This window comes from Falco punctatus (assembly GCF_963210335.1).
Source record: "Falco punctatus genome assembly, chromosome: 7".
Taxonomy (NCBI): Eukaryota; Metazoa; Chordata; class Aves; order Falconiformes; family Falconidae; genus Falco; species Falco punctatus.
Genome location: NC_137587.1, coordinates 17,691,139 through 17,821,943, shown reverse-complemented (window position 1 = coordinate 17,821,943; position 130,805 = coordinate 17,691,139). Strand labels below are relative to the sequence as shown.

Sequence of the window (130,805 nt, the reverse complement as noted above, 5' to 3'; positions counted from 1 at the left end):
TTAAATATATTTCATGTAAAAAATATTTTTATCATGGCAGTTCAATAAAATGAACGGGTTTCTAATATACCACAAAGAATTCCAAATAATTTTGGTCTTCTTAAGGTTTTCATTATTAAGAATTAATTTTTAAGATTTAAGAATTAAGAATTAATAATTAAGAATAAAATGTGTATTCAGTTGTCAACTGAAAATGTGAGATGTCCTGCGACATTTATTTGTCTGTGTGGAGGAGGTAAGGGGAAAAGGACCCACCTGTGGTAGCTCTTCAATTTCTGCAAGCAGTCTCATGCTGCAGTTTGTGTAGCAGAGGTCTGGCAAGCTGCTTCTCTCCCTCCACCTTCATATCATCAAGACGACAGCAAATGTACAGCGGTGTGTGTCTTGATTTTGAAACCTTGTTTGTTTACCTCTGCCCAGGCTGGAAAGACTGGAGAACACAATTCTGGAGTATTGGTGTCCCTTTGCCGAGCAGTGGTTGGTTTCAGGGCTTTTTTCAGGTTGGTTTTTTTTTTTGGGGGGGGGGGAGCAGAAATAAGTGGTCAGGTGTTTTCAATGCAAATGGTTTATTTCAGAAGTAGGTTTGAGCCCTGCCTGTGCAATTAAGGCAGAAGCAGACTAGGCATGGGTGCCACCATTCAGAAACCTCAGAGAAATGACCACTTTGAGTCCCAAGTACCACATGTTCTGAGGTCTTGTCTTTCTTTGTATATTCTGTGCCTCTGCTTTCTGTTGTGACAGACTTTACAATTTAAGCGTCCTGAGCTGAAATATGGACTTCCTCTACGTGACCTGGAAAAGGAAAAGATACCTCTAAAAAGCTAAGCTTCTAGTACATTTCACTAGAGCAGCTGAAGTGCACTCACTTTTGGTGTAGGGTAGGTACCGGGATGACTCCTTAGCTGGAGACCAGGTATACCCAGTACAAAGTGGGGCAAATGTGGTTTAAAATGATGACTTTTTACATTGCTTTTGATGTTTTCCTATATCCAATGCCTACTTTAGTTGCAGCTTACAAAAACTAATGTGTATGTCAATGCCATTGCTCTGCTGTAACATTTTGATAGCTGTGGACCTCTGAGGTGCAAATAGTCTCTGGCCTCACTTCAAAAGAGACCTTTTTAAATAAGAAATGGGGAGGCGACAGTTACTGCTAAAGGACAATGAAGGCAATGTATATAATTATGAAGCCATGTAACAGAAGAAGAAATCTGTGTAAGCAAAATAATAATCTGTATTCTGAACTTCTGTATTTTTATAAATTTTACACATGTATGCATCCCAAACTCAAGAGCGTTTGCCCTTCTGTGACTTAAAAATGCTTAGTCTTAAAAATGCTCAGTTACCCAGGAGTAATTATGATGAGGCAGCAGTCTGCTCTATGTTACAAAGCATACTTACTTGACTAACTGAACTAAAGCATTTCTCATATACTACCACTGAATGTAGAGCCAGCATACATATGGCCCAGTATGCTTATTCACAATTCCTTGACGCGTTTCCACATGTGTCTGTGAATGTCTCTGATGAAAGAGGTGGTCAGGAGTGGCCATGGAGTGTAGTAGGACTCTGAGTCTGTGGCAAAAGAATTATATATAGAAGATGTATTAGGGAGTTAGGTTGTGAGATTGAGTCAGTCATTGCAGACCTTAAGTGACCAAATCTGATTTGAGGTTTTAACTCCTAAATATGGAAGTTTTGAACTCTGCCTCCACAAAACACAGTGATGCTTATATTTGTATCCAGATGCTAATGATACAAAAAAAAAATGATACAAAAAAAAAATTTACAAAAAAAAAGGAGGTCGGGTGGTCATTCTGCCATTTTGAATAAAACTATTAGAAGTCATTTAGGAATTTCTTCTGTAATAGCTTTCATTCAGAATCCTCATGTGAGTTAAACACTAGGTGGTCATTACACATATCTTACTAAGGATTTAGCTAAATAGAGCTGATGAAATCTATATTAGTATTTTTTTCTTTCAGCTAAGTCAGATTTTGTTAAGTTCTAACCAGAAATCCTGTTACTGCATACAAGATAAAAAAGTTGTTTGTTCTACTTGATGCTAGTGTCGCAAAAGATGTTTTCCAGCAAGATACAAAACCATGTTAGAGGGAAATCCATATTAATTCCAGTGTATTTGAGATGGATCTAACTCATCAGAATATCAGTTTCATAAAATATTCCAGTTACTGTTTTGTAATAACCTAGAAATATTTATACTAGATAGAAAAATGCTAGTGATTTTTGCTGCATGTTGGGAAAATGGAGACCCAGGTGGGAGGATGGGGGGAACAACTTGTGTGTTTTCAGATGTATCAGCTGTTGTACCTTTGATGTGGCTGGTGTGGCTGATGTTGCAGTTGGTGATCTGTGGTATCAGTTCTTCAGGAACTTTATCCTTTTTGAGCATGCTTACAGGATGTTTTGGGATAAGCGTATGTTTGGGTTTTGTGATACCTTATATGCCTTAAGGTATGGCCTGCTAGGGCAGCATTGCCACCGAAAGAAGCAGCCTCACCTTCCTCCTGCTCTGCTCCCTTGCCTGTCTTGCACCTTAGGTAGCCCAAGTATTTGTGTGCTGAGCAGTAAACTGCGCTGGGAAAGTAACCCAGATTAAAATTAGTGTGGGAAATTAATACTGATTAGTCTTTCAGTATTTCCAGTTAACCATGCAATTACATGAACTCTCGTGCTCCTCCAAGAATGGATACCATGGAGGGGGAGCAAGAAAATGGTGGCAGTGCAGACCTGCTTTTTATGGAGGCAGTGGTGATATGTGCCAACCTAAAGTGTAGCTTGGTAAAATACCACAACATTTGGGTAAATAAAAGGAAGAACAGAGACAATCTAAGTACACTGAAAATTACCGCAATCTCATTTGTTTGCTGATGGTTGTTTTAAGACGTAGGTATTCTGTGAAGAACACACAAAAATCTTATTTAGAATCTCATTCTAAATTCAATATAATCTTTATGTGTTACTCTTTTTTGGACTTTTTGGCCTGTTATTTTCAATAGTCACCTAGAAAATCAGGCCCCAGGATCCTCCAAAGGGAAAGTCCCAAATATATTCAGAAATTACAGTGGTACCTGCTGGCCAGCAGCTGTGGGCAGATTCATTGCAGTCATTTCAGTCTATATAAAATAGGAACCGGAGACACATTTCTGTTCCGTGTGTAGAAATGTGTTGTCTAGGGGAAACTGTGGTCTAATGCGCCAAACACAGAATGGCCCGTCAGCAGTTCTGTTTCTCCTCCCAGCCCTGCCGCTCCTGTGTTGTGTGGTCTTTGGCAATTCATTTAAAAATCTGCAGGGTATGGCACGATTGAACAAGAGCTTGCAATGTAGTTGAAGAGATTTCAGCTGAGACACTGTGGTCAAGTGTATGCAGACTTTAATTCATTTCAGGGCACAGCTGGGAGATGAGTTTCAATTTACCTCTGCAGGGAGTTAAAGCAAACCTGTTTCTTTTGCACTAAAATTAAAAAGGAGCATTTACACAATCGTTTAATATGTTCAGCCATGAGGAAGTTCCTACATCACTCAGCTTCCATGGGAGGCCAATTCTTACTCCACCCTGGTTTCTCTCACTTCTAGAAATGAGAATGGAAACATCCACTATATTTTTAAAGATGCCTCAGAGATTCAAACTCAAACATAAGTCTCTCAAGTTTTTCCATTCCAATAGAAGCAGAAAGGAATCAGAAATGGATGTGCAAGATCTGAATGGTGTGTTAGCTCAAGTGCAAGTGAATGTTGCACATAGTCTTCACTTTAGAAAAAAGACTGTGTGTTACCAGGATTGCAAAGAGAGAACTTGCCTTGTACCACTTCAGGTGCCCAGTTACACCAATGCCTTCTTCCACCATGCGTGTTATTGCCAATTTATTGAAATTGTGTAATACGAAAGAATGTTAAAACCTGAGACTTTCTGCATTGTGCTTATTTCTTTTCCTACAAATGGGCTTGTGCCACAAACCAGTGTGACAACTAAGCTTTATGTGCCATTATTTCTAGGAGCCACACAGAGTTGTGCTAAATTAACTAATGGCATGATTATACCATAAAACAAATTCAATTAAACTGTTATATGTGTATGCTGCCTCTTGTAGAAAAGCTTTAACTCAGGGAAGAACAAAAATTTAAAACAGCAATATATACTAATTTAAAAACTCAAGCATCCAGTATAGAAGTTTTTTTTGGTATTTATGCTGCATGTTTCCATTCCTCCTTCTTTACTACAAAGCAAATTCATCCTTTTATTTTAAAAAGTCACCATCTTTCTTCTTAAGTAATGGAGATTATGAATATTATTTTAGAATTCTAGTGTACTTCAGTTCTGTGATATTTTTAATTCCAATTGCCTAAGAGATTTTTCTTTTGCCCATGAAGTTCTTGAAGCAAAAATTCCTCTTGCTTACTTCCCCAATTCAAGCCCATCATGTGTAACCCTAGAAACTCCCTGCTTCTAGTTATCAGCACTCAGACTAGGATGTGTCTCTGGTTTAATAACTAGCTTAGACCAGACACCCAACTTAGATGGCTAAACGAACCCTACTTATGAGCGCTTTCTATACTTTAAAAAACGATCAGCCTAGCAAATTGGTATAATACTCTAGGGTCTTTCAGATCCTGAATTACTCTGATGTCTCTCAGCTGAGAAATAAAACAAGGTCCTGATTAGCAGTGTTTATTAAAAGCCCTGTGGCACTTTTTGCCTGAGCTGACTATAGATGGGTAATCACATCCATGGTTACATAACGAAGATAAACATTTCACGGCATTATAAACTCTCCTGCTGTGAAGCATAAGCCACCCACCAACTGCCTGATTTTAGGAAGAACCCTCTCTATTACATAAGTGTTCAGTATGGGGGTTTCTTGCACCTGCCTCTGAAGCATCTGGTACTTGTCACCTTCAAAAACAGGATTCGAGACTCGATGGACAACTAACCTGAGCCAATCTGGCAATTTTTATGTAACCGAAGGCCCTTTGTGACAGCAGGACATGTCATAGTTCTCGCCGATATATCTGCCGAGTTCCCAGGGCTATTTAAAATGTGCATTGTATGTTCTTCCTTAAAAGTTCATTTTTAAGCTGCTTGATACAAGGTAATATTGTAGGAATCGCTATACAAATGTGCAAATGAGTGGGACTGTATTCATATGTGTGATTGTGGGTGACTTTTAAGTACATTTCTGTTCATGAAGAAGCAATGAATTGCTAGCAGAGAAAGTGGGAGTGCTATTACATAAGTTGGAGCTATCCAGGATATCTTTAACTGGTTCTCATAAGCTTTGTGCATTTTTCCCTTTCTTCGCAGAAAGGGCAGAACAGGTGTAACTGTTTAACATTGGCTGCACGTCACCCTAGATTCAACTCCTCCCTGCAGTGTTTAGCTAGTGTGGATTCCTGATCGCTCTCACAAACAGATCACACAAATGCCCCAAAATGCTTGTGAAAGAATTTACACAAGAGATCTGTATCAGGGGATTTTTATCATTTATAGGAAGAAAAATTTTAGACACCTTCTATTGAACTAATGTCTTTGATTTCAAAGCAATCTCTACATCCGAGATAGGAAACCTGTTATTTTTCATGAGAATGTATTAGGCTCTGGGACGGTAAATGTTCATACTTAAATCAAAGTATTTTCTTTCCTGCCCATATTTAAATCTCACTGCTGAGTCTGAGAGTTAATCACACGCATAAAGCTAAGCACATTCTTGACCGCTTTGCGGCTTTAGGATACTGCAACTTGCTGCTTGTATTAAAACACATCTAAGCATTTCCTAAACAAAAGTCTCGTAGCGCACAGCAACGCAGTGAAACGTTTTATTGCAGGACCTTAACAATACCATATCTAATTGAAATGAAATGCTCTTTACATTAAAAAAATGGCAGCATTAGGTGCTATATACATGTTCCTTGGTAATGATATTTAATATTTTAAAGATCAGATTAATTTGAAGCTCTCCAACCAATAGACTTCGTGAAAAGCTCTCCAAACATTTTCATCCATTGCTGTGGGTTCCCAATGTATCGGCTCTTTGTCTTTTTCCTGGTTGCAGTGATTGCAACTGTCACTGAGTCACACAGCTTGCTTTGGGCCTGCAGCCAATTTGATTACAACAACTTGTGAACCATAAAAAGGTAGTCTGAGCTCTCAAAAGAGAGCTGAATTATAAAGAAAAAGGACACACTAAATCCATCTGAAAAAGACTGGACTCAAAAAGTATTTTTGCATCATTCTCACTATTTTCTCAAGAAAGAAATTAGTTATTAATGGTGAAATTAATTCTTTTGAGATGTCACAGGCAGCTACAAAGGAAAAAGGTTTTGAAGCTGCATGTAGTCTATCAGATGTTAAGGCAGTACCTCATTGTGCAGAGATCACAGACACGCAGGTTTAGGGGCAAAGGCATCAAAATAATTTCTTAGTTACCTTCAGTGTATTTCAGGGTAACTTACTTCTCAGTAGAAGGACGGTCACCAGCCTGTGTAGGAACATTTGACATCTCCAGGGTGTAAACAATAAAAGTCACAAATTTCTTTATATAGTAACATTTACATGGATGGTCTTTTACAGAGGATGGTAAATGTACAAGGTAGGAAAGAACTAAGCTGTTGTCTTTTGGGGGGCCCTGGAAACACTATGATTAAAAATAATATCACAGCCTTTTTGGATGATTGACTAAAAACTTTCCTCCCTATCTTCCACAGCGCAGCATGGCTCACATAAATAATTTTGGGGAAAAAAATACTTCAGTTCCCAATGTTTTAACCCATATATTTTAATTGCATGAATTCAGTGGGGGTTGGGTGCATAGATAACTTTTAAAGGTTTCAGCCCATCTGGCAAAACACCACTTCAATTTAAAAATTAAGTTTTGCATTAGATACGCTAGAAGTATTTTATAAAATAATGAGCAAGACATTAGATGTATGAGACGCCACTGACATGAACACCTATGTTATATAATTTTTCTTCTGTAGTAACCAAACTTCATGTTAGAACAATCCAACTTATTTCTCCTCTATAATCACAGTGGGAAGCCGATGCCTATCTTCATTCCCTAATTAGGGGAAAACATCCTAATTTCCAGCCTAAATTTATTCATGATCAGATTATACTCACGTGTTCTCATGATAACACTGTCTGCTAGCTTAAATAGTTATTTTCCCCCTTGATATATTTATAGTCCATCATGATGGGTCCCCATACTCTAGACCACAATCTTCCATTTTCTTCTCCTGTGCCAGGCTCTCCATTTCCAAGACCAGTTGAACAGCCCATCTCTGCAACTGCTATAGCTTCAATTCATCCTTCTTGAACATGAAATACAGGAATTGTGCAGAATAGTTCATATGAGGTATTGCCAGGGCTCTGCACTAACGCCATGTCTCTGATAGAGTCTATGAATGCATTTTTCTTTTTGGAAATAGCAGATTGGTAGCTCAAATAGCTTTATGCCCAGTTAATGTATACATCTCATTCTCCTCCTGAGTCACCCCTAGCTGAGAAGCTCAGATTTTATAGTAGAACTTTTGTTCTTTCTGAATGCTTGAATTTGGCCTTTGAATGTCACTTATTTCTGTTACTCCAGTCCTCAAAGTTACCCAGTTTTTCTGGTGTGATATCCTTCTCTGTTTTGATCACTTTGCTTTGTGGGCCCATCTCACAACCACAGACATTTTCTGTGACATCTACATCCAGCCAGATGCAAATAAGACTGATCCCAAGAACAGTGCTTTAGGAACTCCACTAGCTGCCTCTCTCCAGCTTGATGCTTTGTTTTCAACATTTGATAAGAAACATCTGCACTTTGTAAGGTGACATGGGGACCATTGTTCTTGCATGTAATTTTAAATGAGATTTTAAGATGCATTTTGTAAACAGAAGAAGTAGAGGCAGGATAATTGATTTTTTTTTTGTCAAAGAGATTGGAATCCTCATTCAAGGCCCTAGAGCTATTTTGGTCCGTCAGAGTTCCCCCTCCTCCCTCAGACTGCTAGCATTTGCAGGCAATTCACTAGCCTGTATGAGAGCATTTTAGCAAAGTCAGGACAATTAAAGGCAAATAAACAATATTAATATTCAGATTAAGTACAAAGAAGTATAATCTATTTCTGATGCTTCATTTGATTTAGAATTCAGATTAGAAGGCTTCAGAAAACCTACAGCTTGTCTCCCCTTTCATCCAAGTTTGAATAAAAACTATGAAAGTAAAACTAAAAGCCTTTGTGAGAAAGAAGGTCGTCAGGTTCATTCAGATCCAGAAATTCAAATGCATCTGGGAACAGTAAGGTAGCAACCATAGTTTCTGATTCAGTTTAATCTGCAAATCACAAAGCTGCATCAGAACTAGCAACAATTTATATAATTCTTTACAGTTTCAGTATACAAGGCAAGACATAAAGACTAAACTAACACCTACTATCTGCTTTCTCTCATTTCTTAGATTGTAAACTGTTTGAGGTAGGGCTAGTTTAAAGATTATTGTGTTTCCATAGTGCTTAGAAAAATGGGATCTTACTCTTAGTTGGTACTATTGAAGGAAACACCATTTCTGAAGAAGTATGGACAAAACCTGCCCTGTTGTCAACTAATCATGGATAATAGTAATGCTTTACGTATTTCCTCTTAGCGTCCACATTCTGTAAAGGTTTGGGTTTTTTTAAGATCTTCTGCTGTAAATAACAAAGTACATATATTTGCTGTACAAAGAGCAGTGTTCAGTTAATGTAATGACTAAATCCAATTCACAAATACACAGAAAATTGTAAGGTTTTAGAAACTATTTTTAATTCTTTCCATCGTACACATATGCTGTAACACGTATGATATGGCATCTCTGGTCTGTATAAGAGGATAAGAGGATTTTAAACCCTATTCTTGATTTTCTGAGACTGATTAAAATGCTTCAGCACAGCTGAATCGTGCAGGTGTAAATTGTCTGTGTGTGGGAGGAAGAGACAGAATTGCTTCTCTTCAGCCTGATCTGACTTACACTACAGCAAACAGCCTTTTCTCCTTTATGAAATGTGTGGTAGTCAAGAAGCCTCCTGCTTCTCTTGTGATCTGGGGTACTGACAGAGTGTTTCCAGTTATTCATTCTAGATGGGAAATGCAGACAAGTACAATGCAGAACACATGGTTGGAAATGTGGTCTGTTTCTTTTGTGGAATTCTTCCATTGCTAAATCAATCTTCTCCTAAATGTCTGAAATGCCCTTGTTTTTGAGCTGTCTTTCACACACACATACACACACTCATTCACAGACATGTGTGTGCACAGATATGCATACATATGCATGAACATGTATCTGAGTTGTTCCTAAAAAATGAAGCATTTATAAATTAATAAACCTTTTCAGCTTTTTTTCTGTTTGGCAGGCTTTGATGCTGCTAGTGTCAGAGTGTCTGCGGGGCTCAAAGATCTGGGCTTCATTTACACAAGCAATTGAATGTGCACACAGAGAAGAGTAATCCAATAAAGAGTGGAAGTCCAATAGTGTTTGCAGGTAGAAAGGGGAGACACCTACAACTATTATCTGTCCATTGCCTGGAGATAGATAGGGAGACTAGACTGTAAGTGAGGCACCTGAATCATATGCCTGAAGATATGTCTTGTATGTTTTTTCCTGCTGTGAGTTGCCCAAGGTTGTACTGAGTCTTTGTGGCAAGAGCATGACTTGATTCCAGATCACTTGATTTCAGTCTAGTATGTTAACCACACATTATTCTCCTTCCATTACTAGAAACAATGTACCTGAAAATGCTGTGTTTCTGAGATTGCTTGGAACTGTTATTTGGCTTGACTGTCTATGAATCAATTTCAAACAGTAAGAGGGGACATATTAAAAGTGCATTGGTAAAGCATTTTGGGAAACTAAGAAATTTTGAAAGCCCCGAAAGGGAATCAAAGAGCAGAACTTTCTTGGAAGTCCATGGAGAGAGCAGCTGATGGACATAAATTTTAGAGACAACTCAAATCCTTCTAGTGTGCAAGAGCAATTGTCAATGTAAAAGCAAATAGCCTTTGTTTTTTCAGTTACTTGAATAGAAAAAAACTTGCTGTTCATAGAACACAGACTACATGGAGAGCCGCAAAGGGCCATCCAGTGGAAAATACACTTTGAGAATGTTCTTCGGACTCTTGTCTTTTCAGATTCCTGTCAATGAAGTCTCAAGATACCACCTCTTTGCTGTTATGCCCTCCTGAATGAATGCAGTAATTACCTCTATTAAAATAGCAAATACCATTTGAGGAACACTCCTATAACAACAGTTCAGGTCTCAAAACAGAAAGTACATTTATATTCTGGAATGAGGAGTCATCAAGCAAAACAGTCATTCAGAACATTTCTCTCTTTTATGTCCCCTGATTTCCTGAAACCATCAGAAAGATTTTGCTGTGTTCTGTTTCATGGTGTTAATGGTCCAATAGGTTAAATGGTATTTGTTAAAAACTTTTTTTAAAGTCCAGGAATAGACAAACTGAGACAAAGATGTAGTAGAAAGAATCAAGGAGGACATTTTTCTTGGTATGGTGCTAAATCTCTTAGTACTTACAAGCTTTCAAAGATCAGCTGCTGTATTTTGCAGTGGAGAATTTGGATACAATACCTAGCAGTAGGTTTTTGCTGGTTGTTACTAGTTTAACATTTATGTAGGTAACATTGACTGTAACAGCTGACTTGGACTTTCGGACAACAATTGTGTATGGCCTACTATTCCTGTATGTGTTTTCAAGTGCTATATGTTGTATGAATCCCACTGGCAGGTATTTTCTGTCCTCCACTGTATTACTTTTGTAACAAATGTTACAAATATTCTAACTTCCAAGTATGCATATGTTTACATGTACATTTTCAATTTTGCTTTTAGAAATGTTACTGTATTTTGTATGGCTTACAAAAGGTTTAGGATCAAATTTCTGCCTGGTGTGAGAATGTAAATTTATGTTACTGGAAGTTTATGGCAGTGATAAGCATATAAGAAATGTAAAGAAAACATATTCTTCTAGATTACAGAAAATATGCTCTTTGGTAACTTCTGCCAACCCAGCAGTGCAAGGGACATTTCCAGAAGAGACATTGTTACTGGGAATATATAGTCTTGCAATAATATGCTAGCAAAACACTCTCTTGATCTCGTGATTTAGTTATAAGTTAAGGCAGCCCTGAAGTGGTCTGGCCTTGCAACCAAAAACTTCAAGACCTGGGGAATGTAAAAGGAGTAGCTTCTTGCCACTACTGATCCTCTGAACATTTCAGCTGCATTCAGCTAGATCAGGATGGTTTTCTTTTGTCCTTTAATCTTTCCAACAACTCTTTTCCCTTCCTCCAATACTGTCTATGCTGTTGGTTTTTATTTTGTTTTCCATTAGTAATAGAGCCATAATCAGTAACTTTCAGGATCAGTGAGCAGCTGACATTTGCTTTGGGATTACCTCAAACTGTGAGACCCTTACTACCTCCTATATTGGCCACTACCATATTTCACTGCTTATATAGATGCTAGCTACTGTATGGTGATTACTTATATTAAATTAAATGCATGGAAGAAGCTTTGCCAGCATCTTAATGAATCTTCTGAGAATGATTCTCTTGTGGTTTAGCTGCCTTGCTGTAGCTCCCAGATCTTTCATTTTCAAATCCACCACTTCGTTTTCCACAGACTTTTGTCATTTGCTCACAGATAAGGTGAAGAAATGTGAAGTCTGAGAGTTGGCGCATGCTGTTGCTTTCCAAATCCCTCAAAGTTTCTTCAAATGCTGTAGACCACAGCAAATCTCTTAGGCAAATCAAGCTATTGTAAATGAAAAAAAAATCAGATGCAAAAAATGCTGATGTAAAATTATATACATTTATGATTAAAATGCTCTCATGAAATACAGAAACACACAATATATGTTGCTCTCAAATTACTCACATGACTGCTAAAGTCATCCTGCTATTCTTAGAAACAGTTCTGCGAACATTTATTTTGCTGTACGATCACAAATAAATCCTACTTCATCTCAAAACCCACAAAGACTCGGAAGCCCTTTCTGTGACACCTTTGGATTGATCAGGATACCCCATTCCATGATTTTGGATGAATCACTAAGTCTTTTTGAACAAGATCGTTACTATCATGGAGCTATCACCCAGATAATAGAAATGATGCTATCTCTTCTTATTGCTGACTGAATAATCACCAGCTGAAAAAAGCAGTAGCTAGTGTCAGGCAACACACAAAAGGCAGGATAGTCAATATTCATCAGACAATGTGATGAAGAACTGAACTGGAGTGTTCTCTAGCTTCAAATAATTCTCTTTATGTTTAATATTACATTTTTAACATGAGACTGAGCAAGCGTATAGTTATTCATGTGGAGGTTCTTTACACAAATCATGGTTCTCAGGCTGCACCTCACAAAATGTGATCAGTTTTTAAAGTAAAATCCCTTTCCTGGTGAGCTTGTCTGCAGAAAATATTTTAAGGAGAGATCCCCTATACAGGATATGACCTCTTCTACTCCTGTTTGTATCCACTTGAAAGCTCTCTTGCTAGGTTTCAAAATTGTCCCTGACTTGGCTTCATACTTTCCTGATTTTGTATTCTGTTCTTCTCATCCCATCTATTTCTCAGTTTTAGATTTTTCTGCCTTTTCTTTTTCTGCCCTTTTCTTCTGTGAATCATTCTTCCATGTGTACTACATATCCTTTCTTCCAAACAAATGTGGCTGGTAACTCTTCCATGGAAACTAGAATTGGTGAAAAGTGGAGTAACGCTCCTGAAAAAGCTACGTTTTGACATTTTCATAAGGGTTTCACTGAAGATCTTAGTTTCTGCTTTAGACACACTTCCTTTGCAATCTATTAGTGATTTAGTGTATTGTGTGATATATAAATCTGTCACATTTTGTAATGAAAAAATACATGAATAAACAAGTTCCTAATAATCAGAAAGAGGAATTATATCTTCATGGAAAACTGAAATGTCCATAAGACTGGCAGGTACACAAATGGTCCCTCAGACTTCCACCAGACAATTTGCATGAGAAAGCCTTCCCTAGTAAAGCCATGCAATCGTACAGTGCAGAATATTCCTATGAGGCATCTGCTTGGGGTTTATTTTACTACTTCCATGTTGTGCTATTTTAGCATGATCATCATTAGGCTTTTGAGGTCTGAAATAAAGTGATATTTTTTTAGCATAGTTATAAAACACTCACAGCATGAAGTCCATCACTGCCTCCTCATACACCACAAGTTAGGAAATGGTGTGGGATCACATTTGCTTGTTGCTATTTTCTTAATGTCAGTTGTATTTTTTTAGGGTTTTTTTTTTCATTTACAATCCATGTATTTTCCATAGAGGAGGATGAGCTGCCAGAAACCAACACACAGAAAGCTATTCAAGATATATGAACAAGAGGCAAAAAAACCAAACCCAAAAGGGAACTCCGAGGAGACCAGTGCTATGTTCTGTAAGAAGGCGGCAGTGGAACACACTGATAAAAAGTAACTTGTGCCCATGCTTCTTCCTCTTGTTTGAAATGCAGTATGAGATGCTGTCTGAGATTAGAAAACACTCAAAACCAAATCTACGTATGCAACTAATTTAAACAAAGGGATGGGAGGGATGACTAGAACAGATCAAACGTCCAAACTGTACTTTGCCACAAGAAAAAGTGTGGAGCTGGGAGTGGAGTGGGTAAACAATTTAGTCCATATGGTCTAATTATTGATGTTCAATGCCTTTGTCATCTGCCAAGCACAGGGAGATGCAGCTTGGAAGCATGTTGTCCTGGCTGAACTTTCTGATGGTTGCCTTCCCCATATTTCTGTTCAGAGAGTGATAAATCACCAAGGACTCTTTTTTCTTCTTGCTCAGGGAATGGCTGTACCTCCAGTCCCCTCCAATTATAGCTTAATACGGAGTCTATAGAGAGAAGAACAAGAGGGCAGATGGCCTGCTTACCTGTCGCACTTAGAGGGGTGCTTAAAGCAACATAACTTTTCTTTTGATCGTGGCAAAGATTCAGTAGTAAAACCAGATTGTCCTTGTGAGAGCCCTTGGGTCAAGGTAAGCTTTCTGCCAGTGGGACACATGCATGAGGCCATGATGAATTTGCCCAAGGGTAGTGGTAGGAGTCCCTGTGTTTAGGGAACTGGGCCAGGCAAGGTCTAGAAAATGGACCTTGCCATTATGGAGAGACTGATATTTTCCCACTGACCATAACTGTTTAAAGTATCCCAGATTCTCTTGGATTATAAAATAAGTATTGTGAAACACAAGGGCAGACTCTTTGATGGAGTTCCCCTGGAAACAGGAAGGAAAAGTCAGTAGGAGGTACAAAACAACCTAGAATTCTTGGGTTTAGCTTTCAAATAGTGCTTAAATAGTTGATATCACTGTGATTAGTTCTCATGAGCTAAAGCTTCAGCCTGGGAGTCATGCAGCATGGAGACATTGCTGGCAGTCTTCTCCTTGGGATTCAATTCTGCGCAGGAGTGCGGGATGGAGGATGGAGGGGCTGTGCAACCAGACTGGCTGGTAGCAGAGCACAGGTCAGCTGTGCTGGAACAGCACGGTGTTCATCCTCCAGGTTGTCTCATTGTTCTTCTGGTGTTTTATCACATCAGCGTAGGATGTGTTTTTCCCGACTATGAGAAATAAATTTAACTTGCAGTACTCTTATTACTCAAATGGGGTGAGGCATACATGTTTAATATCAGTGCTGGCATTTTTGGAAAGCTTTGTAGATTATGTTTCCTGCTGTGTTCAGAATTCTCATCTGCTCAATAAAACAGTTTCTACCCCTGTCCACCCCCCAGGCAATCACAATTGCCAATTTTGAAATCAAAATAATACAGCTCTTTCGAGCTTGTTACTCTTAGAAAAGGCATATCTAGTGCCAGTACTAATAAGCAGATTTAAAGCCAAGCTTCCGCTTCATTCAGTCACACATTTTAATCAAACTTCCAGAATTGAGTAAAGCATTAAACACACTTCTTCAACTACTCATTTTTTAGTGAATTATTCAGTAAGTATAAAGCAATAATTGGCTACCGTATGTTGTGACAGGTAGCCTCCCCCTCCGCTAAGCCACAAGTATGAATATCGAAGGAGCCACTGAATTCAGACTCAGGTTGTTAGTGTATTGTCATACAGAATTTTTCAGGTGGGCCAATAGCTGACCTCCACTCATGGGCAAGAACTTTTTAATCCACAAAAGGATTAAACATTCAACTGATATTTACATGAATTTTACTAGTAAATTCAGCAAGATAAAGATTCACTAGTAACTCTCAAACCAACCACTGGAAATCTAAGCACAGGCACTTTTACTGCCCAGACTTTTATCACTTCTGTGTTATTGGTTGCAGGTAAGTTCAAGTCTGTGGGAGGGCAAGTATCTCTCATTTAGCCCTCTAAGAAAGGTGCTTGTATACAATCTGCAATTTGCACCTCCATACTTCAGTAAAAACAGTATGAATAGCTCTGATCAGTGCAGGAAGCTATATAGTGCTCTAGAGCAGCCTAATCAATTGCCAGTTCTTAGTTTCCAAATCAAAGCTGTTTATTAGATATCCAAGAACAAATGTGTATGCATGCAAAAGTCTAATTTCTAAAGGAACTCAAATAACTTAGAAATAACTCTGCTTACTAGGAAGATAAGCAAATCCTAGGCTATGAACACCTGAAGTAACAAATATGTTCCCAGGCTGAAAGTCTTGTAAGTTTGCAGGGAAATTTAAATGGTATTACCATTACAGTTCCGAATGTTTGCCCTTCCTCTGTATGGGTGTAATGACAGTCAGATCGACATTGATCAGAATAATGAAATCATATAGTGATAATACAGCAAATAAACATTACAAATAAAATCATATAATTTCTTTCATTAATTCTGCATGGCATATTCTCTGGCTAAGTATGTCAATGAAGTGCATAATACCTCATCATGCAGATATTACATTTGTTAAATGAACTGAAACCTGATCATTTAATTAACAATTATCTGGCTGCGTAAAAGACTTTAACTCCATTTGAATATATTAAAATATACAGTAAAGATTTCCTAAGTTTTAAATCCACGTTTTGAGCAGCAAACAGGGAATAACTCTGCCTGTGTGTGATATTATTATCCTGGAACTTCTGCTTCCTATCAAAGATCAGTCCAATTGGTTGTACTGTTAAGACTGAAGTGTTACAAATTTGGGGAGCCCTTTGCAGATTGGATATCTGTGCATATTTACCAATTGTCATCTTACTGTATGCATGTTTCTGACACAAACGCATACATATACAACAGGAGATGGAGAGTTATAGGTAACCTGTAAATAAGTAACTTGATAGGACACCTACATACAAAGAGAATGTTACCTTAAGGACAATGCATCATCTATAACTATTGATATATTTATATCTTTATCTATAGCTTTACCATAATGGAGGAGTCTGTGTTGACTGCATATTTTTTACAATGAGGATAGGAATGTTCAAATAAGTCCCCTTAAGGTAGATTTAGACATGCTTATTGAAGGAGTTCATGTGCTGTTGAGAGTTTATTCTCACCATTAACTTGAATTAGCCTATTTTTAGTGCTGAAGAAGAGAGAACTGATGTAATTGTATCAAGTTTAGAACAGCAGCTCTCCCCGCTTAGGCACAGGTAATAAAGCACTGAAGGCAGCACAGTTACCAAGGGTTTCAAGAAGCTCTTAGTTTTGGTTAAAGGATAGAAAATAGGTTAATTGATTTTATTCATGAATGAAAACAATTCCAGGCTGGTAATGCATCAAAAAAACCCAAAAGCCATTTCAGAGTTTCATAGTAAAAACAGTCATATTTTATAGCTGAACACAAATATATTGTCAGCTACTGCCTGACCAATTATGAATTTCTGAAATGGAGCTCTACAATCACATTGCCCCACAAGAAAAGGAACAGAAGAGAGGAGTTTTTCTTACTCTGATACCTGGCAGAATCTCCAGTTTAGTCACTCCTCTTTCCTAAAGAGCAGCATCTGGCTGCTAATGTGTTAGCGCTTATCTTAACGTTATTTTTAAGACTTCAGGAAATACATCCTACAAAAACTGCTGCTGGTAACAGGCTAGTTCTAAACAGAAACTCACAATGGTACTTTCCTCTGACAAAAGGAGGAAAAGATTTAATATAGAATATTTGTACAGTCCCTTAGAATTCCCTTGAAGTTTTTATGCAAAAGACATACTAGAGATAGAAGTTAGTTTTAATAATGAAACTTTTATGATGATCCTTTGATACTGTGAAATATGATTTCCTTCCACCTATTTTGTACGTCGAAAAAAGAGAAGAAACTAAGTTCTGACTTACATACCGACTACCAGGATCACTTACAACTCAGAAATGATGGTACTAACAAAAAATTAATGAAGAGAACATGTTCAATTTTTTTCAACACAGGATCTTTCTAAAGCAAAGTTAGCACTAGTAACTGATTTTAAATATGTTCCTTTTCTTTTTTTTTCATAAAAGTAAATTTCTTCCTAAACCCTAATTAATAGATTCTTTGGCCCAAAGCAACATGACAAGTAATGAAGCTGCAAAATAAGTAACAGTAAAAAATCCTTTGTTTGTGTGTGAATTTGCACATTTGGTCCTATAGAACATGTCATACAAGCAGAATAATACTTGCCCTGCCTTTTCTTCTTGAAGTCCTGTTTGTCATTGCTCTTTATCTTGAGTAATGATTTACACTTGAACTGAGTGTAGAGAGTGTAGAATAACTTCTCCACATTTAGGAGCATTTTATACCCAGTTTAGGCTGGCATTTGTGCAATTGCTATGCAAGAAGAACAATGAGTGAAGCCCTTCAACTGTAAAAATGGATGATTCAGCAAACTGTTGCTTGTATGAGTCACCCGTACTCTGCTGAGCAGATTTTCACTCTTAATGACTCTGTACACCATCCCGAGAAAGCATCCTGAAGAAAAGCTGTGAGTAAAGTAACACCCATCGCACCCCGGCTTTGCAGGCAAAGAGTACCTATCACCCACAGTCAGCTTGTCTGGATTTAGCTGGCATGTTATAAATTGGACACATTCAAATACAGATTTGTCTTGCTACAACAAAATCCATAATTTCAGGCTTGTTGTCCACGTACGTAAACCCAGCATTGGCAAGTAAATCTGCAGCGCAGAATAGCTTTATTTAGCAAATCACTATTTATCACTGGGACAAAGCCCATTCCTACCAAACAATTTGAGCAGTTAGGCTGGTGACCTTATGTATGAACAGAAATCCTAGGTGAAGGACTTCTTACGCATCTCATATAGCATGAAAGGACAGAAAAGCCAAAAGAAAAGTTCAGAAAACATTTTAAATGCCTTTTAGAGCCAGATTTAACCGCTGATCTCTGACAATGTAACTGTTTAGTTACAGAAAAGCATTCTATAATTGTCTTGTTTGTAAAATACTTTCTGGAATGACCTCCATGTAAACTGAATTCCCAGATCAGTTGTGTTCTCCATATGAGCAAAACTCATCCGTTGAAGTTGTGGCTTTTATTCTCAAATAGAAGTTTTCTGTGCAGGTCATAACAAGTTCAATCCTAAATGAGAAACTTTTCAAAGGTTGTGTCCAATTACAAACCAGTAATTTAGGTCAGCGTGACTGTGTAGCCAATTTGTAAGGCAAGATGATGCAAGGACTGGGTAACTTCATTCACCGCAAAAATGGTATTTTTAAAAAAATAAGCCTAATTTTTTCAAGGTTGGTTATTTCTATATTTGTTGAATTATTTATACTAGTAAAGAGCACTGCCCAGTCCAACATTCTTTGGTTTCTTATCTACCCTATTTACATAATTGGCAATGACCTGCATGTGCAAAGCAGCAAAGGATTCATTCACTGTTCTGTGTGGAGAGGCAACTGCAAGAACTGCACGTTGCCTTTTAAAGTGGAGGTACTTTTTGATTAAAAAGTGCTTTACTTGACAAATTCCAGTCTTAATTCTACAAACATACATACCAAATGTGGAAACCTTTTAAGTCCTCTGATATTTCATTTATATGCCAGATCTCAGACTAAAGGTGAACAAGGGTATCCATTTTGCTGGAACTCATCAGACTAGTCCTCCATGCCATACATCAGCTAGCAAATACATCTATCACTCATGAATGCCTAATTACTGGGAGGGCAACAAATGCAGTCCAGCCAGTTTTGACACCTACAAAAATGCTTTATTTTTGTGCCTATGATGAATGGTATACAAAAAAAGTTTCTTTTCATGTATAGTTGGCATCATACTTCTTACTTTGATGAGTAAATATTGTACATATCTCAAGCTCACAAAATATCTAACTTTAAAAATCTTTGCCTTACTACCTAAATAATAGTTTGGAATACTCATTACGCTGAGTCCAGAGGACATGGTTTTTTTTAAACCAGCATCTCTGAACATCTGCTTATATGCAGGACAATCTTTAGGGTAATGTATTTTCAAAATCAAGTACTAATCACATTCACTATAATAAAACTCAGGTACTATAGAAACATTTCACTGGTTTATCTTGTAATATTTTACAAAGAAGTAAAGTTTAACACCATTTTCTAGCTGGAGAAACTGAGTGTGAGAAAGATAAAGTGACAAGACTGAGGCCATGAAAACAGCTAAGCAGAGACAGAAACAATTGAAGCTGTCTGTGTGGCAGTACTTCAGCCACATGCATGAGTGGTTTTTCTCATTTTGGATACAAGAGATTCAAACATTGGATTCTGCTCTGGGTTTTGGAATTTTGAGTTGAGATCTCAGCTAAGATCAGCCTCTAACTGATTTATAGTTATTTAGTACTGGGCTATTTTTGGAAGAATAGAAATATACATATTGTGTTTCATATATTGACTAATACTGAAACATGCTTGAAATCACAAAGAAGAGAGGGTAGCTTAACAGGGAGGTGAACATAGCTAAAAAAAAGTCTTTACATTTGCTAAATTGTGGGTCTAGAATACAACACACCAGAAGGTGACAGATTGCATTCTCCTTCAAATGAAGTGATTCTGGAAAAGAACAAAGACTGGGCAAAGAAAAAGCTTTTCATTCAGAGAAATTAAAGGACCACTACTTAGACACCACATTTCAGGCAGAGATGAGCCTGACAGGCACATACCCACTTTCTCCCAGACAGCTCTTTATGCCCAGTCTTTGGAAAAGGGAAAACTGAAGATGCTGTAGCCAGTGAAGCCACTCTCTGACCACCTGGGAATTCCCTTTATATAATAAAGCCTCTCAGCAGTTAAAACTGTTTTGTCTCACTGGAGTAGTGCAGAGCTGCTAAGCTGGCCTGAGGGTCAGTGTCTTCATATTACAGAGGAGAAATTCAGAGACTACTCAAACTATAACATCAAGTAAAGAAACCTGATTTGTGGCCTTCATAAATCCAGTCTTCTATTTAAAGAAGAAAAAAGCTTTCGGATTGATTAACTGTGCCAAGGAGGGATTTGGAAATACCGGAGTAGAAACCTCTGGCATTGCTCTAGTTCAGAAAGATAATTGTTAAGTAAACAGAACTTTCAAAGCAAGAGCTTTGCTCTACATAGCAAATAAGCACTTAATCAGGTATGTAAATGGAGGAGAGGCATCTCAGGCATTTTCTGAAGGTAATTTAGGGGCACTTAGGACTGCTGCTATGTGCTCAGGTTGGTACCCCTAGTAGATTTACAGAAGTAGTCAAAAGATTTTAAGAAACTAGATAAAGGTTCTTCAGAGCTACACAGAAGATTGGAGATCACTGTGGAAATGCTGAAATTGCTGGGAGGTACTTCAGATTTATTTATCCATCTTACTGCTGGAAAAAAAGGCTCTGATCAGTCCCATGTTTAAGAAACATGGAAAGATTCTTGCTAAAGCAGAAAAAGGATAGGAGGAAAAAATCAGAGAAGAAGCTGTGTAATAAAGAATTGAATTATGCATGCATGTATTTGAAGTTCTATATTTAGAAAGAAAAGATGGCAACAAGGAACATGAGGAAGTACTGAGAAGAGGATGCAAATGTTCTGTGGGGAATTACTGTTGCTCATTTCTCTTTGTCAGCTGGTTGGTCTGCTTTCGGGCGAATTACTGAGAAGATGTGTCAGAAGTTGAGTCTCTGTCACTGCAGGGATTCTGCTTAAAGGTGGACTTTGCACGTGTAATTCGCTCGGGTCTGTTGCTAGTGGAGGGATGGTTAAGAAAGGTGGTGTCCAAGTTCATCAGGAAGTGTAGCAGCACGGGGACCAGCAATGCCATCTGGCAGGGGAGCACTGAATGCTGTACCCTGGTACCTCCCCTCTTCCACACAACGCTGCTGTCTGTGGGTCTGCTCTCTTAGCTGATGCAGGGCCACCTCCACAGCAGGGGCTCCATTGGGTTTTGGGTGCTGTTACTGGAAAAGGAAGTGATGTGGGTGTTCTTTATGGAAAGGATTACATGGACTTGTCTGGTAGTTCTCTAGTCAAAACACAGTGTAAGTTCACTTGGGCAGCTGAGATATGGCTCCTGGAAGCTGGAAGCTACTTCGTCATGTTCTGTCCTCTACCATGCATTTCCTGTTTGACAGCGGTCACCACCAGTTTCCATGAATACTTAACAGGATGCAATTTAGATGTTTTTTCCTATGTATACACTGAACATATTAAGAATAATCACATTAGTGATTTCCCTCACCTTTTTTTTTTTTTGAGTATTGTGAAGGAAAGTGATCTGACCTCCAAAACTGGATTAAATTTGTCCAACATATTTTTTTCAAATGTTGACTTACGCATCCATAACAAGAAATCAGTTGCAAAACTAAGAGAATTTTCTTGTTAACTATTCACATTTCCAAATGGAATTAAATTGCTTTTAGGGACTGTCTCCCAAATAAGTAAAGCTAAATTCAATGGATAAATTGAATGACATTTTACACATCTCTTCAAACAAAAGTATCTTGTGTGCAAAAAATTAATAACAAATATTAAAAAAGCACTTAGATACAAACATTTAAAGCCAGACTGAGACTTCCACCCATACAATAAAAGATATGTACCACCAATGTAGGATAATTCAATGGTTCTTAAAGTTACAGTCTATTATAGTCTGCCAATCATTTTCTAAATCTGCCATTAAAACCACATACCTCACTAAGAGAACTTTTTTTCTTAAAAGGCGGAAAACCTGTTATTTTTGTGACCTAAAGCCATATGGTCTCTCTCAGACTTTCCTCTGCAGCACAAATTCACTTGTATTATTGAGATTAATTCTCTGTTCAGTAAATGCTTGTGAATCACACCTTTACCCATCTGCTATCCTGTGTCAAAGAAATGGCATTCCTATATCTACAAGCATTTTATTCGCCTAAGGTTTTTGAGTGCTGCTCTCAGACTACATTTTCCACAGATTTAATTTTTATTGATTCTTCCATTTCATGTCTGTCTGTCTCATGTGCTCAGTCTCTTGCGGTGGATACACTAAAATGTGATTGTAATGGGTGAAGTCACCAGACTGCTGACCTGATTCAAGGTACATTTCTGAGAACACGCCAGATGATCCTGTTTTAATAGAAAATAGGTCACAAATTGTCCCCCATGGAAGTTCTTTGCATTGCCATTAAGCAGTTGTGCTTGTAAATATGGAAATACTGCTTTAAAATTTATAATTAACTTTATTCTGACAAAAACTGTTTTTCTGTCCCCATGATAGTAACGTCCTCAGGTTGTTTGCAAATTGGTTTGTAGAAGACAGTTCTGTGTTTAATTTTAATTCTTTGTAAAATATTTTTTGCAATGGTGAGTACATACAGTTTCCAATCTTATGCTGAGTGAAAAAGGTAAGGTTGCTCTTTAGGAAGGAGACATTCCTTTTCTCTGCTTGTATATGTATGTGTGCAGAGCCTTACATAGTCCTTGGCGATGCCAGTCCTTTGCTGGAGCTTACAAAGCCAACTGTATAATGAGAATAAGTAGACATTAGGAGGGGAATAGAGAACATGAATCAAGTGGTTTATGTTCCCGATGACTTGTAGTTTTTAATAGATCCAGGTTGAAACTAAGTTGGCATCACATTTAAAATATCCCAAGATCTGTTCTTGTTCCTGTTTTCAGAGGTCTTGCCACTGTTATGATAGAAATAGAAACTACTGGCTTTACTTCCCATGCTTTGCTTTGCTTTTTTTCTTTTTGCTACGTAAAAGGCTGCTGACATTTCAAATGACAAATCTAGTTTCCTCCAGTTCTCAAAAGAGGAAGCCTGACTTCAGTGAACATGTGAAACAGACACTGCTGCCAAGTGGAAATGGTGCCTTTTTGGGTTAAAGCTTCAAAGAAGGGATCCTGTATTAGCAGCACTGAGTTTACTGCATATCTTGAACACAAAGCCAGATAATGACCTTCAAATCTGAATATACAGAAGGCACCTTTGCTAGCAGGTCTTGCAACTCCCAGAATGAAAGAGGGTTTGGCAGCCAAACTAAGGAAGTTCTGCAATCATTCCCATTTCCATTAGACAAGGAAAAGCTACACAGAGGTTAAAAAGGGCTATTTAGGTGGGTGGTTAAGGTGGCGTGAATATTATTTTTACCTGTCCTTTCAGGTGCGGAGAGCAATCACTGGATAGATAAAGTCACAAGCCACAAGGATCATTTGGTGACTCTCTACTTCGTTAAAGCTGAAGTGGCAGGGAATCAAGAGCCCAGTATGTGTGTGGATTTGTAGAGTTAAGGCCACCCATTAGTTTCATGGCAAAGCCTCATGTTATCTGAAGAGGGAAAAAATTCCTTGTTTTAGTGAAAGAGCCTGCACTGTTTCTGCCTTATTTCTCTCTACAGGGTTCTCTTTCACAACCTGTACTATGACCGGGTTGCAAATTAAAAGGCAGGGTAGGGAAACATAAATTATGACCTATGGTAGAGAAGTTTAAAGCAAAGAGATATTTAAATACAAGTGAAAATAAAAACGAGGCAGTATAAGTAAAAGTAGAGGTCACATCTACTCAGCACAGTCACTGTTGTTTTTATAGTGGGAGTGACAATGAACTCCAGCAGAAGCACAGATTCCAGCTGTGTTCACTGCTGCTCAAAGATAGAATGTAACAGGTATCTCTGCTGCCAAGAGCTTCTACGTGCAACCTAGTTTTATTCAGCTTCTTCACAGAAGAACATGTTCTAAAAGAAAGTCATCGTTCTTTGAAAGAGGGAAGACACCACAGAACGTTACATACTGTCACTAGAAGAATTGTGACAGAAATGCTTTCACTGATTCTACTGCACAGAGAACAAATTTATATTTATATCTTTTTTTTCACATAAATCTCTTTAGAGATCATGTTATTTGCAGTTCTCAGGAAGTACAGCTTTTCAAAACCCCCTTTTGAGAAAACCATATATAATTACGGAACAGCACTGAGTGGCCCTAAAGTAAAAGTGTCCAGTGTGTTCTGAAAAAAATATATAATGTTTAGGACACTGTATGAATCATCTTTATTATCACAAAAGGAAGCATCCAATTAGAAACAGACATCTGAAATTTTGAGTGAGGGCATGGTAGACCACAGAGATTGGTAAAGTGGGGAAAAAGCATAATAACATGCTTGTGTTAGGCTGGTGTACTATTTAGTACCAGTGCAACTGTGGATCAGAAGAATGTTACTTGCCAAATAATGTTTTTGCTTTAGTGGTCTGGATACAGTTACAGAGTAACTGTGAATGACAAGCCTGGCATATAAAAGGTTAGCAGATATGACAATCTTGGCATATAAATGGTTAGCAGATATTCATTCCAGAACTTAGGCAGCTGTCTGGTGCAACTCAATATATTTTGTAAGTAGTTTTCCATATAAAATGTCTCGCAGAAGGCTTTACAGCTAATCATCCTCTGTATATGCATACACAAGAGGATGCCAGTTGCAATATAATCCATATTTGGCATATAGAGATACAGTATAGGCAGAGGCCAGTGAATTAGTATCTACTGTAAAAGCAGACACTCGTAAACAGCAGCTAATTAAGAGTTTATCAGCATGTCACTATGCACAACAAACCCTAATATTTCAGTAAAGCATAATAATGTGTGCAAACTCAGCTGTCATATCTTATCAGATTGGAGGCTTATGGGAGATGAGGACATGACACTGCACACAGCACTGTGCTGTATGTGGGAGTAACAGGGTAGAGTATGACAGGATGGTTCTGCTCTAAATCCTCATCACTGCTTACATTTTTCAGAATTAAAACTTGAGAAAAATTCTTACTCTATACAACCTTTAGTGAGGTGAGGCATTGGAATCTTCTTACTAAAAACAGAAAGCAAGAACTAAGTGTACAGTATTAATAAGAAAAAGCAGTCTACGTTATCAGAAGACAGCTGCTTTCACAACACCAAAGAAGCAACTGAACAAAGGAACAACATCAGTAACTGCTCCTGGACATTCAACAACATACATATGATGTGATTGTATGAAGTATGTAAGCATTTAGTTCTTTCAGTGGGAGAAACATGGCAGAAATAAAGTGGTACTTGTTATGCCAATATGAAGAATATTTTCATTTCCTTCTCTTTTCTGTTAGTCCTACAGAACTCTTATTTTCCTAACCACAAAGTAGCAAAGATTGCACAGGAACAATATGAAACGGATACTTTCTGTTTAATGCTTTAACTTGTGTTCCCTCTATCAGAATCACTAATTTTGCAGCTTCGGGCTCATTCAAAATTCCACAGCTTTGCAATATTGCTGAGGGGTCAGCTGGGACAGAGTGAAGGTATACCAAACAATCAGACTTCAGTCTGGCAGCGGCGAGTCTCTAAATGTCTGATATCAGCATCATTACAAAAAGTATTGTTTCCAAGTCTTCTAGATTCGTTGTCACAGGATTGGAAGAAGATTCATTACCCATGCCTGACATCTTTCAAGTGCACAGCCTGGCTTCCAGATTGCCAGGGGTATTTGACAGAAACCGCTGCTGAAATCCAGGAACTCTGAAGGAATGGGAAGAGCCTTTGACCTGGAAAACCTTCTTAAAGAAAGGAAAGAGACTGTCCTTTCTGTCAATGCAGAAAGTAGACCTGATGGAGCTGTTTGCCTTTCGAAAAGGGGAAATGTGACTCTGAGCTACATCAGAATCCAACTGACTAATTTTCATCTTTCCAACATTTATTAACAAGGACCGACTGTTTACAGTCTCTATCAAATGCAAGGAGTAGCGGCCATCAAATGAAGGTACTAGCAGCTGAGTTCAAAGCAGAACGGGTAGCAGACCTGTGGGAACTTGTTACCAAAGGCCACTGTGGATGCAGGAAGTTTACAGGGTGCAGGGAAATGTTGATTGACTGGGAGAGAGATCTGTTGATGGATTACCGAACAAGCAGTATCAGGTTTAGGAAGTCTTCCAGTCTGAAAGAATCGAGAGGCTGGGAGAGTGCTAGAGAGTATATTTTTGATCCATTTTTACTGAGTTTTATGCACCTAGTTATGGACATTTTTGGAAATAGAATATGGGGCTAGACAAACCCCAGGCTCTTCTGTTCTTATGTAAAGAAATTACTGAATTACAAACTGCTGGTTATCAGGATCTTCCAGATACCAGGGAATGCTGATGATATACTCATCCTCTTCTTATATTCTTCTCTAGGTCCCTGCTGTTGACCAGTGCTGGAGACAGGAGGTGGGGCTACATGGACCTTCAGATCTAGTATAGCTGTTCTCATACTCAAGAACAGCAATCTAATTCAGGATACCACTCTTCCAGTCATCTTTTTTACCAAGACTGTTCAGAGGCATCTATTGGCATATCCTACTACTTTTCATCTGTCAAATAATCTCTGTGGGTAATTCCAGAAAAAGGAAGTAAAACCAGAGTACTTAACAGAATGCCTGTGATCATGGCTTGGTTCCACAGCTACAAAGCTTTGAACACCCCCTGCCTCCATTCAGTCTCACAGACTATAAAACCATTACAACTGGTCTCAAAAATGTTAAGAACAGTTGTTTATACAAACAAGCCTTTTATCTTCAAACAATGTCTTTTGGTCTAAATACTGCACCTATGATCACAAATTTCTGCTTATTATGTGGCTTAAAATAAATAAACAAAGGACAATAGAAAAATTGCAGTAGGCCCTTTTGCTTAATTTCCTGAAAATACAGGAGTGGCTTCTTGGTGGGACTTTCCAGACGTATGTACTCAAGTCAGTTTTCTCTGAAACCACAAAAATGTCTCAAAGTTTATGCCTGTTTGTAATTGTGCATTTTAGAACATTTATGATTCTCTGTTAGTCAGAACTTGATGAAATATTACAGGAATGTGTGCTTCATTTTTTTTAATGCTGAAACTAACAAAGGATGATTTTCAAAAAATATCAAAGTCAGGCATCTAAGCTCTTTTTCAGAAGTGACTTTTCCATTCAGAAGCCTAAGTTCCAATGAAAATTAAACTCATGTATTCATGAGATGTCTAATCAAGGAAAGAAATGTTTTAAGTAATTAACTAGGACTGTTTTCACACTGAAATGTGAAGTGTCATCTAAGGTCACCAACTAAACATGTAGGAAAAGCTTTTTTCTACTCGTATTAGTACCACGTGCAAAATATATGGAAAAAGGTCTACAGAGATTACCAGAATGGGAATTTAAAATACAATTTTAATAATGTCAGAACGGAGAGACTTGTTTTTTCACAGTCTTTTACATTATGGATTTTATTAACATCCATGCTTAAAAACACAGGGTGTAGGAGTTTCCAAAGGTCCATGGTGATTTTTAACAACCATAAGCAACAAGGTAGCAAATCTCCAATTTCAGCACCCTCTGTATATCATTGCTTTCTTTTTCACCAGGTCATGGTTGAACATGCCGCTTCCCTGATCCAGTGAGGTCTATGTATTTTTCATGCTGTCCATAAACATGTTGCAAATAAGTTGTAGTCACGTTTTTCTGGTTTCATGTCAGACACTGTAAATCTAAAATGTGTCAAACTTCGTCCTCCACATGTAAAAAGCCTGTTCTGTATGCTTAAAACAGCAAGTATTCTGCAATGTAATTGTTTTATTAGTCATATGCATTTATTATTTAATTGAAGATATGTAAAGATTTTGCAAGAAGGCACAATGAATGTAGTTTTACTGAAAAGGCTGGTAAATTAAATGGCAGGGTTTTATTATGCTTAATATCACCGTTCACTATCTTGCTCCTGTAGTTTGAGTACATGCTTTCTAGAAGCTCTCTTCATACTGACCCACTGAAAGGAGTTCCAGGATTCCTTTAATGAAAACACATTAGACTACGAAGAAATCTTGAGTTGAATGGGAAAGGAGAGTGTAGGTAAAACTTCAGAACCACGTGGCTATACTGCAGAAGCACATAACAAGTGGCACTGCTAGGGAACATTGAAATCCCTTAATCTAAGTGAGCATCTGATTGTATACAGAAATGATACAAAGACTGCGTTTCTAGTGTTCAGTAGGATCACACAGAAGACAATTTCTCAGTAAGAGCAGGAAGAAAGGAAGGAACTATGAGCCAGAAAGGAGAGCCATTAATGGCTTTTTTTTCTCAAAATAGCTCAAGGGAAATGGCAGCTGAGAGAAGGAATTCAGTCTAAGAAGCTTTTGTGAATTTGCATGGGAATTGATCAGTTGTGAATGAATGTACTTGTCAATTTTTGGTACAATTTACTGGAGGAAGATGTAAAAGCACAGTCATTTATGACTCTGATAATGTAGAAGTGCTTAAATTCATTTTGCTTAGTTCTTGCTAGCTACCTCTAATTGCTGATAAAATTCTACATAAAACCTGAAGAAGGTCAGGTCTTAGGCTGGAAAACTTGAGCCATTTTTGTAGATTACAGTTTCAGTCCTGTTTTTAAGCATTTCAGAACATATAGCTCAGATTTTTGGCTGTTTTATAAATATCTTGAGAGTATCTGGTACAGAAATGGTCTAATTCATCTGTGAGATGAAAGACAAAAGAATGTTTACTCTGAAATCCAGTACATCTTACAGCCCCATTCAAAGAATAAGCTTCTGAAGTAATTGAAGAAACAGATAATCTACCTCCGGAAGAGTACAGGGCAAGTTGGTCACTTCTAAAATGAAAAAGGACAGATCTTCCTAAATTTGCAAAAGAATGATTATTCGGGTCTATACATTTTTCATAGGTGTCTTGACAGAAAACTGTTCACAGCTGTTGATGTCAGATTTTAGCCTCTACATGCTCACTTGTCATGGAAGCAAGTAGACTGACGAATGGATTTGTATTGGAATAGCTAAGACAGAGGTGATCTTAAATACAACCACTAAAAATACTAAAAGGACACTTAAGGAAGTGTTGGGAAAATTCTGCAGTACAGTGGGTATGTAACACACCTCAAGGACTTCCAGGAACCAGACTTCTGTACTCCTTGATGTCTCCTATATGCCCTTAATAGAACAAATATTTCTGTGACCTAGCTTTTAGTCATATATGTTTATCATCTCATTGAAGAATTCTGGAAATTTTACAATTTTACAAAAGAAAGCACAAACACGTTGCTATCTACCCATGTAACATCCAGGAATTGTCTCTTCACATAAAAGCTGACCCTAATATTTTTTTATAATGCCTGCCAATGGCTAGACAGAGCAATACGAAATATGTCAGTAAATATGAAAGTGTGATCAACAATGTGTTGCATGCTCAGTCTTGAGATGCTAGAATCAAGATTTTATTTTTCTGTTATCTAAAGCATGGCATTTATTCCTATATAAGATGAGTATGAATGGCTACCAAACCAGACTTTCACTTTGATTACTGAATGTGGAAATACATAATGAATTTTTGCTCCACCTATTGTTAGGTTAAATTTCCCATCAATCCATATTGGGAAGTCTTCATTCAGGGAGGAATAGAAGGGAAACCTCTGGAACCAAACTAAGGCAGATTCTAATATATCATTTGTACTGTTTGTACACAGTGAATTTGTAGCCACCCAGCCCTGTAGATTCTGCAAGCCAAAGTGAGAGACCCTCAGTCTGTGAAGACAGAACTTTGCATGCACTTGCATCCACCTTTACCACCATGCTAGTGAGCCTTCTTGATAGCAGCTGCAGAGGTAGCTTCAAGGAATATTATGCTTCTGCTCTGCTTATCTTCATATTAGTTTTTTATAGAGAAATCCAGAGAGGATTGTGATTCAGAGAACAGCTGCTTCCTTGATTCGCCTCTTCCTGTTCTCACTCAAAGGCTGCTGTACGTAAGCAGAAGGGCATCAGCAGGCTCACGGGCAGGGAGGGGAGGAAGCCGTGCCCGGAAACAAGTACTGCTTTCCTCAAAACACAGGCAGAGAGACACTTAAATATACCTGCTTCTTTTTGTATTCAATTCAAAGAGGAATTTGACTTGAGTGCAGCATAAAGATTTTTGGACACTGAGTAATATCCCAATTCCAAAGTAAGAAAGTCAAAGGAAATCGCGTCATTATATGTAATGACTCCTACATTTTAAAATATCTGTGAAAATTCTTGATACAGTTAGTAAGGAAACATACACTAATTGTATGATTAGGCAATTAGAAATTGCCTGAAAATCGTCGAGAAAATCTGGGTTAGAGTTTATATCCCAGTCAAAATATAATATCCCGATGTTTCACCAACACCTGGAATCTAGTATGCATTTGGCTACCTGTGGTAGGCAGAATTGTTTAATTTAGCTTTCTATATACAGCCTGTAGGTTAGGAACAGAGACAGTACTCTGCAATTTTAGTGATTGTTGTCTGTTTACCATAATTACAGAGATATTTTAAACTTCCGCATTTTGTTGTAGGCATAATATTAGGTAGGGAATAGCAGCAGAACATTTTGAGTAATCTGTTATTGTGGACACATCCTGAAGACCAGCTGATGCTATATTTAGTCACTATGTGGTTAACTGTGACTAGACTGAGGATGTCATTTTTTGTTTTGTGTTTGAAGTTGCAAATGTTGATTTTTGCAGTCTGAAATGCCTCAATTAAAGAAATAATAATCTTAGTTTTAATTCAAAGCTGTGCATATGTACACACACATGCAGATTTTTCCTTTTACTTTCTGGTGATTAGTTTATATAGCTGTAGCTCAATTTAATTCAATTAAGTTTCTCTTCAAGCAAACTAGCTGAACAATATAAAAATATAAATTCACATCTGACTCCAATATAACCTTTATTAAGGACATATCCTTAATATATACTTTACATATATATATTCAGATCTAGATCCTGTATCCTGATCTTGTTCACACTACATAGAATCAAACAGATAACACTCTAAAAGAAGTTTAAGAAAAATATACACAAAAGTTATTCAGCCAGGTATCTTTAAAAATAACAACTACAGAGGTTAAAAAAACCCCAAACAACCTTTTTGAATTGGTGGGATTCCTAGCTGCAAGGATGTGATTTGGCATTCTGGGTTAAGCTGTGACTGCTGTAACCTCCTCTTAGTTTTATGGCTACTGTAAGTACCAGCAGCAATTGCAGCCTCCGTTCAGGGAAGTTCGGGAATTCCTTTTCTACAGACTGTGAACCCACAGACACAGAGGGATAGGGAAGGAAGCTGAATCATGCTGTTTCCTCTGCACAGGACAGTACAGTTAGTAAATTAGAGGCATTATTTGCAAAAAAGCATTGGCGAGCTGTGAAACAATTTCAACTGATTTTGGGCTAAGGCTAAAGTTATGCTTTTATCAAAGGTTCCATTTATTGCACTGAAGCCACAAAGGTATCTTGAAATGTTGTCCCTAAGGTTTACTGAGATGTGTGATTAATGAGTGTTTATATAATTTCATTATATGTGTGGAGCCTACATCAATATAATATCTTATTTGTTTCTCTGTAATTTTTTGATTTTTGATAAACGGCATGGTTGCTCTTAGTAAGATGTACATTATGTATCTTTCTTAGGACACAGGGATCACCCAAAAAACTCTGGCTTTCAATGATCAACATCACATTCATAATTCAACATCACAAAACTTACAAGAAATATTCATTTTGCAGCCATCAGTCAGTGCTCCCAGATATTATTTTTCCCAAGTCTGTCATGACCTCTCTGCAAGAAATTCACCTTCCTGCTTCTCTACCAGTAGAATGGTTCACAGGGATGCTTCCTAACCCACATCAGGCAAAACCAGGAGGCAAACTCAAGTGTTAGCTAAAGTGTTCTGCCTGTTTTTAACACTGTGAGTTCAGGAGTGCTGAAAGGAACCTCTATCCTGACAAGCAGTGAGGACCAGCAACCTTAAAAACAAGAGAGGTGAAGCAGCTGGAGCTATAAAATCTACATAATGGCGTAAGAATTGCAAATTGCTCCTGCCCTTTTCAAAAAAGTAAGTCGTTGGCTGTTTAAGTCATGTAGGTACTCCTGAAAGTTTTACTCGTTGTTAGCAGGAAATGATCCATGCTTCCAGGAGATCCAAACATGTTAATTATGGGAAGATCCTAGGCATTTCGGGAACACACACAGTGCTTTCTAGCTTACAGTGTGTACTCAATTCAAGGAACCAGTCTCGAGATAGTCTGAGACAGTATCCTTTGAAATACACACTGTATTTCAAATCCTCAATACCATTTGTTTTATTCTCCATATCCCTGCTCCTTTTTGGCCTCCCCACTTACGGGTAGCAACCTTAGCTCTGAATGTATCAGAATTCTTTTGCCAGCTTTCTTTCAAAAATAGTCTTTCAAAGTGCAACTTAGCTGCTTCACTGCCCATATGCCTCAAGCCTCTTTCAGCTACTCATGAACCCTGTGATCTGTGCAGATCTATCTCTGCTTCTAATCGAAACAGTCAACTATTTAGCAATGACTATGGGGCATGCTTACAGAAGGTGACTTTAGGGATACATAGGGCTACTCTTCCTCAGTCATCTACATTAAATGGAGAGAGAAGGCCTCAGGAGTGAGGGCTGAGGATGATAAAGAGACTAGAATTGTCAGCTGTCAAATGCCAAAATGTTTAATGTTAATCCCATATTATGTACAGATGAGAAAATCCTGCCTTCTGAGATATTCATAAACCTTCCAAAACTGCTTTGTAAAGTACAGGTAGTTATAATTATCCTTATAGTACAACTGGGGTAAAGGCACAGAAAGATATAAAGATTACTTGAAACATGAAACATGTCAGCATCAGAAAACATGGTTGTTTAACTTCTGTGTATCATTTGACCCCCTTAAAGTGCATACCTTCTCAAGGCAAAACCTGTGTAACAGTAGGTAAGACAAGAATACAGTTTTATCTAAACAAAGTTATGTGGCAGAGTCAGTATTAATCATGATTGATACTGCAGCCACTCCAATCCAGCTGTACCACATTTCAATCTAAGATAAATAAAATCTTCTTCCTATATTATGTACTGGCCACACCCATATGACGTTGTAGTGATCCCTTGTGCTGTTCAGTGGCTTATATACACCTTAGCAGAATCTGTCATAGAATCACAGAATGGTTGAGGTGGGAAGAAACCTCTGGACATCATCCAGTGCAATGCCCTGCTCAAGCAGATTCAATTACAGCAACAATTCCAGTTGCTCAGGGCTTCGTTAAGGTAAGTTTTGAGTATCTCCAAGGATGGAAACTCCATGACCCTTCTGTGCAACCTGATCCACAGTAAAAAAGTTTTTTTTCTTATATGTAAATGGAATTTCCTGTATTTCCATTCCTGCCCATTACCTGCTGTCCTTTCACAGAGCACCACTGAGAAGAAACTGGCTCTTTACTGCCTCTCACCCCCAATTATTTATACACATTAGTAAGATGCCCCTTGAGCCTTCTCTTCTCCAGGCTGAAAAATCCCAGTTCTTTCAGTCCCTCTTCGTGTGACAGGTGTTCTAGCCCCTTAATCATTATCATGGCCCTTCGCTGGACTAGCTCTACCAAGCCCACATCTCTTGTATTGGGGAACCCAGAACTGGACCTAGCACTCCAAACATGGTCTCAACAATACTTAATAGAGGGAAAGAATCGCCTCCCTTGGACTTTTGGCAATGATCTTCCTAAGGTAGATGAGGTTGTTGGCTCTTGGCCTTCTTTGCTACAAGAGCACATTCTGACTTTTCTTCAACTTCTTGTCCACCAGTATGCCCAGGTGTTTTTTTGCTAAACTGCTTTCCAGCCAGCTGGCTCCCAGTTTGTACTGGTGTATGGGGTTATTTCTCCTCAGATGCAGGAGTTTGCACTTCCTTTTGTTGAACTTTATGAGATTCCTGCCAGTCTGTTGAGATGTCCCTTAATGGCACAACAATCTGGTGTATCATTTGCAAAAATTCTGAGGGTACATTCTTTCCCACCATCTAGATTACTAATGAAGATGTTAAACATTATGGTGCATTAGCATAATTTGTATGACCACACTAGGAAAAAGATTAGTCTGGAAGTGCCTGCAATGGATTATAACAACCTACTTCTGTTTGTGCTGAAAAATATGATTTTATAATTGTTTCCTAAAAAAGATGAGATGCTATCATTTTTCTACACTACTCCCCACCCCCCCACACACTCCTTTTTCTCCTTTTCTTTCCAAGCAGGAAGACTCAATACAATTCCTATCTGAGTGACCTTCTTTATTTTTCCTTGTAGTTGTTCTTTTTCATGGTGCATCTCATTTATTGCACTCAGACAGCAAGCCAGTGTCTACCAGCTGCCAGCTGTTTAAAAAAAATAGAGAAGAACCATCCATACTAAACCATTTCTCTGTCTTTCATGAAAAAAAGTTTGCATTCTGCACAAAAAATTCATTCGTGGTGTAAGGGAATTGACGTCAGTACTGTTACACCCAGGATGATTTCGGCCCTGCATATCTATTATGCAATACTTTCAGATGCACAATTCTGTGATGAACAAATGACTGCCAGATGTGAAAGTAGTATTTTCTCCTTTTTTTGAGGCCCATGAACAAATTCTCATGTGTGGACTGTAAACTTCCTCAGTATATATATGTGCATACATTTTAAAAATAATTATATACAAAATATTTAAAATGGTACCGTAAGAAAGAATAACAAAAGAAATGCTACATTTATTGCTCTTGAGAAAAAAAAAAGCTTTTATAACCTCCTTTCATACATGTGATACAGGCTCCTCCTTCCTTCCTTCCTGCCAGGCAGAAACTGGCAATTTCTACCAAAATACTGACCACATCCAGCTTTGGGAGAGAAGCCCCTGGCAGGAAGAGAAGATAAGATTGGTGACTTGGCCTTCTCCAGAAGTCACGATGGAATGCTGTAGAAAGAGACCTATAGCTAAAGATGATACACGTCAACAAGATGTGTGGAAGAATCCAGTGGCATGAAGCCATCCATCAGCTTTCCAAGTATATCCACAATATTTTGAAATTAATCATAGTAAAAAGCCACAAAGTTTTCAAAGCTCTATTTCTGCATTTAAACATCTAAGGACCTAAAAGTCTTGCATATTCATTATTCCTAAGGATTTAATCATGAATTCATGAGAGTAGGTCACTGCAATTACATGCTTTGCAAGGATACTTCACCAAGTACTGTGTTCCTTCCATCATGTTAATTTCCGCCCTTTATGAGAAACATCTTGGACTGTTGGTTCTTCTTGAAAAGATCTTCCCACCTAAACAACTCATTTTACAACAGCTTCTTTTGCCAACTTGTCTAGGATCCTAATGCTACTGGTATTGCCTTTAGCAGTTTACTGCAGAAAATAAATAGCTCAAGTGAGGAAAAAAGTTCCTTCCTGATCATGTTTTCACTGCATTTTATTGAAATCTCATGTTCTATAAATGTGAGTGATAAGTAGAAAGCATTTCTTGCTTTAGCCTTTCCTCTATTTTAATTTGTTCTTTGTGCTTGTATTGGGTTTGCGTGGCAAGGTTTGGCGGGGGGGAGAAGGGGGGAAACTACAGGGGTGGCTTCTGTGAGAAGCTGCCAGAAGTTTCCTCCATGTCTGATGGAGCCAATGCCAGCTGGCTCCAAGATGGACCCACCACTGCCCATCAGCAATGGTGGTAACACTCCTGGGATAACATATTTAAGAAGGGGGAAAATATCTGCACAACAGCAACTTCAGCTGGAGAGAGGGGTAAGCCTATGCGAGAGCAGCAGCCCTGCTGGCACCCAGGGGGCCGTGGGGCTCCAGGCGCCGGAGCAGAGACCCCCCGGCAGCCCGAGGTGCAGCCCCCGGTGCGGCAGGCTGTGCCCCCAGCCCACGGAGCCCACGGGGGAGCAGACACCCCCCCGCAGCCCGCGGAGGGCCCCACGCCGGGGCAGGGGGTGCCCGAGGGAGGCTGTGACCCGTGGGCAGCCCACGCTGGGGCAGCTCCTGGCAGGGCCCGTGGCCCCGCGGGGAGAGGAGCCCGGGCTGGGGCCGGGCTGCGGGCAGGGCTGGGGACCCCGCGGGGACCCCCGGGGAGCAGCCTGGGCCTGAGGGGCTGCAAGCCGTGGGAGGGAGCCATGCTGACGCAGTACGTGAAGAAGTGTAGCCCGTGGGAAGGACTCACCCTGGAGAAGTTCATGGAGGACTTTCTCCTGTGGGGGGGACCCCACGCTGGAGCAGGGGAAGCGTGTGAGGAAGAGTGTGAGGAGTCCTCCCCCTGAGGAGGAAGGAGCAGCAGAGACAATGTGTGATGAACTGACTGCCACCCCCGTTCGTTGTACCCCTGCGCCGCTAGTGGGGAGGAGGTAGAGAATTCAGGAGTGGAATTGAGCCTGGGAAGAAGGGAGAGGTGGGACGAAGGTTTTTTAAGATTTAATTTTTATTTCTCATTACCCTACTCTGATGTGATTGGTAATAAATAAAACAAATTTCCCCAAGTCGAGTCTGTTTTGCCCATGACAGTAATTGATCAGTTATCGTCCTGTTCTCATGTTGACCGATGAGCTTTTTGTTGTATTTTCTCCGCCCTGTCCAGCTGAGGAGGGAAGTGATAGAGAGGCTTTGGTGGGCACCTGGTGTCCAGTCAAGGTCAACCCACCACAGTGCTAACTCTTCCCCCTGAATGTCAAACGCATATTGAACTTCCAGTACTTCTGGCTGGGTGTGAAGTATCACATATGGAGTTAATTCCCATTCTGAAGAAAATGCATCCAAAAGTTTACACTTTATTACATGACTTAGGTTCTGTTCGCAGTACATTCAGCACTTGAAGCTGAGTCAGTCTCCTGCACAGACTAGTTGTACTCTAAATGGCAACAGCTTAAGCTGACTGTCAGTACTGCCTGATGTTAGCAGTGAAGTCTCCCTCCATGCACTAGCCCATTCCTACTGGCCCCACTGTTTACTACATGTGTTGTAAAGCCAAACAGAAAAGAGGATTTTTACAAGTAGCGCTGTTCTTGAACGTCATGTTCAGCAAGTGGTAAATACAACAGCAGCATAAATCAGTAAGATACATCTGATTTTAAGCTTTCCTCACACTCATTAATAGTGGATTTTGGCCAAAATACCTGGACCACCAGTATTAACCAGACATCCTGGGTATGTACTTCCCATATCTGTTTTGCAGATATTGAAGTTTTTTTGAAGTTCAAGGGAATTAACAAAAGCAAGGTTTTGCCAGTGAATAGCAGTAGGACCAGTAATAAATGTCAATAACTTGTCATTTTTGTGTCCTGGTGTGGGGTTTTTCCTATATCTTTCACCAACAATACAGCATCTCCCACTGTATTTCCTCCCCAACCCTGCTTTCCAGCTCAACATTTCATTTTTATAGCCTATTCTTAATATAAAAGATAGTGTAGCCTTACCATATCCAGGCAGATTGGGATATGCTTTGGGCTGTGGTCCCAGTGATTAGCTCCCTGTTAATTATACCTTTAAAAACAACAACAACAACAAAAAAAAACCCCAAAAAGTTATGTTCCAGTTTTGGTAAAATTCTGTAAATTTGCCTGGAGCTTTGAAATTACATATACCATAAGGCTGAGTTAGCCTTATATTTGTAAACACAGGAACTTCTGGGGGTATCTGGTTTGAGGTAGACTGAAGATTACAATATTATTTAGAAGACTGTTGTCTTCAAATTAACTGTATAGTATTTCCTAACCTTTAGAACACAGTCTGAAAAATGTGCCAAGCTTTATTTCTATACACTCCTATTCTGAAGTATTTTTAGTTTTTAACCAACCCTGGAGAGTTAGACCTGCCTTGAGTTGTATACAAAAAGCAAATACAATGTAACTAAGAACTTCAGGATTGTGATGAAGCTGCCCCAAGAGATCCTTTGAACAAAAAAACCCCAGGGATTTGGTACAGATTCCATCTTTTTGTTTTAAGAATCAGGTAAGAAAACTTGTGAAAATAAGCCTATATAATTCTTATCTTTCTGAATAGTAGGTCTCCTTCTTTGGGATTATGTCAGATTTCCATCTCCAGTCTCCATTAAAGCTAGGAAAAATTGTAGAAGCTCAGGGGAAATAATTAAAATAATTAATACTTTAAAGAACCACTTCAGATGGATGGCTCAGGCACAGAGACATTTATGTCTGCTGTAGGAAGTCACAACTGCTGCTGTGTGTATATTTTCAGACACAAAATACCTTAAAATACGCTTTCCCTGTGAGTCAAGCTTAACTATTTGTTTCTCTGCTTTCTGGTTGAAAAGAAAAATGCATTCTTTTTGTGACAGACAAGAGGCAAGATTCTCTATGAAGCAATCTCCTAGTCATGCCCAAACATATACTTTTATATGGGGATGGTGGGGAGGAAAGACATGGAGGGCAACAAAATCCTTCCCCCCACAATAAGAGAAGTAGCTTGGGAGATCCAAAGCAGCAAAGCCAACTGGAAGAAAAGGTGCATAAAACAGAATTGCAGAAACAGAAACAGTCCTCAGGTAAGAATCACTTTTGGGTGGCTCAGCACGTTTTGGTTTTCACCTCACAAACATGGAGGACTGGAAAGCATGGAAGTACAGAAAGGCTCAGACAAAAGAAGATCAACATACCTAAAGTGGAAACAATCTCGGGACCTATTTCCAGTCAACAATCCACATCTGTATGTACAACAAAAGCACTATCCAGCTCATCACAGAATTAACAGCCTAGAGCTAATCATGAGCGATCCAAAATGAGAGTGGTGAGGAATTGTGGACAAAGGCAGAGCACAGAGCTGTGGGAGCTGGGGAGTTGTGTAACACCTGCCTGCAATACTGTTGGCGCTAGCTACCACTCTGAGACCATCACTTTCCAAGTTTTCTAAAGAAGTATGATATAAAAATCTTAAGACAAAAGGAATGGTATTTCTACAGAATTCCCTTCTCTTATTCACAGTCACCATATACTAACCAATTTCTGAGATGATGCATTTGGTATCCTATGGAACTCTAATGAATTCAATGAAGTTATTTAGGGTATAAATCAGAGTCAGTTTTGCTCTGTTTCCTTTAGATTTCATATGCTTATTACCCTCAAAACTAGCTGGTCCCTCCTCCTTTTATTTCTGCAACTCATTTCCCACAGCTGTAGTATTTATTCAAAATCCTTGGCTGCTTGTTTCGCCTCTTTCTGCTGCCTGAATAATTTGATCCTCTGGAGTATACTACTTTAAAACTGTGTTGTACACACCAGATGAGGGATATTTTTGCACCTCTTTTCCAAGGCTAGATTAGAAATGAAATTATTTCTGTTTAGATAGCTAAATACTGATCTCCAATTTTTTTATATTTTTTTTCTTGAGTGTGTATCTATGTTTTTCAGTAGATACATTGAAACCCATCATTATTAGGGCCACAAGCAGGGAGTTGAATGAGAGCCAGGGTATTAGGTATGAAGGCATTCTGGGCAGTTGATGAGGTGTAATTTATTTTGTATATCAGGCCCCTTGACTTTTTTTTTTTTTTTCATGCTAATATTGTTCTAGATCTCTGCTGTGTCAACTGCAGTGAGGAAACTAGTCACGAGTGGTATGTCCCTGAAAAAAAGTACATTTAGAAATAAAAAATAATTACTTTGAAGATGCAGTAAAAGCAACAGTTGTTAATTTCTGAGCTCTTTGTGGAGATAACTGTTTTTAGAATGGCTAGCACTGAAATGAAATGACCTAACAAAAGCTTCTCGTCATCTCTGTTTAAATTCTGGAAGGAAAATGTCCAAGATTCATGGAGTGGACAAGCCTTCATTTCAAATAGTAATATGATATAAATACAGATACTTAGCTCTAAAAGTAAGGATTGACATTTCAGTCCTCTTTTCATGCTGACATCTTTTTAATCACCTTTCATCAAAACATTCCTGCATGTAGGATAACTTTTGATCTGTTTCCTCTGAACTTATTATTTTTATGTATTGATGGCTCTAATCCTACAGCTAGTGCTTCAGGTCTGTCAGAGTTCTGGATGAGAGTTCAAACTGGTGTTTTCCTTTAATCAGTTTCATTTGACATCTGTTAGCCTGGATTCTGACAATATGTTTCAGCTAAACAGACCTATAGCACTAGGCTCAGAACTAGGACATGGAATGTAGTTTGCCATAGATAAGAGCTGGAGACCACACATATTAGCTCAATTAGATTATGAAAAATGTTTTCACCAGCGTTTCTAAGAGCCTCAGATACTTTTGGAGTCTTTGTCCATATTCACATTCTTTTCTGCATATGGACATATTTTTATTATGTATATATTTGTATTGAAATATTTGACACACACACAAACATATATGTATATATATGTGTATGTATAGAAACATGAATATACATATAATATGCATGGCAATTTACATTTTGTTACTGCTGTGACCATTATTTGGCATTGCAGAGATCTGGCTTACTCCAAAACAGAAAAGTCTGTAGCAGCTGTCTTCACTGCTCACAGGAATATTCTCACTTTCTCTTGACAGATATTAAAATTTTCTATCAATTTGACCCTTTCTGTGGTGCCTGGAGAAACATGACAGACCTCCCTCTGCTTTACAAGTTGAACTATTTTACAAGTTAGCAAACTTCCTCTCTAGTTATATTGTTTTACTCTGCTTTTCCCCAGAAGTAGCTGTGAAGCAACGCTATGCTTCTCTACCCACTTTTAAATTTTTATAAGTCAGTGTATTTAGGCTCAAGTTATCTCCTCAGTCTTCTGTGAGAGAAATGCAAAGTTGTGACAATCAGCAGCTGATTCCTCAAGGCTGTTAAAAAACCAACATTCATTTTATAATGATAGGGCGATCCAGTCATGGCTTTGGACACTCAGCAATCAATTGTCAGTTACTGGCCAACACAGTTTTTTTAAGCTATAGAAGGGGTATAAAATTCCTTAGGGCATGCTTTGATCTCATGTGCTTCAGCAAAAATGGAACATGAGGCAGTACAAACAATAAAGATATTCCCTTTAACTTGCTAAAGAGCATCTTCTAAATTTGGAGCAAAGTTTCACAGTGAATGTTTCTCATTATCATTGTCAATACAAAGCTAGTGTTTAAGACAATAGTTAGCACATCAATCATCCAGAGAGTGGAGGAAATGTCCTAGCTGAGCTGACTAAGCGAAGGCATTCTGGAGAATGTTTGCTCTAGGAGTTAGTCACCCTTCCACAGTCACAGAGCTGGCTTCCACTAACAGAGAGGTAGCTGGCTGTGGGGTTGACTATTTTTAGTATGAATACATAAAGATGACTAACACTGCATCATGCCTTGGAGTGAACACGTAGCATTTGTCAGAAATACATGTTCAAAGAAATTTAAGAAATATCGTAAGTGACTGTATCTGTGTCTAACAAATTTACCACAGAGAGGAAGTGATTGAGCACACGAGGCAACATCTAGGTATGAAGAAACGAGTTTTATGAGCAGAGAGGAAGAAATGTGTCTCTCTTAAAATGACCATCAAGGAAAAGTAATGAAATAAGCTAGAAAGATCATCCTATTACACATTGTCCAACTCTCTGTCACGATGCTAGTGAAAAAGAAGTCCAGTGGAAGTCGGTGTATATATGAGATCGACCAAATCTCAGCAGGGAGGATGGGATCTGAGAACAAAGAATGAAGTTAAGTACACAAAAGATGTAAAACATGTAAAGCTGTAAGATGAGGTGCTGAAGGATACATGAAATACATGTCTTTGTGCCACTATACTTCTTATCACATAGAAGAAATATTATTGTGACAACAATCTGTGGATGCATAAAACTGAAAAAAGGAACAGAATACCAGTATAAATCATGAGGAAGCCCCTAAATTACGCCTTCTCCATACATACACACAATACATCTTTTGAACAGTCAAAAAGGGAGTTGAAGTTCAGCTTCTAGTGCACAAAGAAGTATAGCAAGTACGCCATCCACTTGCATAAATATCAGAATATAGCATGGTAAAACACTCAGCCAACTTGTATGACAGCATGAAGAGAAAAAAAAGAATAGGAGGAGTAAGCTTGTTCAGAGCAAACAGACAGTAGCCTGTCATGCAAATGGAAGTATTCTTTCCCATTTCACATGCAAATCACCTGTAGATTTGTTGCTACTGTTGCACTGTGTTCAACTATTTCTAACTTTTAGCATTTGAAGAGGAATGATATTTTATCGCCAGCAAATACTATCTACATAAAGGAGCTTGTTCTCACCCTGGCAAACTGCGCTGTGACTAGGGAATAGTACTCAAGAACCCATGGTGTCATTTTGACCTGAGACCTTTGCAGCTTCTGGCTTGACAGATTTGCTTGAAACAGACCTGGTTGAGCTACTGTTGAAATAATAAAATACAAGCATCAGACAATAAGGACTCATGGATATACAATAACCATGCATAGCTTGCATATACTGAGGGCTCTGGTTAGGATCTGAAGCTGGCTAAATAAAGTTTGGTGAAAGGACTGAACAGAAATTCTGTCTCAGGTTTCATTCCATGCAATTCAGTGACTTTTGTACCCTGGAAAAGTAGATACTGGAGAGAATGTGGTCTGTAAAATCCACAGTGCAGTCATGACAATTTTGATGTTTTCCACTTACTGTGAAGGGTCCTGAAAGGGTTCTAAAAATATTTTTTTTTCAGAAATAGCACCAGCTGTCCTCTCTGTATGTGAGAATATAGTTATTTATATTAAATGAAGGATGCTTCTGTTTGAAATGACATAAATATGCCATCTTTTTTTTTTTCTTGAAAAAAAAAGGATACAGACTGTCACAGATTGATTGGATAACAGAGGTCTTCAGTTCTCATTAGGGGGCTTGAGTGCCACACAGAAAAGACTGTATAGCGTATTGTAGGGTGGCACCTACTATTTGTGTTAAAGACTATGTGTGGAAGAGGCAACAGTCAATGAAATTTCATTGCAAGTTTGCCAGCTTTCTGACATAGGTCCAAATGCGTCCAGTGGAAAGATAAGGGGAACAGATACGTTTCGCAATTGCTTCACCTTTGCAGCTGGGCATGTTTCAGCTACAGCACATAAAGTGAGGCTTTGGGGACCGGACATGCCATCTTCCCACACGGGAGAAAGATGACCAAACACAACACATAGTGAAAATATAGCTCAGGCAGTGAGTCACTCGTTTGTGACATTCTTTGCTATAGTATGAGAAGAAAATTCAGCATATTCTTTTCCTTTCTGTAATGTTCAGCCACGGAGCTAGTTTCAAATGAAGCCACACACATCCCTGACACGCCCAAACCCACACTTCATTCTGAGGGACATCTCATGTTTTAGACCCAAATTTACATCAGTCATGTAAGGACACAATGTTCTCACTTCAATTATAGTAAACTACTTGCATGAAAAACACTGAATCATAAGGCTCAGGTTAAAAGGCTTCTTCTTTAATTTTAACCCCCCTGCACTCTTAGCTTGTATGTTGATTTTAGGATTAGGGCTATGTCATCAGGCTTGACTACAAAACCTCCTTAAGCCTTAAAGAAAATTGGGAGTAACTTTTTTCTTTATAGATACTGAATCAGTAAATAAATTATGTTGCAAGCAACCTTCTGTAAAAACCTTGCCTCAGAAAATACATTTTTTATTTATAGAAATCCGTATGAAGTAATGGCTTTCAAACTCACTGGTGATATACTTACCTATCCAATTATCAAAGAATATAAAGGAAAGCATTTTTGGAAGAAACGTTCCAGGCCACAGTATTCTACTTCTGAAGAAAAATAAATCTGTTGGCTATTTCCCGTTTACTTCTTTTTCTGTTTTCCAAAGAAACATTTTGAAAGCAGGTTTTCTAAATGTCATTTGTTCTGGAATATTGTTTTTTTAAAATACTTTATTTGTTGTAGTAATGTTTATAGGGTCTTTCGGAAGGGCTCAAGTACTTCATAATCAAAACTTATATATCTGTCACTGCAGTGCAGCCGTCTCTGAGGTAAATGAAATACAGAAGCTACTCTGGAACCAAAAATGTTTGCTGCTGAGTTAGACGACAACTCCTCTTTTATTGCTTCTCCCTTAGTAGTGGATTAGTTATTTAGATGATTGTACACTGAGAAACACCTATTAGCATTATTTTTCAGTAAGCCCAAATCTGTAAAAGTAGATGGCCTCATAATGCTGTAAATAATATTTGTCAGATTTAAGTCAGCTTTTCACAAATCTCTGAATGTCCAACTTATAAGAGATCACTGTAAACTCAAACAGCTGTGACTTTCTAAGAAATGGATGAACCAGAGAACACAGGGGAAAAGAGACTTTTCACAAGCTATGCAAATTCTTAATATGCCTATATAATGTTTGGTCCTGCTGCTCTCTTCCTTTTGTATTAAACCAGTCTATGTTCCTGTTTTTGACACTGAAGCTATGTCAGATGCAAGAAGGGGGACCAAGCTGACAAATGCAGATAACATCATCTCTCAGGGTACTTAGTGACTCAGAGAGATGCAGTAAAACCAGTACTGTACTACACTGCCTGCTACCTACCCTTTAACCTCTATAGAAAAAAATGAAGTGTATAGAACAGGCCCAAGGAGATGAACTGGAAAAGCAGAAAGGAGTTTGATTATCTTGATCTTACTGTCTTAAACAGTAAATCTATTGAATGATGGAGATTCAATTCATTTGCTGTCATCCTTTTTCTCAGTGAATAATACAGAGCTGTGCAGAATTCAAGAATATTATGAATTCAAAGAAAGAGCATCAGCGGGAATGTAATCACATTTCTGCCTTAAACACATATGCTTGACAATACTAAACGTAACACATCACTGAGTCATAGGAAATGGCAAAACGCATACATTTTTCTCTCTATTTTAAATTTGTTTACATTAGCTTTTGACAGCATTTTTGCTTCTTTTCCTATAAAGTCTGTCCCCCCTGTTGCTTTGTGGATTTTCAGACAGCACAAAGGATCTTAAGGGGAGAACAAGATTCTGAGTCATACTCCAGTACTTGAAATCTCTTTATTTTTTTTTTAAGAGATGAGATTTCAATAACTGTGATACTTTACGTAACAGATAGTAACTGTATCTGCAGATACACTACTAGAATTATACATTGTGCCTGGCTTTTGCTTATTCTCATTCTACTAAAATGTCGACCACTTTTCATATTCAAAACCTTATATAAACATTTATTTATTCATCTTGAATGCTCAGTCAATATTTCTTTCTTTCACCACAGGAAAATGAGTTGAGAGGTATTTTATCTTATTCAAAGCTACAACAAATTTAATTAAATTCTCAGACTTAGGGCAATTCTCTGGATTTTAGGCCTGGAAATGGATTACAATATTGAACTTCTTACAGATCCCTTGCTCCACTAATTTTGTTTTGCCTCATTTAAATGCCCTGGAGTTTGTAGTTCTTCCATTCTCCCCTCCCAAGTATGACCTGGCAAGGATGTAGCCTACTACAGAGATCAGACATATTTTAAATACCAGTTCCCTTCAAGAATGCTTTTAACTACAGAGAAGCAATCAAGTACCAATTAAATTGACCTACCAGTTACCTGGAAAAAAACCCAGAATCTGAAGTTCAGTTCTTGAAGTAATTACCTGACTCTAACAGGAAGGACTTGGACTGAATTTTATCTCAGGCAGGCTTTTCTAACCTAACAATTAGCACAAAGGTAAAAAACCAAACCCAAATCCAAAAAACAACACATATATGCAATCAGAAGAGGGAAGCTGGAACCAGAGTGGAAAGAAAAAGAATGCTCAGGATTTTCCTGTCTCAACTAGACTATTATTTTTTCCGTGTCACCCTGCATACAGCAACAGTGCTGTGTGCCACAGACACATTGGTCCTTTGTCCTATACAGAACTTCACTGACTTCACAGAAATAAGGATCTGTCTACATGAATCTAAATACAGAATGCCAGGCACCATAAAAGATGTTGATATGTATTATTTTCAACACAAACAAAGAGGAAAAAAAAATCCCTTTCATATCATCATCAGATGGAAAAACAGGAATAAACCTTGGGAAAGGACAGTCTTTGTTTTATGTGTATGCAATACTAAGGACAGTGGAACATGGAACTCTAATTGATGACTGAGGTGTTGCAAAGATTCAAATAAAATCAATAAAAAATAGTTGTCACAGACTTTTTTTTTTTTACTGTGTAAGAGTCATGGTCACAAAGCTTTTTGGTACAGCTGCCTCCAAGCATATGACTAGTCGTGAGATTTTTATTTTTTTCATTATTGTACTTCTCTGCTTGTAAGTTTTAAAGACATGTAAGGCCAACAACATCATGATCTTGCACAGATGAATATGGAATTTCATATAAGAATGAAATTCCTGTATACAGAAGCTGGCCAAAATTCAATAAAACCATAGTGCCTGTGATGAATATTAGATTTGTTTGTGAACCTGAGTTTAAAAGGACTTGTAGTTTCTAAATACATGGATTTGTTACAGTTTTCCATTTGTAATTTCACTTTGCCATAAAATTCATAGTACTCCATAGGCAGTCACATTGATTTCTTAGACCAATGTAGATGAACACTGGTATTACCCTAAAATTAAGGATGGCATAACTGCTTTAAAAGATCAAAATCCTTTGGGTGCTCCATTTGCTGGACTCCATGAAGGTACAGAAGGAATTAAGACAACTTTGCAGCACTACATGATATCTCCCAGGCTGCTACAGTAGCAAGTATCAGTTGACTGACTAGGCACATTCTAATTTATGGCAGGTATTGTAATGCACTCTTAGACATTAAGGTAAGGTTTAGAGTATTGCCATCCTTTCATACTCCTGCACCTATGGCAGAGGCAGAACTAAACAGTATTACTGGAAAAGGGTAAGACACTCAGGCAGAAGTGGGATTCTAATATGCAAAATACAATTAAAAATAATGGCTGTGATTTTGAACACAAGAACTCTCTACTGATGAACCTAACTGCAGGGCCATTTGGTGGTGTGAAGAAAGACACATCGATTCCATAGTCAGAAAAGCCTGACTTCTAACATTGTCACCATAGCTGCATAAACTTGGAAAGTAATTGGTCAGCTTTTTGATTTTTAACTGAAGCCAATGATAAGGTTCTAATTTCACAAGTACAAGGAGACAACTAATTTGTAATTTTTTTATAAAATAGTTTGACCACTTAACTACCACGTCTGATGGGAAACATGCTAGACAGCTCTTAATGCAACAATAAACAATTACTTATGTTTAAACACATGACGTTATGCTGACAAAGGTTTCATATCTTCATGTCTAATATACAAGGCTGCTGGATGCTTCAGATGTCTAAATAATACAACATTTTTCTGAGAGTTATATGAGCAGATAATTATTCTAAACTGGTTTTATGGCATTGCCACAACAATCACAAGATCACTCGTATTTATGTCTCTGTACTTATAAATCAGGCTAATTCAGCTAATCCAATGCTGTGAAATAATTTGGTTGAGTTTTACACTGTGAAAGTGTAAAAAGATTTTTTTTTCTCTCTGGTAGTTCTGTGGTAATTCAATATCATCACATCTCACCCAGCATGATTTGTCAGTGGATGATTACAGAATTGCCACAAAATGGAGGGAGAGGTAGATTTAAAAACCCTCAGGCTGAGAAAGACATTAGTCCTCCATCTCCAATGTCCTAAGTAATGTCACTAACCATTATCACAAACATAACTGACAGCAAACACAATTTTTTCTGTTGCAAAAATTCTGTTTTATGTGTAAAAACAAATATAGGATCATCTCTTTTAGAGGAGGCTCATGTTTCTGGAGTATTAATGGACAGAGACTGAATTTTAACATATAGTCTTACTGCATAACCTAAAGAGGGACAAGGTTTCTGGAAGTTCCAGGACAACCAGAACCACTATCATGGGAAAACACTGAGAACATGGCAGTCTGAGCACTGAGACTTGTAGTTCATCTTAACTCTCCTGCACATGCCAAGAAATAAAGCCTATATTCACAAATCCCTGCACAGCAAAACCATCAAGTGTCACCTGGCCTAAAGCTGCTTAAGGAATTTAAGAGACCTGCAGATCATTAGCCAGTTGAATCTAAGTCCATGGCTAGTATTTGCTGCTATATTTCATTTTAATAAGGCACAGACAGGAACAATATATTCCTCTTCTTCCCTTTCTTTTTTTTGTTAGACAGAAGAGACAGCATTCCCTGTGTAGTTTCAACTTTCACAAATGCCACAGTCTTGTCAACATAATGCATTGCTTTAAGTTACCTTGAACAGCTGGTTTTGCTTTTCCTCCAATCACTTAAGATCTTCACAAAATTATACCCCTTTTAGTAGGCTGTCCTTCATTATTGATTCCTGTAGACTTCCATTTCTTTTAAATGTCTTTTTAAAACTGCTGCTAAGTACAACGTGGGAAAAATGTTGTAGGGTTTACTTCCTTGATTAGGTCATTAGACTCTACAAAGTAAACTGTCCTTCATGACATTCAGCAAAAGATAGGCAGGAAAGTAACAGAACTCTTCTCAGAACCGCATTAGATGAAAGTACTGCCCTTTTTTGCTAACTATGTTTCCATGGGGCACATGATTACAATTATTTTAAATCCATCCTTCCATTTAGCTAAGTAATCAACTCAATGGAATCAGCTTTATAGAGGTGCTAAACCAAATCTAGTTGCACATGTAAGCTTTATGAAATGAGGAAACAACTGCTACACTGGTGCACCAGCATCTTACTTATTTAAAATTATTTAAACATTTTGGGAACTTTACATACCGTGAATACAAATTAGAATTATAAAAGCTGGAAATATTTAAAGTTTAGAAAATCTGTGCAGGTAGCAAGTGTTTTCTGAAAAATTCTGCCTAATGCTGTCAACTTAAGGAAGTGTCAATTACTTCAACTTGTAACAGCTAACCATTAAATTATTTGGCCAGGTAAAGGAGCCTTTGAAATTTGATCCTTAATTAAATTCTGAGATTAGTAATTCTGACAGTGTTAGGATATCTGCCATAGATATTTTGGTTTTGAACTATGCAACATGGCACTACAACTGTAAATACTTTTTCTGCACAGAGGTTATGGTAAACTGTTAATGGCTGCAAGCAGCAAGTGAAATGCATAAAGGCTTTCATTCCTTGTAAAGTCTGAATTTTAAACCCTAAATGGATCTGTAGACAAGCACAAAATTAAAGGAAATGCTGATTTGATATTTTCATTGCGATGAATAAATATAGGTACTTGCACTGGACAAGTGCAGCTCTTGTTACCAAAATGAACGCTAGTGATATTCTTGAGTAAGTACAATGTCTGTAAGAACACCAGAGTTTTTCCCTTCAGTAAATGTAGCTTTAACTGGGTTTAAGATGCTCCTGTAATACATCCTGTGCAATCTAGTAATTGCCAACAACAAAGACTAGAAGACAAACCAAATGGCATGGCAACTTTACAGCTAAAGAGAAGCAACGTGTAATGGTAAGAACGCAGCACTGAAAAGCAGGTTTCCATCTGAGTTCTCCTGTCTTGGTTTCTGCTCATTGTGTTGCCTCCTTGCTTGCCACACAGTCTGACAGAAGTCTTCCCAGCCAGGGTTTCCATCAGCACATATGGACTGAGTACCGAGCAATGGGCACAAATCAGGGAAGGTGCACTCCCATTAATGTTGACAAAGCAAGGTAACTGCCATGCCATAACTTTTTGAGGTGAAATTGTCACTAGACAAGTGCAGCTGTGTTCTATGTTTTATCAAGTGGGGACAAGAATTAAGATGACTATCTGACATACCTTTTCTTTTGTGTTCTCAAGTCTTATTTTAGTGGTGCAGGGACTGGCTTCCCCTGGAAACAACCTCAGCTTCTACAAGAATGATTTAGCCTACAAACTATAGAACCATGGTTTATGTCCTGAAACTAGGGACTCAGGAGGCTTGTCCTGAGAAGCTTTAGGTAATATAAAGTTGATTCCATTGACTTGCACTTCTGACTTCTCATGGATTAGGAAAAGATACTTTAAACTGGAATATGTAACTTTGAAAGTGAGAAAAAATACGTCTCCCATCATTACCAATACTCATGGAAATATGTATAGAAAAAGATGAAGACTAAAAAAAAGTAGGAAACCAGCAACTTAACAGCTTTGGAACTATCTGATTGGTTGTTGTTGTTTTTTTTTTTTCTTACAAAACTCAGAAAACAGGTATAAGGAGAAAATTATTGCTAACAATATTATCCAGGTTTTGTTTGCCACTACATGGTAATGAAGTAAAACAATGTAAGAGTAGAAAAGAAAACAAGGATGGTGTAGAATAGGTTGTAAGAGCTCCACTAGCCAAAAGCAATTACCCTGATTACATAAGGGACACTCATTGTCCAGGGTAGCTAAAGTCAATCAGGGCTCAAAGATTTGAATATCCTAAGAAAGGAAAATTCAAAGTTTTTTGTGCGTATAGTGTGTGTGGGGGAGTTAAGATGAATTCAGTAAGAGATGTTTTGGTCTGACATAATTACAGTAATATAAGAAAGTGAATATAAGACATTATTGTATTGATCTTCTCTTTAAGGTAGGTGAGTATCCCTTTATATGGTTACTGCCTTATAGTTTTCTATTTTTGTTTCCAAATGTGAAAAAACTAAGGCTGCTGTTCTTGGTGTTACTTGTCAGTCACAATATTAGTCTTGGGAGTTCAGTTTGTCAGAAATCCAGGCACTTTGGTGCTACAAAAGAATGAAAAGATGGCATTTTGCTGCTGTGGAATGGTAATAATGATATGCACAATGGAATCTCAAGTCCCACTTCTTGAATAAGTTTTGCCTCAGAAGAGCTCGAAAATTACTTGACAAGAACAAATAATGGTAAACATGAAGTGCTTTTCAGTGAAGTTGGAAATGCTTTGAAATAAATCTTTCTTGACACATGAAAGTAGGGGAACACATGAAAGAATTTCAATCCAATGCTAAGTTCACTCAGAGCAGTTTTCAATACTAGCACCTTAATACTAGTACTAGTGACTTAATCTTCACAAAGTTCTTGAGGATTTTTTTTCTGGGAATGAGGGAAGGGAAGGGAAGGGGAGAGAAAAGAGAAAAGAAGAGAAGAGAAAACTATATGTGGGCTGCATCATCCCAAATACTTAAAGCTAAATATGTTACATAAGATGCAAACTAAAAAGAATGAAAGTTTCTGACATCTCATATACATTTTTATACACAAGTCTGTGACTGCTGCGGGGAGGGGGGGTTAGAAAAGTTTGATCTTTATTCTTCTGGAGTTTGAATTAACATCATCTACTTAATTTGGCTTGGGCGAGGAGTTAGAGGCTTCCCCAGAATGCAGAGATATTCCAACAGGCTTCCCAGGGTATCAGAGCACATATTTCAGCATGTCTAAACCTAAACGGTATACATCATAAACATAATAAATAAATATAATTTGGTGATTAAATTTAGAAGTAAATATAATTAGAGAAGTGCTTGAAAGTGTCCAGCCTAAGTGACTATTAGTGTTTTCCAAGCTGAATTTCTGTGTTTCTGTGAGTGCAGAACTTTGAATGAATGAGTTTCTACGTCTCATCATCTTGTCATGATTATCAAATAGAGGCCATGGTAAAAAAATGGAATTGGAATTCAAACCTTGAACAAGGCACAGATACATGCTTTGCTACTGCCATCTTACTTCAGCTTTCACCATTCATCTTTCACCATTTTGAAAGAAAATATTGAGCACTTCTTGGGGAGTGCTGAGCACCTGGACTGCCCCCAAACCAGGACTCAATATACTGTGGTATCATAAGGCAGCAGTTTCTTGCTAGAAGTGCTCAGGACTATCAAGATCAGGGCCTACATTGTCCTGAAATAATTTGATTCCACATAGTGCTAAAAATTAGAGTCCAACCCGAGGAAGAAAAAGGAATATGGTAGTAATAAAGAGTTTGGTTGATAAAGGCTAATAACACTGCTAAAACAGCCTTAAACTTTTACAAGGCCTTCAACTAATTTTTTTTTTTTTTTTTTGGGGGGGGGTGTGGTGTGCGAGAAATCAAACAGTAACAGATTGTTCTGTGAGTGTCACAATCAAGGAAACTTGGTTTTCTGTGGATTTATATATTGATAGATACTCTTAGCTCAATACCTCAGGCTCCTACCTACATTTTACATCATGTTCTTGCTCACAACACTTTCTATAGCCTATAGAGCCATGCCACTAATGTATTTCCTGTGTCTCTGCTTCTGTCCTGGATACCTTCTGGCTATTTTTTCCTAAAAGATATGCCTGAGTTTAAACAAGAATTTGGTCAGTCAGAGAAATTATCCTGCATAGTTAACAGAGTAAGACTAGATAATCATAATAGTCCATCTGAATCATAAATTTCTGAATTGATAAATTTGGTCACTAAAACACGTCATTCTTCCAGTAAGATCGATTGTAACTGTCACAGAAACTAAAAGTGAAAAGTAAGAAACTGGAAATATTTAAGAAAGGGAATTTATCTTCTATATAAAACCAATTTATTTTAGTCACATACATTATAGAATGCAAAAGACAAACTTTGCTCTTGGACCTGTAAGGAACTACTGAACCCTAAAATTACCTGAAGAAAATTTGCAAATATAAACTCCCCAGAAAAAAACAATTTTCTAAGGAAGGAAGTTAGGAAGAACAAGCATAGAAAACCCTTATGAATGAACACAAATATAGAAAGTATTATTTTCAGATACTCATGAAAAAAACTAAAACAACAAATGAGAAACATTTAAAACGATAGCTCAATGTGTACAAAAATATTTCTGCACTTGAAAAAAAGAAATTAAACATAATTATAGAAAACTTACCATTTCTTACCCTGTTATATTTTTAGAAGAAGAAATAGTGGATTTATGTAGATATAAATTCAGAAGTTACGAAGGAAAAAAGATGCTAAATTAGTAAAAGCCAGTAAAGAAAACACTTTTCCAGAAAATGCCTCAAAGTAAATCAGTCACTGAATTATGCCATACATTATCAATAGATACTTAAAATAAAAAGCCACAAAACAATTAGCAAAAAGTAGGCAGATTACAAATGTATTCTCTGCTGAGTGATAGCAATTAAGAGCATACTTTAAATTTATACTGATTCAAGGAATCAGAGGATAAAATCCTGGAAGCACTGAAGTTGGTGGCAAGTTGCTATTGATTTCAATGGAACAAGGATTGATCATTTGCTTTATAGTTTTCATGAAAGGCACCTTTATTACATTAAATTTAATCTTTGGCATAACACAGCCATGGAATTTAAACAGAGAGAATACCCAAAACACAAAGAGAAAGATAGAGTGCTTCCCACTGACAGGTTATAGCCCTATTTTTGATGAAACGGCAAATGAAAGAAATAAAAAATGGAAATAAAGACAACAATAATATAAATCTAGCTGCTCTTTAGTTATGGCAGTGTGCATAGCTTCAGGTTTGTATCCTTTAAAGGATTTAAAAAACATATAAAAACAAATAACAATTCCGCAAATACACAAGCTACATATTTATAAAAAAATACTTCCTTAGGAAGTATTAGAGAATGAAGATTGCGTCTTCAAAATCTACAAATTCATCATAGATTATACTGATGACAGAGATGACACGGAAATGAAGAACTGTGAAGGTGGTTAGAGCAAAGAATAGTCTATAAGGCCTCCCAGCTTCCACTGTCAGTTTTACCACTTTATTTTTTTGTGCAGCCTTTTGCACGTGCTCTCCATTTTTGTAACACACTAAAGAGTCTATTATCACCTGGGGTTTTTTGCTTTTGGTAAGTGGAAATAAAACCTAAATTCTTTAGTTGAAGTTACAAGATAAATACAAGAAAAGCTTGCATCCTAAAGCTTTTTTTCCCTGAATGTACCCTGACCCACACTCTGTGTAAATCCGTAGCCAAAACCAAAGATCGACATATGCAAACCTGAGATGCACGCAAAAGCGAAGGGCTAGGTTTTTTGTGCTTGTGACCATCAATAACTGCCCTTGATGAATCCCAAAGTCATTCATGTACTCTGTATGACAGTTGAGAGCAAGATTTGTGTTAAATATTCTATTAATTAATATGTAATACAATGGTAAATGAAAAATGATCCCTCTCCCACTAGAAAAATATAGATTGAATGAAAATAGATTTCAATAGCTGAAGTGTGTACTGAAAAAAAACGCAAGAGAATGTGGATACATGAAAGTGTATTTTGATCAAAACATGGCATTTGATAATACCTGATATAATAATACATGACATAAGATGCACTGGGATGTTCTTTGTAGTAATCAATCAGTGACAAAAAGCATTAATCATTTCTCTCTCTCGTAGATACTGGAAAGCATTTTTAAAGAGAAACAAATAAAAATTCATTTAAAAAAAAATCTGCATTATTTCTCCAACATAGCATCTTCATTTTGTTTGGTCAGTGATTTTTTAATTAAACTAATGAAGATGACCTTCATAAAACTTTGAATGAACAACAGTGCTTCTTGGTATGGCCAGCAGTATTTTGTTCATGAGTATCATAGTTTATTGCTAAAAGCCACTGGAATCTAAAATAAGAACTTCTGAAATATGTTCTGTTTGTTCAGCATGCAGGCAAAGAGTATTTTCCTAGACATCAAGTAACCTGAAAAGGAGTTTTCACTCGAGACAGCTACATACTACAAAACTGAACATCCAACAAGCTCTATCTACTCCTTTCTTTGTTACTATTGGAACAACAGGTACTACGGAGTCACGTAGTATCTTTAAAAATTAAGGGATATTATTCTATGTAAACAAAGAACACCAGTAAATTTCTGAGTTATAAAAATGGTTTTGAAGAGAAACCGTATCACTTTATTCAACTAAAGGAAAGACCTGTATATTCTATAATCAGTCAGAGACTGACTAAGAACAAAGTATCACAATAAAATTACACGATTAATTTGTACATATCAGATTTCTGAATATTATCCTTAATGAACAAATAACTCCAATTACTTTACGGAACATCTCTTCTTTTTTACCATCCAGTTCAATTTCATCCCCAGAAAGCTTAAGGACTTCATGTAAATGCCTTGATCCCCTTAGGATGAATTTCTGTTTGTTTGTTCTAAAATACTTGCTAGTTCCCAGTCAGTTATGAAGCAGAGAGAAACAAATACACAAACAAAGAAAACGATCAAAGGGATCTCACACAGTTTGTTTTAGGCAAATGCTATTGGCTCTGGCAGAAAAAATAAAATAATTGTGAGTGTTCTTACAGAAACCAATGATAAAATGCTTAAGCAGACCCCTATAACTGTGGTTTTTGCACAGAAACTGTTCTGAATAAAAAGCAAAACCAACACAACATCAATTCATGCAGGTACTTCTTGTGATCAGTGGACATTCTATATTTTATTTTACTTCTAAACAAATCATCCAGGATAGCTGAAGAACAACCTTGCATATTCTGTTTCTCTGCCTTCTCAGAAGCAGTTCAGAAGACAGACTAGACCCTGAAATAAGCCAGGTTTTTACTGATCTACTCCTCTGTATCAAGCCATGTTAGCAAGCAATTCTAATCACAAGTAAAGTAAAAGAACTTCCACTTCAAAAGGTTATTTTGATACAACTGTGGCTAACTCAATTTGTTATAAAGTGGCTATTTATAACGTGTGTAAGCAAAAAAACACAGCAGGATGTGGGTTATTGGGAGATAACCACATGCCCAGTGGCTTTGCTTTTATACTCATAAATATGCATTTTAAGATGATCCTTTCTCATTGAAGTCAGTGACAAAACTCCCACTCATTTCAGTGGGAGCAGACTCAGGCCTTAGTGCAAGAAATACATAAGCTGCTGTCATCTTCTGGTTATGGAAACCTCATGGAAACCCATGGGATTCTTAAGAAAATTCAGGACCAAAGTACACAGATTGAAGTCATTTAGTTTGTACTAATAGGACGGGAGGTTCTTTGTAATCATGCTTCAGCTGAACAGAAATCAGAGCGTCATCTGTTTGAGACTAATAATATTGCAATACATTCTTTCATCTCAGAGTGAAACAAAAGCTCAAATTCCTATTTATTGTGTTCAATAGAATATTCTGAAAAAAATCCAGTGCAGAAATAAGGAAATAATTTCAGCATTTTCACAACTGAAATATTTTCATATGGCCAAACCGAAGTGTTTTGCTTAACACGTAGGTCATGTGTCTTTGATGAAGCAGCATCCATCTCATTTGAAAACTGAGTTTGGCCAAGAAACACTAGCCCACAAGAGGGAACATGGGTATAAGACATATATAGCAAAGCAGCTGCAGAGAGATATGCATTTCAGTATGTGCTGACTTAAAATGAAACGTTTCAGATTAGTTCAGCAAACCAGAATGTTTGGTTTCGTATTCAGCTAACTGGAAGGAATCTCTTTTTTTTTCTTGGTTTTCCTGAAGGGAAAATGGAGGGAGTCTCAAAAAAAAAAAAGCTTTCTCCTGTGGAAAAAGAAAGTTGATATTGCAACACTATATTTTTTCTATATGGAGAAAAAGAAAGCCCAAAACATTTTGATACCAAGTCCTCAACTAGCTCTAAGGTATATGAAACCCTGTAATAGTTGTGCAGGCCAGACCTGTTGGTAATAAGACCCAAAATAAGTTGTTTCTTGACTGCTGCTTAGAAGATTTTACCAGGCTAATGAAGATGCAAGGTTGGTTTTTTTCATGATGACTTTTTTTTTGTGTGTGTGTGTAAGCAAGATGAAATATGCCAGGAACTTCTTTTTAATGGGCAAGAATTTAGATGAAGTAAAAAACTAGAAAAGCTGGAATTAATTAGCACTTTTTTAGAGGTGTTAGATGGTCAGGCACTGACTTGGAGACCTTTCTATGGTAAGAGATCCTAGTGTAAATTTTTCAGGTAATTAGCAGGCAATATAGCAAAAGCTTGCATTTCCATGACTACTGCTGTGATTCATGTATCTGACCAATGGCTAGCAAAAGAACTTGTGTCCCAGGGACTGTAAATCTACTGTCAACAATTAGTGTTAAATATATTTATAGATAATCTGAAAGGTCAGAAGAGAAGAAAAAGAAGAAAAGATGGACTTTTCATTTGGTTATGCTCTATATCCCAGTGAAACAGGGAAGACGAATTCCTTGCACTTTGCAGCTCCTTAGGATTCTTCACTACAGTAGCATCATATTGGCTGCATAATTTGTTTTTTTAAAGGCTATCTAGATCTTAGTTCTATTTTGTTTTTCTTAAATGAACCCTCTCCTCCTTTGTATACCTCTCCATTACAAACACCTCAAAAGAATTGAGTTGATCATTCGGAAGTATGAGGGAAGAAGTAAAAATATCAAAACAATCAGACAGCTTTGCAGCCACCAAAATTTGCAGGTACTTGATAGCTGGACAGCACTGCCTCTATTAAATTCCATTAGAATTCACTGACTGTGTCTGTGCATCCTGGAAGTAGAAGGCTGCCACATCATCAGGGGTTTCCCTAGCAGAAAGTGTTACATATGAATTTTGTTTGGACACTTGTGTGAGAGATTGCTGCTTAACAGCAATGTAGATATGTGCTTTTCAAGTGCAGCCTGCAGAAGGTGGATTTCAGGAATAAAAGTGCAAATACATGTGTGTGTATGTGCTTATGTCTAAATACAGGAAACAGGAGTATCAGGTTGAAATAATGAAGGATAAATCAAACACCCGTGGGTTGTTTTCTTCAACTGCTTTTTTACAATTTATCTTCACTTTTCTGGAGGCTGGTTATGAAAAGTATAAAAGTTGATTGCCCAAATAAATTTATGCACATGATTTCAATTATGGATGAAGATCCTTTATTCCCTTATTGGGAATACAAGAAGTTAATTAAAAAAAAAGTCAGAAGTTTTAGATGATATCACTGTTAAAGATTATTCTCTAATCTTGGTCTGGAATACTGATGCAATTGTTTCAAAAATCCTTATTCACACAACTAGAGGACTTCCTAATATAGGAGGATGGTGCCAGGTGAGGTGTAACAGCATTCAGCCTCTTGTTTGCTGTAGTATAAATGATACAGTTAGTAACAGTACTTGTAATAAATCTAGCTATGCCACTTAGTCTAAGGATAAGTACACTACAACTTAGAGCTAGGTTAAAAAGTGCAGAAAAAACCATTTGTCGACAGTCAAGTAATCTCTCTGTGTAATTATGCGTCAGCTAGTTTTTGCACTACATTCAGATTTCTTTGTTCTTTGGAAAATGCTACTGGACAAATTATGTTTGGTCAGTAAAGAAACTGGGGAAATTATTGTATGGAAATAGCTACATCAGTCTACCTAGAATAAAATTAATGTGACATTCAAACCAACAGGGAGAAAACCTAGTATCTTAAAAATGTTTCATAAGCTATTGCAAAGTTATTTCTCATGCCTTGGCACTTCTCTGTTTCAGCCAAAACTGAAATCGGAAATGCCAAAATACTGTGATAAATGCTGTTCCTGCACTACAGCTGACCTGAATGAAACAAGGAAGTACTGCAAAATCACAAGACTGTTTTTGAGAGATTGCCACCTAATTTGCAGACTGGAGAAGTTTGGATGAGATCAGGTAAACTCTGGAAACTGCTAAACTTCTGGATGTATATCTGAACTGAACTGCCAAATCTTTGTGCATTGTCCTTTACTGATGTCCACAGTTGGTCGAGATGACTATAAATAAAATAATTTTACTTTGGAAAAGAATGGAGGAAACACAACATACCACACAAATCAGACATTTGCTTGCATTATCCTTCAAATTAAAACTGTACCATACATCCAATTGCACTGATTATAGTGATTTAAATAAAGAGTATGTCCCTGAAGTCACTGGAGATAAACTGGTTCAACTGGGAGGAGGTTTCCACCATATCTGTTCATGACATGTATTTAAACTGCAGACATACTGGGCCTTATTCACCGATGATATAAACTTCCATTGCTTCAATGATATTTCATTAGGGATAAAGCTGATCCACTAATCTTAGCTTGACTCATCTTTCTTTTTAATTGCTGGCTTCTAATTTTGCACTGGCACAGCTCATAGTGGTGGCTCCGGGTTGAAATGGTGTTTATAGTCATGGTGGCTTAGCCTTTCTCAGCTGTACCTGTTGTTTAGCTACAAAGCAAAGCTTGACTTGCACATCTAGTATGGTTACTATGTAATTTAAGGATTGAAAATGGAAGTTGTGACCTGGTTTTCCTCATTAAAGAAACAGATGTGTTGAAGGTTGTCATGAGTTCTCACTAGGAAGTGTTAAGCATTTTATGAAGCTTTAACAATTTTTGTGTATTTTTCATCAACTTGAAGTCTGAAAATGAACAAGCACTATGAAGAAGATGTTCTTTTTTCTTTAAACTTTTAATGTGTGTAACCTAAGGAAATAGGTATGGGAAAATACCTCTCTTACGTACTTAGTTTATGAAGTCACAGAGGGTGGGAACTTTCAAGGAACCAAATCGAAATGACACAAAAGTCAGGAAATGACCCCTGCGATGGGATTTCAGAGGCGACAGATTAGAAACCATGTCTTCTTACAACTTCTGTAACTTTGGAACATACCATCCCAGCACACAGTTGGGGTGATGGAACCAGCCACCTGAGCTCTAATGAGCATTAGTTTCATTAAGTACAATCCCAAAGGATACGTGTCTGTATGTAAAGGCCAGGGAAACAAAAGCAAGTCACAGTTGACTCCTGGGGCTTACGCCGGTGCTGAAAAGGAAGTCTTCATCCTGCTGGACTAATTCAGGATGCCAAACGGGCGTCCTGGGGGAGTTTTGTTCAGGCAGCAAATCCCGTGTTGGTCAGATAGCATGCTCCAGCCAGCCTTACCGTGGCCAGAGAGTGGTGCGGAAGGGAAGCTGCTTTCCATGCTGAATGGCGCCTTTGTTCACCACGCTGCAGCAGTTACATTCTGCAGGCCCTGCAGATACAACAGTGGCTGTATGAGAGTGGAATGGAAATGAGATGCTGGCTCCCCCAAAAAAGTTCTGCTTTTTTCCATTAAAACTGCAAAGGAATTCTGGCAACCAAAAAATAACCCTTCCTATCGAGCAATATTTTCCTGTCTAAAAGCCAAAGAAGCCAAAAGCACAAAGTGAAGCTAAAATACAGTGTAGATGGGCATGCAGGAACATTTCATAGGTTGGTTACCTTGCAAAACAGAACCAAGGCCTGCTGGTAAATTAAAGGCAAAAATCATACAGTGGCTGCAAACTACCTGCAAAATTGTAAATTCACCTAAGCCCTAAATAACAGCAGAATTGCAATGCACCCAGGACTGATTTGTTTGCTAAAGAAGTCCTTCAGTATGTTCCAGTTGAAAAAGTAAACAGTTTAGCCCTTGGTCTGTATACTTTTTTCAGTCTTTTACTGGGCCAAAATCCCTATCTGCTCATAAAGAAGGCTGTCATAAAATGACCACAGGTTGAGTTCTTCCAAGCTGGGATAAACTGACAGCAAACTATGGGATCTCATATTATCTTCTAACTAGAGGTAGGATAACTTCTGCTGCTGTTTAGTAGGAATTAGCCTATAATAGAGAACCCTCTCTGTTTTCATAATTCATTTTAGAAAAGCAACATTGAGAGCACTTTTTCATAACTGTCTTCTTCCACACAGACCTTGCTTATACTCAAAGTGAAATAAAATATCAACATTTCTTCAGAAGTGAGACTTTGGGATAGTCTTGTCAGAGAAACCAGAGATGTATAGCAAGTGTGAAGCAGGAAATGTATCATATATTGCAACTGAGCTACATTACTACTTGTGGCCTAATTTGCTTTTCTATCCTATTTTATGTAATAAAAGGGCAGTTTGCAATAGCAGAGCTATTTCCTATTGTGATCATTGGTTTGCTCACCACATAGCTGTGATTTGCTTGATTCTAATGTGTGTATTCTAGCTGCAAGACTCACAGTAGTTTTTCCAACTCAGAGTGGTTCCTACTTAGGGTATGCTTTCTTTTCTATTTTTTTCAGTTAAGAGTACTCGTGAAAAAACCCTTACAGTCACATGGAAAACCTTACAATTTAATTTTGGAAATGCTTATGCTACCAGCCCTTATTCAAACAAGAAGTTCTATTGGTGTAAATAAATACAGGATGTAGGATAGATAGAACTCTTGCTATCTATCAAGATAACAGTTCACTCATAGACCCCAGCTGTGTGTTTTCTCAGGGAAATAAAGGCAAAGTAAGAAACTCTTATATTCCTCAGCATGGCCCAAGTATTTCACAAGAGCAAGCACAACTACAACAGCAGTTCTACTTTGCAACCTTTAAGTAGCCATCAACATGTTGACCTGAGCAAAGGCATTCATCACCTTCAGAGACGTGCTCAGCTGCCCAAAAGATCAGGTCATAAATTTTTAACCGTTCACAAGCACAAAATAACCAAAAACATACTATTATGTATCTCCAGGAAATAAGACTAAAGTGAATGCTCTTAGAGGCAGATGGAGGGCCTGAGAGGAAATTTTTCTGTCCACTAGACACCAGCATTGTCAGTCAATGTGAATGCAGAATTTGAACCTGAGGTGGCAGAATTTACAATGGGGTTTCTGTGAAGCTTTAAAGCTATAATTAAAATGAGAGCTTTTCAAAGGTAAGTGGTATGTTAGACGCAGAGCCTTGAAAATCTGGAACACAGCAATCAGAAGTGTATATTGAACCAAATCCATTGAGGTAGCTATCAACAGACTGCAACTCAAACACACATGTTCATATCCATCCCTGGTATTAATGTCCTATGCTACATGAATATTGTGGCTACACATGGATAGAAGTTGAACTGAAATAACAAAATAAACAAATGGTAAATATCCACTTTCAAAAGTACATTTAGTCATTCTTTCAACTTAAGAACAATTTCAATGCTTAACATTTCTTGAGCTCTTGAGGACACATAAAGATAAAATACAACCTGAAAGAATAAAGCAAAGTATTTTTCATAAAATGGTGCAATCAGTAATACATTCATGACAACATCTGCTACAGTATCTAACACAGGTAAATTTTTAAAAGCTAAATGCTTTATTTGCTTATTAACTCATGAGTGCTTTTCTACACTTGTTATTTACCTAGAGGCTAGAAAGTAGAACAAAGCCAAGCCTTTCTTTGCTTAGCAACCTATCAAGCAATTGCACAGCATTATTTTTAAGTAGATGGTTGAGTTTTTGTTTACCTTGCTGTTACAGCAATAATAGCAAGGTGGGGTCTTATTCACTCAGTAGGTAGGACCCTAAAATTCTGAATGCTTCACTATTTACCAAGTCACTGGACACATGAGTGCTGGGCTGGACCGTGTTTACCCAAATCCTGGTCCACTGACAACTAGGTGTGGTTTTATTGGACTGTTACTCATACAGCTTTGACAGGGAAGCTCAATTTCTTAGCTGCAGTGCTTTAAGGAAATTATAGACATGCAGGGATGAACTCATGTATTTATGGCAATATGTATTAATTGGGAATGTTTTGCCTATGGGAACTATATCTGGATGCAATGACCAGAGGCCGGAAATTAACAGGCTGTGACAAAGAAAAAAAAATCTATTTGTGCTAACTTTGCAGGCAGCAGTTAAATAAAAGGAACATCTGTTTATCAAAGGCAATGTGCTGCTTCTAATTAAACCATCATCTTGCCCAATGTTAAATTAGTAACTAAGGATGCAGATCACACCCTTAAACAGGCAAACTTTAAAACTTCTCTCTCCAGTCTGCTATACCGTCAGAGGAAAAAAAAAAATCCTGTTTCATATTTTGAATAGGTGTTGTGTCGTAATTGTAGTTGTAAGACTGAGGGAGACATTATGTAATGCAGTTCCTGCCGCAATGTATGTTTAAAATTACAGTTTAATAACTTAAGGGAAAATTTAATTGAGTAGGAGTTTAGCTGCTGTGACCTTTAACCAAAGGAAGTTTTCATATTGTTTACAAGTCAAGAATTTTCAAATACTTTGAAGAATGATGAACGGTTTGAAGTACTCTTTTAGTTATGATGATAAGGCCTACGTCTTGGAATTAAGTTCTTACAGCTCTGAACGTCTCATGTCCTTTAGCTAAAATAGTTTCATTGCATGGCTGATCTATTCCAAAGAAATTATGACATTTCCAAGAAAGAAGGAAAATGTTTTTTTAATAGTCATCATCTAAAGTAGTAAATCACAACAGAGTTGTTTGCTGTTTTTTTGGTTTTTTGTTGGTTTTTTTTTTTTTTTCAATTCTCAGTGTGCTTATTCATACAGAAGGGAAAGAAGAAAAAGGAATTTCTGTTCTGTTCTCTAGTATTTTTTGGCGGGCAGGTGTGATGTTTGAAAAGACTTTAGGAGGATTCCATTTTGGCAAAGCTGGTATAAACTGGCTACAGTGAACAATCCTCTTTTCCCCTTCCCTTCTGTCACCATGAGAAACATCCTGCATATCCAAATCTACAATAACACAGAAGGCTGTAATACAGAACATATATTAAGGGCACTACACATCCAAGAATACACTTTCCAAGATGTTGGTAAAGTCATTAATTTTGTTGGTATGATGTCCTGACCTACAGCTATTTCAGCCTGCTTTGGAGATGGCCTCCTTCAAGCCCTACCCAAGCAACTGTGAGCTTCTCCCGTCCTGTGCCTCCTATATTTTAGAGAACATGTCTGTCTTGAAGCAACAGCCATATACAAACCCATGATTGTATTTTGTGATGCTATTGCTGTTTGTAATTACAGTATCCAACCAATACACACAACACTTTCTCCAGTAGGGTCAACCCTTGGGATCCCAAGCAATAATTAGATTTTCATCGGTTTATATGTGTCCATAGCCACAGCAATCAAGATACCATTTTCTATCCATGCTGCCATTCTTGGATTTATTTTCTGCTAAACAAACATCTGAATTTGTGTAGCTTCTATATATTTTTTTTTTTTTTTTTTGCTTCAAGAAACCATAATCTGACAACTTTAAAGAACAGCTCACACAGTACTAAGAGATCCTTTTAAAACTATCTGGAGGTGCTATAAATACATTGCACAATTACCAGGTATATATAATCTTAACTACTAACTTCATAAACCTTTTCCCAATAGCTGCTTTGGTGGTCACAGTCAGTGCTTATCAAACCTTATAGTCTCATTTAAAATCAGACTTTTTACTATATTCTTTTGCTCCATTTATATTTGTCAAGTACTGCAGAACAGCTACCCAGAATCATAAAATCTCTCACATCCTTGTATTAAATTTACAAATCACACTTTTTTTTTGTTTTGTTTTTAGTTTAAAAAGAATCTGCTTTCTTAGACACAGTTTACAGTTCAGTAATGGGATTAGCATTCTTCTCGTATAAATACACCCTCCTACTATAAATGAAAGATGAATAGTAATGATAAATAGGGCAAAACTTTCCACAGTCAGGGATTAAGGCCAAAGTCATTATCTTCTCTGTGAGTATACTGGCAATTAATTACCATTAATGCCTCTATGCATAAAGTACTGGCCTCCACTTCTGATGAAAGAAAGATACTATGGCCTGAATTTGAAGTATTTATGGTCAATTATAATTTTGTATGATCCAGTACATTAGCATTACCTTATTGCCTCTGAGTGCTTCAAGACAGCATTTTTGTTCGAACTAACTCTCCATACCTGTTGCACATCTTTTCTTACTAATACTCCCAGGTTGCTAGTTCGGTGACTTTGATTAGGCACAACTTAACTCTTCACATTTCAGCATTGCAAGAAATCTGTTTCCTTGTTATGTTAGGTTTTTTAGCTAGTCTATATTTGCATTCAGAATACCATTTTTTGTTATGGTACTATGTGCTGTTCAGAAATTACTCAGAGCCAAGGAACTGAAGGATGTCTGCTTCATCAACTGTCTCAGTTCTTACTAATATATACTACATAATCTGAGTCTCTGCACAATATAACAATCCATTTTCACTGGCTTATACCAGAGCTTTACAAAGGTGCTGCTTCTCACAGGACGAGAATACATATATTTATTGAATATCTTGTAATGACTAATTCACAAGGGTGCAAACATTAGATTTAGACTACAAACATGTCATTTAATTGTTCCTAGAAATACATAATGGTGGCTCAGAATTGATAAATACCTTTTTTTTCATAAAACAAAATATTACCTTTTTTCCACTGGTCAGCAAACATCCTTTGGAAAATGGGATTTGGATAGAGTATAAAGGTAAGAATATATACCAGAATATTGAAGTTATAAATCTCACATGGTCCAAGAACTAAAGAGATCATTAGTAATATTGAAAGTGATAACGTTTGAGGTAGACAGGGTTGCTAGCATAGCTTAGGGGAGTTGTCTTATATATAAAAGCCTGTCTACAGATTTTCCAAGGTGTAAAAAGGTAACTTGACTACATAATATACAGTTGCTAGTATTAATTCTTTTAATGGTGGGCTGATTATTTTTTGTACAGTATAAAGTATGTGTCATTTGTGTCATGCCTATTGAGCTGAACAGTGAAGGCGGAGCTAGCACACACATGACTCAGTTCCCAAGTGTGGGTTCAACAACAGTAACACTGCCTTCCTCTTTCCATTTCCTCCATACTTTGGTTTTCTTGGGAAGGAAATACAGGTGTATAGACTAGAAACCACAGCACATTCCAGGCTCTGATCTGAATAGCTGCAGGACCAGGATTGTTGGGTAAACTGTGGAGCATTCTTCAGGCTAGACACAGACAAAGAAATGCTCCAACCAGTTCAACAGCAAGTGAGATGAAATGTTTCTTCCGGGAGGAAGGGAAGAATGACTCATGAAGAGATAGTTAAGCATAGTACACAGTGCAAATGCACAAGTACAAAAAGCTGCACCAAAGCAATTGATGATTGGATCCTTATTATGGTTTTGTGTACCAAGATGAAGAGAACAAAAGAAACATGGGAGAAGACAGTGAATATTCTCAATAGACAGACAGTATTGCATACCATGAACTGTCTGCATGATTCAAAAAAATAATTTTCATTAATCTGTAAGTGATAATACTGATTTAACTCATAGAAAGACAAGCTGCATGTAAGGTACCACAAAAAGCTCAGTAGATAAAATTTCAGAACAAAACCTATTTACTGCAAGCTGAAGTCTGAATTTGGAGGAGCATTTAGTGTTGTTGCTGTCACAGGGAAACATATAGTGAAACATATAGTGAAAAAAGTGTTGATGGACAAACCTTCCATAAGTATGGTCTCACAGTGTTAAAGACAAGAGTTGAAAAAAGCCAAATCAAAAGCAATAGATGGCCAAACAATCTCACGCGAGGAAAGGAAATAGCATATTCAAAGCAGACAGCAATTTGCTCAAAAATATGATAATTGCTGTTCAAAGGTCACACCTGGACAACAGAGAATTACTGGTATGCACTACCAATCCCCTACCTGATGCTAGAAATATATGGATCCCTAGAAAAAGTAACCAAAAGAAGCATAAGTAGAGAAAGAGTAGAGAAGCTCCACTGAAACTCTCCCCATACTATTTGTATTCTTGATGGAAAGAGTCTGTTTCAGAGAGGAAAGTGTGTTCATGACACTAAAAAATATGAAGCATTTGTTTAGCATCTAGTACTATGTACAGGTACAGAAACCCACAGAACCTGGGCTGTGTTTGATATTTACTGGAAAAATAGATGCAAGACCTAACACCAGGTTTGCTTCAGGAATGTAGCAGCAGATCAAAACCCTCAGCAGTGGAGAGAAGCCTCACCAAATAATTTTTTAAAGAATAAAAAAAGTTTATAAACACAAAGTACATGACAGTTCTGTACACAGGAAGCAAGCTTCTACATAACATGGTTCAAGCTAATAAAAGACGGCTCTGAGGGATATAAGAACCTCATGCATGAGCTTTTCCTATCTACTGCTGCACATATTCCCATGTTGGAAATGAAAAGTTAGTCACACTTGGTGGTAAAGACGGAGACATCCTTGTGTTAGACAATGAAAGGTGTTACCCAGCCTATGAGAAAGAGTTGGACAAGACACACACAGAAACTGGCACAATGTCTCAGGAGTCAGAGAGCATTGACTGGACTGAATGGACTTTTTGGTTGGTTTGGTGTTTTTTGTCGGGGCTTGTTTCTTGTTGTTTTGGTTTGTTTTCTTCAGGTTTTGAACGATAACTTCTTTAGATCTTTTTTAGGCAAAATAAATGTTTATACAAAGGGAACAGAGTCCATATTTTAGGGTTCGGGCAATCGGAAGCCTTTCCACATCTCTTTTAGAAATGGCAGACATCAACATGACTTCAACATGTCTGTAGAGGTCTGATGACTGATTCAAAGTATACATTTATCAGTTATTATCAAAATAGGTAAAACGGATTCCACATAATTATCTCTAAGCAAAGACTGTTTTACCATGTGCTTATGCAAGAGCTCAAGCAGGAATTTGGAGACAATCTCTGCAGTGATTACAAAAGATACAGCTGGATAACTCAAGCAAAAATGAATTTCTGTCTTGTGGTAGGTGACTGCATCTTCAGTACCCAGCATAAGCCTGAAGCTTAGAAATGCACTGTGCCCATTCCTTTCAAAGCAATATATTTCTATGCATTAGCAATGGACTGAAATGTGCAGAAAAGTATGAGCTTAAAACTACACTAACCAACTTATCAGTAATGAAAACACAAACGTTCATACACTCAGCAAAATAATTGCAGTAATCTATCCCCTAGTGTATTGGATATGCTTTTATGATGGGATAATATTGTGTTATGTATTATAGCTTTTGGTACAGTTAAACAATGAAAATATTTCAGTTCTTCATTTCTTATAATGCAAAAACATTTTTAGCATGATAGCTGGTTGTTGTTAATGTCAAAATTACCACTGAGCACTCAGCCAAAGTTATTACAACTAAGAAATTCTGCAAGCCGACATCTTCAAAATGCACCACCACATTTTCTGCCTCAGGTGGATGCTTCAGCTAATTTTTTTAACCTTGATTTATTGACAAACACAGTGATATACAGTAAATGAAGATCTTCAGTAATGCTAGTAGTGTCAGCTTTTACACCTAGTGTGCGTTTTAAATAAATTTGCAAAGAAATAAAAGTTTAAAAGGTACTTGGCTGTATTGACTTCTGTTTCCCAAAAGCAAAAGCGAAGATAAGGCAGGCCTCCACTCAGTTATATATCACACTTAACTTTGTCTCTCAATAATTCTGTCCCATTCAGCAAAGCAGTATACATTTCTCCTGTCAAGACTGATACTCTTAAATGTCAACCATGTGTTGTCTGAAACTTTAAGCTAGTGAATCTCTTCTTTGGGTTAGTATCTACCTCAAATCTGAGAAAGATTAATGACAGTATTTTTAAAAAGTATACTAAAAAAATGGAAGGCATTTCAACTGCTTTCAGTAGTGAAGAGGTATGTATGTAGTCAGCCAGCTGTCTCTGCTCGTGATAGGGGCAGGGAAAGAGACACATGGCAATTCATTCCATCTATGCTAGACACTTATCTTCGGATGGGATGAATCACCCTTTGGGAGTCTCTACCTCTCTTCCTTTACTACAGAAGTGCAGATGACTAGTTTAGACTCAATGCCTAAATTTAGATTGCTAAAATCAGATGGGATGCATTCCACTTTCATTCATTTATTTAATTAATCCAGTTAAAAGAATGATCTATTAGTTGTACCGGAAAAATGTGGTGCAATTTTGCTGAAAGCTGTGATAATACTGTCCTGCCTTGAACAGTCTGGAGTTTAAGTAATGTGTGGGTGAAATGAAGTATCATCACTGTTTTACACACAGGGAATTCAGGATGCAGAAAGACTATGTGAATCACTCTAACTTACACTAAAACTTTGTGTCAGAGTAGAAAGACAGTGATAGCCTGTTAGGCAGCACAGAAAACATTAGTCAGTTATTCAACAGAGCCCCTGTATTTCAGTTCACAAACAGATATAATATATGATGTAGAAGTTATGTTCTGTTATAAACGTACTTGGAATGGCTTTGACCAGAGCTGTCTAAATGATTATTAATCTCTCAGCATTTGTTAAAGCAGTTAACAGTCAGCCTAAGATCCTGAGCTCCCACTTGAATGCTAGAAGCCTGATGACACCAGGAAATCCACTATGTTGCATTTACAGAACCAAAAAATGCTGTATAGACCATATATTAGAATAAATATATCTAAAGCTACCTCTGGCAAAAAATAAGCTTTTACATTTTCAGTTTTGGAGAACATGGTATTATGCTTTCAGATTTGGAAAAAAAAAAAAGGAGTTATCCTACTATGTTTTACATTTAACCTTTGGCAGTGAATAGAAGTTATTAATCGCAGATATTTAACATTGAGAAAATGGATTCCTGGATCTTACTCATTACCCCTTGAGAATGTGTCTGGTAAATTGATAACATAATGAAGTCCTATAAAACAAGGCTACAGCTATTAAAGCTATAATGTTTGTTGGAATACTATTTGGAAATAGTTCAAATTACCCTATTTTCAAAAGTATTTTGTGCCTTTTAGGATCTTTGTTCCACTTATTAATACAGAACAATGTTAAGGAAACAAATTAAATCAAGATTTTGATATCAAATAAACTAAGGCCTTCTGGGTTAAGTGGGAGATTTATGACAAATCCAGGTGTACTGCACCGCCACAGTCCCACTCCAGAATGACTATGATTTATAATACCTGCCCATTCCTCCATTTGTTCATGTGTGTGTATATGTGAGTTTGTATGTGTTTGTATGTAAGGGTACATACACATGTATAATAAGTACATGAGCTTTATGCAAACTATATATGCCAATTCCAAGGTCAGTTAGTAACTCCAGAAAGCACAGCAGAGTTTCATTCCTTTCAGAAGAGAAATGCCAGACACTTTCCCGCTATTCTATATAGAAAATGTTTTTGAACATTAGTGGAATATTCAGCTTAAGCTGTAACATGTAATAGAGGTAATTAACAGGTGTGTGATGACATTTTGGCCTTACTCATCTGCACCCTTAATTTGGTCTGCTGCACACCATATTAACAAGGCTGCTGCATGCCATATTGATGAAAGGTCATAGAAAAGAAAAATTTCTCTCCTCAAATATACAATTTTATAACCTGCTTTGTTTCATTTAATTTTTTGGGTTGTTGTTAAATTGTTGACAGTAAGCACAACTTGCATGGATTATCAAAATACCAACATATGGAAACATTACATTCATGCCTGATTTTAAAAGCAAATGGTAATGATCATAGATTTTTATAGGGGCTGCATTATCAAATGAAATATAACAGTTCTCTGTTGGTTAGTGTAATGTTAGAAATATATTCTGAACTTTATTTATCTGCAAAATTCATATTTTCTCACCTCTAATATTCAGAACCTTTTTTACCAGTATATCAAACAATTTGCTTAAATCAAGATTAGTAACAAAATGACAGTGGCATGGTGTATGTTGCCAGTCTAATATTTTCTTTGTATTACCTATGGATATCTGAATATTCAGAATGTATAAGGTAGAAGGGCTGCATTTTGGCAGACAGCTTGTGTAAACCACTGGATCATTTGCAGAGTGGCATTAAAACACATTTACAATGGAGCCACAGGCAATCTTTCGTCAAATCTAATACATGCCGCTAAAAGTACTATCTTGAGGACCATCTGATAACAATCAACTTGGTCGATAAGGCTTACTTTTACTCAAAAACTAGTTAGAATATATTTATTGCAGAGACAGTTGGCTGTAATCATAATAGGTCTGTATTTGTGCCTTGCTATACCAGTGGTCCTTATGGTTACTTGGCATTTATTTTTTGCTACACAGGCAATCTAGGTAATTAATGATACCATGTACCGTTTCTTTGGTCTTCAGCTTTTTTTGCAGCACTTATATTACCACAGACAGCTGGTTTTCTAAAAGAGGTGCCACAAATATTCTGTGTATTTTTCTAGCCCCATGACCTTTGTCACTCAAAATAAGATACAATAAATATATACACTCTCAAAGATGAAGTTTCTTGTTCAAGCCAAACATGATGTAGGATCTTTTGATGTTCTTACCTCTCTTAGACATCTTAAATTGACTGTTACTTAATCTTTTTTATATAATTTTGATATCTTAATGTATAACACTGTGTAGTTGAATAAAATGTTTCTCATGTGTTTGCTCCCAATATTCTCACAATGTTGTGGCAATTTTACATTTCAGTATATACCATCTTCTTCTTCTCTTGTTCATAGAGGGTCCACTTTTATGCAGTCACATGTATCAAAACTGCAAATCCATCTTTGTACCAGGAAGACCTTGATACCCTGACAGACTTGGAAATACCTTTTTTTATCAATTAGTCCCTGTTTTCACTAGACACTGACCATACAGTAAATAATATCTTGTAGATGCCAGCAAAGCATTTCTCTTCTTAAATGTTACCAACAGAAGAGAACTATTTCAGATCATCCATCAAAAGCATTTTTTACATGTGTAAAACATGGATGACTTCAGTGAGAGTGAACAATCCTGGATAAACACTTCATTTTAGACTAAAGCAGTGTGCAAAACCACCAGTTACTGGTGACACTATTATGGTTATTAAATTCCACAGTAAAGGTGGGCACATACTTAAAAAATCCTGGTACTGGAAGAAATTAAATCACCAATGATCAAGTAAGCAAAGAGATGATGAATTTCCAACAGAATACGGTTATGTAAGATGAACTGAACTCAAAAACTACCAACACTTTCATATTGTCTTTTCTTGTCATATTATAGTGCTATTGCTTCAGTTTTGGCAGATTTGAATGTTCTGGGATCTACACAGTTTCATTAGAAACCTGGACCGAGAAACCCATTACACCCTTACTATGGGCAGATGGGTCCCTGTGTTCCACTGTGCTATCTAGGGATTTATACAACTACTGAACTAAGCTTTAAGCTTCACTGTTAGATCTTGGTTCATTTTTCCCTATCTACAATGGCTACTTAATGCCATTTTTCTCAAAGTTTTAAATTACAACAGGGCCAACGACAGCATTTTTCTTCCAAAAGATCCATTTAAACAAACAAACAAAAGACTTCTTTAGTGCTGAGACTTCTGAAATCAGAAACATGTATACTAATACATCTTTGTTATGCTCTACATTTAATTCTTGCTTGTAGGTGAGCCTTTTTGGATCACATCTGATTGCTCTGTTTGCCTGTGCATAGTACATGGTGGGATACATCTTTTCAAATTGGAAAGGGTACACAGAAAAATCCATGAAAAATTGGCTGAGGGGTAAGAAACAATAATAGAATTAATCTATCAATATTTAGGTTATTAGAACGAAGTTGGAGAGAAGAGATTACCGTGATGTATAAAAAATACATTGATGGACAATACTAACTATAAACAGTTATTTAATCTGATGGAGAAAGCTAAATAAATACTAGATTAAAAAATAGTGGACTATGAAGCTAGAAACTCACTTCCTATAGTTCTCTTTTTTTTCCAAAAATTTATAAATATTAGGATGAAAGCACATGCACAAAAATTAAGCCTTATGATGTCTTGATGATAAGAGCTCAGACTTGATAATGCAATGGTAGCTTCAAAATTTTATACCATTGAAAACTGATGTAGGACCTGTGGATGTCAAAGAAAATCCATACCATCCACCATTAATGATGCACTACTCAGCTTCCTCATCGCTATCTGCAATTGTAGGTTATATAACATGAGTCTTGACAGGAATGGGTTGCTGTCAGATGTGGTCAGATCAGGTCAGACCAGATCAGATCAGACCTGATCTTCTAAAACTGTAAAGCGCTAATTTATTTTCTGTTTTGGCATCTACTTCAGATAGAGACATTTGGAAAGAATCACAGTCCACCACAAATCTACAATTTTTGTAGTCTTTTCACTCTCCATCACCCCCTTAAAACAAGCTTTCAATTTGGCTTAAGAAAACAAGAATTTTCATTTGAGATCTTTAGTGCCTGTCAACACTGCTGAACAAGGAGCCATTTCCCTTAGTGTCAAGGACACTAAGTCCTTAGTGTCTACATTTTAATTCCACCCCTCTACCAGTAACAGCTGTATTTGTTATAGAGTGACTGAAGCCACAAAGGTAGGTTTGCCAGTTACACTTCAAATATTGTGTTATTATGTACATACTTCAATTGGAGTTACTTGTCATATTGAAAAAAGGGACTAACCCACTGCTGTATTGGGGGGAAATAACATGGAAGTATTACAAGATTAGTGTATTAAAAATACATTAATAGACTGGTCTGATATCACTGTATGGTGACTATGGTACACATCTCCCATCATTGTCATCTTTCCACAATAAATTGATAAAACAGCAAAAAAAATGCAGTTAAATTAATACACTTTAAACACAGTTTAAGTATAGCTGTGACGACATTGACAGGAAAAAAAGAGTTCTCACTTCATCATAAGATTTATTTTTATTTACTTAATCTAATTTTTATCTCTTATCATTTTTATCCCTTTTTAATCTCTTTCCAAACTTGTCAAAATATTTTCGAAATATAGTGAGGGAATCATAAGGTATCCAAGTAACTTGAATTAATTTACTGGGATAACCAAAAATATAGATGACTTTTCAGATAGCATTTATGCTAAAGGGTCTCTGTTTATTATTGGTAAGTGTTTCTCAGATGAGAAGATTCCTGTAGTGTGAGAGCTCCCTGATAAACAGACTGTATGTGCATCATATGCCATATGATCTTCTGGTAAAAGCAAAAGACTAGCAGGCAGAAGCTTCTCTGGTTCAAACCCCAACCAAGTTAATGTCATGTGAACACTAGGGCACATCACATGATTTTTTCATGTTTTTAGTCAATAGTAGTGAAAACTGGCTGAATAAAACTGAAAGAATTTCTGATAAACATTATATTTTGATTTGTTAAAATTAACTGACTTGGGATAAAACATTTAAGAATTAGTTAACACTGGCAAACCTTAAGGTTTTGGTAAGTGCTTGAGACCATCTTGGGAAAATTCCTTATATTCAGTCATGATTTAGCATTTTGTGTTTCATTGACAGAAAATAAGAAGTTAACTTCACTCAGCCTTTAAAGAATCTTGTAAACTGGAACGTTTACATGTGGAACTTTGTAATTTTTTGAACATGAAAAGATTGTTCCCGGTTTTTATATGAAGATACACAACTGTTCATCCATTCTTCTTTTATAAAACATAAAAATCTTATTTAGAAATATCCCACAGAATCTTTACATTCATTCTTGCAGATTTATAAAGTTTCCTCTACAATTTTTAACTAAAGTGTCTTCTCATACATGAAAAATTATGATAATTACTTCTGTCATTGTAATAAGGACACTAAAATGATTCATTGATGTGTCCTTTATGGTTAAGGCATCTGTCCTTTCTACTAAATCTTGCTTACAACTTTTCATATTTAGCAATGACCTAGAATGCTGATTCTCTTCCTGAAACGCCCAAACCAGCTATTACTTTCTGCCAAGTCGTCTACCCACAATTCATTAAAGGTTGCTATGCCTAAAATTGTGGAGCTTGGTAATTTCTGGGCATGATTTCATTTGTTTACGTATTTTCAAAATCTACCATTTGAAAATATTTCATAGGAAAGCAGGGAATATGAAGGAAATATGACAGCAAAACAGGAGTTGGGCTTTTGAGTCACAGACAAAAGGAAGCTACAATCTTCTTTTCCACTCACTCCTGCACTCACTGCCTGGGAAGACAGTGCATAAAGAAGATGGAGGAGCAAAGTTTTCCCAGTATAAATATGTTAACAGCATAAATGATGGCAAATACAGTATGCATTTTAGGCAATTATGACACAGAAATAGGCCAAGAGAATGATATAAGCATTTTGTATTTTTGCCCTTTTCTGGAAAAGAATAAATTACTCTAAAATTCCCCAGAATCACACATAAATACATAAAAAATTATAATGGATTTTCTGTATTTACAGTCCTTAAAATATAAGTTTTTAACATGTTATAACATAAGATAGCACGCTTAAAAGCACCTGGAAAAAAGCGCTGAGACTATTCTTATTTCTCAGAAATGCAATTTAATTAGCAAGGATTTATGTAAACCATAAATACATATATAACTATGCATTCATTCAATCTCTAATTTTCTTTGTAGATTAACTGCAACTTTAAATAGTGTTCATCAGAATTCTACTCTGGATGCATTGTTATAAATAGTTGGTAATCTATCATTCATATGGAGCTCATTGAGATTATATGATATTTTACATTCAAGATGATTGATTCTACAGATTATAGGATAGTCATCTGTATGAGCTAGGCAGCTTTCATTTATTTTAGAATCAGATCTAGGTAACTAACACTTGCAAATATAAATGCAAAATTTGGTATATTAAATTAAATTTTAACACTTCTTTAATAATCATAGAAAAGTTAATACAGATTCGAACATGAATAATGTATACAAAAAAGCTCAGAAAACAATAAAGCAATCTAAATATCTGGGTTTTCTCTTGGAAAGTAGAAAGATTGTAACACTTATCACCAGAAAAGGGCTCTTCCCACTACATTTTGCTTGGTCAGGTCTGCTACTCTATGTATTTTGAGATACCAGCACAACAGGAAATATGAAGGAAACTAAACTTCCTCTGAAGCCTTGCAATTTCAAATATGCAGAACAGAGATATAACGACAAAAAAAAAAAAAATATCAATGCTTCACCCCTTGATTCCTCAGGACAAAATCTATTTCCTAAGCCACTTTCTGAAAACTCTCCAATTTTCACATTTATATTTATGGCACATAGTGCCCCACAAGAAGATGGAATTAGGCTTGAAAGACCATTTTCTGGCATAAGGATATATTACCACAACTATTTATATTGCTGTCATGTGTAATAGTCCTTGTCTAAAGACCGTATCCCAGTTGTGCCTGATGCTGTTCAAACAAAACCAAAACAATACCTTTTCCCAGTTTACAATGTAGAGATGAAATAAGAGATAACAAAAACATGAGTGAAACAATGAGACAATATTCTTCAGAAAAACAGATGGTAGTTTCAGCCAGTGAACCACGCCTCACTTTTTCTAGCTTTGAGAGAGGACAATATATTAGCATATATGACCCTATTTGGATGGCTGTGGGAACTTCCTCTCAAGCATTAGAAACAGCATGAGATAAAACACAAATGTGTAAATATGTTAAAAATGCTTCTGAGTCAAATGGAAGCTAATGTTGTAAACCAGTTAAAGGCAGAATCCCATATCCTCAGGTTGTGAGGCAGAGCTTATGAAGACCTTGAAAACGGCTTTTAGTTAGTACAGAAGCTTAGACATGGTCAAGTACTGAACTAGGGAAACAATTCCGCAGAAACATTCTGTGTAGGTGCTCGGCTGTAAAAACGTGCATTGGCAAAAGTGTGAGAAATGGCTGAAAGGAAAAAATTAACACAACACAATGGCAATAGAGGCAAGAGTTGGCTGTGTGAATTGACAGAATTATATTAATTACGCAGAAAGAATGAACAAAACCTAAGCACTGAACTAATATGAAAACTTATAGAGGTCAGAACTGAAAAAAATGCTCAGGTTAACAGCTTGAACAGGCAGGATGTGGTGTTGCTCAGGATGAATGACAAAGGAAGTAGTGAGGAAGGCTGTGTGGAAGGAATGATAAATTCTGGTTTGATCATGTTGAGCTTGAGCTGAACCTCCTTGGATACATCAGGGTGAAATTTTAGTTTCCGTAAGAAAAAAATTTGTAGTAAGCAAAAGGTATATAATCAGCATGAAACATAAGTGAAGCAGAGTAACTGAATTTGTGCTTACGTGTTAGACTGCCATTAGTTAAGAAGCAAAGTGAGAAGAGAAATTGAATTCTGAAAAGACTGTTGGTGAAGGCATGTGAAGAATGCCTTGCGAGCATGCAGTTCAAAAGAACTTTCAGGTATAATACCTGTCTCAAAGAAGCAAAGAGAGGACATGATTTCAAGAGGTACATGAGTGATGTAAAAAATGGCTGCCAAGTCATAGAGAATGAAGTCACAATGCTAATCCTGAGTTTCAGCTAGGAAGAGGTAAGTATAGGCTTACCTGGGAGCACTTTCACCAGAGTGCCATGGCAAGAAGCTAGAGAACATCTAGTACAGAACTGGAAGAAAAAGTATAAAGCTTCAACTGTTAGATATAATACATGAGTATTTGTTGAGCTTAGCAATAATGGATGAACGACAGCAAGCAGTTGGAGAGGGAGCTAGGAACAAAAGTTTTTTTGGATTGGAAACATACACATGACTGTATTGCGTATGAGACATTGAACGAGTGAGAAAGAGAGAAATGAGAGGTGAGAATAGGTGGCATGGGAAGGAGATGGGATGCATGCACTGGGCTATATAGAGAGATTGGAAGAGATGGTTAGGTATTACACTTCTGTTTCTGCATAAGAGACAAAAGATGAAAGTGTAGAAAGAGTATGGTGAAAAGTTAGGCCAAGAAAACAGGGAAGATAACTTTGCATTATATAATATATATTATATATATATATATAAAATAATAGCATTTTGCTATTGTCCTCTTTTTTTATGGGAAGAGTTGTAAAGGCAAAAGAAAGAGCATGAAAACATTAAGTGAAAAATATGACAACTGGAGCTGGGATTGTAGACCTGTCACTTAATTAAACTGAAAAAGTAGGCAGTCTTTCCAAAGGAAAAACAAGCAAAGGCGAAAGATCAGTGAAATGAAAGAAAGTCTGGATAGTAAGGCAGAGGTAGTAGGGCTTCAGCTTGGAGCTACTGAGGCTCCTTGTTGAGTCTTAAAGGCTTTCAACTCCTGCTGAATTGTTGGTTCACAGAAAATGTCAGAATAGAGAAGAGACTTCAAAAGACACAAGAAAGGAAGGTCGCACCTCAGCCTGTGTGTCCACAGCATATGAAGTTCATACAAGAACCGTTCAATCAAAATCTGAGGACTAAGACTAAAGGGAACAGCTGCCTCCATCGGCTTCCCAGCAGGACCTGTACCATATGCACTGCTAAGTTGTCATAAATTTCTGCTGCCTCAAAGAGATCTTCATATATTTGTTAAGAAACGTCTTCAACATATTCAATAAGTGACTGTATTTGCAACATGAATAAAATAAATCAACTGCCATTTACTATCTGAACAATAAATGTTTTCATACTTAACTGCAGAGTGCTGCGAGTTGACTTGCCAAATTTAGTACCAGCATTCCAGTACAGCTATATTCATACCTGATTCAAAGCAATGTACCACATATTCAAGCAATTCAGGTATGCACTTAGCAATAAATTACACTAAGATTCTTACAATAAATTAAAGAAATAACAGAACCTCAGCTGCCAAATGTCACAGTGATAAACTTAAAGGAAGAAAATGTATTAAGTTTATGTGAAGCACATCTACTTACCCCCTTTTGTGGTCAAACATTAAGACTGTCTAACCTTTCTGGAGGTACATGGGCAAAATGCTGAAAGAAGAAGTGGAAAAACTTGTGCACTTGTAAATAAAGAAGTGCTTGAAATACACTGGACTTTATTTATAAGTCAGTATTTATAAGTGTGCACTTCATAATCTGCATTAATTCGGTTGCTCAAATACAGTCAGGACTAGTCTCAGGAAAACCTACCCTGTCTCAACATAATATAATGTGCCTGAGTCTTACTGTATGTACTGTTCTTGGGCTTTTATAATGGACCAGCTACTTTATAGCTTTCAAAATAACTTCTAAACTAATTGTTCTTTTTTAAATTGGTAGTTTTAGGCACTCAATTGTACTAATGTCTTTGACTCTTTACAAACAAAATGTTTCCTGAAAGCTAAGATATTTCATAGAATAAAATGATGGAATGGTTTGGGTTGGAAGAGACCTTAAAGGTCATCTAGCTCGAACCCCCCTGCCATGGGCAAGGACACCTTCCACCAGACCATGCTGGTCAAAACCACATCCAGCCTGGTCTTGAGTACTTCCAGGGATGGGGCATTCACAACTTCTCCGGGCAGCCTGCTGCAGTCCTCACCACCCTCACAGTGAAGAATTTATTCCTAACATCTAATATAAATCTACCCTCTTTCAGTTTAAAACCATTACCCCTTGGTCCTATCAGCACAGGCCCTTGTGTAAAGTCCCTCTCCAGCTTTCTTATAGGCCCCCTTTAGGTAATGGGAGGCTGCTCTAAGGTCTCCCTGAAGCCATCTCTCTTCTACAGGCTGAACCACCCCAGCTCCCTCAGCTTGTCTTCATAGCAGTGGTGCTCCAGCTCTATGCTCATCTCCATGGCCCTCCTCTGGACTCACTCTAACAAGTCCATGTCCTTCTTATGCTGGGGGCACCAGAGCTGAATACAATACTCCACAGTATTTATTCCTTAAAAAGGGAGAACATCTAATAATTATTCTACATGCTTTACCAGACTTTGCAACAATTAAAAGCATCCCTGATGTTGTCAAGGATTTACACCACAATCAATGATATCATATTAGAGAAGAGAGTACAGAAAGATGAAAGTCCAAGTCACAAGTCCAGTCTTGAGATCACTGTCATCCACTGGTCTTTGAGGTCAAAGAAAATCCTGCATATAAGTACAACATATGACAAAGGTATAAAATTATCAGTATAGGCCTCATTTATTATGCAAAATTTCCATTGTTTGAACAAGTAAATTAGAGAAATTAGTCATGGTGAAATTTTGCTCTGCAATGACACTAACTTCTGTAAAAGTTTCAAAAATGCATGTGCAGAAAAGAGGAAGTGCACTTATGTGTTGCAAGAACAGACTAAATTCTAGGTATTCGGGATAAAATTTATAAAGGTTCTGCAGAATGTATACCTTACTCTGCTACTGCAAGAAGCAGTTCTTACTCTGTAACTGAAATAATGGTTGACAGGACAAAGGGAGTGGTCAAAGATTATAAAAGAGCACTGAGAATCAATTTATCTGTTGCCAGATCAGCAGAGCTTCCTCCCCAGAGATAGGCACTATCTAGTTTTGCCTTGATCCATTGCAAATTGTTGCCTGGTAACTTGAGCAGCTTCCCTTTCAGGTCAGTTTTTATTAGATGAAAACCTTTTAATTACAAGCTTGACTGCTGCAATATTTTTGTTGTACAAAAATATGACCCCAAATGCTTACATAAACAGTGTATAATTCCAGGCACTGCTTTGCCACTACTACCTCTGCACCTATTTATTGTCAGGATTTCCCCTATCTCAATAGTTCAATCTATTTGTTAGGCTAAAGTAGCAGCTTTGAAGCAAATAGCTAAACATTCTTGCTTTCTTCTGAGAAGTTTTTCTGACCAACTCCCTGTTCATGGGATGCTTTCTGCTCTGTGCCAGTCAGGCTTCCACCCTTCACATTGAATGTGTTCCTCCTTCTGGAACCTGCCTGGAGAAGTCTTTCCTGGGAATAGTGCATAGCCAGGACATCCTGGGTTAAAGTCCTAATCTTACCACTGCACATTATTTACTGCCCTAAATATAAACGTTGTTTGTTTTTCTTGAAAGTTTCCCTTATCTTTCTACTAATATGGAAAGGTCAGAAAATTGAACCTACCTATAAGAGACACACATTAAAAGCTCTGATTAGGTCTTTCTAGCCAAGCTTTAGTTCAAGATTCAAAATGCCACATTTTTCAAAGTGAAGCTCATACTGTGTTTGAACTGAGCTTGGAAAAGAAGTTTCCTGCTAGGAGAGGAGACTTGTGTGCCCTACCGAGTATTGCAATAATCAGGGGAGATTTCCCGATTCCCTGGTGAGGTCAAGTTGTTACCACACCAGAGCTCTCCACTAGCATGAGGCAGCTCCTCCTCCACTCCATGTGGCACCGGAAGAGTAAATGTCACGCTACCATATGTAAGGCTGCATATTTCCAAGATATTTCTGAACTGGCGCAGCTTGCAGCATGAAGGAAATATTTTTTTTTACTGCACATTAAACATATTAGGACATAAAGACTGTGTCGACCTGATGAAGCCCCAGCTATGTGCCACTGGGTGATGATGTATAGCTACCATATCTATCAGTCTACCGGCATACGAGAGTACTGATTCAGGGGATTAATGTCCACAGCCCTACAATAATATAACAGAGCATTCTCTTAATGGCACTGCTATACTTACTTTGTAATCAGCCTGCTTTTCTGGTAGAGCACTAGAAGAGCCAAACATGGAGCAATTTACTACACAAGTTACATTGCAGGCCCACATGTGGAAAGTCTTTATTCTTTTCCCTTTGATCATTATCCAACTTCAGTCACAGCAAACATGACTCAATATGTAAAAAACCGCTTCTAATAGGTCTCATAACATACAACAGATTATACAACCAAATTTACCTCGGATGGTTTAGAAGTTGCCTAGCTACGGGATTGGAAAGGTTGAGGAACTCCCTGCTAAAGTGACAGGAAATTAAACCGATGAGCACTTGAGGATCGAAGCTTCAAGCTCCACCTAGTGACAAAACTTTACTATTGCCTTTATAGGTAATTCCAGGGAAATCACAGGATGCCATGAAACACTCCTAAGCTTTGCTGCAGTATTGGCAATAAATGAGAATCACAGCCAAAAGAAGCACATTATTAAAAAATAATTAAAAAAAAGACCAAAAAACAACCAACGAAACAAAAAAAACTAAAAAACGAACACAAGAGGCGCTAATTGGCAATGGACTGCTCAATAAAAGTAAAAAAACCTCCACTTGTGAAAAATATGTCTTGGGCTAGTGCTACACAGGAGAACAATGTGGCCATAACGATAATAATTTATGAAATTAATCCCCTCCTTGGGAAGGAGATTTTTGTATGAATAAAGACAGGAGACAGAGCTCTAGTCATTATTAATATTTTTCTCCATGACAAGAGTATCTCGCGTTTTACGCCACCAGTTGCCTGGTGGGATAGCAGTGAGATTTTGTTCACCAGGTACAACAGCAAGTCCAATATTGTTCAACAAAAGAATCTTATGAAATGCTTATTGTACGCATAGTCATTTTATTCTGTGAACATGCCACAGGTGTTCCGTCATAGCAAACAAGATTTTGAAGGTTTTTGAACTGCTCAGACATACACAGGACTGTTTAAGACAAGCATGATTTTTTCAGAGAAGTTACTGCTAGCTTTATAAAAGAAAGCTACATCTTGGTGCATTTTTAATATTTATTTTACCTGTATAAAATGACATTCCAGGATGTCTTGATGATCTGGAAACAAAAATTACACCAAATTAGCTTGATAGTTATAAATGTGCTATATATTCTGTCAGTACTTATGCTCTAATGCTTCCTCAATTAATTTTGTTATATAAAAATGAAAAATACACATACTTTTTTTTTCCCCTAATAATAAGATTTAGTTAGCATCTAATGTTTTTATCTTTATCCTCTGTTGAATATCTGAATATTTGTGGTTTTCAAAATTAGGCAAACATTTTCTTGAAGAAGACAGCCTTATGATCAAGAGGAATCTGAGGATGTAGACCGAATTGTTGGCTTGTTCACAGATCATTATGCCATCTTAGGTCCAATCATGAGAATGGTAATACTTTAATATCTTAAAAAGTTAATAAGGTTTACTTTATTCATAAAGTGATTTTACATGGGGACCGTTCTCTTGAATGTATTATTTTTTTCTGGAAGATCCACATTTGGTTTTGATTGCAATCAGAAAATCTGGTGTAAAAGGAAACACTTAATAAAATGTCTCCAAAGAAGAACCTGTTCAGATTTAGATGGGGAAAGGCATTAATCTTGTTTTACTCTGACTATAAGACTATATATAAATATTATTATAATTATAAGATTATATATAAAAGGTAAGACAATATATTGACATGATGGAGCTTGAGACACACTTGCATTGGAAAAAACAATATTAAATTGTTTGAAAAAAATGTAATTTGAAAGAAATGCTGATAAAATTTCCTGTATATGTAATATCTTGAAGCCATTTACCACACTGAATGTTGTCACATTCCTGTGTCTCAATTAAGGAAAAGGCTGTACGAGCAATGTATTTATATGACAGAATAGAAGAGAAGCACTTACTGGAATAGTGTTTACTGTTAAATTCTGCCAAAGTTTCTTTTAATTTGTGGTATTTTAATTCTATTTAGGGTGACGCCTGCTAGTGGAATCTGGCACTGAGCTACTGTACTTATGCTGTTCATTAAGGAACGTACTGTGCTAAGGATTACGATGTAAAGTATGGATAATTGGGAACTGATCTGTTACCATGTTGGAACAATATGCAATGTAGGTTTCAGCAACAGACTTCTACTGATATGCTAGCCAAAACTGTTTACTAGCCTGATTCTGTATATAGAAGAGGCTATATTATGTTAGAAGTCTTTGTAGCAATTTGGCTACTCTCTAAGTTGCCTGTATGTGGATGAAGCTACTGCAATAATTCCTTTCTGTGCAGATAGAATTTATATCAATGAAACATGATTTTACAGATTCATATTGCCAGGGAGAGCAAAATAAGTTATGAAGATGGCAAAAAGCACATTAATGTTGTACAACTGCAATTACACTAGGGATTTTTTCTTCAGTAGAAACCTTGCCAAGAAATCACAAATGAATCAGCACTGCTAGAACATGCCGAAAAATTTTAGTTATACAAATACTACTCAGATCTAGCTTTAGGGTAAATAGCCAGGGTATGTGCTTAGGCAGAAATTGATTAAATTAAGCAGAATGGCTATTAATTCAGACCACAACAGGAAGAGAAAGGGTCTAACACAGGAGGATCTGCCAAATGTCCCCAGTGTGTCACGCACCAGCCCTCCCTCCACCACAGCCGAGCTGCAGAGGGATGTGCTGAATCCCAATGGCCTCTCCGCAGACCTGCTCTGACATCCATACAGTCCCCTTACAGAGCTGGCTTTCCTTTCATGGAGGTCCACCGTTGTCTTAGAACCTCCAGGGGCTCACACACTGCTGGGTCTTTTACGTTCAGGAGGAGTATTATTTTTTTAGCTTTTGAAAAATGCGAAACGCAGAGCCTGGGTTCTCAGCAGAGACCTGTAAACTGCAAAGCCCTGACTTCCAATGTACATTTTCCTTTTTACCACTTTGCTGTGTTCCTAGAGCAGTAATCATACGATTTGGGCCTAATGTACAAAAATGTCTCAAAGCAAGGCACGTGCCTAAGTGTGTTGCTGGATCCAGGCCAGAAACGGCTCCTCTCAATGGCGGGAGTCTGTGCATGTACATGTCAGTGATGCACTGGAGCTGCTAAGAGGGCCTCTCCCAGACTGGAGTGAGCCTAAGGACAAGCAGAAGGATTCTAAATGAACAATGTGGGTTTTTTCACCGAGGGTACCAGAAAAAGGTCAAAAGACCTACTACAATTCACTACTACAATTGATGTAGGGGTCCCACCAGACCTGCGGGTCTGATCCCCGGCCTGACAGCGGAGGCCGCCGGGCAGGAGCAGGGCCCTGGCTGTGAGGGGCTGGGCCTCGCTGGCCCTGCAGGGCCTGGCCCAGCACTCTGACTCGGTCCCCCCGCACCCGCCAGAAAGCAGGGCAGGACAGGGCAGGAGCCACATTGGATGGCCACAGGGCTGAAGCAGGGACTTGCCCGTTGTCCCCAGGAAGGTGTGTCCCCAGCTAGTCTGCCGAGACATGGAGTTTTCCTTGCCACGGCCTGTCCCCAGGCAGAACTGTGGCATCACTGCATGGAGGGACTTCGCGGTGTCCTTGTGCCAGCACAGCGGGCATCACAGGCCAAGAAGTCTTTTGTCAGAGGCAGTTTCTGACACTGGAAGTGGACGTGTGGAGATTTTTTAGTAAAACTGCTACTGCTTTAATTGCTGTGAAGTTTCTGTATGACAGACCAAACTGAAAAGGAAAGGCAACAATCCTTACATATAAAGATATTGATCTTTGTGAACCCAGTCACAAATGTCGAAAGAAGTTAAAATCTGAACAGTTAGCAAGAGCACTGTTTTTTCTCAAAATATTAATTTAAGAGTAATATCAAGACATAAAATAGCATAAATTTAAGGAACTATGAACTATTCATAATATGCAGAAGTTCTATATTCATTTGAAGGGTAAACAGATTTTTAAAAGTCCTCCTAACTATATACATGGTGTTACAATGAGCAGCACTGCAGATTTATTTTATAATTTAATCATCAATGATGCCTTTCAGTGATATAACACTAATTACTCACAGATCTCGAAGCACTTAGATAAATACAATTATTTTCATTTCACAGAGATAGTTTAAGACAGGACAGTCTTTGTGACTTTTCTAGGAAAATACCCATTTCCTGTTGTGAAGGGCAAGTGCGCTAACAAAAGGTGAGGAAGTGCCTTAGGGTAGTAGACACATCTATTTTGTACAAACCAGCTGAGTGTGGTCAAGGTTTGTCAGCTTAGGTGGAGCGCCATGCTGGTGCAGCTAGTCCCCAGCTAGGCTGGGCTAGTTTGTGCCTCGTATTTCTACTTTCTTGTGCTGACGGAGTGAACTCAAGTCTGGCTGTACCCAGCAAAATAAACCCAAATCTGACTTTCATTCCTGACAGCAAAAGCACTGTTGTGGCTTTCAGTTGTTCATGTGCAAAATGAATCAGCAGAATTACTGAGCATGACTGAGTATGGGACTCACCCAATTCGACCTGAGGGCCCACGACAGTCAGTGCCACTTCGTACGGACTCCAAGCATTGTGTTTCCTTTTTAATTTAGGGTTTAAATGAACTCAGCGTTCAAAGTAAAACACCGTGAAAAGCACTGAATGTCACATGGCTTCATGGGTTTTGATGAAACTCTCTAAACAGGACCTGGTTCACTCAAAACTTAAACCAGGATTTCCTTTAAGGGTTTCTAAGAGCAGCTGAGTTTTGTATTTCTAATGACACTGGGCTCTTGAAGCTGAAGTGAGACCTTTTGTAGCAGCCTCAGTGCAAACAATAGTGAAGGTGAGCTTGCACAAGTGCCAGCAGCAGCAGCAGTGACTGGTCTTCCAGAGAGCCTGTAAAAGCCCATGTCTGCCATTAAGCTATTCTTAAAATAGAAAGAGATGTTGTTGTTCCTTATTGCTTTTGCTTTAATCATGACCGGATGCTATAAGCATCATGTTACGCTTATGTAGCTCTTGCCCTAAGCTTAGATATCAGAATAGTATATAGACAAAACAACTTTCTTACTGGTGCTTGCTCCTGCCTGGGGAAAAAAAGATGTGCTACTGCCTGACAAAGAACAAGAACTCTAAACATTGTTCACAGAGGATTTAAAGCTGCTTAAATAAGAAGCAAAACTAGTTTTAATTTCTTTTTAATTTTTCTTAAGCTATACCTGATTTTCCCTAAAATTCTCAAGTCCATGATGATCTTGCTGGAATACTTTCAAGATTTGGCACTTGGATAGTTTTAAACAGTTTTAAACTGTTTTTACTGTTTTCCATGTACAGTACCAACACATCAATTTTCTTAGAATTTTTAAGATAGATTTTTTAGCCAGTCACATATTGTAGACTGTTTTCTACTTAGAAAAACTTACCACATTTTGGGAAAGAAGTACTTATTTGGAAGAAAATTGAAATAATAAAAGATCATTTTTCTTCCTACATACGCAGTGCATTTGATTCTGACCTATGGGTGTAAGTCAGGAGTACTGAGGAGTATGTGACTTTTCCTGTTTTTTTCCAGTCCTTTGCTAACACTGGGATTTGGATGTTGCTGGTAGGCCTAAGGAGTATATATTATTCCCAGTGTCACTGGTGAGAATGGGAATTTGGGAGGAACACTAAAGACCAGTGTTGCCCAGCATGGAGACTGGAAGAGTCCTTCCCTAGACAAGCACTTAAAAGTCACAGATCATTGAAAACTCAAGACAGAGATTCACAGACACTTTGAGATGAGCCTAATTATTATGGCACTTGGAAGAAGATAAATAAATACAGAGATTTTCCTCATTTACCTTCTATGGTTATTTGATTTTGAACTTTTCTGTGTAGCCATGCTGGCTCAGAACTCCCTGGTTTCAAAAGGAAACTGAGATTCTGACTTTCAAGAGATTTTAAAGCCAGAAGATACAGGCTTACTATAAATGCTAGATATTATGTAACTTTACAGTACAGTGATGAGTCAGTGACATCATTCACATGTGTTTTAAAAATAGCAACCAAATCACAGAAAATGAGCTACTAAAGACTAAAATCATTTAGTAGTAATTAATGATTAAAAATTCTTGCCATCTTTTTTGAAAAGCTCATTTTTTACACCTTGTGCTTCTTTGACTTACTACAGCAAGAGAAACAGCATTTGTTGTATCTGTGTATGGATTACAAGACTGGGCAACAATTATATCTCCTCATGGTTAGTGGAGAGGATAAGCAAAGAGGTCAACTACACTTGGAGTGCATGTAGCACTGTAATCAAAACATTTTTTCAATTCTGATGATGTGAGTAGTGAAAGCAGAGTTCTAAAATGCTGTAAACCACAACTGGTGTCAAGTAACTACTTCAGAAGTGTGTGGAGCTGTCCAGATTCACTTCACCATAAAACTGCTATTTTTCTTCAGTGCTTTTGGTGTTCTCGGTTAATCTCTAGATCTTTTTTTGTTTGATAACATAGCACTAGGATATATTTTGTGGTAAACGGAATGATGGATATGAGATGATTGAGAACTTAGGTAATTTTCTATGGAAAATTCAAGTGTTTATGACACTCCTGCTTAGATGGAACAAAGCAGATTTAAGAGAAGAATTCAAAAAAGCAAAAACATGGGACATAGGAAAATAAGGTAGATTATCTCTTTGAAGCAGAGGTGGTTAGAAGGCAATTACTATGGGTTTCGTAGTATGGCAGGATGCCTGGGAAGCCTATATAGGTGACAGGGCAAATTACTTCATGGGTGGGTAGGGGAGTCTGAGGAAAACCATGAAAAACTGACCAAGTTTACTATCCTTCAAGTTTGATTTACTATGTCATGTTTAATCTACTGAAAATGATTAAGAGCCACACTCCTTTTCATTATTTAAATAAGTAGCTTTTTATTAGAAGCTCTGTGAGTAGCTATTCATATATATATTCTGAAATCAAACTTGAATTTGCTCTTAAGAAATATTCAAAGCCTCACCACTTTGACAGAAAGGACTGCATTGATACCTTCTGAACACAGTACTGACAAGTCAGGTGATAACCTTGTCTAGATGGCCCCCCATGAACTTTTCAAAAACACTTTTATGTATCAGAGATTAATGTTGCAACCAGCATCATCAGCCAAGCCATTTCAAGTGAATAAAATTAAGAGTCTCAGGAATATTTAGGAGTACATGTGAACAAAACAGGACCCACAGAAAAGGGCTGGTCCCAGATGGAAAGGTTTATCTCAGTAGGGATTATTGTTAAGGACAGTGAGCCTGGAAAGTGTGTCTTGTCCACGATGCCAGTGGACTAGTGGTCATGAAGATGGTATTGCCAGTCCTGCTATTCATGCCTGATATCTTCTGGCTGAATGAAACACAACGAGGATTCAAAATTAAAACAAATCTGTATATTAAAGCTTTTTTTTTTTTTTTTTTTTTTGTATTTGTTTCTGGATCTAGAGATTAGCTTTTTGTCAAATCTTTCCTGGCATTGAAAGTGATTTCAGAAAGGTCTGGCAAATACAGGGTGCCTTTCTCCAAAGGGGAAATGTAATTACAAAATATTAAATCGGTCTCAGTTAAGTACTCCACGCAGGCTTAAAAGTCCTCAGGAGCCTGCAGTCTTCACTGAGATGCAGTGACCTAGTTGTAAACTAGTAATACAAAATACAACTAAAAAAAAAGTATCTCTTAAGGCAAATGTTAATCAGACCCTCTGCCAGTGGGCAGGAAGTCCAGGCCTCAGGTTTCACTCCAGACTTGTCACTCACAGCCTCATTGCTTATTTTCTGCCTAGAATCCTCCAAACCAAATAGCAGTTCTGTGCTGATGGGATACTGAGAAAATACTAGTGGAAAGAAACCACAAAAAGGTTGTATCCTAAAAATAAAGCATAGGTAAACAAGGATTAAAAACTGTAGTGGACTAGTGTTTGGTGACACCATGTGAATCTTTTCAGAATACAAGGTTCATATTGCCACTGAGTATTTTATTCTTAAGCATTTTGAATAAAAGCTCAGTGGGGTTTTAGCAGAAGGGAAAGAACCCCTATGAGTGGCTATCTTTCTCACTCCTTACTAATCTGAGCATATTACCGTTTTTTGGAGGTAAAAACCAGTCTGGTGAGGAATTCAGAGCAAACTGGATGGCACTGGAAGCAGAGGAATACTTCATCCAGTCCCCCTTCCTCATTCAGTCCTTACCTGCCACTCAGATATCCCATATCTGCGGTAACTTTAAAGGAGCGCCGATTGACAGAGGAAGGGAAATTGAGCACGTTCAACCTTTGGTTCCTTTCCCTCTCACTACTGGAATTGTAAAACCGCATGACTAACACTGAAGATCTCTAAAGGCAATAGAAAGAGAGCAAAAGCAGAAGTACAGGAGGGTGCAGAGTAGATTCAGCATAAGGAAAATGGCACAGTGTCGTGTCCAAAGTGAATGCCGTGGCTAACTCAATTAATAACAGCAGTAGTATTGACACCTAACACAAAGTGGCATAATATACTTTCAGAATCACAGAACAGGGTGTTTTATGGGCATGCAATCTGTCCCTGTGTCTGGCTCAAGGGTGGCTACTGAAATTGTATAGGGACCTATCAGTAGCCAAAGGCTACACTACAACAAGAAAGTGTGCTTAATCTGGGTGAGAATTCAAGGCGCTGTATGTTCATGGTGCCATTCACGACCAGATAGCAACTCAAAAATTCAATCTAGTAAGTGTTCTATCTTCCTTAAATTAAAATGTTGATAAGCAAAAAGGTAAATACAGTTATAAAGCATATTTTTGTCCAGTGCTGGCATAAGTTTTGCAGTTATCAAACTGAACATTTTATTTGAATAAAATAAATGTGCTTCAGAGGTCTAAAATAATAGTCTTCGATTAACAGGCTTGCCTTACTCTCTCAGTGATCGTGTTAATTCTCCCATCAATAATTGTTTTTATTCTTGAAAACACTGACTTCAGTTGCTGGTATCCATTTTGTATTTGCTATTTTTTGTCTTTTAAAGGATACAATATAAAAATGGAGACTCAACTTACCTGCATGCTACAGAAAAGATGATAGCTGTGGAACTCTGTCATAATGACTTAAATGTATAAATAAGAAGACATTTAAAATTACCAGCTGAGGGCTCTAAAACAGGAAGGAAGTGAAGAACATCACATTTAAAAATCTTATTTTAAAGTAAAAAGAATTACTTTTTGTAAACACATTTTCATCTGCCTCGATTATCTTATATTCTTAGGCATGTGTATACAGAAGCTCTGCAGTAACTTTTCTCATACTCTAATTTATGCACTTCCTCAAAAAATGGAGAAATGATTACCGGACAAAGTCAGCCACAGTTTAAAATGCAGAAATATTTTCAGGTTCAGAACTAGCTTCTGGCCATATGGTTAATAAATGAGAAGCTTGCATTTTCTTTACACTGTCTGCATTAGCAGGTGCAGAGGCAGTCAGAAAGAATGCTGGATTTTTTAGAATCAGGGACAATCTAGCAAAAAATACTATTCAAAATGTTGTAATCCAGTCATATTGTTTTAATTGGACAATGTGGCATTGTGATAACAGATGGCAACTCCATTGGAACAGATTCAGCCAGACTGATAGCATTCTGCCCCAGCTCCTCTGAATGAAAAGCTATGCGCTTCCAGTTTGTATTGCAATAGCTTCATTCAGATTTCACACTTGGATAGACACTGTGCCATTATGAAAGCAAATACCATTTAAGGCTCTATGCATTAGTGTATGGAGATTTCATGGTAGTTTCCATTACTAAAGTGTCAAGTTAGTTGGAGCTGTAATAGCTAAACTGCTTTAGAGTTAAGACATTACTGCTGGTAGCTGTCTACCCCACCCCCAGTCAAAGGTTACAGTTCCTGGATTGAAGTTAGGACAAATAACACGCCTGTATCTTAACTACTCCATCTAGATGGTGCCAGCTGACATCCATCTTCCACAGCGGTTTATCCTAGGACACTGGGCTTTTTCAGCGGAAGTGCTACACATGTTCCCCTCTACTGACTGTGGTAACTCCTGGCAGAGGAATGGAATGGACAGATGGAGGCAGAAACATTTTTAATTTCAGAAGAAGGATTCGCCAGAACTTGCTTCTCAAAATTCTAAATGTTAATAGCTTCCTTCTATGGAGATAAAAGCAGTTTCTAAGCCAGTGGATAGCTAATACAGTGTTGCCACTTTGGAGAGAGAAATATGTTAATGGGGCACTTTGACAAAACATGCAGGAACATCAGCTATGTTCTCCATAACCTTCTTCATATCTGTGCACTTTGTCAAAACAGTAGAGCGCACGAGGGGTGGAACACAAGTTAGTCATCTCACCCTACCCTAAGGGCTATACACCCCTTGGGATGCGAGAGCCTCAGCCATTTGTTTCCTCCTAACAGTAATGATTCGTTGGGGGGGTGGGGGTAAGAAACCAAATGTGAACAGACTCTGGCTGCCTCCTGTGCTCTGTGTGCTTTCTCACTCCCATGCTGACCCTCTCAAGAACAATTGTAATCCAGCTGAAGTTTTTCCTGGCTCTTGCCCTATTTAACAGATGTTTAATAATGGTTCTGGATCACTACTTACATGCTGAATAGTTTTCTGTTAATCTGAAAAAAAAATCTAGAGAAAAAAGACTATGTAGGGGGGTGGTGAGAAAAAACCCCAACAAAGCAAACAAGCAAACCCTTCAAAACATGAAAAAGATTTTAATTCTTAGGGTGTATGTATCTGGTCAGCAACAATTTAGCTTCTTCCGGAATGACTTTATTGATGTCTCAGTACTTGAAATGCTTTTGTAGTACACTTGGCAGGCACTACTGTGCAGAAGATCATGATGTACAAACACACATAATTCCAAACAGCAGGATTTATCTATCTCAGCAGGCCCTTATATGGCCCTCCACACTGTAGTAGCTAAGCTCCTCACGATCTTCTGGGTATTTGTCCTCAATGCTTTAGTGAAATATAGAAATGCTATACTCTGCACTGTCTTGAAGAATGGCCTCAAGCGTGACTGTAAGCAAGACACCCTCCCTTTTCTCACATCTGCACCACTATCTTGTAAAGCTGTGAAGCTTCAGGCAGCTGCTTACACCCTGCCTGACCATAACAAGCCACAGATTTAAAGCAGTTAGGTGATACGCTATGCACTTTAAAGGTGACCATCCAGATCTTCCAAGGGGCCACACTTTCAGTCCTGCTGCCTGCAGTCTGTCATCCAACTACAGGTCACTGTAGTAAAGACTGAGGTTCCTTACTAGCCAATGGAGAGCAATAGACAATTTTATGGCATGAATCATCTGCTTAAAGAACAGATGAATCACACTCTCCAATGTCTATTTATCTTCACTGGTTGTAGAAAGTTCAGAGAATTATTTGGATAGAGAACTCTACACTTGGTCAGACATTCTCATGCCCTAGTCTGGTCATGAAAACTGCCATCAAAAGACAACATGGGCATACCCAGACTAAAAGCAAGATCCACAGAGGCTGTCAGTCACCTGAAACAAACGACAGTTGGTAGGTGCTCCTAGGTATCTTTGAAGATATCTATGTCAAAGTGATTTGTTTGAGGTCTCACACAGTACAGACACAAAGTCTGCATCTCACAAACCTCAGGTCAAAATGTTGTCTATTGATCTGTCTTCCCTACTAGGCTGGTGGAAATGAATAAACATTATAATTGCCACAAATTCAGATGCTGCATACAGAAGGTCTTTTTGTTAAATAAAAAGTTGTAATGATTAATTACAGGAAGGAGGTGAAATCATGCATGCCTGTGCCCTATGGAGCGGTCTTACAACCTATGGAGGGTTTGAAACTATCCTTGTCTTGCACTGTCCTATGAAAACACCTTTAAAGCTTTCTTAAAGATTACTCTCCTGATGAGAGGAGGCCATATGTAGGCTACTGGACACACAAATGTAGGTTTTACAGTACTTCTCATTTTGTGTATATTATACTGTGTTTGAAACAGGGATTTTATTGTGTTGCTACAGACTTTCTAGCTGTCTTCCCCATTCAACACAGTCTTTCCACTTAAAGCTGGTAAACTACAGTCCCTTTTTACTTGCGAAGGTGCAAGGCACATGCATGAGAAACAAGGGACTAAATACTTGTGAGATTGCAAAGGAAAGCCATTGTTTAAACTCCTATTTAAAGACTCAGCTTTCACTTAAAGAAGAAAATAATCCTCCAAGTTATGGTCTTAATGAAGATCATCAAAATTGTGAAGGGAATGTAACAGATGCAGAAATACCTGAATTTCCTTGAAGCCTGAACTACAGCCTGAAGAGATTAACTGTCCCATTAGTTGTCACCTTATACTGAAGATAATGTTTTTTAAAGGGTAACACGTTGTTAAACACGTTGTTATTTCACTATTTATCAAAGTAATAGAAGAAAGAAAAGGAATCATTTGTTATTGTGGTGACTAGTCAGAAATATTCCTGGACATCAAGGATGGGAGAGAGGGAGAGATGAGACAGAGACAGAGAACAAAGCAAGATTGCCAGAGGTGGATCGGAGGGTGTTCCAGGTTAGGATAGATCAATGTATTGATTAAAATGCTATCAAAGAATCAAAAGAAAGCCAGTGCAGTTCCTCTTTCATAATCTGTATTTCTTGGTCAGCTAATTTTCCATAGTGGTCTATTAAATAGATTTCCCACCAGTTAGCTCAGAAGGTAAGAGCTTCCTCTGGGCTTCTTGGCACTTTTGACTCTGCCATGACCTTTGGCCCAACCAGGGGGTGCCAGGCAGGTGCAGTTGGGTATGAATTCATTTGTAGCACTGTATCTGTTACATGGAAGTGGCAATCAATCCGTCAATCAGCTCTAACGATCAGCTCTAACAGCCTAGCCAACTTAAAAGCAAAAAAAAAAAAAAAAAAAAAAGCCAATACCAAAACATGCCAGAGTTGGGAAGATAACATTTTCACCCTTTATAAAAGCTGGACTCTAAAAGCTTAGAGATTGCAACTACTAGCTTACAGAGAATAGAAAAATATTGGACTCACTAAGCACAAGAAGTCGCCAGAATCAAATACCTGGTGTCAGGTCTCACAGATGGGAGTCTGGCATGTAGAACACCAGGTCCCATGAGCATACTTTTTGTGTCTGAACTGTTCACAGAAGGTGCCATTTTTGTAATGGGAAAAAAAGAGATACATTTTCCTGCATGCCACATCCAGTTGTAGTTCCTATCACGTTTATAGGAAAGGATACTAACTTTTCATCTTTTCATTGACAAGGTAAATATATAATAAAACACAGATACTTTGTAAGCTTTTGTTGGTATTACTCTTCAGTTGGTAAAATTTCCCTCAGACAAAAAAAGGCTTCCTTGTCTTTCTGTGCTGGTTAGTAGAAAAGGAATTATTAATTAATTTTACCCCAGATTTATCGCAGTGAAAGCAGAATCAAGACATCGTGTATTAGCCACCTAATAACAAAGGAGATTACATAAAACTGATGTCAAAATTATTTTACGTTTTTTTAATTCCACTGACTCCAGAAAATATTTGTGCAGGTAGAAGGGAACAGGATCAGTCCACCCAAAATGTAAGAAAATAACAGTACTTGAATTGTAGTTTACACTACTTAAAATTAACTATAAACAATTATATATTTTTCTAAAAGATTCAAGTTTAGCTTCTCTGTGGTAAAAAAATGACATTCAGTTCATTTTCCATTCTCCTCTTTTGAAAGAAAATATTAAAAGTCTATGGAAAAAATGAACAGGCATTTGGTAAAACTTGGCTTCTGACAAACTGGCAGCAGTTACTGCATTAATGAAACACATTCACAAATGCTGGCTGCTTCCTCCCTGGAGGAATTCCAGTAAAGTACCCACCCTGGCATCTCCCTTTCCAGATACACCAATTCCACACTCTTAGGTCTTGCTGACTTACAGCAAAATTCATTCTAAAGTCGGCCTTTTGTGCCATCCCAACTAACTCTGAGTCCAGGCAAATGACCACATCAGTCCATCTAGGTTGTATCTGTGGCTTCAGATATCAGACAGATATATTCTAATCTTCAGCTATGTTTAAACTTTACATAAAAATGTCTAAAGCTGTAAAACACAGTAAAAGCAAGCATATCCCTAATGCCTATCATCTGAGGCCCTCCTCAGATTGTCTTTATAATCAAAAGAAACAACAACCTCTGTTCCTTAACCTGTTGATTTTACTTCAGTGCATTCATGTTATTGCAATAATATTCTCAGGTAAATGAGAGCAAAGTTAAAGCTTTCAGTAAAGACAGGCAATAATGTGAATTTCCGTAAGTCTAATTCTAATCCCTTTTAAGACTGAAATGTATCAGTAAACATGGACAGCTGTTGATACATATAGAGTCATTCCACCCACGCTCTGAGCAAGTCAGATGTTGAGCAGCTCCCATTTGGGAGTTCAAGCTAACAGGCACAATGCCTAAGTTAACAGACTTTTCTTCTCCTTCTGGCATGTGTGCACTCCTAGCCACCGCATCCTGATGCATCCCCTGCCACCTCAGGTGTCCAAACAGGACAAGCAGGACACTGTGTGGCACAAGATCTTCATGAAGGTTTGCACCCTTACCAAAGATTCTTTCTGCTGGACGGAATGACCTTTGGTTTTGTTGCTATTGTTACTGTTACGTATTTTAATTTTTGTTTGTTTATCAGCTATTAGTTCATTTGCTCAATGGACCCAGTACGAATCAAGGCTATGATGGCGTAGGCACTGTAGTTACACAAAACACTAACACAAATATTTAGGCTTCATCTAAAGAAACTAGGCTGTATGCCCTGGAATTCTTAGGATGCATTGACATCTTGTGGACAAAAAGAATATAACACAGCCGTACCTCCTGCCAGGATACGTTAAGGCAATATAAACGCAGTACTTGAGGACATATATAAACCAAGTTCAAACAACCTAGCTTGATGCTGAGAAGACTGTACTCAGAGTAATATGGATTTCTTCTGAAGGAAAACATTAGAATATTTATCTAGTTTGTTTGGATACGTTTGTGGTCTGCAATGATTTTTCGTGCTGCTGCAGCTAGACTTCTGCTGGCACCTGAGATACTGTGGGTAAACTAAGTCGGACACTACTATACAAGATGGTTCCAGCAGCAATGGCAGTATACAGGCACTTTGTGTGCAGGAGCCCAAGAAGATGTACAGTTATGACATCTTCATGATGGAACAGCCAGCTAAGGCGAAGATCTTATGGTCTTCATGATGGAAGTTCATTCACTCTGGAGGGACAGACTAGTACTGTTCTTTGCAAATAAATTATTGTACTTAGAGAAATTAATTTGTTTCCCCATCACTATTATTTCCTTCCTCTCATGTATTCATTCCTTCCCTGTCTGTGGAGCATATCTTCAGGAAATGAAAGGGAACAGAGCAAAGCAGATACCAGTTGCTCCACAGCAGCCACATTTGCAGGCCTTCACTTTAAGCAATCATTTTTGAAGGGCTCTTTTGCATCAGCCTGACATACCTGATCTCATGACAAACAAGCCTGCCTTCAGTTACCACATGGAGATGGTGGAGCTTCGGGATCTTCTGCCATGACAGAACCATAGAGTAAGATTTATTTATTTATTTATCTTCCAAATGAGTGGTTGACAAGCTATGGCGCTGGGAGAGACTGATCAGCAGCCTGCTGAGAACAGTCACACAGTGCTGGAGCTTTAATTTTGTTTTTCATTCCATCTATATTAAAAATATCTAAACCTAAGTTTAATACTTTCTTAACAAAACCTGTCCATGGGATTAATGGCTGGAGTTGTGATAAACAATTGGTGGGAAAAGCAGGTTGCTGATTCATCAGAGAGCTACAACAGAAACAGTTTTATCATAAGATGGGTGCAGAGATTGGATGCACTAAAAGATTTGTATGATAAGCAATAGGAAAACCTAGGTCTTGCATACTGCTTTTGTTGGCAAAAAAAATTTCTGTGTCAAAGCATTTTTATCCACAGCATTTTATCAGGGTTGTTAGTCAGGCCACCCTTGTTTTACATGGAGACACAGTGATTTGCTTACAGTCATCCAGCACACTAGTGTCAAAGAGAAGCAGCATCCATGGCATCTCAATTCTTCAAAGTGCTCTGTTATACTCACTATTGCCCTTTTGCCATGTCTTGCACTGGAAGCATATATTGCTTCTTTTGGCCCACACTTGGTACTTTGCAACCACTGTCCCTGCATTTCAAACATTTGCAGCATATCTCACCATTAGTCTGAGTTTTCATAGGCCAAGCACAAATAACCAGCAGATCCATGATGCTCTGTAGAAGGGTGGTATTGCAGCTGGGAACATGTCAAATGCCATTTCCTAGCATATCAATTAAGCTTTTCCTTGTTATATCATCTGAAAATCCAGACTATATTTATCCAAGACCGTAACCTCCCCATAACCTCCCCTCTGTCCTGTGTCCTGATGCTGTTACACCATACAGTCAAGATGCCACCATCCATCACAACAGGTTCACGTTCAGTTACTTTCTGAATTGTTTATGTTTTAGCAAACTTTGCATTAGTTTTGCTGAGAAACGATTTTTAGTGCTGTTGTCTTTGAGCTACCAAGCTCAATCAGACATTAAAAATCAAAGGAAAGCTTGAGAGCACAGCGAAGTGTGGAAGGGAAGTTTCAAAGGATTGCTCAGTAAAACAAGCTATATAGTTTTCTTGCAAAGAAAAATTTCATACTTTCAAACTCTGTAGTAGAAAACCTGGGGGGAAAAGGAAACTAAAACCCAAACCAACGAGCTTTTTAGAGTTCAAAGTAGAAATCATGTTTCTCAGTCACTGCTGGTTACCATCACTTTTTCTTTACAAATAAAACCGACTGAAACACTTTACTAAAAGACGTTGCAGTTCATATTCTACCCAGAAAAAGGAATTAGACAATATTAGGGCTAGCTTTATTATTAAGTTATTAAGTTTATTATTAACATTATCAAGGCTAATTAATCTAGGTGTAATACTAAAGAGATAAACTTAAATTACTTTCAGGACCTGAAATGATACCTTTTCATGGTGCCATACTATACCAGATGGACACAGTACAGTTCCACTGGGGTGTTCTGAATTGTGTGGAACTAACACATTGTTAAGATATTACAGTAACTAGCCAGGATGTAAATAGTTTCCACACAAAAACTGTGTCAGCCTGCTAAAAATCTGAGTTTACTCCTGGAACATGGCACTGCCACAGTCACAGGCACCACCTCAATCACAGGCCCGTATTTTTGATTTTTTTTATTTGTAAATGTTTTTAGGTGTTTCTAATTCATGGTAGTTTGGAACTGAAGTTTTTGGTAGGAGAATTCAAAGTCTGCAAAACACCTGCAATGCCAATTTGCAAATGCTTTGGGAGAGTCAAATCAGTTATTTAAATGATTTTAAATTTAAACAAATATACTTACTGAAAAGACCTAATTTAGTCTTTGTTTTCTTTCATTGTGTTTTGCATTTTTCACTGTCTAATTTTTCTTTTTTTAATACTTTTTTTGGTGGAAAAGCTTAACAGCTGGCAATACCAGCATTCTCCAGTGTATGGAAGTTGTCCTGGGAAAATAGCACAGCTAGGACAAATCTCTTGTAGAAAGGATAGTATAACAGGACAGTTAGTCACCTTAAAAACACTGTCTGATACTCACGTCTTGTGGGGCTGGGTCTGCACTCTCCATGACTGTGCCTGCACCCAAAGCTGTTGGTGTTTGGTAAGTAGCTTAGCTTTCTAAAGAAACGAGGCAGATGTGATGGCATACTGCATCCATCTGCAAGGTTTCCTTCCCCCAGCAACTTTGTGGAGACATAATGACACAAGTTCATGAATATGAATACAGCAGTAAACGAGAGAGACCTGAAACAGTGCTCCCACTGAGAGAAAGGCAGGCAGAATTCAGCCCATTGTAGCCATTTACAGCGTCAACAGCTAAACATCATACACATTTACAGGGAGCTTTGAATCAGCCTTCTTCGTGTATGTGGCCATTAGGGTGCCTCAGAAGGAACTTGGGGAGTTGGGCAGGGGACAAAGTATTGCCATGGGAAGTGGAAGGAGCTGAGAGGCGGGTAGGATTGCATATGGGTGGTACAGACTGAGAGGAAGCAAGGCTTCTTTAGCTCCACCGATCACTGAAAAACTGTCTGGTTTTTTTCCCAGTCCACATAAATGGTGTGAGGTTTTGTGGCCTGTGCTACTGCAGGACATCAGAGCTGATGATGGTTCTCCCTGCCGGTAAAAGCCCATGAACTGTGGCTTTTGGTCTGTCGCAGTTGCATGGAAGATGTAAGAAAGCAAAACAAGGTGATTCCGTATTGGACTAATTTTTGCTCTCACTTCTACAGCAGTGAGGGATGTTAAGTCAGAGTAAGCATTTTAGGGTCATTACTTTTTCAGTTGCTCTAGAAGGCCTCACTAGTGTACCTTAGCAATGGTGTTCTTCACAAAGGAAAGACAATGTTAAGGCCATGACGTTAGCCTTACCAGGGCTGACAGGCGTGCTGGTTAGCACCATATGTGATTTTGTGAGGAAGACAGCTGTTATCACTAGGAAGTGTATTGAGATTGCTAAACTCCCCCCAAACAGCCATTAGCCAGTAAAGACTACTGGCAGTCAAGCTCGCGTGGACAACTGAGTCTCTATGTGATACAGCAAGACAGACATAATGAATGATAAGGAATAATTCATCCTTAATTTTAAACAGCATACAGACTGCTTTTTCTCACTTTCAAATTTCCAGCTTTTTGACTCACAACCAATCACACTAATTATTAAAAAAAGAAGTGAATTTTAAGTAATCTATTAGCTAATAGGCAATGTTAGGCACTGCTAATGGCTGCAAGTATGTATATGTCCAGTCTGTGCCAAAGGTAAATAGATTCTTAGCTGATCATACTCTGACATCAAAGGTGAAACTTGTAGAAATTGTGTCTAGGAATAAAGCGTCAACCCCCATATCTTTTAGAAAGTCTACGCCACGGGTAGTTGGATGTAGTTCCTCTGTCCACTACCTTGCCATGTGTCTGCAAATAAGGATCCCCAAAAGGTAACTCGGCTCTCCAGCAAATAACTAAGAATACAACCCTGCCTCAGGGCTTAAAGGAGGATCCAGGAAATTATAGGCCCATCAGACTTACTTCAGTCCCTGGGAAAGTTATGGAACAAATCCTCCTGGGGGCTACCACAAATCAAATGAAGCATGGGACTGGGAAAAAAACTAGCACGGATTCACTAAGAGCAAACTGCGCTTGACAAACCTGATTGCCTTCTATGACAAAGTAACCTGCTGCATTGATGTGGGGTGAGTGGTGGACCTTGTCCACCTGGATTTCTCCATGGATTTCGAAATGGTTTCCCACAGCCTCCTCCTAGAGAAAATGATGCACTACGGTCTAGACAAGTGGTCTGTGTGGTGGGTGGTGAACTGGCTGACAGCTCTGTGGAAAGGGACCTGGGGGTTCTGGTGGAAAACAAGCTCAACATGAGTGAACAGTGGGCTGCTGTGGCAAAGAAAGCCAATAGGATGCTGTGTTGCATCAAGAGCATCACCAGTACAGATAAAAAAAGTCATTATTCCACTCAACTCAGCACTTGTCAGGCCACACCTGAAATATGGTGTTCAGTTTTGGTCCTGGTTATGCAAAAACGATGTGGACAGGCTGGAGAAGGTCCAAAGAAGGGCCACAAAGATGATCAAAGGACTAGGAAGCCTGCTATGAGGAAAGGCTGAGAGAAATGGGTTTGTTCAGCCTTGAGAAAAGAAGGCTTAGGGGAGATCTTATCACCATGTTCCAGTATTCAAAGGGTGGCTACAGACAAGATGGAGAGTCCCTTTTTGAAAGGAGTCCTGTGGAAAAGGCTAGGGCTAATGACTCATGTTACTCCTGGGGAGATTCTAACTGGACACAAGAGGAAAATTTTTCACAGTGAGATCAGCCATTGGAATAATCTCCCCAGGGAAGTAGTGGATTCCCCAGCATTGGACCCTGTTAAGATTTGGCTGGACAAGGTGCTGGGCCATCTTGTCTAGGCCATGCTTACGTTGAGAAAGGTTGGACCAGATGATCCTTGAAGTTCCAACCTGGTATTCTATGATCATATTTTGCATTTCTGGAGGTTAAGGTTGGGTAAGTTCACTGTCTCCCTAAATGTCTGGGCTGGCCTCAAGCCTCTGGAAGGAAAATTGAGTTCCTGCAAGGGAAAAAGGCAAAGCAGTTCAGAATTAGGGTTTATTCCTGGCATTAACACAAACTCCCTATCTAAGCCATATCTAACAAATCACGTATTTGTTTCTTTGTGCCTCAACTTCCCTGCCTATGAAAATGAAGCTAATAGCTCCTTACCCATTCTCAGAGTGATTAGAGAAATAATTTACATCTAAAGTGGTTTGAGTTCCTATGACAGGAATCATTACAGAAATACGAAATGTTCTTGCTGTTTTTCCAGGGAAATAGAAGTATCCAGTCACTCAGCCAACTGGCAAGACATTTCAGATGTTTTTGACTGTGGATATCTCTGTTTTCCAGGCTTCAGAAGGGTATGCCCAACACCTGATAGCTAGGTTTGGTTTCCCTTCTCTAAAATGAATGATAGCTGTGTTTTTAAACAGAGATAAGGGGAAAGGGGACAGTGAAGGATAATGGTAGCAGTTTGGGCTGTCTCTTTTGGCTTGGCCTCAGCCCCCTTATCTCACCTAATGGCCGAGTGAGTGCCAATATTTATTTGGCCATTCTCATTCACCAGCTGCTCCTGTACCATGGTGTTTTTCTTCCCAGATGGCAGCACGATGTTCCATGATAAAACTGACACAAAAAACAATGCAAAATTTGTCTAAGAGAGGTTCAGCAAGCATGAGAAAAACAGCTGATATCTTTCAGAGCTAGCCAAGTTGCCTGACCTTGATGCCAGAGTAATTATGGTCTGATTTGAACAGAGGGTAAGAAAATAAAAGCCACCACCAGATTTATCAGGTATGTTTCTGGAAAAAAAAAATTCTGCTTTTTGGCTCTGTGACAAAATCAATTGCTGCAATCTGAAAAAGCTCCCAGAAGTCCCATATATTAGCAGGTCCTGCAAACTATTACATGCAGGCTAATTAATGCCCTTCTAGATACATATTTTATTCAATTATATCTCATTCAAAGGAACACTGAGATGATATAAACAACTGTATTTTCCTGGGTTTCATCTTTCATTTGTCAATATTTAGAAGTACTGAAGAGAGATCTGATATTTAAATAATATTTATGTTTTTTTAAAATAAATATTCTTTCCAATCTCCTAAATTATTACAGAAAAGATGTAATGAAATTGTTTTATTCGTCTAATCTCTCTGAAAGCAAGATACTTTTTTCCTACCAGACAGTAAACACTTGTATACAATACTTTTTTCCTGCCTTATAGATCTAATGATTAAAAAATATAATTAATTTAGAATTATGCCTTTTTAATGATCCTTAAAAAATAACTAAAAACCTTACTTCAATTAAATAATTAACCCTCCCAAAAGTCTCCCTTTTACATCTTGCAATGGCAATACACTGAAATATATTTTTATCTTGTAGATTTCTTATTTCCTTGTGTCCTATGTTCTGATTTTAAAGTCAAGTTAATCATGTCACATTCTGAATATCTATAGATATATATGTGAGGATCCAGCTGCAAGGCTAGGATCTTCAGTTATAGGTTCTGCAGGTAAGAGACAGCTTCTTCAGCCTGGATGCTGAGACCTTTTACCTGCTCCATGGATCTCCTACTCACCAGCTAGCCCAGCTTGATGCTCACTAGCAAACACATGCATGCACTCACATGCCCATCTGAGAGGCATCACGCACTGGTGGGTCACCCTGAATACCAGCGCTGTCTGACACTGCTGCCCAAACCCTGGACCCCCTACTCACTCGCTATTTCCCTGTCGAGTTTGCTAGCAAATTACACGTGCACCCACACACGTAGCAAGCCTGCGGAAGATGCAAACAATTCCTCGCCCCGCTGATGGCACCAGGCAGGTGGGCTCTAAGCCCAGCCACCAGTGCTAAGAACCTCACTCACTTCGCTCATACTGTTTCCCCCAGTTCAGGAACAGTTCACACTGTTCCCATCCCAGTAGCTGCCACTGAGGTTGCTGGCACTATAGGTGAGGTGCATCTGCACCCCCAGCCTGACTCCAGCTGCTGGCACCAAATCCACTCTAAGTCTGTTCCCCCCATAGCTGCCACTTAGCCCTTACAGCATTCACACACTCACAGGGAACAGAGTGAGATTACACAGACAGGTGGTGAAGAAAGTATTTAATAATGGGAGAGGACAGACTGCAGTGATCAGGTGCATGGCTCGGTCAGACAAGCATACTGAGTAGCAACGATTTGCATGTGCCAGGCCCTTTTTATACCCCTTTTAGTCTATTCCACCCTTTATTCCTCCCCAGTCCCCTCTCCCTAAACATTCCTGCATTAATTTTGCATAGTCCCACAGGACCCTCTCTAATATGGCAAATTCTCATGTTCATCTTGTTCCCTCCTCCTCCTCAGTTACTAAATCCAAGTTGTCTCCTTCTAATGTGAAGCCTGGTAGTTTCTTAATGGCCCATCAATCAGTGACTGGAGAATTTTGGTCTTTGGTACTGCCTTGTTATCCCTTGTCTACAGGGTCTGTGTCTCTGTGAGTTCTTGAGTTCTTGTTATATCTTTTTGCACTGGAAGGTCCTTGACTGAATAACCTTAATGAAGCAGATGTTCTCACCTTCCAAATACCCTTACAACAGTGGCTCTCTTTCTTTTAAAGACAGACAGAATTTCCCACATGCTGCTTTTAATCTTGAAACAGAGCCTTTAATAGCTGCCCTCTTCTGTTTTAAGGAAGCAGTGAGAATCAAATAAATCGGAAGCACTGAAGTCAGAAAAGTAAAATTAGCGTTCTACTTAAATAAAACTCTGTGCAATAAACCCCAGTTATTCTAATTATAACTCAAAGATCCTCACCCCATTTTTGTATGTTTTGGTCCAAACCCCTGCAATCCATACTGTTAACCTTTTCCACTTCACCTACAGATGAGTTCTGAGGAGTGCTAAGAGGACCGCAGGAGCAGCAAGCTTGCCGAAGGAGGTGGAGCCCATGCCTTGCCAGTCACTCCATGGGTGCTTGTCAGACAGCAGCGCAAAACCGTTCCGTGTTTTGGTTTCTGCTCATGGCAGATTGTGGTTTAGTGGCTACAGACAGCACAGCTAAATGCCACAGTGCTCATGTTTGCTTCACATGTGGCGCCTGAGCTAGGAATCTCTAAATGAAAAAAACCCATGATTTTTTCTCATTTGAGTGAAAGAGCCAGAATTTTTGTTGTGGAAATCATAGTAATTACACAACTTTATGTGTAGCCTAGCCTTTATAAGAATGACAGAGAAACTTAGAACGTGGGTACATGTTCTCTTCTAGCTCCATCTCTGCCAAAGAATGGCAGCTTCCACCTGATTATCACAGCCCTCCCCTGATTACCCCTGTCCTCAGATCTGCCAACTGAGCACTCCTGGGCCAGAGCAGTTCCCACTCCCCTTAGGCCAAGTTAGCCGATGGAGCTATCCCGATATATGAGGGAGTAATTTAGGTGATAGATCTGAGGGACAGGTAACATGCAATAAGAGATAATAATGAAGAGAGTGTGGAAATAGTGCTCTTTGGCTGACAGGGGGAAAAGATTTATTGTGTCAGTGTAGATTACCGGAAGAGTTAATTTGCCGTGATGGCAAAGAGGATGACGTTACCTCAGTTGTGCTAAGGCTTTCAGCCTTGTATGGCTCACAGGTAGGTACTGAAGGTATTGAAGCATTAGCAAAAGTTTTCAAAAGGTGCTAAGGCAACAGTTCCTGGTTCCCGGTTTTCCAGTTTATTGAATTTTCCCCAGGCTAGAAGGAATTATGTGGGAAAACTGTACTCTCAGTTTTCTCCAGTTACTTTATTTGCAACAACTGCCAGTCAAACCACAAAGATTACCATGTAAGCCTCTCTAACATCCCAAAACTGAGCTTTTGGGAAGAGAAACAGCACAGATAAGTCATTGCAGGAATCACCATTCCTGGAGTATGACTTCTGTAGCAGTAAAAGGAAAAGGTCATTCCCTTTTAAAAAAATGAATTCACTTTGCAGATACTTTCCTTACAACATCTGTATCATTAACTTTTACTTAAAAGGTTTCTTGTAAGAATCTGCAAACCCATCTATGCAGAACCTGACTGGAATAGCACTAGCCTCAATCAGGTGTGTTTGAGCACTGCCACCCAGTCATGTACCGCAATTATGTACTGCTTCATCACTAACGCTAAGTAAAATGCCATGGATTGAAAACACTGAATATTTGCAGAAATCTGTGATTCAAGTATGGAGATATTAAAAAATTAAAAACTGTGAAATCCTTGGATTATCACCTAAATTTGTGTGTCACTTTATATAATAAAGAACAATGCACCAGTAAGAAAAGAGGCTAAAATCATCAGGTAGATTATGTATTTTTTGTTCCATTCTGTTGCACAGCTTTTTATGTTTTAGTGACATAAGATATCAGATGTCTGACAAAAAATCTCCCTTACATATTTTCTAGCTGTACTATTTCAGTTTAATGGTGATATAAGTCAACAATAACTTTTTGCCACCTCTTGTTGACTAGACTCCAGACCCATTATTTTTATCCAAACATTTAAGCTTTTAATCTTGCATATCTTTTATCAATAGAACAAAATAAAACAATAAAACGTCAGCAGAGGAACTGAAGCACAGTTTCAGACTGTTTGATGTACAACAGCCTTTCCTGGCTTGCTAGCCTCAAGGAGGGGTGTTTTACCACATGATAAAATGATCCTCAGCTCCCTCTCTAAAAGCACATTCTTCTTTGGAGGGCTGACAAGGGCCACTTATCTTGTGCTATAATTCTGTCTGTGCCAGATTCATAAATGAAGTGGTATTTCACCCTAGACTAAGTGAATGAGTTAGATATACTTTCCTGGAGGAAAATCAAATATCCTAAGGCAATGAAAGAGTTAAGAAGGTCATAGGATTTGTCAAGCATCATGATGTAATTCTTTGAGTCTACTCATCTCAGAATGACTTAAGACTCTGGACAATGTCCTTTTCCTTGAGATTCCAACAGGATCAGAGGACTGTCTCTATAAAGAAGATTAAGCAGTAGCTGACTAAATGAAAACTTGGTGCTAATTCAGGAAGTAATTCTAAGTTACTATGGATTTCCTAGATTCTCAATTCCTTCCAATATAAACGAAAATCTTTTTAACTAATATTATGGTTTAGATCACATTTATGCTTAAGAGAAACTGTGTAAATCAACTTTTAATGCAATTGATCTAGTCACTGGAGTGCCAAAATATAGAGTTTTTCCCCTTTTCAAGCCCCTTTTAAAAACTGATCAGCAAAGGGAAAGAATCATAGCAGCTATTGTGGCTCATACATCATCAGAGTTGTCAAGCAGGACCTAAACGTAACTGGTGTGTTAAAAGTCACCTAGTGAAATAACCTTTAAAGCTGCATATAAAGCAAAGAGTTCAGTTTCTAGACTGACAAAAGACCTGTTTCACATCAGCATTAAAAACATTGATATTTTTGTTACATAGACCTCAAATTAATCACTGTTCTATTAAGTTCAGATATGTCACAAAGAAGATTCCCTTCTAAACAAGATTTTGTTTTCCCTTGTCCTAGAAGACCCTTCCTGACTAATATTGCGTTAGTGCAATTTGTCATAAGATGTGCTGAGGAACAGAGATTATATACAGAAGCAATTATTTATTTATTACATTTTTCTCTTCTGTGTCCACCTTTGAATGCCCACTGTAAAGTTGGTATCCAAGCTCATCCTTTGAAAGTGAAATTGCTGATTATGCAAGCAGAACATTGTTATAAAGACAGTTACAGATTCAGAAATAGCTTTGCTGATTTATCTCAGCACCACATGGATGTTTTCTTTGTCATAATTTGTACAACATCTCCACTTTGATTCTACACAAAACGGCTTTTTTACCTTCTTTTCATTTCACATGAAGCAGCTAACTGGTCAGAGTTGCGAGAATCTTTGACCCTGGCAGAAATCTCAAAAGTCTTGAAAGATTCCCTTAGGCCAGCTCCTGAATGCGTAACTCTCGGCTCCTGGGCATTTCATAGCAAACAGTATAAGCTCACAGAACCTAATTTACTTGTCAGAGATCAGGATTTCCAAGTTTTGGTAGTAATTACCTTTCTGAGCCCATATAGCAAAATGAATGAGACATAACATCTGTTTTCTGGTTTCTTAAGTAAACTTATATCGAGTGAATTCAATCATTGATTAACTGTTCAAGCCAATGAGACATCACATTTTTCAAAGTCAGAAATTATTACAATTTCCATTGAGCCTATGATCTAATTAGTACTGAGTGGAAAACAATTTTCTCAGCCTGTTAAAATGTTTGAGATTTCAAGAATTTTCCCCAAACCAAGGAACGCTGTAACAGCCTTCCCAGTGGCTGTAACGCCCAATCTACTGTATGGAAGTTCAAAACACTCCTACCCTTAATTCAAATCAAAGAATGTGGGTTTCCCGCATCTTATTGATAGCCAAACCGCTAGGAGGTTAGCTATGACTCTGCTGGTTTTGATTTGAAATGGCATCGTAGTGATGGGGATGGGTCATGACTGATGTGGGATCTGGGAAGCAGGATTGATTTTGCGGTTTGGATATGGAGCAATACTAATTATTGGACAAGGGAATTCAAATCACTGTGCTCCTTTACTATAGGGATATGAGAAGGGACTAAAGTAGTTTAAAACTTTGCTGAAAAGAAGGGTTTGTAACAAACCCATTGTTTCCGAGCTATAATTACGACACATCTGTGTTTTATAGAAATTGTTCTTTCCTAGCTTCAATGAAGTTTTCTGGAGATGGGTTTCTGGTAAGTACACCCCACGTCTGGCTTTATGAAATTCCTGCAAAAAAACATTCTGCTTCCACAGGATGCTGCTGCTGCATCTCCTTGTAGATGAATTTTGATCAAAGTAGATTAGAGAGGTAGAGCTGGGAAAATGGGGCAAGCTTACAGGATGGACTGGAGGCTCAGAAATCCATGGGTGGGAAGGAATAACAGTCTAATGTACAAAGACCGGGGATTAAGAAAGATGGGTGATGCATAAAAGAATATTGTGAAGGAGGTAGGATAGGCTGGTAAAGAGGTAGGAGCAGTCTGGCATAAGAAAAACTTCAGAACCATGGCTGTGGTTGATCATGTAAGATTTGAATTGGTGATGTTGAGATGGTATTGGGAAGTACTAGGGATCTGTCTCTGGAGCTCTGATTGAGGATGGTTGGCGTTGCAAAGGACTGCTGTTGCATTTGAATACCGCCAGCCCTGATTTGAGAAAAGGGGGATGTATATGCAAATGATGCCTTCTTACTTCCATAATTTTCCTTCTTAGCTTGTATTGCACTGTCCTCTTTCTTGACTTCATAAAATACAGAGTACAATTTTCTCTTATTGTCTCATCCATTTTGAGAACAAAATGACAAATCTGTAGCATTGAGTCCTTCTGTCTCCTCTTAACTGTCCCTTCTTCCTTCTTGTCATCAGATTCTTTATGATCACTGCTGCAGGCAACTGCAGTCCCCTTTCTTAGCATACCTAAGCCTGTAGTCCCCCTTTGACAAACCCTGCAGGGAAATCAGGTATTTAGGTACATCATTCTCTTACCCAACTACAAATCTTTCTTTACACAAGGTGACAATATCTTGCCATGTAAATGCTAAATAAGTATTCACTCTCTAAAACACACTCACCTCTAGGTGAATGTATTGCTTTCTTTAGAGTTTAACCTGATTTGAATTCTGATCTTTGCTAGTAATCCACTGAAATATATTACAGAACCCCCTGAATTCCATGCTTCAGTGCAGACAACCAAGTCATAGCAACTGCAGAGAACAGCAACTAATTCCTGCCTTTAACCCCAAATACGTATCTTCAATCAGTTTTGCCAGCTTTGTAAATTCTTCAGAATTCTGATGGCTTTATGGCTTATCTTGGCCAGTGAGACATTAGCGCCAAAATCCTCATGGACTTCACCAAAATCAAAATTTCATTTTAATTGTTTTATTAAACTGTCAAACCCTGGAAACTGTGACTTAAATGGGATTCTTGGTTTTCATTCACTCCAACAAAAATTGCTAGGCCAAACCAGATTGATAATATTAACTCTTATAACACTTCAAACCCAGAAGATAAATTCCCCAAACAGTATCAATACTTCCGGGTGGCCAACCAAGATTTCTGAATAGCTGGAGTAGCCAACACTGCCAAATCATGCAGAGGGCAAGAAGTAAACATACTCCGTACTCAGTACTCCATACTAATCAAGACTCAGTCTTTTAAGAACACAAACTGGTGTAGATGAGACTAATACTGCTCCCCCAAAAATTAATGTCAGTTTTGCCAGTCTCTGCAAAATCAGCACATCTGACCCCAAACCCTCTCACCCTTGCAGACACTCAGGAAAATCTACTTGTATCTATGGGATTGAACAATTCAGGTCTCTGACACTGAACTGGAGACTATCAAGAATTTGTATCTTCTGCAGTATAGAAGGAAGCATGTCTAGTCTGCCCAGCTTTAACTTGTCAATTCTAGATTATCCTCCATTTCAGGGGAAAAATTAGTAGACAAACAGATTCCTCTAAAAACTTCATGTTCCTCCTCACAGGAATATAGCTCTTTGAAAAAAGCTAATGAGAAATGGGATTATAATCCTGAATGAATAAAAGAACCTCACTATGAAGACATGTATGTTTGATTAATTTTTCAATTTATGTTAGACAGACTAAAACTTGGGGCCACTTTTTTTCCCTGGTTTGGCTTCAGAATTAGTTGCTGAAACACATTGCTCTTCAGCTGCAAGCAAACACTCCTGTTAGTCCCAGCTTTAAAGGCTAGAACTGTTTGTTGAGAATACAGATCCACTAGTAATCAATGCGGTCCAAATAATCTTGCTAAAAGTATTTTTTAAATGCTAGTGTACTCATAAATAAATTTTTAGGCAGGCATCAGTAAATTCTCCTTATCAGAACTATACCTTTTGTTCTTTATTAGTTTCTGCTTTGCTCAAGGAACATTTAACATTGTCACATCCCTGACAGAATCATTAATTCTCTTTCCAGCTATTGTCTGTACAATATGGACATGTTTAATATTTTCTGGTTTTACCTAATACTAGGTAACATTGCCATATAATAGTCCTCTCATTCTCTGTCTCATTAGTATGCAAAGCCAAGAAATATTTTGAAAATTGTTACAATACTAGCTACTTGGAAATAGCATAGTAAAGATCTTATAAATATTTTTTGTTAAAAGAAAAAAAAGTGCTGTTGCACAGGAATATCAGAAAAGATATTCAAATTAATATCATATTGTATCATATCACATCATATCATATAATGCAATACTTCTTGCTTAGCTACCAATGATTTGTGACTATTACAAATTACTTTTCTGTCTCCCACCTGCTTACAAAACTCTGCCTTTTTTGCTCCATACTACCTGGCTCTTCATCGCATTATGAATAATACATTACATCCCACATTATAGGAAATGTATGTACAAATGGAGTCAAACTGCATCATCAGATGTGCAGTTTGTAACTTTGCATTTTAGAATGAGCTAAATGATTGAGAGCACTTGAAAGCAACTTCCATTATTTATGTTACAGTCAGCCTGAATTTTACTATCCTCTAAATCTGTTGATTTGAGCCAAGTACCAGGCTTTACTGTACTATTGACTTTTAAACAGTACTGTCCATTGATTTAATTGGAGAATCCTGATTAAAAATTGATGTGACAATGTGCCCTATTGCCCTGACTGCACACAAAGCTAGTACTAATGTTACATCTGCGAATTTATAGTCATTGATATTCAACCGCTGTTCAGCTAGTTGTAGTTAAAATTGCAGCTCATGTTTTTAGAGGTAATACCAACAGCAATGAGCAGATAGATACAAAGACCATTTCTTTTACGAGGAAGGGCTGGAAACAGCTGTTGTGAGCCATATTCACTTCCTACTAAAATCTTCATACTTTTACCTGTTTGAAAAACATTTTTCATTCCAACACCCCTCACAGGAACAGAAATTGGGACTCAATAGGGATTATCTGCTAAGGAAGAGCTGAATCATTTATCTGTTGGTCAGTGCTGATCTGATCAAAGAAACAGAGGTTGGCTTGTGTAGAAGGATATAAGAACATTGTGAATGTCTAAGGCTCAGTACTAAACTTGTAAAGCACTGCCTTGTAGTTTTCTTGGTTTATTTGTTGAGCATGTACTTTCAGTACACTTTTTCTTTCCTGCAGTGACAATGTTCCATTACCTGAAGGGTAAAATGTAAAGAAAAAAGACTGTCCTACTGATGCCCTCTAAATCAACAGTTTCTACTGAATTTCTTAATGTACTTGGCAGAAAACATTACTTAAAACTGACATTAACTACTTTGTTAACTACATCTGAGATTCACCCTCACACAGCACAAATTTGGAGTTAACTACTAGCAGTAACTCTGAATATATTTCAAAATATAATAATAGCAAGTGTTACTGGGGAAGAAGAAATGAGAATACATATTTTTTTATCTTTATAAGACAGGTTAAGGACCCAAATTAAAAACAGAAAGGGAACCAGTAGAAAGTAAAGTTAAACAGATTAGAATATTGCTGGTCTAGACAGAAACATGGATAGAAGTACACTACATATAGCCAGATGGCCCAACACAGAGTTACCAGCTAAACTTATACAATCTCCACATTTGTACCTGTATATTCTTAAAATAAATGATTTTGACCTTTTACTGTATAGTAGACGTTGGAAATAGAACTTAGGTAGTGTTGCTAGGAGAGTCCCCATGCCTCAGAAAGGCAAAGAGACAGTATGACATAACTATAACGTTCAATTCAGCAGAAAATATTCTGTGAATCATAATTCTGCTTTTCCCGCACATATGCATTCTGGGTATATTGCCTTTAAGCATAAATACTTCTTGAAGCATCACAATCAAAACCCAACACGCTGAGAATTTAATGGCAAAGCATGAACTGATTCTATCTGCTATATTAATACTGAAGTACACCATATAATAGCACTTCATATGAAATACAATGCATTTTCTGTGGGCAAATTCCATTTGTATAAAATCCACCATAGGATTCTCATAATTTGGAGATTTGTGCTTTCCCCAAAAGGATGTTTTAAAAAGAAAGCCTGCTTGCAATTCCTGCAGTATACCAAAAGAGGTCACCTAAAGCTTTCAGTATAAAGCCCAGGGAAATCTGCCGGAATTTGGATTACTTTCCACAAATCTTTTAGAAAACTTCTCCCACTTTACAGCATACGAAGCAGAAATATAAAGTCTGTCACCAGACAATGAGATATAACATGCAAAATGTATATAGTTATAAGGGAAGATGACATTTAAATATATTCACATATCCACATTATTTATAGATTATGCAGCCAGACAGGAAAACTGTGATCACCTAGTTTGACTTCCTATACAATGTCCTGCATTAATTCCTTTTTGAATGAGAACAATTGTTATAGAAGAGTTTCCTAATTTGACGTTAGAACTGTCAGTGTTTACAGTCTCTAAACAATGCATTTAAATAATTTCAGTGACTTTACCTTCATTAAAAGGGTATCTAAAATTCATAACTCAATTTTGTTGTCAAATTCTTACTGTTGGGTAGCTCCATTAACTCTCAAAAATTATGTCCTGTTATTCATTGTTGATAATTAAACAAAAATCAAGGCTGCAGTAAGGTGCACAATTCAGGAAATCTGGAATACTTCTTTAGAGCAGTGAATAACAGCTGGCTTGGCCTAGTGTATCTAGCAGCTGAAAGGAACAAAAAAAGTCTGTCTTCTCTGCAGGTTGACTACTTGCCTGTAGTTGAACCTTAGGCAATTTATTGTGCTATGCAGTGCCTCCATTTCCTTGTCTATAACATCAACTTCATTTTAGAAATTCTATAGAATCCCTAAGCAGAAAGCCTGGATGAGAGAGACACCAATCAGATGAAGTTTTCTGTTGCTTTGCATCTCCCAAATTACCATCCTTAGCTGAGTTAAGTCCCCACTGGAAATTCATGGTACCATTTTGGTATTCTTGGAAGCAACAGAAACAGTTTTCCTTTTCTAGGAGGGAAAATACCACTACTAAAACATGCAGAATGTTCTGTTCGTATGTCACAGCCACAACTACCACAACCCTGGAATTTATCTGAGAGTCTATACCGATGCTTCTGAACTGCAGAAATGACTCAATCTTTCTTAAATCCCTAGTCCACTTAAAATTTGAGCTCCAGGCATTGAATTCCAGCCTTCTAGAATATCTGACAAGTAAGCAAAAGCAGAGGCTTACCCACTCCATGTTGTCCCATAAAGATGCAAAAGGTTGTCAGGAATCAAATCCTGAACAGTCAGGCTGTCTGTATGCATGAGCCGTTCCAGAATCCAAATTTCAAGCCCCATTATTTCATTGGCTGCCTCACGCCCAGATTCCCCGATCTTATATGTATGATCCATGCTTCTGTCTGCCAGAGCCTGACTGATTACTTGTGGTTTTCTTACATCTAATTTTATACCCATTCACAGCTACTTCCTTGTCTGCTTGTTCAAGGCCAAATACAAATCACAAAATCGGCTTTTATGAACAGATTCTTAAAGATGCTGGTGGCAAACAAGAGTTCATTGTTTATTCTCCTACCCTGGCACAATAAATCAGCAAAACTAACCACTTGCTGTCCTTAACACCCTGGTGTGCCTATTTAGGAACATCACTACCTCCACCTCACGATTTATCTATGTGAATACAATACGAAATAATGTAAAGGATGGAACAAGAAGTAGGAGCAAAAAGGCAGTTTACGAAAATTGCAACAAAATTCACCAAAAGTAATTGGTGGCAGGAGACAGAAAGGATGACTGAGCCCATAGCTGGGCAGACTTCTTCCTAGCAGAGAAGAGCCGACTGCCTGGAGTCAGCATTGCACCACACGCATATGCTATCTATGTGATTGCAGTTAGCGCTGCTGTGGAGTCAGGCTTAAACACAACGGGGTGTATGATGTGCCCACAAGTTTTAGCATGCTCGCAAACAGAACATAAATTCTAGAGCTGTGTATCTTGCCCCTGAACAAAGATAGCAAAGGGCTCACTTCAGAGAGGAAATTAGGAACAGGCACTTCAAAACAGATCTTTCTTGAGTCAGATTCCAAACTTTGATAAAATTCAATAATTGCCTTGTGAAAGTCACGCCTTTGATGCAGAGTTTCAGCAATTACTTTGTTACCTGCCTGTCTACACTACGTATTTTCCTATTATATAAACATAGGAATACTTCACTAATAACTTGCTTTAAGACATAAAGAAAATATTTGAAGTGCAACAGTTTTATTTGCAGCAACATATGTTATCATAGCAAATATTACCAGTGTACAGGAATGTATTATACTTTTCATATTGATATAGACATTAACTACAATAATTTACATTTAGCGGAAATCCTTGATTATAAGTAGCTTTTCACTAACTCTGGTCTGTCTCGAGACTGGAAAGGTATTTTGTGTGGTTATCCTTCCCAGACATGTTTATTTCAGATGCAAAAATGCAAACCATTTAATTCCCAGGTAAAAAATCAAATTAAGAAGAAACAAAGATTTTAATTTCTACTTGCCTTTAATATATATATATATACATATATTAGAAAACAAGTGCAAAGTAAATATTCAACTGTAGCTTTAGTGTAGCTTTTTTAATCTCTTATCATTTGCTTCTTAAATTGGCTTCCTATGCCTGCCTTATGAGTAACAGAAAACAGACTTCCAACTGTATAGACATGAAATTTAATCCCCTATTAAATGAATGCATATTTTTTCTCTTCTTTAGAATATGATTAGTGCTAATGTACTGCATGATAAGGGCCACAAGAAAGAAAATATTTTTGGCCTTCTTAAATAATACCCTTTGTTGAACAAGAGTTATTTTCCCCTAAAATGAAAAGCAAGAACTGCAAAAAGGACATAAAGAAGAGCTGCCTGGAAGATACGTGATTAGGGAAGGGGAGTAAGAGTCCAATTGCTTTTGACATCTATAACTTCACATTTCTTGGGCATTTTTACTGTTACTCTTTTTCTGTATCTTCAGGGGTTTGTCTGCTGGACACTGCTGTATGGGCTTTGGTTTAGTTTTTAAAAAGTCATTCAAGAATGCTTGAATTTCCTACAGTTGCAATGATAGTTTTGCTTTGTTACCTTTATAGCTCAGGTGGATTATACAGTTGCATTCAGTGAAAGAAGCCTTGAATGTAGGAAAATGTGGAAATAGGTATATAAAGAATAAAATATTTTGTTATTATTGCTTCTAGATATTTTCAGAATAAAATCCCTTGTTATTTCTGCTTATACAACTCTTGCTTTACAAGCCACCCTTTTTGCATTTTCTTTCACGACTGGTGCCCTTTGCAGGTAGCCAACTACAGCATGCGCAGGGAATTCACATGCTGAAAGTTGGGCTATTGCATAGGCTCCAGTCATAGCCATCTCATTTTTCAACTGCTGGAATAAAAAGAACTTTTTCATTTGGGTTACCTGAAATCTAGATTATGCGCACAGACCTAAATGGAGCAGAACAGAGGGAGGTGCGTAGGAGGGCTGCAGGGAATGTATGCCTTTCAACAGTGCCAGGGAGTGCATATATAGTGGTGCAACATGCTCAAACATATGGGCCTACATTTGGATGCATCTGTTTTGGGTGCCCAAGCTGAGAGACCTAGAGAGCTGAAACTCCAGCAGACCTTGGGAACTAACCTCTAAAAACCAGGCCTTTTTATGCTGTCTCAACTTTTGCTTATAAAAGTAGACGCCAACAACCACCAGTCAGGTCTGAAAACACATGCTTGAGATTATTCTCCACTCTGGACTTAGAAAAATAAATGAGTGGAAGTTCAGAGGTTAGAGTTCTAGGTTTTCTTTTAATCTGACCCAGAACCCAAAAAGAAATCCTTACTAAGTGGAACAGCTGAATCTTAAAAGTTTTAAGCTGGCTTTGGTTTGTACCCTGCAGGGGACTGTCCTCACGCGCCAAGGGATGGCTCTAGAAGAATCTTTGATATTTTTTTTTTGCTAGTTTTGATTACCACTAACAAAATGCTCAAGATGAAAACTTTCTCCCTTGCAAGCCATTGCATCTGTTAACCAAACCAGTGTATAAATCACACAAAAATTAACGAGAATACTGTTCTAGAAAAAGATATGTATGATCCTAAAAGTAGCTGTCTGAATACCTTACTAATACAGCCACATACAACGGCTCAAGTAGTATAAAAGTGTTCTAGTTTTTTCCTCAGTGACGTGTGTTCAATATAAATTAGTTTGCTATGAAAAATAAAATGACAGCTTTAGCTACATTTAGGATTTCTTTTCCACAGATTCTGTTCTTTGATCAAAAACTACAGTAGATTGAAGTTTTGCTGTTGTCAACATATTGTACATACACAGCGTGTTTATTTTTGTGCACTTTTAATGTATTTAACCTTAATGTCTGCTTCTTTAAAGCAGAGAAACTGTGGCTCAGCATCTTGAATTGTCAAAGCAACCTATTGCAGATTTCTTTTTATAGATGAAAAGAAGCGTCCAGATAATGAATGCTATTCACAAAGTGATTGCTGTGGCAGTCATATCATGTCTCAAAGTACACATGGCTGTGTAAATAGAAACTACTGAAACTTGTACTGACATGTAAAACTTTTTCCATGCCGTATGAACCTTTGTGTCACCTAAGGAGATTCAGCTGGAGCTCTTACTAAAAATGCAAGTGGTTTTATTTGCTTTTTAAATTGGTTTTTAATATCACTTTATTGAATGGGCCAAAAGTGAGATATTGCTCTCCCCCATGAGACCCTCAAGTTTAACATTAGAAGAAGTTTTGTGACAGTCTAGTAAACCTTTAATGAGATTTCTTTTTGTGACAGACAGATGTAAATGTATCCCTCTAATCCTATCCTTTCAGGATTTGTCTGCAGATGAATGTTAATAATTAGTAGTTGCATTCCCCCCCCCCCTTCTTCCTTCATAAAATTGTATTCTTCATAAATTCATCGTCTTTTTTTGTTTTCTCAAAGTACCAGCAGCCCTGACAGCCTCCCTTTGTTCTTATGTTTATAAATAATTTATAATGTAGAAATATCTCTTCTTAGTGTTAAAAAATAAACTAATGGTTGAACATAACATACTGCCAGGAGCAGATCTACCACTAGCTTTAGAAAGAAAAAAAAAAAAAAAAAAGGGAAAAAAGCTTCATGATTAACAAAGAGAGAAGGAAGGAACATCACATGGAAATCCATTTATCTGAGTGAATGCTGATTTTTGTTTGCAGATGCTAAATGCATCTGAGCTACCCTCATCTTACGCTCCGTTTCTGCTTCTTTTACAGACTACACACCTCAATTCACTCCATAAAAATGTAGCTTCTTTTAAATGTTCTGAACACACAAAGGGCTACAGCTTAGACTAAGTTATCAGCATAAATGTGTTTATACTGGTGTAGGTGATTCCCTTGAGGAGTACACCAGGCCTTATACTGACACTTCGTTGATGATTGCTGCACACGTTGTAGACATACTGCTAAAGAAAATCATGCATCTAGCCAAGACATTCAGTCTATTGTAAACTGCGTATGGACCAGCTGTTGGTGTTGGGCTTCTTTCACAAGAATTCTGAACGCTGCACTGCAGTGGCAGAAACTTTGTCATAAACAGTCACAGACGCAACTTCAAACTGCAAAGAACAAGCACTCAGAATTGAAGAACACTGAGTTTCAACACCTACTGGATGCCAAGGAGTGATCCCATTTCCGCATGGCTCTTTATTATTGTTTTATGCAGTCACAGCAGGAGCAGCACCCACATAAATGTCTAGAATTATTGGCAATTAAGGTAGATATAACTGAACTTGATATTATGCTGTCTAGCTAGATTCTACAAAGAAATCTTTATTTTGCTGTTGGTTAGCATATGCCAAAGGACATGGCTTAAAATTCATGTGTGGTATACTGAACGTATATATTCAGGTCTTTTTAACTAACACTCCTAGCATGCAATTTAGATAGGGATCTCAGCATTATCTCACATCAGCTGCTAGGATTTTAAACCAAAAACGAGCTACCATATCATTTCCTCTTTCAGAATGCTCCCTGTACCAGTGACATCAGTGAATCAACGGCTTACTATCAAACTACTACATGTCAGCGTCCCTGTATGCAGGGTAACTCCAACAAAGGGTCCATAATTACACACAAGCAAGTAATTTGGGTTCTACTTTGGTTTATAGGAAGTGAGTATAGCTCTATTTTAGCATAGTCTATTTTAAATTCCCCACCAGGCGCTAATCTGAGTGTCCTCTGCCGGTAACATACAATATTCTCCTACTCTCCAAGCATATTATCACAAGTAACTATGACTCAGTCAACAGCACTAAGTAATTTAGGGATAGGAAATGAATGGGGAAATAATACCTTACCCAAGGTCCACATACAGAAAATGGGGAATTTAAGCAGATACGCAATAGAGATGTAGGAGTAGTTTCGACCTGAAGGGCTCAGTTCTGGATCTAGTAACTTGAAGGAGGATTGGAGCCAAGATTTTAGTTTGATTTTTCAGGAATCAGGCAACTGCCCTCTGTAAATTATTCATTTTTGCTTTTGGCTGGTTTCTGACTTTGGAGGGTGGAATGAATTTTGGCCAGAAATCATTTGAAATAACTGGTCAAGGAGCTCTCTGAATAAAAGAAGACATAACTCCTAGCAGCTCAGAGATGAATCTGCTTGCACAAAAACAGCTTGGAAAGAGCGAGTTTAAATCTCCATCGGGTGTCCAAAATCACTCTGAACCTCCTTTTCAGGAGTCTGATCTTCTGATCCTCTACCTTTTCTCATCCCTTCCCTTTAATACCACATAACATGATTCTGAGCTTCCGTTAAAATACATTTTGTGATAGTCTGTAAATCTCTGCTGAGATTGCTGCTGCCTTCAGATCTTACAGGGTATGATGCAAGGTTTCAATGTTTTTCAGGAACTGTACATTCAGAACTGAATCCTGCTTGAAAACCCCTGGGTGCACACATTGTAAAGAAAGCAGGAAGACAGACCTAAAATAGAGGATGCATCAAGACCAGAATTTCATCCAAAGGAGTGTGCTTGTGAGGAGACATTTGAAAGCTCAGTGCAATCTTTTAAAGGAAACCTTATAGGTTCCTGAAGGCTGCTTAGGATCAAGAGAGAAACTAGTGTCATGGGAGGGAGGATGAGGTTGAAGGGAATGAAACATTTGATTGGAAAGAAGAGGAAAACACAGAGGGAGGGAGGAGTATGAGATGGTTATAAAAGCATCTCAGACAACCATTAGACAATGGCACCGTCATATTTTCAATGCTGTGATGCTAGCACAGAAATTAACCCTCAAATGTTTTTGCATTTATTCGAAAGCGATCTTCAACCTATTGCATCTTCAGGGTGAAACGTCTGTCTAATGATGCTGACACATTACTTCTCAAATTTTCACTAAACATCTTTCACGGCTATAGAAAACGTCATAGTTACAACAGTACTTCTCTTGGTTAAATTATTCCCCTGTTCCATTCTGTTACACAGGTAAAAACATTTCCAAATGCATTCATAACCTCTGTTCTGTTCCACTCCAAACTTTAGCTTGAATAAATACCCCAAAACCCTAGTTCATGGAAGAGATCAGGACCTAAACACGTATCCTGATATCTCTCTCTTTTTTTTTTGTCAGATTATAAAACGGACTAATCAAAACTTCAGCTGTAACATGCCTGATTTTTGTTGGTTTCAATACCTTGATCAAAAATTTTTCAACTGAGACCCTTTGATGCCTATAACAATGTATCTTTTATAGCACAGAAACTGTCTGGCTCCCTAGTGTTATTAAGAAAATACAGTATACAAAAGCTTTAAGCTTTAAACCATACAGCATGATTATTATGATAGCAGGAGGTGTCAGGTGGAAACAAAGACACATGGATAGAATTGATTTGAGGCGTGTCATCAGAAAATAAGGGTGATGTGATCACAGTACTTATAGCATATGCAGCAGCTGTACAATTCTACATGGCAGCTTCCATCATACCCTTCACATTAAAAAAAAAGAAAAGATTCTGAGTAAATGATGGTTGAATACAGAATAAATTGTAGTGTATGACAAGACACTTTCTTTTTTGTTTAATATATAAATCAGGAGCACTTAGAATTGATATTAATTAAAATAATATATTTGCTTTCTTTCAACAGTTATGTCAGCCTCATTAAAAACTGAGTGCTAAATCTTCATTAGATTTTTCAATATTAAAATACTTCCATGAAATATAAATTAACATTTAACTTGTTGCTGGTTGGTCAATGATCTTAGAGGTCTTTTCCAACCTAAATGATTCTACGACAGTAAGAAAAAGGAGGCGGGACAAACAATTGGCATGAAATCCTGACCCAGTTAAACCAATGAAATCTGAATTCAGTGGGGCCAAATAATTCCCTCCCTTTTTGCAACGAGAGGCAATAGCTTTAAATCTGACACAGAAGCATGTCTCAGGAAGTGATCTATTTCAGTCTATATTCCTGACTCACACAACAATGGTTACAATTTTCAAAGTACCCTCGGCAACATAGGGAGAACTTACGTCCCAACGAGAGTAAAAAAGTTTAGATGCCTGGGCAGCTTCAGTGTTTTAGGAAACTTTATGGTGTGCCTTAAATTTGAACGATTTACCTCATAAAAAGACACAGGGGCATTCTCTCTAGAACAATGTGAAATCTACTTTTCAGTAGATGAAACCTGCAAAGCAAGCAAGTAGTTCATATATGAACACTGTAATTTATATCAGACAGCAGGCTGTCACTGTTACGCATCTGGAGAGATGTACCCTGCCTGATGAACACCACAGAGCACCAAGCAGTGAGAGAGGGTGTCTCAGAGCTCCATGTCGTGAATCTTCCCAGGTCTCAGCTCACTACACAGCTTGTGCAAGATTTCCCAGCAGACATGAAGTTTAGGAAGACCGATAGATCAGGAAGGGAGAGAAGCCGAGCAGCTGCAATCCAGTTGAAGGAAACTACCATAATGTGCATATTCAGTCACAGCTGTGATCAGTGACCCCCTTACTTCTGCAATAGCTGCAGTCTTGAATCAGAGCCACCCTACCTGGAATGGCTGGAAAACTAACGGAGAATCCTTTGAAATGGCCTAGATGCCTTTCAGATGTATTGTGCTCGCTGAAGGAGCTTGTAAGCTGTTTGCATTTCAAAAAGAAAGGAGATCTTACAATTATGCTTTATCTGACTGCAGCTTGTTTGGAACCGGGAACAGCTGATGCTCTCCTCCCTGGGCTTCTGCATCCCCAAGCCACAAGGTGGTGGTGTGGTGTCACTTTTTTTTTTTTTAAACAACAACAAAAAGAGGTTTTGTTTAATGAGCTTGAACTCACAAGCCTGCTCATCTAGTGAACTGTGACTTTTCAAATACCAACCTATTAATGTCAAAGGCAATACTGAAGGGAACAGTTCTGTTTGATTTAAAAAATACAGACAATGTGAAGTCCACTATGCTCTAATATCTATCACCTATGGGGCTCCATTCATGCCTAATGCTTTATTCAAGCTAAGACCTAGTTTTTATATATCAGATTAATACATATCTACAGCTTTGCACCTTTCTATTTTGATTTTTTTATTATCAGGGCTCGCCGGGGCCATTTTCATTCCCTTACTATAGCATCTGCAAGCAGGTGGATTAGAGATAACTCTCATTGTGCTTTGTTTTCTCCTGACACTGTCATTAATCATTCCTTAAGCCACACTTCAACTTATAGTAATCAGGACTGGCTGTTCCCAAGCTGCACAAGAATTGCCTTTCACAATGTAATGTGAAATTGGAAGCGAATGGCTGAAGCCAGACGCTTCTTCTGCATTCCCCATCTATCTCATCATTTAGGTATTTATCCATCTCAGGCTTGTACAGGGAGCATCTCTCTCCTTCCCATGAGGACACAGATTGCAACAGAGGATCAGATTTGTTACCCAGGCTTTGGGCTTTGATTGTCCTCTTATAAGTTCGGGATTAAAGTGAAATTTCCCACAGGGCTATGCAGGATTTGCTAGCATTTAACTGTTTAACCTGGCTGTTTGTGAATGAGAATCCTGTGGTCAACTATTCCATAGAGAATATTATGGTAAGCCAGCTCTGAATGGCAGACATTTCAGTAAATTCCTGTAAAGACTGCTACAGTTGATTCCAATTAACTTCATACCTGATAACAATTGTTTTCTTGTACATGATGAACAGTAATCTTATGATAAAAAACAATTGTCTCTTGTGAAATACTCATGTCAGCTGCAGAATAAATGCAGACCTTCAAAAAGTTGCAGTTGTCTGTTTATGCTTTTAGAATCACCGTGCATTAATTTATCTTGAACTAGGTCATATCTCGCACTACGTAGAAGAGCTGTATTCCCTACTATTTTACCCAATTTTAGTAATAAGTATAAACTAATAATATCTGTAGTAGCATGGCACTGGAATGGACAAACATTTTAAACAAACTGCGCTTGATGTATTAATAAAGACAAATTGATGGTTCTGGAAAGCATGCTGTTAAATATGTAGCCAAAACAGATGTATTTTTCCTGGCATTTGATGTGATTCTTGCACAAAGGAAAGTACCTATAATGTGCTATTCTCTATGAAACTGAAAGCAAGGGGGAGAATTTTCAGTCCACATTATCTATCTTTTAGTCTTAGCTTTAGAGCCATTTAAGGAAAAAGATTTTAAAACAAGTCAAAATCATTTTGTTATCTAGTTTAAAAAGACTGTATGCTCAACCACTGTATATATATTCTATTTAATGTGGATGTGTTTTTAAAATGCCTAGGAGGATAGTGCTCATTTCATGTGCTTCTCCAAGAGAGACATAACACCCAAGCAACCGAAGTACATAATTTAACAAAACATTTTAGCTTGCAGTGAAATCAGTTCCCTTGGAGGGAATGGACTGAATCATTAAACTGAATTTTAACCCCACTTCCTGAGAAATTTTTACATCTTATTCAAAAGTTTACTTTTCATGTTCTTCTTTGTTAGCTAAAAACGCTGAATTTCCAAAATAAGCTTTCATGGGGTTCAGTTTGGGGGGAAAGGAAATCAGAAAGATTTTTATTTATCCTTTTAAAAATAAAGAATCCCAGAGAATTCAAGGGAAAGGCTCACAGATACTATCAATTACAAATCTATGAATTCTAATGCAGATGGAATTAACAAATATAAAAGACAAATATATTCATCTTTTTGTTCACTGTTCAACTATTCTGAATACAAACCTGTAGTTACGACATTGATCTTGTGCTAACCAGCGTCTCAGTGGAAAGGAACAGTGTTTGGTTGTATAACGGTACCTGTGAAAGCCTCACTGGCCGAGTGCAAATTACTAAATATCTTTACCATCATTTAGTGTTTCTCTCATAGCATTAAATAATTACTGAAAAGGCATACGCAATCCTTTCTATTTATTTGAAATATCCTCTAGATTCACATGAGTAATTTTCAGCTGTGTATAATGCTCCCAAAGTAACCTCTTCATTTCCATTGTTTTAGTGTGAAATCATTTCCTCAGGAGATAATTAGAGTTGCTCCATTTATTACATTAAATGATTAGCATGCACTTGAAATGATTCAGTATATTTTCCTTTATTGCTGATGACTCTTAAATATGGGCCTACATTTTCAATGGATAAATTAAGATTATCTTAGCATTTTGTGGCTCTTCAGCAGCACAACATGAGAGACTTTCTTTTCCAAATACACGCTCAGGTGCATGTTGAACAATGCACCTTAGCTGAAGGGCTCCTGGTCACCTGAGTATCTCACCTGGCTCAGCTTAAAGACCAGTAACGATGTTTGAAGTTAAAATGGGGGGTTAAATGTACCAAAACGGCTGTTGCTTTTGTTGCATGTGTAGTTAGTAACTGTTCCTGTCATGCGATTAGAATCCCAGCACCTCAGCTGAAGCATCTGCTTCCTCTGAACAAACAGCACCTTCTTCCAAATGTATAAAAAATTATTCCTTACAGTGGCAGACTTGCACTTTTATTATATTATGAGTTCATCTAAATGAAGAACAAGAGTTTTGCTGTATGCTAACTAGTAAGTTATCATTCGATGGTTTATGAAAATAAATTACCCTAGAACTGATGAAAACATACCCCAATTAATACTCCGTATTAAAACTGACTAAGATTTAATGTCAAGCTAGATCCACAGCTTCCAGACTTTCTTTTAAGAATGGAAGAGCCTGTAGAGCAAAGTGGATCGACTGAAACCCCGAGTTGTTACCAGATACTTGTGTAACTTAACATCGTGACAAGGACTCCCACAGCAGATGCCAAAGCTGACCTGGAAGTGGTGGATACTGACAATGACAGAAGTCAGCAGAATTAAAAGGGCTCCATTTTCCCAAGACTGTGCCATGTCATTCCCAAAAGGAACACCAAGGAGATATTTAACTGGATTTGAAGACTTGGTCCATTGGAGTTAAATAATCTACAGCACTCGGGCTACATTAGTGGATGTGAAACTGATGTCATTATTAAAGGATATGTTCCCTCGTGACGCGATACATTCACCTATGCCCCATTTCTCAGATTTCACTATGGCCCCAAGATTCCTTAAGCATCCAGTCCACTTAAATTCAAGTAATTTTTATATTTAGTATCTGTAAAATATAATCTCAGAAATGTTAATGGTAATGAATCTTTATTCTCTCAGCAAGCTTTTATTTGAGTATTTACTTTGTATAGACGATATCTAGCAGTGTGCCAGTCCAGAGAATGCATCTCATGTTTTACCTGGAAAGCCAGTTTGTTTGTGGTTTCAGTGAGGAAATTCATACATAGTTGAAAGAATATGCAGACCATAACTGTATAGAATATGAAAGAGAAGATATAATGCAAAACTAAAACCCCCCAACAGTATTATAAACATTTTTATAAGTGTGTAATGCAGTATTAAAAGAACACTTTTCATAAAACTGTACCTTAGATCAGAAAACAATATTCTAAATGAAGTGCCCATTACTAGAAAGAGACAATCTCTATTTTTTGCCTTACTCACTAACAAAGCATACAAAACAATTCTTTTTACTGGCCTATTTTCCATCCAAAAAAATACTTTGGATATTTCTGGCATTTAGAAGAAATTACTCTAAGTAAAAGAAACATTTCTTCATCAATTCATAAGCATTGGTCATGTTGCAGGAACAGGAAGCAGCCATGCATTTGGGCTAGTAGATCTCACCAAATCCAATAAACTGTATCCCAATATGCAATGTTACTGTAATTTCACATAGTACTGTTGCATGGAAACAGCAACGGCACACATGGTTTCATAACACCACTTCGTATGTTTGGAAACAAACACATTTCCTCATGTCATTTCTTGGCTGCACTTGAGAAAACTCAGACTCTTACCTGTGTCTGAGCAGCACCCTTGACCGCAGAATGGTCACATGGGGCCAACTTCCTAAATTTAACTTTAAAAATCTCAGAAAACACTTAATTTGGTTGTTCCTTGGACAAAGGCAAGAGTGTGGATACCACCTAGAATTAAGCCCAGAGAACAGACCAATGTTCCTAAATGACAGTTGAGCGAACCCAGCCCCATTCAGTCAAACTCTTACAGCACATGAGTGTGTCCCACCAGTAAAAAGCTCTGGATATAAACAGGAGGTTTGATGAACTGGGAATCAGAGATTGATTATGCTCTTAGTTAAAAGTCATAGATGTGATTTTCCTTTCTTCAGAGGTACTGCATCAGGACCATCACAACTAGAGATGAAAGCCTGCTCACCTTATTAACAGTAAGTAATCCCATTTACTAGCCCCAGGACTAATATATGATGTAGGCACATTTATCCTTAAAAACTTACTTGAGCAATATAAAAGCACACCATTAAATAATAGCACTACTATAGGCATATTATAAGAAAAGTGCCATAATGTTGTTTGTATATGACAGGCATTTTCAATATAAGAATGCTGAAATTCTACACTGATGTCATTAAAGCATAAATGACACACTACAAAAAGATGGAGATACTAATGTATGGTGGTTAAAACCACTTCTTTCTAAGTTTTAGAGTATTTTTAATAGCTTCAAAGCATATTTTTAATAGATGAAGTTATAACAATACCAACAGTAGTGGCATGAAAGGTTGCAATGAACACCGTCTCTCTCAAACATTTATTCCATTTAAGTAAAAATACCTGATAGAGAGCATTTCTATTATTCACAAGAAATCATGCAATATAATGGTTGCTAGCACTCCTTTTGTAATAGCTTATTTAAATACTTGGGGCTGCAATTCAGATTCCCACTTTGTTCAGACTTCACAGAAATACTTCTTACAATTGATCACATTTTTATTCTTTATTGTATTCTAAATAGCCTCTGATTTTTCAGAACCCAAGACTAAAAATTAGGTTTGCAGAAGTGAAAAGTACAGTCTTGTAAAAAAAACCCCTATACACTTTTCACAACTGAGGAACAGCAACTACAAAACTGAACAAAAAATCTACACTATGAATCATTTTGTTTACAGAACTGCTTTAAGGAATTATTCCTGAAGTCTTAATGGAGCTTGATGGGGCTTTTATAAACTCCTAAAATCTGAATTGACCTGCAGGTATAAAGAACGCTTGACTTTGGATTTCTTTTGTTTGTAACATTCTCTTCAGTGCTTCCAGCTCATACTACAGTAGTTTACACAAAATTAAGAAACCCAGTCTGATAAGAAGTTATTAAAATTCTATTCATCATCTTAAGTTTATTTATTGTCAAAAAAGGAATTTAAATGAGCAAGTAGGAATAAATCTCAGTTTATGATGTTTGATATCAATTGTTTATAGATCCTATGTTTCCAACTTTTCTCAAATCAAGAACTTTCGATGTATTTGTTATGAACCCAGGATAGACTCTCAGTTGATGTTAAACAGTCCAAAGTCAACAGAGCTGTTGACTTACACCAGTTGAGGATAAAGCCCCTTTTTCAGAATAAAATGTTGATAGCTATTTTAATTTTGAAAGAACTCAACATTTACCTAAAGAGCAAACAGAACTGGTAATGTATAAACAGCAGAGCAAAAGTATATTTGAATTAAATCCCTGTAAATTTACATTCAAACAATAAGACAGTGGAAGATATGACTGGACTTAAGTTGGATGTGTTATCTTTTCGCCACCACATTTTGCCAAGGTAAAATAGCACACTGATGTAGAATTACTTATTTTAAGAAAAAAACTAAAATAACTAAAATAAACAGCACTACACTATGATGACAGACTAATAATAGATTCAGTACTGAAATAAACTACTGAATTATATCAATTCATACTCAGAGGGGTTTTTACAAATCTTTTTTACCTGAATGCAAGGACCTTCAGAGTATTACAATGTGCAAATGAGTGCATACGCAATTCTTAAGAGTATGTATTAGCTAAATTATAAACAGGAGCAGCTCTCTCAAGGGCATATGAGATCTCTAATCTCAAAAAATGCCCCATTTCCTAACTTTCAGTTAATTCCAAAATGGTTTAATACGATAAACGTCATATGGCAGAAGTACTATCACAGTACAGCATGGGACTCTTAGGGCAGTCAACATTGTTCTTTTTAATATTGTTCTGATTTGCATATTAAATAACCAAATGGTTTTCAGGCATTTAATAGAAAAACATTTTTTTAAATGAATACCAAGAGACATTTGTAAATAGCAGCACAAATTGCTCCTGGGCTATAAACCTGAGTGCCAAGTTTCACTCCAGTATGAATACAGACAAGTGTTAAAAGTCTGAAAAATGGATTCCTTAATGGATATACTGGCAGACCTGTAAGTGTAATAGAGCTAGCATGTGCCACTTTAATAAAGTTATCATATTTCATCTCCTAGATTACACATAGCTTTTATATTCTAAATAAAAAGATTAGAACTAGAAATATTTTCCCTGCATATCATATTTAAAAATGTACAAGGGAATGTCATCCAACAATCTGTAAGCATTGAAATTATTTCCTTGAAAACAATAAAAAGTAATCCCTAAAGATATGGTAAATATACAGTTCCTTTATTGAACAAACAAAAATAGATTACGCATTGCTTTTTTGAAATCAAATACATCTGCTTTGACTGAGGCAAGGAGACACATCTGGGGGCTTGAATTTTACCACAATCTCTGCAACTCTCGATATTGTCAGTGCATCAGTAACCTTGTATTTAACTAGATTATTTACAGTCAGACCCTTATAAGATCACACCCATTGCTGCTGGTGTGAGGGAGGGAAGGAGACCTTTGAAATTGAATACAAATGTGATATTTATTGTTACATTTATTAGGCTATAACCATATATCAAATGCGCTAAATTCACAGAGATAAAATAATACAATCACATCAAGACTGAAAATTTAATACTAAACAGGCACCCACAAGTTCTCCTCCATCCCAGCTTGCTTTCTAGCTCATCTGAACAAACACTCTCCCCTGGAATTTACTGGACATTTCCTGTGTGCTTGTTATTAAATGTAAGGGCCATTTCCTTCTGAAAGTTCTCCTAACTGCCAGTAAACCTACTTGTACACATAATTTTTAAAACAAACAACTGTTATAGGACTTTAGTTTGCTTTTACCAGAAAAAAAAAAAAAAATTAAAAGCTGAGTTTCACAGTAGGAAGGCATCAGGTCTAAGACTCGCTGCTAATATGAAAATGCAGATTGGTCTTCAGACGAATTTTGACACTGGGGTAAATTAGTTTAGATTTCACCTGACTATATTATCCCCAGTTGCTATGCTAAAAATGCAGCTAGAATGTAATGCATATTGGCAGTGTCAGACTTGAGATCCTGACACTGGTGTGGTCTGGGTGTTGAGGCTTTTCTTTTCACAAGCACTACTTTCAGCATGAGAGAAAGGGTTCAAGAAGTCACTGAATCTATAGAACCATTTTACTAGACAACAGTACAATGTGTTTGGGAGGTGGAGCACGAGTTCTCTAGATTACACCATATTTCCTTTTGGTTAACCAAGTAACAGCAAGCTCCTCCAACTACAGAAACAGCCTTCAGCTTGTGTCTTGCTTTCTCAGACTGAAAAAAAATGATCCACTTCAGCGTATATGTTTTCTAATATACTTTAACTACTTCTTCCGTATATACCCATATAACATGATTATATTTCTGTCAAGACCTAAGTGGTGTGGATCGACAGCTATAGTAACCTGCTAGAACAAAACTAACTAAGCTAAATTCACCCCTATGTCACTCATTGATGCTAGAGGGTGAAACAGGCCCTTGTGACTGACAAATATAGAAGGCATATTCCACACTCCATTAAAAATAACAAACAAAGATAAAGGTGGATAGGAAAAAAAATCTGAGCTTGTTTTTGAGTGCCTTTCTTACCTTCCCTAAGGAAGACCTTAAAAACATGAAGTTGGATGCAAGACAAGTATTCATTAATATATTGGAGTGATTTTCAAATGCTCAGGGGAAGGTCTGGTTCTTCCTTCTTTCAAATTGATGTAAATTGGAATAGTTCCTTCGGTGGCAGTGGAATAACACCAGCTTTACTCTCATGTAACGGGCAGCAGAATGTAATGCTTTGTATACAGGACGGAAGTTTATCCTGAATGGGAAAGTAAGGCTGCTGTTCTTTCCAATAGCACAACTCAAATTCATTAATAGCCACTTTTTTTTTTTTTTTTTAAGAATGACAGTAGCTGTGTTGTGAGCTTTATGAGTAAATTAACTATTTACATGGGACACGAAGAAAGATAAGCAACAGCAGCACAGAATAGGTGATTCCTCTTAGACAAGAGAGATTGTGGTTGCTTCTTCTGACAGCTGTGATTGCAGAACCTGAAAAATTATTTTGGTACAGATTTTAGGGATTTTTCTCCCAATTATCTTTTGTTATAAAGAATACTTTCATAATACTTAAAAGTGGTATCCTTTATTACAAGTCTTATTACAGTAAAATCGATGGAAGCCTGAGTAGTGGGTGTATTGTTGTGACACTTAAACTATTTGTAAATATTGCTCAGAGCTTTCTTAGCATATTTCAGCAAGGCAGCATTACAGCAAAGTATAATTTATCACACATAATATATGTTGTGTGCTTCAAAGACAATCACACTGGAAAACAGACTCATGAAAAAGAAGCTGTGAGTGTGTCTCACTTTCCAATAAAAGCATTTTTTCAGTCTCTGGGCTTGGAGGATTACTGTGTGATCATGAAAACCACAGTGGTGGGCAGGAGGCCATTT

At 37.7% G+C, this 130,805-nt stretch overlaps 1 long non-coding RNA gene across 2 annotated transcripts; it reads right to left on the bottom strand.

Moving 5' to 3' along the window:
- Window positions 1-52,289: 52,289 nt before the first annotated feature.
- Window positions 52,290-104,951, bottom strand: LOC308067290. 2 transcript variants are annotated; one of them, XR_013929515.1, is made up of 3 exons: window positions 85,861-104,951; window positions 82,409-82,443; window positions 52,290-60,194 (listed from the first exon to the last, which is right to left on the bottom strand). It is a non-coding gene; the product is annotated as an uncharacterized lncRNA (long non-coding RNA). The 2 variants fall into 2 exon arrangements; XR_013929514.1 differs by having other exon boundaries at window positions 82,409-104,951.
- Between the last annotated feature and the right edge of the window lie 25,854 nt (window positions 104,952-130,805).